This window comes from Pongo abelii, chromosome 10, assembly GCF_028885655.2.
Source record: "Pongo abelii isolate AG06213 chromosome 10, NHGRI_mPonAbe1-v2.0_pri, whole genome shotgun sequence".
Taxonomy (NCBI): Eukaryota; Metazoa; Chordata; class Mammalia; order Primates; family Hominidae; genus Pongo; species Pongo abelii.
Genome location: NC_071995.2, coordinates 109,395,791 through 109,538,725, shown reverse-complemented (window position 1 = coordinate 109,538,725; position 142,935 = coordinate 109,395,791). Strand labels below are relative to the sequence as shown.

General features: G+C 45.6%; 3 protein-coding genes across 27 annotated transcripts; 2 read left to right on the top strand and 1 right to left on the bottom strand.

Annotated features, from left to right (window-relative positions):
* The first annotated feature begins 9,628 nt into the window (after positions 1 to 9,628).
* Positions 9,629 to 37,116, top strand: PPP1CC (protein phosphatase 1 catalytic subunit gamma). Its single transcript, XM_002823743.6, has 8 exons — positions 9,629 to 9,922; positions 20,703 to 20,834; positions 21,848 to 22,078; positions 32,405 to 32,509; positions 34,331 to 34,554; positions 34,757 to 34,891; positions 35,860 to 35,920; positions 36,817 to 37,116. The coding sequence occupies exons 1-8, from the start codon at positions 9,868 to 9,870 to the stop codon at positions 36,885 to 36,887; spliced, it is 1,014 nt and encodes a 337-aa protein (XP_002823789.2). The 5' UTR covers positions 9,629 to 9,867; the 3' UTR covers positions 36,888 to 37,116.
* Positions 37,117 to 64,040: 26,924 nt separating this feature from the next.
* On the top strand, positions 64,041 to 105,477 carry HVCN1 (hydrogen voltage gated channel 1). Of its 10 annotated transcripts, none has more exons than XM_024256832.3 (8): positions 64,101 to 64,127; positions 65,152 to 65,235; positions 71,070 to 71,109; positions 92,796 to 93,086; positions 98,897 to 99,001; positions 102,840 to 103,071; positions 103,992 to 104,104; positions 104,798 to 105,477. In XM_024256832.3, the coding sequence occupies exons 3-8, from the start codon at positions 71,089 to 71,091 to the stop codon at positions 104,861 to 104,863; spliced, it is 828 nt and encodes a 275-aa protein (XP_024112600.1). In that variant the 5' UTR covers positions 64,101 to 64,127; positions 65,152 to 65,235; positions 71,070 to 71,088; the 3' UTR covers positions 104,864 to 105,477. The 10 variants fall into 10 exon arrangements, with proteins under 10 accessions (XP_054384210.1, XP_024112600.1, XP_024112601.1 ...); XM_024256833.2 differs by lacking the exon at positions 64,101 to 64,127 and adding an exon at positions 64,402 to 64,532; XM_009248240.3 differs by lacking the exon at positions 64,101 to 64,127 and adding an exon at positions 64,411 to 64,541.
* On the bottom strand, positions 102,951 to 140,037 carry TCTN1 (tectonic family member 1). Of its 16 annotated transcripts, none has more exons than XR_008512392.2 (16): positions 139,660 to 139,994; positions 134,111 to 134,231; positions 127,669 to 127,799; positions 125,258 to 125,409; positions 121,629 to 121,716; positions 119,422 to 119,531; positions 117,719 to 117,739; positions 113,703 to 113,837; positions 113,071 to 113,196; positions 112,593 to 112,678; positions 111,830 to 111,970; positions 109,121 to 109,280; positions 106,910 to 107,050; positions 106,351 to 106,495; positions 104,603 to 104,782; positions 102,951 to 103,093 (listed from the first exon to the last, which is right to left on the bottom strand). XR_008512392.2 is itself a non-coding variant. In XM_054528230.2 (16 exons), exons 3-15 carry the CDS (start codon positions 134,152 to 134,154, stop codon positions 106,352 to 106,354), a joined length of 1,479 nt encoding a protein of 492 aa, XP_054384205.1. In that variant the 5' UTR covers positions 134,155 to 134,231; positions 137,684 to 137,785; positions 139,660 to 139,729; the 3' UTR covers positions 105,147 to 105,230; position 106,351. The 16 variants fall into 16 exon arrangements, 12 of the variants coding, with proteins under 12 accessions (XP_054384203.1, XP_054384205.1, XP_024112597.2 ...); XM_054528230.2 differs by lacking the exons at positions 102,951 to 103,093; positions 104,603 to 104,782 and adding exons at positions 105,147 to 105,230; positions 137,684 to 137,785 and having other exon boundaries at positions 139,660 to 139,729; XR_008512393.2 differs by lacking the exon at positions 111,830 to 111,970 and having other exon boundaries at positions 106,910 to 107,035; positions 109,121 to 109,274.
* Between the last annotated feature and the right edge of the window lie 2,898 nt (positions 140,038 to 142,935).

The window sequence follows — 142,935 nt, the reverse complement described above, 5'->3', positions numbered from 1 at the left end:
AGTAGCATCATCCAGCCCAAATGCTTCCCCCAGCTGGCTTTTGCTTTGCTGATATTAGGTTTGAGATGGATCCATGTTGATACACGTAGCTCGGTTTCCTTCCTTTCCATCACTGCCTAAACATGCTGCAAGTTATTTCTCCGTCATCCTATGATTGGATTTTTTTCTTTTGCCAAATGGGACATTTAAAAAATAGCTATCTCTCACTATTACCACCTTTCTTACTTGGAAGGACATTTTAATATAAATAAAGTCAGAATGTCCTGCTCTCAGAAGCAAAGCCGGTCTTTTAAACAAAATAAATCTGGCTTTATGAAAACTCATTCCACCTGCCCCTGAGGGTTAAGGCTGTTGGTTTTCTTCCTTGTTGACTGTTAGTTTGTTTATTAGATGTTGTAACCTAGTGAAAACATAGTCACCTACACAACAATCTTAGGCTGCCTGATGCTACCTCTGGGGAAGGAAAGGGGAAGCGAATAGGAGGGAGATGGGATTCAAAGAGAGTAGGCTGGGCACGGTGGCTCATGCCTGTAATCCCAGCACTTTGGGAGGCCAAGGCGGGTAGATTACTTGAGGTCAGGAGTTTAAGACCAGCCTGACCAACATGGCGAAACCCCGTCTCTACTAAAAATACAAAAATTAGCCAGGTGTGGTAGGCACCTGTAATCCCAACTACTTGGGCAGCTGAGGCAGGAGAATCGCTTGAACCTGGGAGGTGGAGGTTACAGTGAGCCAAGATCGCACCATTGCACTACAGCCTGGGGCAACAGAGCAAGACTCCGTCTCAAAAAAAAAAAAAAAAAAAAAAAAAAAGTGCCAACCATAATACTTCATTTCCTTTCTTACCTAGAAAAAAAACTAAGTCAAATGTGGCCAAATGTTAACATTTGGAATCTCTGGAATGTGAACAGGGGTATCTATATGCAAGTACTTTAAGCTTTAAATAGTTCATTACATTTTTTTCATTACCAATCTATACTTCGCTCCAAGTTCTAAATAGTTCATTACAATGTTTTTTTCTTTTTCTTTTTCTTTTTTTTTTTTTTTTTGAGATGGAGTCTCACTCTGTCACCCAGGCTGGAGTGCAGTGGTGCTATCTCAGCTCACTGCAGCCTCCGCCTCTCAGGTTCAAGTGATTCTCCTGCCTCAGCCTTCTGAGTAGCTGGGACTACAGGCGTCCACCACCACACCCAGCTAATTTTTGTATTTCTAGTAGAGATGGGGTTTCACCATGTTGGCCAGGCTGGTTTCAAACTCTGGACCTCAGGGATCCACCTGCCTTGGCCTCCCAAAGTGCTGCGATTACAGGCGTGAGCCACCGTGCCCAGCCAAAACATGTTTTTTAAGGAATGGGGTCTCACTACATTGTTCAGGCTAGTCTCAAACTCCTGGGCTTGAAGCAATCCTCTCACCTTGGCCTCCCAGAGTGCTGGCATTACAGGTGTGAACCACCATACTGGCCAGAAGACATCTTTCATTGTCATGACTGGAGAAGAGGGCATGCTACTTGTATCCAGTGGGTAGAGATCAGGGATGCCGCTAAATACCATGTAGTACACAGGACAGAACCCGCACAACAGAGAATGATCTAGCCCAAAATGTCAATAGCGCCCAGGTCAACAATCCCTGCTCTAAAGCGAGCCTCCCTTTGCCAGACTTTGTTCTAAATGGCAGTGTGATCCACCCTCCAGATGCTGGGACAGCTTGTTTCTTTCCCGACCACAGAGTGAGTCATTTTGTGATGCTAAGGAACATTTAGCAAGGCGATAATCATCCTAGTTTCTCTGTTGGATAAGTCCAGATGAAAGTGTATTTGGGGCCTTCTCAAAGAAAGACACACCCAACGACAATGAAGGCTCTGTGAAGGCCAAGGCTGGTGCAAGAGGTTTTGAACAGCCCATCTAAATCCCCCTGCTCCAAGAAGGCTCCTGGGAACATCCCAAAGAATCTGCTCTCCCTGATCCCTAAGAACGTAACTTCTGTGTTTGGAGGAAGAAGTATGACATCAGATTCCCTGGGTTCAAATCCTGGCTCTGGCCCTCCCTAGCTGGGTTATAAATTATTTCCCTTGGTGAAACCTAACTCCTAAAATAGTGTGAAGATTAAAATGAGCATGCAGGCAGGGCGCAGTGGCTCACGCCTGTAATCCTAGCACTTTGGGAGGCTGAGATGGGAGGATCGCTTGAGCCCAGGAGTTCAACATCAGCCTGGGCAACATAGTGAGACCCTGTCTCTACAATAAAAAAAAAAAAAAATCAAAAAAATTAGGGCAGGCATGGTGGCTCACACCTGTAATCCCAGAATTTTGGGAGGCCGAGGCAGGTGGATCACCTGAGGTCAGGAGTTCAAGACCAGCCTACAAAAATATTAGCCAGGTGTGGTGGTGCATGCTTGTCCTCCCAGCTACTCTCTACTCTGGAGGGTGAGGCAGGAGAATCGCTTGAATCCAGGAGGCAGAGGTTGCAGTGAGCGGAGATCATGCCACTGAATTCCACCCTGGGTGACAGAGTGAGACTTCGTTTCAAAAATAAAATAAAATGAGCGTGCTTGAAAGGCCGTGAGCATAGAGACTGGCACACAGAAAACACTCAATAAATGCCAGCTATTATCACTGTTATTGTCATAATTATTCCTGTTAGCACCCTAAGTACATTGCAAGATACATTCTCACAACCACATTCCGAGATGGGTAATAATGTCCCCATTTTGCAGATGAGAAAACTAAGACTCAGCAGTAAAGCCACTTTATATATATATATATACATACATATATACACACATATATACACACACACACAATTTCACTCTGTCACCCAGGCTGGAGTGCAGTGGTGAAATCTTGGCTCAGTGCAACCTCCGTCTCCTGAGTTCAAGAGATTCTCCTGCCTCAGCCTCTGGAGTAGCTGGGATTACAGGCACCCACCACCATGCCCGGCTAATTTTTGTATTAGATGTAGAGATGAGTTTCGCCATGTTGGCCAGGCTGGCCTCAAACTCCTGACCGCCCGCATCAGCCTCCCAAAGTGCTGGGATTACAGGCGTGAGACACTGCTCCCGGCTAAAGCCACATTTTTCAACAGCCTGCTCTCTAGTCTCATAGCTTCCTCTCCTTCTCACCTACAGTCCATTCTCCTCACGGAAACCAAAGAAATCTTTAAAAAATATAGGCCGGGCATGGTGGCTCACGACTGTAATCCCAGCACTTTGGGAGGCCAAGGTGGGAGGATCACCTGAGGTCAGGAGTTCGAGACCAGCCAGGCCAACATTAGCCAGGCATGATGGCAGGTGCCTGTAATCCCAGCTACTCGGGAGGCTGAGGTGGGAGAATCACTTGAACCCGGGAGGTGGAGGTTGCAGTGAGCCGAGATCATGCCATTGCACTTCAGCCTGGGTGACAGAGTAAGACTCCGTCTCAAAAAAAAAAAAAGATGCAATCAGAGCTAAGCATGGAGGTGTGCACCTGTAGTCACCGTTACTTGGGTAGGAAGTAACTGTCCAGGAGATCGTGGCCAGCCTGGGCACCACAGTAAAACCTGATCTTGGCCGGGTGCGGTGTCTCACACCTACAGTCCTAGCACTTTGGGAGGCCAAGGTGGGTGGATCACTTGAGGTCAGGAGTTTGAGACCAGCCTGATCAACATGTAGAAACCCCGTCTCTACTAAAAATACAAAATTAGCTGGGCGTGGTGGCGCATACCTGTAATCCCAGCTACTCGGGAGGCTGAGGCAGGAGAATCGCTTGAACCCGGGAGGCGGAGGTTGCAGTGAGATGAGATCGCGCCATTGCACTCCAGCCTGGGCAACAAGAGCGAAACTCCATCTCAAAAACAAAACAAAACAAAACAAAACTCTGATCTCTCAAAACACATATACACAATCAGACCTTATTTAGAAGAAGGTACTGTCTGGGTTATATGTGATGTGATATTTTATGATCCATCATTTTTTTGTGGGGGAGACAGGGTCTCACTCTGTCGCCCCAGCTGGAATGCAATGGCACAGTCACAGCTCACTGCAGCCTCAACCTCCGGGGCTCAAGCAATTCCTCTGCCTCAGCCTCCCAAGTAGCTGGGAGTTACAGGTGCACACCACCAAGCCAGGCTAATTTTTTGTATTTTTTGTAGAGACAGGGTATTGCCACGTTGCCCAGGCTGGTCTCAAACTCCTGAGTTCAAGCGATCCACCCATCTCAGCTTCCCAAAGTGCTGAGATTACAAGCATAAGCCACCACACCCAGCCTGATCCACCATTTCTTTATGATTTAGGTGTTAGGAAATAATTATGAGCAATGCCTTGGCTGTTGATGTTAACGTTAAGGGGAAACCTAAAGGCATATGGGAACTCTTTGTACCATCTTTGCTACATTTCAGTAAACCTAAAACTATTCCAAAATAAAAAGCTTATTTTAAAAAAACATGAGGCTGGGTGCGGTGGCTCACGCCTGTAATCCCAGCACTTTGGGAGGCCGAGGCGGGTAGATCATTTGAGGTCAGGAGTTCGAGACCAGCCTGGCCAACATGGTGAAACCTCGTCTCTACTAAAAATATAAAAAATTAGCTGGGTGTGGTGGTGCATACCTGTAATGCCAGCTACTAGGGAGGCTGAGGCAGGAGAATTGCTTGAATCCAGGAGGCAGAGGTTGCAGTGAGCCGAGATCATGCCATCTAGCCTGGGCAACAAAGCGAGACTCTGTCTCAAAAAAAAAAAAAAAAGCATGAAGTCATGAAGTCACGCTGGGCACAGTGGCTCAAGCCTGTAATCCTAGCATTTTGGGAGGAGGAGGTGGGCAAACTGCCTCCTTGGCCCAGGAGCTCAAGACCAGCCTGGGCAACATAGCAAGACCACTGTCTGCACAAAAAACTTAAAAATTAGCTGGGTGTGGTGGTGTGCACCTGTAGTCCCAGTTACCTGGAAGGCTGAGGCGAGAGAATCACTTGAGCCTAGGAGGTCAAGGCTGCAATAAGCCATGATGTCACCACTGTAGTCTAGCCTGAGCAACAGGGCAAGACCCTGTCTCTAAAAAAAAAAGTGAAATCAGATCATGTTACTCCTCTACCTAAAACCCTGCAGTGACTTCCCATTAAGCTTAGAATAAAATCCAAACGTCTTCTTGTGGTTTATAAGACCCTGAGTGGGCCGAGGCGGGCAGATCGCCTGAGGTCAGGAGTTTGAGATTAGCCTGGCCAACATGGTGAAACCCTGTCTCTACTAAAAATACAAAAATTAGCCAGGCATGGTGGCAGGCACCTGTAATCCCAGCTACTTGGGAGGCTGAGGCAGGAGAACCGCTTGAACCCGGGAGGTAGAGGTTACATGAGCCAAGGTCGTGCCATTGCACTCCAGCCTGGGCAACAAGAGAGAAAAAAAAAACAAAAAAACCCTGAATGATCTGGCCTCTGGCCACTTCTCCAATCCCCACCTTCTTCTTCTTTTTTTTTTTTTTTTTTGAGATAGAGTCTCTCTGTCACCCAGGCTGGAATGCAATGGCGCAATCTCAGCTCACTGTAGTCTCCACCTCCCGGGTTCAAGCGATTCTCCGGCCTCAGCCTCCCAAGTAGCTTAGGATTACAGTCACCTGACACTACTCCTGGCTAATTTTCGTATTTTTAGTAGAGACAGTGTTTGAGCATGTTGGCCAGGCTGGTCTCAAACTCCTGACCTCAAGTGATCTGCCTGCCTCGGCCTTCCAAAGTGCTAGGATTACAGTCGTGAGCCACCGCACCCAGCCTTCCAACCCCAACTTCTGACACTCTTCTCCTACCTTTCACACTGTGCCCCAGCCACTCTAGCCTTTTTCCCATTCCTCCAACACTGGAAGATTGTTCCTGCCTCAGGGCCTTGGCACTTGGTGGTCCTTCTGTCGGGAATATTCTTCCCCTATGCCATCCTTCCCATGACTTTCTCTTTTTCATCCTTCACATTTTGACTCAAATGTCAAATCCTCAGAGTCCTCCTATGTGGTCACATGACCCTTTCTAATTTTCTCACGAAATCGCCACTCTCTGAAATTATCCTTCTCAAATGGTTTATCTGTTCCCGTCTGTGTCTTTCTCTAGACTGGGAGCTCCATGAGGACAGGGACTGAGTCTGGCTTATTCACGGCTATGTCCCCAGCTTTTCACACAGTGCCTGACACCCAGTAGGGCCTCGACAAACGTTGCCCAAAAGAATACCAGTGTCTGCCGGTAACACCACAGGATGCTGAGATAGAACTGTGGACGTTGTCAAAGAGCATTCATCCCCGGAATAAAACCCCAGGAATATCCAGGGAGGTCTAGATTTGCGGGCAAACCTCATCACCCAACACTCAACACTTCTTTCTTTTTTTTTTTTTTTTTGAGACGGAGTCTCATTCTGTCGCCCAGGCTGGAGTGCAGTGGCATGGTCTCAGCTCACTGCAACCTCCGCCTCCTGGGCTTAAGAGATTCTCATGCCTCAGCTTCTGGAGTAGCTGGGATTACAGGCGCCCGCCAGCACGCCCAGCTACTTTTTGCATTTTTAATAGAGATGGTGTTTCATTATATTGTCCAGGCTGGTCTCGAACTCCTGGCCTCAAATGATCCACCTACCTCGGCCTCCCAAAGTGCGTGAGCCACTGCGCCCAGCCACCAACACTTCTTTCAATCATCTCACCACAATCCTAATACTCATTAAATTGGAAGGAAGGAGAGAATAAAGTTCACCCCCAGCCTTCTAGGACAGAGTTCCAAATTGCTGGCCTAGGGCCAAATGTAACCCACAGATATGCTTTGTCTGCCTCACACTGTTTTAGAAGATTTTGAGTTCATGACCGACTTTTTAAAATTGGAACATTTAACATAAAAATCCATATGTTCAAGTTTTACCAAAAACTCAGAGGATCTGGCCACAAGTGGCCCCAGGGGACTGGAGCCGAGAAATGGCCGCCCCCTTGGATGAAACGTGGGCTCAGTTTGCTCCAGTCCCTACCCAGAGGCTGAATTCTTTCGTATTATCAGCCAGGTCCCTTTAGGCACTGGGATCCCCGCTCAAAGCCTAAGTATCCTCAGAGACACTATTGAGTTTCCAATATTTTGGCTACAGCCACTCTCTTCTAATCATCAGCTCCCCATCATCTTCGGCAGCCCCCTAAGAAAGCTCTGTAGAGCCAGGAAAGGCAATTTGAAAAGTGCACTTTAATCCACTCTCCTCATTTTACAGACAGGCAAACTGAGGCCTAGAGAGGGGAAGGGACATTCCATTTATTAGGCTGTATCCTTTCTGACAGGTTGCTTACATCAACTCATCTTTGGAAAGCCACTGGTGCTGATAATGGCAGAAAAAGGCGAATAGGGAATCAGTGCTTTCCTCCACCAGCTATTTGCTGGTTCCTGGGAGCTGTGCAGGCCCACCCTGGTGAGCTATGCCATGCTCAGGCTCAGAGCCAGCTAATCACTTAGGCGTGTGCCAGCAGAACTGAACTCTGGAGGGGAGTTGCCCAGCAGAAAACAGCCTGGGGACAGAGGCTCTCCCCATGTCCCAGCTCAGTCTGAAGTCCTCCTCCAGCCCTGATGATGTTGCAAGAGGTTAACACACCTGCCATTTTGCATGAGGAAAATTATGGCATTCCTTTTGTGGGCAGAGACACAATTCAGTCACTCCACTGGGTTCCAAATTGATATGTGCCCAGTATGTGCCAGGGATGTGAACGCTGCTGGGGGTTCACTGCCGGGTTTTACTGAATATGAACGAGGGCTGTGGTTTCAGGCTGTCCTGAGTTCCAGCCCTGGCTCTGTAACTTCCTGGCTGTGTGACCTTCAGCAACCACCCTAGCCTCTCTGTGTCTCACTTTCTTCATCTGCAAATGGGGATGATAGGAATAGGACATAATTCCTAGAATTGTCTTGGGGATTCAATGAGATCATTTTTTGGCACATACTAAGAAATGAACACAGTAGCATTTTTTTTCTTGTTTATTTTTCTCCACAGCACTTATCAGAAGCTGATATTTTTATTTGCATCTTTGCTTACCATCTGACTGACTAAATGACTCTCCACAGAGAAAAGCCTTGTCTGTCTTGATCACCCCTGCTTCCCTGTCTAGAACAATGCCTGGCACAGAGTGGGTACTCCATAAATATTTGTCTGCTGAATGAATTGCTGTCTTTCATATTTCTACTCTAAATGCTATTCCGATGATGCACCCTGCCCTGGAGTAGCCCAAAGTCCTGTGGACTCCAGCAAGAGCCACCCTGACCTCCATAGCCAGATGTTCACAGCAGCGCTGGGCACCAACTCTGAATGTCACCAACTGGGCTCATTGCCTTGGCCTGACAAATGGCACTTATGTGACTTCTGGTGGACAGAGCTGTAGCAGGGGAAAGTGAGTTGGTGCCTGAGGAAAGTGGATCGATAGGCTGAGTTCTGAAACTCAAGGACCCTGCACCAGTAGCGAGGGGGCCCAAGTGAGGGGACATGGAGCCCGCACCCTGAGGACATTGCTTTGGAAGAGGATGCCTGGGTGGTGCAATTACCTCGTGGCATACTGCGATGGGGATTCGTGCATCCTGCACGCCTTGGAAAACAAAATGAATTTCTCGGAGAGAGAGAGCTTTGCAAAATGTAAAGCGCTGCAGGAAGCAACGTACATGGAAAGGTCAGGAAAGAGAGCCGATCTGTTTGGAAGTACAGCCGAGTGTGGGCTGTACTTCCAAACCCAGCCAAAGTCGACGCGCAGCCCCTGGAGGTGGCACAGTTTGGGGGCCCCTTGGATAGGAGTGCCCTCGGGGAGGCTGGGAAGCCAGAGACGAATGGGCCAAAGTTTCTTCCGGTGTCTGCAGAACCCAGGACCGCCCGCACAGCTTGCCTCTTCTCTTCCCGCCCCCGGCCCGCACGCGTGAAATCTGCAAATTCCCCTTTTAACTGCTGCACGCGCTCGTTCAACTTTGCCCTGGCTAGAATCGGGATAACCGTCCCGATGATTACATAACTTTCCGAGTTCAGGAAAGATAAATCCAAGGGATAGAAATGATGAAATTTTCTTTGAGGATGGATTTTTTACCCCTAAAGTAAAGTTACAAAAGTGCACAAAAATATATATATACAAATACCCATATACCCACCACTCACAATGAGTAACTGTTACATTTTGACTTATCTGAAAGAGGGTTTTTTTCTTTTTAGTTACCAAATAAACCTTTCTCTTCTCCCAAGTTCCAGTATATCTGAATCCAAAATAAGTCAACCTTCTTTTCTTTATTATTCTCCTTTTCTATTCTCACCCCAGATTTATCTTAAAGGGTAAATTCCAGGACCCCCGAAATCCCTCGGTGAGCTCCCACCTGGCCAGGTCTGCAAACATCTAGCCTCAATGTACAAGATCCGGCGATGGCCGCAACCGGCGGTGTGCACAGCTGCATTTCCTCCCCCAGCCCCAACTCCCGCGTGCAACTTTGCAACTCACGCTCGGGCCCGGCATTGGGGGCGGGCCTATTTACTCGGCCCGTTTGGCGGAAGGATCCCGTGCGCGGACGCGGTTGCGCTCAACCATCTCCGCCCCGCCCCGCCCCGCCCCGCGCCCGGGCCCCGCCCCCTCCCGCGCCCGGGCCCCGCCCCCTCCCGCGCGCCCTATGGCCCATAAAGAAGTCCCGGCCGGGCCGCTGCACTCCCCGCGCGCATCCGTGCGCCGCCCGAGGCTGTCTAAGGAGTCGGCGGCCATTTTGTTCTTCTCGTGGTTCCAGTGGGGAGAGAAGGAGGAAGCAGGGAGCGGGGCGGCAGGGGGGGGGACCCGCTGCGGCTGCTGCCACCGCCGCCACCACCGCCTCTGCTCGTGGCGTGGGAAGGGAGGTGTGAGTCCCGGGCGCGAGCCGGCGGCGGCGCCGCTGCGGGAGGGTCGGCGGTGGGAAGGCGATGGCGGATTTAGATAAACTCAACATCGACAGCATTATCCAACGGCTGCTGGAAGGTAAGGGGGGCGGCGGGCGGCTGAAGGGGGAGGCGGGCCCGAGGGGGCAGGCGGCCCCGGGGGCTCGAGGGAGGGGAGTTGGGAGGCCGGTTGGGCTTGCAGCACCGTGGGGAGTGAGCTCCTCGAGTTGGCCCACGGGCCGGGGACTGCAGCCCTCCGGAGGGAGGCCAGCCCGGGATTCCCAACTTGTCGCCAGCCGCGGACCCTCCAGGCTCCGCTCATTCATTGCACGAGGATGCAGGCTTCCTCCCGGCCGTGGAATTTGAAAACTCCGCTCCCCACCCCCACGTTTCCCGCCCCTACCCGTTTGCCCCCGCACACCGGACGGGTCTTTGGAGCGATGGTTGGGGATCCCAGTCCAGCCCCCTGGACGACGTGTGCCGTACTGTGCGAGATGGACTTTTCGGTGCTCGTCCTCTCGGAAGGCAGTTTGATGAGGGCATGAGTTCCACCGGGTTTGGGGGCTCTTTTCCTGCTTGCTTTTATTTTTATTTTTCGTGGTTCTGGGGTCTTGGGGGGCCCATTTCTTGTTACTTGGTAACAAGCGTTCATGTCTCAAGAGGTGTGAGAACCTGTGTTCGCCTGCTCTCCAAATCCTTTTAAGTTGTTCTAATCTTGGAGAGGTCTCCGCGCTCTTTTCCTGAACGTGCATCTGAACAGGAAGCCAACGAGGCTGACGGTATCATTATCTTTCCAGTGTGCCAGGCTCTGTCTTAAGCACTTTGCGTCCATGAAATTATTACTATAATCATAACTGACGCTACTAAAGCGCTTACTGTGTGTCAGGCATTCTTTGAGCACTTAAGACAGATTTCATTTAATTCTCCCACCCATTGCAAGATATTTGCAATTTTTTTTTGTTTTTGTTATTTTACAGAAGAAACTGAGATGAAGTCACTTAACCAAGGTCACACAGTTAGTGACAGTTGGATTTCAAATGCAGATAGCCGGGAGCTAGAACCCGCCACAGACAACACTGTCACCTTATGTAGGAAGGAAGGTGGCCAGTGGTTAAGTAAAGGTTAATAGAAAGCTTTAAATTTCGGCTCATCTAAGACTAGTGAGGTGCCTGGCAATTGATTCATGTTGATGTGGGAGAGGGGCGAGGTTCAGCTTTTAAAGACGGAAGCTGAAATGAGCTGCTTTCAGATTCAAGGGCATGTCAACGGATGCTAACATCTTATCCAAGACTTTGTAAGAATTCAGTCATATCCCCTAACTTGGAAACTTCATAATGGGAACTTGGCAGTTTTAACTGCTTTTTGCCTTTATACAGTCCTAAAATATTGTTGGACTATAAATGCTGTGAGTGGTGGAGTCGAGGGCATGAACAGTTGGACAGCTCTGGTGTTAGAATTTGCAGATCTTTTAAAGTAAGTTATTAAAATGAAGCTCCTGAAAATATCTCGTCCTTTTCTTAATCTGTGCATTCTTTCCTTTTATGCTGTCTTAAAAAAAAAACCACTAAATGTCATTAAGAACCCCTGAAATGTTCTTGAAATGTTATTGCAGGTGAAAACCTTGTATTGTAGGTGAAAACCTTGTCATTCCTTTAATGCCAGGTATTTATGTAAGAACCATACTTTTTCATACTAGTTAATATAGTTCTTTAATTTATTCGAGGCAGCAGTTGGTCAGAAACTGATTAAAATAGGTTGCTGTAAGAAAGGAACTTTTTGTTAAATATTTTCTTTCTAAATTTTAAAATTCTGCTTATCTCTGCAGGGATATGTGTGGCTTTCTCTGAGGAAACAGGAAAAGTTGGAATTTGCATGGATTAGAAACATTAGAATTTTAAGATCATCTAAGGCTTGCTAATTTAAGTTCTGGTTTGCCCATAACTGCCTCTATTCATAAACAGCTTTTGTTAATTTTGATCTCTAAAATCCTAATAAGTAGTTTGCCTGGTAAGTAATGATACATCTAAAATGAGATCATTGTTTAATAGTTCCTCTTGTTATGTGGCACTTGAAAACCAGGTTTTCTTATATTTCATTTTTTGCTGAAATTTATAAAGCAGTGCATTTTAATGTCTTGGGAATAGGCTAACTGCAAAGTATACTTAAATTTCTTTTTTTCTCGTGGGTGTTAAATTGGCAGAGAAACAGTTGAAGATGATCCATTGAGGATATGTAGATATCTAAGTTAAATGATGTTGGTAATAAATTCTGTGTTTTACAATTTTTTATTTAAGAAAATTAAATTTAATCATTTAAAATAGAAGTGAGAGTCTCACTGTGTTACCCAGGCTGTTCTCAAACTCCTGATTTCAAGCAATCCTCCCACCTCAGCCTCCCCAGGTGCTGGGGTTATAGTCTTGAGCCACCATGCCCAGCCTAAATTTTGTTCTTTTCGTAATGTCCCCAAAACCTTTTTTTCCTCTAAATACTTTAAGATGTAAGTATATCTGAAAGTGGAGGGAATATGACTTTTGTGACTTTGGTGGATTTTTTTACGTGTTCAGAATTGATCTTTTAAGCTTGAGAGCAGTATAAGCTAGTTGAGAAGTAGCTCAGTAATAGTACTAAAAGCTAACTGAAAAGTGAAGTCTTAAGAAAAACAGCATGTTGGTTTAGAGCTTAGTCACTAACCTTTGCAGTTCTTTTCTTCTCTGAACTCTGAGTATTCCTGTAAGCGAGGCATCACCTCTGCAACCCACCATGGATGCTTTTATCCAAGCTCTGCCTTGCTGATGATAAAACCTTAAGGTTTTAACTCCTTAGTATAACTGATGTTAGTTATTTAAATAACTACACAGTAAAACGGCATTTTAAGAGAAAATAAGCCAGCTGTTGATTTGGTCTGATGTATTGAAGAAAAGTGAGATTTGGGGCAGTTTTACTTTGTAAATGACCTCCTTCAAGGAGCCGTGGTGGCTAGCGTTTTTCTTGCATAGCAGGTGGTTGTAACTTACTTCACATCTTGGTTTGCAAGAAGCATCTTTGCTTTGAAGAAGGCCATTGTCAAAGTGCAAGACCATGTCAGGCTCTGCAGAATTGCCTGACTTGTTTTAGTGATTTAAGTATGATCTCTGCCCTGGCTCACAGAAAGTGCTTACAGATTTAATCCTCTGATACATAAGGGTTGTTCTGAAGGTAGGGAGCGTTCAGGTATTCTGAAACTCTAAGATTGTTTAAATAGCGCATGTGTTCAACTTTTTGATGCAGTATAAAATGTTCATATTCTGGTGTTTAGCCATCCTTGGTCCTAAAGATAATAAAGGACAAACATAATGGTTTAAAAAGGGGAAGGTTTCTTAATATGCTAACCAAAAAAAAACAAAAGTAATCTTTCCTAATGAACACCTGTAATTATTTAATTTTTTATTTTATTTTGGAGACAGAGTCTCACTCTGTCACCCAGGCTGGAGTGCAGTGGTGGAATCCCGGCTCACTGCAACCTCTGCCTCCCGGGTTCAAGCGATTCTCGTGCCTCAGCCCCCTGAGTAGCTGGGATTAACAGGCATGCACCACCACGCTCGGCCAAGTTTTTGTATTTTTAGTAGAGATGAGGCCAGGCTGGTTTCGAACTCGTGACCTCAAGTGATCTGCCCGCCTCAGACTCCCAAAGTGCTGGGATTACAGGCATGAGCCACCGTGCCCAGCCTGTAATTATTTGTTTACAGAGCAGGTAATTTTTATACTCACATCCAAGTTGTCAGTTTCTAATTCCCTCATCGATAAGAACTCTGATGTGAGCCCTTGCCCTTCCTTTCCCATCAGTATGTTGGTCATATGCCCACTTCCTCTCCTCCTAGGCAAGGTGGGAAAGCTCTGTTGGAGACAGATGATCTGCAGCTTGCAGGAGTCCTTTTTTAAACCACAGCATTGAAAAAGGATTACTCTCCTTGTGCCCACAGTGCCCTCTTGGCCTGTCAGTAGCAGGAGGTAGCAGTGAAATCTGACAGAATTGTGTGTGACGTTGTGTTTAGGGGGATGTGACACACAGGAGCACTCTGCGTTCTGAGCCTAGGGCGTTCCTCCTCAGAACTGAGCAAATGGACATGCAGTTGTAGCCCAGCAGTGGTCAGCTGTGGAAATTAGTGAGGTGATTTGATGTCTTTGAAAGCACAGTCCTATTACAACCTGTAACCTGTTGTGCAGAATCACAGTACCAGTCAGCCCACTTGACTAGGTGAGGATTCCTGATGGTGAAGCAGGGAAGTTATTGATGTTGTGTGGGCTTCACCATTTAACTTAATTTACAATTGAGGCCATTAGTTGACCTTAGAGATTGAAATATGAAGGAGATAATATTCTGGGTGTCAGTCGCTTTGTAGATAAGAACTGGAAAGTCATTCAAGACCAAGAAGGAAAGATTTCATTTCCATGGAGCTTATGGAATTCCAAGACAGAGTTTGATATTTTAAGATCATACCTCTGTATCCAAAGCATCAAGAACAGATGATGTGTTTGTGGATCTTGGTGACTTGTCTGAAATCTCCAGCTTCCCCACTTCACTGGGGTTTACTGTCATCCCTCTTCTAGAAGGTAGTGGTCATCACCGACAGTAAAGCTTACAGCAAATGAAAACTCAAAATGTAGTCTACTCAGTGGCATATTACCAAAATGTGTTCTTAGACTGGAAAATTAAAGTTTTTAATGGATTGGCTTTACTCTAGGTATAGAAAACTCAAGATGCTTTATTGAGAACAGTAAACAGTGTTTTGCAGCCACATCCTATCTGCCTTGAAAGAACTGGTGTCACTTTTATTTATTTTTTTTACTAGAGACTGGGTCTCACTCTGTCCCCAGGCTGGAGACCTGAACTCCTCGGTTCAAGTGATTTTTCCTCCTCATCTTCCTGGCTAGCCGGATCTATAGGCACACACCACCACACCTGGCTAATTTTTTTTTCTTTTTCCTTTTTTCTTAAAGACAGGGGTGTTGCCTAGGCTGTTCTTGAACTCCTGGCCACAAGCAGTCCTCCCACCTCAGCCTCCCAAAGTGCTGGGATTACAAGCGTGAACCACAGCTCCCTGCCTTGGTGTCACTTATCAATGCCTGAAGTGTAACCCCATCAGTTAGGAAAATCAGGATGGGAGAGGGCAGGGTGTGGAAAAAATTGTAATAATCAGAACATGGAAGTCTTTCTGCTGGTGACTTTGCAGAGAAACTAAAGGATTCTTTTTTCTTTTCTTTTTTTCCTTTTTTTTTTTTTTGAGTCTTTGTCACCCAGGCTGGAGTGCAGTGGCAGGATCTCGGCTCACTGCTACCTCCACCACCCAGGTTCAAGCGATTTCTCCTGCCTCAGCCTCAGCCTCAGCCTCAGTTGTTGAGTAGCTGGGACTACAGGCATGCACCACCATGCCCTGCTAATTTTTGTATTTTTAGTAGAGATGGGGTTTTACCATGTTGGCCAGGCTGGTCTCGAACTCCTGACCTCAGCTGATCCACCCACCTCGGCCTCCCAAAGTGCTGGGATTACGGGCGTTAGACACTGTGCCTGGCCCGAAGGATTCTTGATAACATTTTTGTGGTTTATACTTTTTGCAGAAAAGAACTCAGTTGTTTATGGGAATGCTTAATGTTGGAAGTATTTACTGTTTTTTGTTTTGGTTTGAGTCTTATTTTCCTAAATCTGTCAAATATCATGAGGCTATTGATTCACTGAAATGAATATGATGTGGCATATTGTTAAAATTATCACCTACTTTTTAACAGGATTATTTTAAAACAGCAAAATCTTCGTTGGCTTATTTTTATACCACTTGTGCCTTTCTTAGGTTCTGAAACTTCATTAGAATTCAGCTAGGGCTTTTTTAGTATATGCTATTTCTTTAATATGTTTTTCTTTAAACAATTAAGGGGCCTTTATGTGGCAAGGAAAATACTTTTTTATTCCTCATAAATAATCTCAAACTTGTCTTAAATTTCCTTCCATAGTTTCCATCTTTGCTTTGCTTGTTGCCAGCAACTAACTTTCAAAAGTTAGTATTGCTTATGAGAAAGAACTGGTGTTGTAAATAATCACCAATGCTATTTTATTTATTTATTTTTTTTGAGACAGGGTCTCACTCTGTGGCCCAGGCTGGAGTGCAGTGGCGTGATCTCGGCTCATTGCAGCATCTATCGCCCGGGCTCAAGTGATCCTCCCATCTTAGCCTCCCGAGTAGCTGGGACTACAGGCGCATGCCACCATGTCCAGCTATATTTTGTATTTTTGGTAGAGACTGAATTTCACCATGTTGCCCAGGCTAGTCTCCAACTCCTGAGCTCAAGTGATCCTCCCACCTCGGCCTCCCAAAGTGCTGGGATTATAGGCCCAAGCCACCGCATCTGGCTGCTATTCTTTTATAATTCAAATTTTTACCAGTTTGTTTTCAATAAAAATGTGTGGAAGTTTTTATGATATGCTCATGTCAGTGATTTGCCAGAAAAATAGATCAGATACATTTCTACAGAGCAACCTTCACTTTTAACAGTAATAATACATTTTCCTGAATCTCCCTTTCTAGCCAGATAAAGAAATATTAATACTTCTACTGAAAAGTCACATCCTTAGGTCTAAGTTGGTGTTGCTTTTTTTTTGTTGTTTGTTTGTTTTGAGACAGAGTTTGTTTGTTTGTTTTGAGACCAAGTCTCATTCTTGTTCCCCAGGCTGGAGTGTGATGATGCAATCTGGGCTCACCGCAACCTGCCTCATTGGTTCCAGCGATTCTCCTGCCTCAGCCTCCCGAGTAGCTGGGATTACAGGTGCCTGCCACCATGCCCAGCTAATTTTTGTATTTTTAGTAGAGATGGGGTTTCACCATGTTGGCCAGGCTAGTCTCGAACTCCTTACCTCAGGTGATCCCCCTGCTTCGGACTCCTAAAGTGCTGGGATTACTGGCATGAGCCACCGCGCCTGGCCGAGACGGAGTTTCTTTCTTGTTGCCCAGGATGGAGTGCAGTGGCACAGTCTTGGCTCACTGCAACCTCCATCTCCTGGGTTCAAGTGATTCTCGTGCCTCAGCCTCCTGTGTAGGTGGGATTACAGATGTGTGCCACCATGCCCAGCAAATTTTTGTATTTTTAGTAGAGATGGGGTTTCACCATGGTGGCCAGGCTGGTCTCGAACTCCTAACCTCAGGTCATCCGCCGTCTCAGCCTCCCAAAGTGTTGGGATTACAGGCATGAGCCACCATGCCCGGCCTTCTCCTTTGGTTTTGAAGTTCAGTGTAGAACAGATTCTTAATTGGGGGGGTGGTATGGTGGATGCACCACTAGATCTAGCATCGTGGCCTCATGTCCTTAAGCTCTGTGACTTTGGACTAAGTCACTGTAAAATGGGAGATGACAGTGCCTGACTTCCTAGGATCGTTGACAGGATTGAATGACAATATAAAGCCCTTAGTACAGTGCCTAGTGGATAAGTGCTCAGTAAATGTTAACTACAACGAGTAAATAATTCTGTTTGATGGACATTGAAAATAGCGAAGTGGGCCAGGCGCGGTGGCGCACACCTGTAATCCCAGCTACTTGGGAGGCTGAGGCAGGAGAATCACTTGAACCCAGGAGGTGGAGGTTGCTGTGAGCCACGATCGCATCACTGCACTCCAGCCTGGCAACAGAGCGAGACTGCATCTCAAAAAAAGAAAGAAAAAAATAGTGAGATGAATTTGTATGCTTTTGGCTGATATGGCAACTTTTTTGTTTGTTTTGTTTTGTTTTGTTTTGAGATGGAGTCTCACTCTGTCACCCAGGCTGGAGTACGGTGGCACGATCTCAGCTCACTGCAACCTCCACCTCCCGGGTTCAAGCAATTCTTCTGCCTCAGCCTCCGCAGTAACCAGCCACCATGCCCAGCTTGATATGACAACTTTTAAGAACTCTCCAGTGTTCACTTGGACTGCCAAGCCCCATTTGAAATCTCTGTTAGACCATTCAACATGAAATTTAAGAGTAATTCTAGATTTTCATACTTTGAAAAATACTCCAGTAAAGCCTGGTAAGCAAGTGGCACTATTGTTTTATAATTTTATAGTGCAGAAACAGGCTTTTTGCTCATCAAAAGTATATAGTCTGGGCTGGGCACGGTGGCTCACACCTGTAATCCCGGCACTTTGGGCGCTGAGGCAGGCGGATCACTTGAGGTCGGGAGTTCGAGACCAGCCTGACCAATATGGAGAAACCCCATCTCTACTAAAAATACAAAATTAGCTGGACGTGGTGGCGCATGCCTGTGATCCCAGCTACTCGGGAGGCTGAGGCAGGAGAATTGCTTGAACCCGGGAGACGGAGGTTGCAGTGAGCTGAGATCGCGTCACTGCACTCTAGCGTGGGCAACAAGAGTGAAACTCCGTCTCTAAATAAATAAATATATAGTCTGGAGTATATGTTTAATTCTAATGCCGCCAGTCAACACTACTTAAAGACTTATCCAGATTTCAGTCATGCAACAAATTTTGAGCACCTGCTGCGTGCTGGCTATGGCTCGTGTACACTACAGAGCAGGACTACTGCTGTGAGTTTACTACTGTGGGTTTACATTCTACCAGTGGGTCCAGATGAGCTGGCAGAAGCAAACTGGCAAGTATAAAACAAATACAAGCATGGTTGAGGGGGTGTGGTGGGTAGTGACCTGATGTTGAGAGAGCCTTTCAAAAAGCATGCAGCAAGCTTGTGAGGGGAGAGGAGATGGATGAGAGAAGCTTTTCTCCAGGGTGAAGTGTAGTGTCTGAGCAGAGGCCTGAAGGCTGAGCAGCTGTATGATAGCTGATGGAAGATGGTTTTGGCAATTTCTATCTTTATATAACTTTTTTCCTTCTGCTAATTTTAGGGAATTTAAGAAGCTTTCAGACCATGTTTGTTGATGTTTTTCATAAGCACCATTCTTTAAATAGAAATCTTTATTTTTTCTGGAAAAGCTGCATCTAATCTTAATATTAAGAGTAATTTTTAAGGCCAGGTGCAGTGGCTTATGCATGTAATCCCGGCACTTGGGGGGCCAAAGCAAGAGGATCACTTGAGCCTGGAAAGTTGAGGCTGCAGTGAGCTATGACCATGCCACTGCACTCCAGCCTGGGCACCAGGCTTCTTCAAAAAAGAATTTTTAAATTGTTGTTAGTATTGCTTTTGCTTTTTACTGATCTCTGAATGTCCCCACCCAGAGGACAAACAGAGAAACAGAATAAAGGAGGTAAAACAAATATAAACTATGTTCAAAGGTGACAGTGGAGAGCTTCCAAAGCCAAAAAAAAAAATTGTTAGCAACGTTGATTTCATCTGATGGCGTTGACTAACTACAATAGCATTCATACAACAAAGCCTGCCATTATATGGTATGAGCCAATTATCGCAGAAATATTCTCCTGGAAGACTTAGAGTCAGCTATTCATTCATAAGTGTGGGACTCTGCTGAAAAAAATTCACATTGAAACCGGAAGCTTCTAGGATTTCCTTCCTAGCTAAAAATAAAGCTTCCTGCTGGGCAGTCTGCCCAAGTTTTTGGTTAACTTGTGGTGAAATCACTAATGATTGGCATTTTCTGGCCAATGACGCGGGGATCCCATCTTTCACCGGGAGTATTTCCTGAGTTCCAGCTCTGTATGTGTGTCTAGAGAGAAAAAGAAAATCACTTATGGAAAAAATATTTTTGTTGCTCAGTTGCTGTTTTATTAAATATGCATCTGTTTCATATCTTTCCTCGAAGACTATTATTACTATGCTTTTATTGCTTCTTGTTGTATAATAATTTTATCAGAATGAGACTTAGTTACATATTTTGGGGTCCAGAAGTGAACTTTGTAACTGTAAAATTAAGGTACATTTAGCAGTTCAGTGCTACTTTATCTGTATCTAATGACTATCCAGTCTGTTACAACTGGAACCAAAACAGAAAATTTCTTTCTCACAACTACCTACGTGCTGACAAGTGAGCTCTGTTGCAAAGTTTGTACTTTGATAGAAGAACCCCAAGTGCTCTCGTGGTGTGGATGCCCCATGCTGTGCAATGATTTCTTTCTCCCATTATTATCTTATCTGTTCAAATTATTAGGAAACATGCTTTCTTACAGTATAGCACATGACTGACATCCTTTGCCCTATATAGATGTGAGCATAAACACAAATGCAGGCCCAGAAAATGCATGGCAAAATAAGTACAGTGAACCAACATTTTCTTAATGAAATGAAAACAACACTAACATTTTTTCGTAGGTAAATTCAGTCAGAGATCCTCAGGAGGAGATACCCATGGTCCTCTGAAAAACACTGATGGGGGAGGGTTCTGAGTATTTTCAATCCTGTTTCTTGTCTTGTCTTTTCTTTTTTGTTTTCTTTTTTTCTTTTTTTTTTTTTGAGACAGAGTCTCGCTGTGTTGCCCAGGCTGGAGTGCAGTGGCGCGATCTTGGCTCACTGCAACCTCCGCCTCCCGGGTGCAGGCGATTCTCCTGCCTCAGCCTCCCGAGTAGCTGGGATTACAGGTGCACACCATGTTGGCCAGGATGGTCTGGATCTCTTGACCTCATGATCCGCCCGCCTCAGCCTCCCAAAGTGCTGGGATTACAAGCGTGAGCCATTGCGTCCGGCCTCTAGTCCTGTTTCTAACAGCATTTGCACAGACAGGATGGCTCCTTTTTTGGAATACTATAAAAGAAGTCTTACTTGGTATCGAAGATGCAATTAAATCTTGTCTAAGATTTTAAGATTCTAATTAGACATTAAAACCATGTTTATTGTAAGTGTCCTGAAAATGAAGCCACTCAGAAAGCTAGTTAAACCATGTTTTTGCCCCTTTATCTAAATCTCGTATTTTGTATTTTGGTTTCATTGGACTAATTGCGATTTTTCTCCTGCAGTGAGAGGGTCCAAGCCTGGTAAGAATGTCCAGCTTCAGGAGAATGAAATCAGAGGACTGTGCTTAAAGTCTCGTGAAATCTTTCTCAGTCAGCCTATCCTACTAGAACTTGAAGCACCACTCAAAATATGTGGTAAGTTTGGGGCACACAAGTTATCTTTGGTTACATGATTGATTAACTGAGTCAAGGATATGTTGATGACCTTGTATTAGCTAGCAGAATGATTATCCTGTTTGCGAATAGCTTGGAACTACTTAAAATTCAGTTAAATAGTAGCTTTAGAATAAATACCTCTAATGGACTTAGTTTACTTAGATGTACTTCAGATTTTTTTTTTTTTAATATTTTGCTGAAGGAATAAACGTTGCAGAAGAAAAAAATGAAACTTAAGAATGGAGAGCTGAGGAAAGGTCTGAACTACATGGATGTATAGGAATATGTTTAAGTTTAAAGCAACACTGGTTATAGCTAAAAATAGAACTTCCTTGATGCTGATTTTGTGGTTCTGTTTTCTGCATAATAGAAGCAAATAATCTGTTTTAACTCAATGTAAAACTAAACTTTATTCATTTGAGTAATACATTCTTATAGCATATTTGCATTGATAAAACTTTGTGTTCATGTTTTTAAAAGTAAAATGTTCTTTGGCATTATCTAGCAGGGAGAAATTGAGAGCTAAATGCATTGATGGGTGGGGGGTGGGGGTGGTGTGTATGTGTGTATGTGCTTTTGTTCAGATGGGGCCAAGGCTCACTAGAAGTGCAGCAGTTCTGCTAACACAGTACCCAGAGACTGAGCTGTCAGAGATCTGATATTGATCAGTCAGCCTGAAAGGAATACCATGTTACTTGGCAAGAATGCATGCTTGGACATAATAACCCCTTCCACAGAATAAATTCTTAATTAGTTGAATTTTATGTGAGGTTCTGGACATAACACATATACTTAAAATTTTTGTTAAGCTCAATTGAACTAAATATGATGTAAGACTGGAAATTACTTAGTGTTGGCTGCCCAATTAAACTCTCATTACTAGAGGTCAATGCCATTGTACAATGAGTATTTAAAGAATGTCTTTCCAAAGCTTTGTTAGTGGATTGAGCTTTAAGTATGGGAACACTGTGTAACAAAATTCTTGCTTCCAGGTGACATCCATGGGCAATACTATGATTTGCTGCGACTTTTTGAGTACGGTGGTTTCCCACCAGAAAGCAACTACCTGTTTCTTGGGGACTATGTGGACAGGGGAAAGCAGTCATTGGAGACTATCTGCCTCTTACTGGCCTACAAAATCAAATATCCTGAGAATTTTTTTCTTCTCAGAGGGAACCATGAATGTGCCAGCATCAACAGAATTTATGGATTTTATGATGAATGTAAGTACTTTCCTATATCTAAGGAAGAGTTATTGAAATTAAGATATTTATCATAAACAATTATCATGTACTTCTGTTAGGAATTGTGAGAGTTTAGATGCAGTGGTATCATCTCTCATGATTTCTATTTCATCAACTTGTTTTTAGCTTAGCTTTTTTAGGGGGGTGGGGGAACGCAGTCTCACTCTGTTGCCCAGGCTGGAGTGCAGTAGCACCATCTTACCTCATTGCAACCTCTGCCTCCCAGGCTCAAGCGATCCTTCTGCCTCAGACTCCCAGGTAGCTAGGACTGCAGACATGCATCACCACGCTTGGCTAATTTGTGTATTTTTTTGAAGAGATGGGGTTTCACCTTGTTGCCCAAGCTGATCTGAAACTCCTGGCTCAAGGAATCTGCCCGCCTAGGCCACTCAAAGTACTGGGATTACTGGCGTGAGCCATGGTGCTCAGCCAGTTTTTTCTCTCTTGGGTAGAAAAATAACACTGCCACTGTAATAAAATAAGGTCTTGGATTCTTTTATGATGTGATGATCAGATTAGGAAGTAATGATCATGGTAATGGTTGCTTTAAGATTTAAATTGTTGTATTCACAGATAACTTAATTCTTAGTTGAAATCTGAGAACCATTCCAAATAGTTTTTTTAAGCAACTTTATTATGTAATTTCATTCCATAAAATTAATCTGTTAAAAGTGTACAATTCAGTGATTTGTAGTAAATTTATAGTTATGCAACCATCACCATAGTCCCCAGGCAACCACGAATCTACTTTTTGTCTTTTCTAGAGAATATTGCATGCAAATGGAATCTTGCAATATGTAAATAATTAGTTTTTGAAATTATTGTAGTTTTTCTCCTTCTGGCATATCCACACCCAGGAAGAATGGCAGTAACTTTCCTAAAACTAAAATGTGCTGAACAAAGATTATTTTTACAGTATTTTACACATTTTGTGACCCATTTTGGATTGTTTAATTAAAGGTGCACTTTGATTTGACTGTTGACAAAACACAGTTCTTAAAGCTTTGAAAATAGGCCGGGCACAGTGGCTCATGCCTGTAATCCCAGCACTTTGGGAGGCCACAGCGGGTGGATCACAAGATCAAGAGATCAAGACCTTCCTGGCCAACATGAGGAAACCCCGTCTCTACTAAAAATACAAAAATTAGCCAGGCGTGGTGGCAGATGCCTGTAGTCCCGGCTACTCAGGAGGCTCAGGCAGGAGAATCGCTTGAACCCAGGAGCCGGAGGTTGCAGTGAGCCAAAATCACACCACAGTACTCCAGCCTGGGTGGCAGAGTGAGACTCCGTCTCAAAAAAAAAAAAAAAAGCTTTGAAAATATCAGTTCGATAAAGGGTTTTAAGTCAGAAAAGGTTTTGAGTCTCTACCTTCACCTTCCTTTTGTGCTCATCATTGCTGCCAGGAGGGGTTTCAGGTTTGGAGTGAAGAGGTGGTTAAGGAACTTCAGGTACTTGGCATTTGCTAATATTATAGGGAGATCAGCAAAGGGTTGTCCCTGTGGCCCTCCCCTAGACCACATTGTAACCTAGAGCCTCCAGATGCGGTGTTTTTCCATCTCAATTCACATAGATGTGTTGAGCTAGCACATTTGTTAGAAGTGCATCCTAGAAAGATTATATTCACAGACTGAGCCCTTCTACTACCACCCTTTCCCACAACTGGATGTTTGCTTGGTCTGTGACCTTGAGATCCAGCTGATAAGACGCAGGGTGGCAGGAATATCAGGGACAAAAATTCTGTGGGTTCTGGACTGACTGATAGCATTGAACTTGTACATGAAAGATATTCAATATTAACAGTGATTCTGTGTCAGAGAAGTACCAGTAAGCCAGTTACTACTCCTTAGGTAGTGAAATGCAAGGCAGGTGTGATGGGTTTTTTTTGTTGTTTGTTTTTGAGACAGAGCCTTAGGCTGGAGTGCAGAGGTGGGATCATAGCTTACCACGACCTGTAATTTCTGGGCTTAAGCAATCCTTTCACCTCAGCCTCCCTGAGTGCTGGGATTACAGGCATGAGCCACCACACCAGCCAACACTGTGTTTTGGATACTTATTCCAAGTGTTACTCTTGAGTTAAGAAAGGATTCCTTTTACATAGCTGTTAGCCCAGCAAATACTTTTCATGTTTGCACTGATGAATTCAAATCCAGTTGACCTCATTGTTGTGACATGTATCCTAATGTAATGATACTGGCTGCATCAGTTTCAGTTTCTACTTAATGCAGAGGCCTTTAAAAAATGACTTAGAAGATCAGTGTTGGTTGGTATCAGTTTCGACTCCTGTTTGGTCATCAACACAATTTGTAGATCTTGTACTCAAGCTTCCTCTCTCTCATCAGGCAGATATAATTTGCCATCCAGTCTACTTGTGGGCATGAAAGTGCCCTTGACATAGGTGGCTTTTGGTTGAAGGCTTGCAGACATTTAATATATATATAAAATACTTATTAATTTTATTAAAATGAAAAGTTATATTCAAATGTTGATTTTCATGGGACAATTTAAAAACCACTGCCTGTTTTCCAGGTACGTAAGTACTTTATACTACCATTTCTTTTTTTTTTTTTTTTTTTAAACTTTGCAAATGTGATGGAAAGGCTGAGGTATATGTTGTTGGGTAAAACATGAATGTTTGTTGATCTGTTTCTGCTACTGTAGCTGTCTGATGTACAGTAATGGGAAACCACATTACAGGTTATGGCTCAGAATCTTAGGATTTGGAAGCTAGGCGATTACCCTGGCTAAACCTTTCAGGAGCCAGATGTTCCTAGTGGTCTGAGGTGGCCTTAGGGAGGAAATGAAGAGAGAATAGAAAGAGGCAGGCCCACGCTTAAAGTGCTGAGAGGCAAAAGGAGGAAACAAACTGATTTTTGATGGAGAAGCCAGCAGGAATCGGCAGGAGAAGCTGGAGTGTGTGGCATAATTAAAGAATCAAAGCCCGGCCGTGGTAGCTCATGCCTGTAATTCCAGCACTTTGGGAGGCCAAGGTGGGTGGATCACTTGAGGTCAGGAGTTCAAGACCAGTCTGGCCAACATGGCGAAAACCCATCTCTACTAAAAATACAAAAATTAGGTGTGGTGGTGCACACCTGTAGTCCCGGACACTCAGGAGATTGAGGCAGGAGAATCACTGGAACCTGGGAGACCATGGTTGCAGTGAGCCAAGATTGCGTCGCTTCACTCCACCTAGGTGATGCAGTGAGACCCCACCTCAAAAAAAAATATCCAGATGTGAAGCTGACCTTGGGGAAAGAGGAAGTCACTGTCACTGGGGAGCTAAGACAGCAGCTCTGTTTTTATAATACAGGTTAAGTATTCCTTACCTGGAATGCTTGGGACTAGAAGTGTTGCAGGTTTCAGAGGTTTTTTGTTTTTGCTTTTTTTTTTTTTTTAATTTTGGAATATTTGTGTTATAATTACTGATTAAACATCCCTAATCCAAAAATCTGAAATCCAGAATGCTCCAGTGAGCATTTCCTTTGAGCATCATGTGAGTGCTCAAAAAGTTTCAAATTTTGGAGCATCTTGGATTAGGGATACTCATCCTATGGTGGTGGTGGTAGTAGTAGTAGTAGTATTGCTGTTTGGAAATGGGAGGTGGTGGTTTTGCAGATTGCCCTTCAGCCTTTCGTAAGGAGGAGTTTCCTTTTTTTTTGAGACGGAGTTTCACTCTTGTTGCCCAGGCTGGAGTGCAATGGTGCGATCTCGGCTTACTGCAACCTCTGCCTCCCAGGTTCAAGCAATTTTCCTGCCTCGCCTCCTCAGCCCGGCGGGAGGAGTTTGTTAAACTTTCTGAACCCCCCAGTGAAGGAATTAGTAGCCTCTAAAGAAATATGCAACAGGGTAAACCATAGTCAGCGTTAGACCCAGTCATTGAGAAACTAGAAATTACTAGGAGAAAAGATAACACTCTCCTCTGCCGAGAGAAGGCAAACATTTGTTGAATTTACATTACATTTCAAGCCCTGTGCTAAACTCCCTAAGCTGCTTGATTTGCATTACAGGGTGGGAGGTGTGGTTCAGGTCAGTTGCTTGGGCTGGCGCTAACTCTCAAAGGAGAGGTACAGGTTTAAACCTTTAGATGTCCCTTATAATTTCCGTTCTTTTACATTTGCTGAGGAGAGCTTTACTTCCAACTATGTGGTCAATTTTGGAATAGGTGTGGTGTGGTGCTGAAAAAAATGTATATTCTCTTGATTTGGGGTGGAGAGTTCTGTAGATGTCTATTAGGTCTGCTTGGTGCAGAACGGAGTTCAATTCCTGGGTATCTTTGTTAACTTTCCGTCTTGTTGATCTGTCCAATGTTGACAGTGGGGTGTTAAAGTCTCCCATTATTATTGTGTGGGAGTCTAAGTCTCTTTGTAGGTCACTCAGGACTTGCTTTATGAATCTGGGTGCTCCTGTATTGGGTGCATATATATTTAGGATAGTTAGCTCTTCTTGTTGAATTGATCCCTTTACCATTATGTAATGGCCTTCTTTGTCTCTTTTGATCTTTGCTGGTTTAAAGTCTGTTTTATCAGTGACTAGGATTGCAACCCCTGCCTTTTTTTGTTTTCCATTTGCTTGGTAGATCTTCCTCCATCCTTTTATTTTGAGCCTATGTGTGTCTCTGCACGTGAGATGGGTTTCCTGAATACAGCACACTGATGGGTCTTGACTCTTTATCCAATTTGCCAGTCTGTGTCTTTTAATTGGAGCATTTAGTCCATTTACATTTAAAGTTAATATTGTTATGTGTGAATTTGATCCTGTCATTATGATGTTAGCTGGTTATTTTGCTCGTTAGTTGATGCAGTTTCTTCCTAGTCTCAATGGTCTTTACATTTTGGCATGATTTTGCAGTGGCTGGTACCGGTTGTGCCTTTCCATGTTTAGTGCTTCCTTCAGGAGCTCTTTTAGGGCAGGCCTGGTGGTGACAAAATCTCTCAGCATTTGCTTGTCTGTAAAGTATTTTATTTCTCCTTCACTTATGAAGCTTAGTTTGGCTGGATATGAAATTCTGGGTTGAAAATTCTTTTCTTTAAGAATGTTGAATATTGGCTCCCACTCTCTTCTGGCTTGTAGAGTTTCTGCCGAGAGATCCGCTGTTAGTCTGATGGGCTTCCCTTTGTGGGTAACCCGACCTTTCTGTCTGGCTGCCCTTAACATTTTTTCCTTCATTTCAACTTTGGTGAATCTGACAATTATGTGTCTTGGAGTTGCTCTTCTCGAGGAGTATCTTTGTGGTGTTCTCTGTATTTCCTGAATCTGAATGTTGGCCTGCCTTGCTAGATTGGGGAAGTTCTCCTGGATAATATCCTGCAGAGTGTTTTCCAACTTGGTTCCATTCTCCCCGTCACTTTCAGGTACACCAGTCAGATGCAGATTTGGTCTTTTCACATAGTCCCATATTTCTTGGAGGCTTCGTTCGTTTCTTTTTATTCTTTTTTCTCTAAACTTCCCTTCTCGCTTCATTTCATTCATTTCATCTTCCATCACTGATACCCTTTCTTCCAGTTGATCGCATTGGCTCCTGAGGCTTCTGCATTCTTCACGTAGTTCCCGAGCCTTGGCTTTCAGCTCCTTTAAGCACTTCTCTGTATTGGTAATTATAACAAACTGTCTCTCAGACCACAGTGCAATCAAACTAGAATTCAGGATTAAGAAACTCACTCAAAACCGCTCAACTACATGGAAACTGAACGACCTGCTCCTGAATGACTACTGGGTACATAACAAAATGAAAGCAGAAATAAAGATGTTCTTTGAAACCAACGAGAACAAAGACACAACATACCAGAATCTCTGGGACACATTCAAAGCAGTGTGTAGAGGGAAATTTATAGCACTAAATGCCCGCAAGAGAAAGCAGGAAAGATCCAAAATTGACACCCTAACATCACAATTAAAAGAACTAGAAAAGCAAGAGCAAACACATTCAAAAGCTAGCAGAAGGCAAGAAATAACTAAAATCAGAGCAGAATTGAAGGAAATAGAGACAAAAAAAACCCTTCAAAAAATTAATGAATCCAGGAGCTGGTTTTTTGAAAGGATCAACAAAATTGATAGACCGCTAGCAAGACTAATAAAGAAAAAGAGAAGAATCAAATAGATGCAATAAAAAATGATAAAGGGGATATCACCACCGATCCCACAGAAATACAAACTACCATCAGAGAATACTACAAACACCTCTACGCAGATAAACTAGAAAATCTAGAAGAAATGGATAAATTCCTCGACACATACACTCTCCCAAGACTAAACCAGGAAGAAGTTGAATCTCTGAATAGACCAATAACAGGGTCTGAAATTGTGGCAATAATCAATAGCTTACCAACCAAAAAGAGTCCAGGACCAGATGGATTCACAGCCGAATTCTACCAGAGGTACAAGGAGGAACTGGTACCATTCCTTCTGAAACTATTCCAATCAATAGAAAAAGAGGGAATCCTCCCTAACTAATTTTATGAGGCCAGCATCATCCTGATACCAAAGCCGGGCAGAGACACAACCAAAAAAGAGAATTTTAGACCAATATCCTTGACGAACATTGATGCAAAAATCCTCAATAAAATACTGGCAAACCGAATCCAGCAGCACATCAAAAAGCTTATCCACCATGATCAAGTGGGCTTCATCCCTGGGATGCAAGGCTGGTTCAATATACGCAAATCAATAAATGTAATCCAGCATATAAACAGAACCAAAGACAAAAACCACATGATTATCTCAATAGATGCAGAAAAGGCCTTTGACAAAATTCAACAACCATTCATGCTAAAAACTCTCAATAAATTAGGTATTGATGGAACGTATCTCAAAATAATAAGAGCTATCTATGACAAACCCACAGCCAATATCATACTGAATGGGCAAAAACTGGAAGCATTCCCTTTGAAAACTGGCACAAGACAGGGATGCCCTCTCTCACCACTCCTATTCAACATAGTGTTGGAAGTTCTGGGCAGGGCATTTAGGCAGGAGAAGGAAATAAAGGGTATTCAATTAGGAAAAGAGGAAGCCAAATTGTCCCTGTTTGCAGACGACATGACTGTATATCTAGAAAACCCCATTGTCTCAGCCCAAAATTTCCTTAAGCTGATAAGCAACTTCAGCAAAGTCTCAGGATACAAAATCAATGTACAAAAATCACAAGCATTCTTATACACCAATAACAAACAGTGAGCCAAATCATGAGTGAACTCCCATTCACAATTGCTTCAAAGAGAATAAAATACTTAGGAATCCAACTTACAAGGGACGTGAAGGACCTCTTCAAGGAGAACTACAAACCACTGCTCAATGAAATAAAAGAGGATACAAACAAATGGAAGAACATTCCATGCTCATGGGTAGGAAGAATCAATATCGTGAAAATGGCCATACTACCCAAGGTAATTTATAGATTCAATGCCATCCCCATCAAGCTACCAATGACTTTCTTCACAGAATTGGAAAAAACTACTTTAAAGTTCATATGGAACCAAAAAAGAGCCCACATCGCCAAATCAATCCTAAGCCAAAAGAACAAAGCTGGAGGCATCACGCTGCCTGACTTCAAACTATACTACAAGGCTACAGTAACCAAAACAGCATGGTACTGGTACCAAAACAGAGACATAGATCAATGGAACAGAACAGAGCCCTCAGAAATAACGCCGCATATCTACAACTATCTGATCTTTGACAAACCTGAGAAAAACAAGCAATGGGGAAAGGATTCCCTATTTAATAAACGGTGCTGGGAAAACTGGCTAGCCATATGTAGAAAGCTGAAACTGGATCCCTTCCTTACACCTTATACAAAAATTAATTCAAGATGGATTAAAGACTTAAACAGACCTAAAACCATAAAAACCCTAGAAGAAAACCTAGGCATTACCATTCAGGACATGGGCATGGGCAAGGACTTCATGTCTAAAACACCAAAAGCAATGGCAACAAAAGCCAAAATTGACACATGGGATCTAATTAAACTAAAGAGCTTCTGCATAACAAAAGAAACTACCATCAGAGTGAACAGGCAACCTACAAAATGGGAGAAAATTTTCACAACCTACTCATCTGACAAAGGGCTAATATCCAGAATCTACAATGAACTCAAACAAATTTACAAGAAAAAAACAACCCCATCAAAAAGTGGGCAAAGGATATGAACAGACACTTCTCAAAAGAAGACATTTGTGCAGCCAAAAGACACATGAAAAAATGTTCACCATCACTGGCCATCAGAGAAATGCAAATCAAAACCACAATGAGATACCATCTCACACCAGTTAGAATGGCAATCATTAAAAAGTCAGGAAACAACAGGTGCTGGAGAGAATGTGGAGAAATAGGAACACTTTTACACTGTTGGTGGGACTGTAAACTAGTTCAACCATTGTGGAAGTCCGTGTGGCGATTCCTCAGGGATCTAGAACTAGAAATACCATTTGACCCAGCCATCCCATTACTGGGTATATACCCAAAGGACTATAAATCATTCTACTATAAAGACACATGCACATGTATGTTTATTGCAGCACTATTCACAATAGCAAAGACTTGGAACCAACCCAAATGTCCAGCAATGATAGACTGGTTTAAGCAAATGTGGCACATATACACCATGGAATACTATGCAGCCATAAAAAATGATGAGTTCATGTCCTTTGTAGGGACATGGATGAAATTGGAAATCATCATTCTCAGTAAACTATCGCAAGGACAAAAAACCAAACACCACATGTTCTCACTCATAGATGGGAATTGAACAATGAGAACACATGGACACAGGAAGGGGAACATCACACTCTGGGGACAGTTGTGGGGTGGGGGGAGGGGGGAGGGATAGCATTAGGAGATATACCTAATGCTAAATGACGAGTTAATGGGTGCAGCACACCAGCATGGCACATGTATACTTATGTAACCTGCACATTGTGCACGTGTACCCTAAAACTTAAAGTATAATAAAAAAAAAAACCTTTAGATGTCCCTGTAGTCCCCAGGAAAAGAGATTAAGGACAAACTCTTGGTTTGTTTTGTTTGTTTTGTTCTTTGAGACGGAATTTTGCTCTTGTTGCCCAAGCCGGAGTGCAATGGCACAATCAAGGCTTACCATAACCTCTGCCTCCCAGGTTCAAGCGACTCTTCTGCCTCAGCCTCCCAAGTAGCTGGGATTACAGGCATGCGCCACCACACCCAGCTAATTTTTGTATTTTTAGTAGAGATGGGATTTCTCCATGTTGGTCAGGCTGTTCTCAAACTCCCAACCTCAGATGGTCTGCCCACCTCAGCCTCCCAAAGTGCTGGGATTACAGGTGTGAGCCACTGCACCTGGCCAAACTGGTTTTTAAAGATTGTGCTTAGTTTAGTAAGTACAGGAAACAAAGGCATCTGGACAATTGGACAGTCCTCAACCAATCCATAGAAATTTGTTCTTGCAAGGTATGTGAGTAGGTTTTAAACTCAGAACATCAGTTTCCTGTAGAACCAGTGCATAGAGGCATATTTCTGTCAGAACTGCACTCTGACTCCAGAATGTGTGGATGCGTGTGCTGTTGAGGGAACAAGACCACCCTGTAACATCAGGCCTGTGGGAGCATGTGGAGTCTGTGCAGTGTTGGAAACAAATGCCCTGTAGTGCCTGTGAGAGGCAGCCACTGCCGTGTGATCATTGTGCCTCCTGCTAGAGTACTGAGGGCTGGAGATCCTCTGGTATCAGTAGTAGGTTATTGAGTGGGGTACATGGGGGATGGGTGCTAACTCAGGTTTCCTCAGAAGGAAGGTCGTAACGCCACATGTGTAAGTTCTCATTGAATTCAGAAGTAGGGAACTAGCTGCAGTGAGATTGGACAGAGCAGACAATTTCAAACAGAATTGATGCTACCAGATAATTCCTGGGATTTGATGGCAGTCCTTAATCGTTATCAAATCTGGAATTCTGGTTTCATGCTTCTGTGGAATTTAAAAAGATTTCATGTGAAAATGTAAGTCATTGCTTTTAGATCAGATATGTGTCTCTCCTAAACCCCTTCCTTCCAGGAGAGTCTTTCTTTAAAGAGATGGGGTCTCACTATGTTGCCCAAGCTGGTCTTGAACTCCTGGGCTCAAGCCATCCTCCTACCTCAGCCTCCCGAAGTGCTGGGATTACAGGTCTGACCCACCACGCCCAGCTCTTATTTTAAAAGAGCCTTAAAATAAGATGGTTTTATTAAGATTCTTAATAAAAACATAGTTTCATTTGCTTAAAAGGCACCCAGAGTCTTGCTTTGGAGGAAGTTAATCCTGAGAGAATGAGCCTACAGAACAGTAATACTCTCTTTTTAATCACAGGTAAAAGAAGATACAACATTAAACTATGGAAAACTTTCACAGACTGTTTTAACTGTTTACCGATAGCAGCCATCGTGGATGAGAAGATATTCTGCTGTCATGGAGGTAGGTGGGCTGATTTTTGTTCCAAATAGGTTTTGATCCCTTCCAAAGGGTGAACACTTTAACATTTGTGAGTTATCGTTGGGATGACTTTCTCTGACAGAACACTCCTTTGTTGATGTGTTGCATTGCACTTTCACTCTGATACAGCCAGGATCATTTGGATAAAAATCTTAAGGAATTGATTTATGGGAATTCTAGACTCTGTAAGTTAGGTTTGAAAATAGAGCAGAAAATTTTTATTTTTATTTTATTTTTTGTAAGGATGAGTTCTCACCATGTTGCCCAGTCTGGTCACAAATTCCTGGGCTCAAGCAATCCTCCTGCCTCGGACTTCCAAAGTGCTGGGTTACAGGCGTGAGCCACCATGCCCGGCTCAGAAAAGTTTTTTGTTTTTTGTTTTTTTTTTGAGACAGAGTCTCGCTCTCTCGCCCAGGTTGGAGTGCAGTGGCACCATCTTGGCTCACTGCAAGCTCTGCCTCCCAGGTTCACGCCATTCTCCTGCCTCAGCCTCCCGAGTAACTGGGACTACAGGCACCCGCCACCATGCTTGGCTAATGTTTTGTATTTTTAGTAGAGACAGGGTTTCACCCTGTTAGCCAGGATGGTCTCGATCTCCTGACCTCGTGATCCACCCGCCTCGGCCTCCAAAAGTTCTGGGATTACAGGCGTGAGCCACCGCGCCCGGCAGAAAAGTATTTTTAACTATAAAATGAACAATGTGTAATTTGCTGTGCCAGAGATCCTCTAGAACACTCAAGATGTGAATAGATTTTCCCTTGATTGTTTTTTATCCTCTCAGAACTTTCTCTGACTTGGATTTTGAAAGTTATTTTGGCCAGGCATAGTGGCTCGCATCTGTAATTCCAGCACTTTTGAGAGGCCAAGCCAGGAGGATTGCTTGATGCCATGAATATGAGAACAACCTGTAACATATCGAGACGCCTGTCATTAGAAAAAGTTTTAAAAGTTAGCCAGGTGTAATGGTGCACACCTGTAGCCGTAGCTATTTGGGAGGCTGAGGCGGGAGGATTGCTTGAACCCAGAGGTTTAAGGCTGCAGTGAGCTATGATCGCACCACTGCACTCCAGCCTAGGCAACAGAGCAAGACCGTATCTCTAAAAATATATACATATACATATATATGTTATAAGCTGTTTTGCTTTGCTCAGTGGTTGTGCTTTCTATAATGTAATTAAAATAGTAATTGCAAAGAGAATTTCTTTTCATGTATGGTCTGAAATTAATCAGCCATCAAAAAGCCTGCATAATGTCTTTTATCTCTGTGCTTCTGTACTTAGACAGGTTTTGGTAGAGTTGGATACATGGTTTTTAACTCTTACAATATGCATCCCATATTGTAACTCGATATAATAAGCTCTTATAGATTTTAATGGTCTGTGAACAGTGCAGGTTTCCTAGAGAACTACCTCACACTGAGCATCCTTATCTTCTCAGCTCAGTCATTGTAAGCCATCAATCATAACATCGCTCATTATTGTCATCAACTGGGGGAAGCCCATAGAAGAGTTTTTTAAATCACTGGATTTTATTTTACAGTGTTCTGTATAATATAACTGTTTCCATGTATTGTTTAAACCTGCTGCACCCCATGCCTTACTGCATATAATTCTAGTGTGTATCCAATGTTGTCCTTTTTCTGTGTTTTTTTTTCTTTTAACCAAAAGTAAATAAAATATAATCATAGATTTCAGTTTTTATGTCAGGATTATTGAATTTCTGTGTAGACAAATGGAACTTATGAAGGGGTAGTATCCTTTTAAAAGTTCTGCTTTCTTCATTTTTTTTTTCCTCATTGAATAGGTTTATCACCAGATCTTCAATCTATGGAGCAGATTCGGCGAATTATGCGACCAACTGATGTACCAGATCAAGGTCTTCTTTGTGATCTTTTGTGGTCTGACCCCGATAAAGATGTCTTAGGCTGGGGTGAAAATGACAGAGGAGTGTCCTTCACATTTGGTGCAGAAGTGGTTGCAAAATTTCTCCATAAGCATGATTTGGATCTTATATGTAGAGCCCATCAGGTATTGATTTTGAATTTTACATGTACACTTAAGAGCATGTGTGTGAGCACAGATTCTCCTTGTTGATTTTGGTGGGTAGGTATTGCTTATTTATACAAAGTGTTTCTGGAACACAAGATATCAGGCTCAATGGGAAACTGAAACATGGTTTTACTCACCTAGTATTTGCACCTATTTATACTGAAAAAATTTTCTCTTTAAGGTGGTTGAAGATGGATATGAATTTTTTGCAAAGAGGCAGTTGGTCACTCTGTTTTCTGCGCCCAATTATTGTGGAGAGTTTGACAATGCAGGTGCCATGATGAGTGTGGATGAAACACTAATGTGTTCTTTTCAGGTAGAGTGTGCTTTCAACATTATTTCCTTTTAATATGTTTACACTTTGCTGATTGAAAAATATAATTGCTACTTTTTGCCTAGTGTTCATTTATGCTGAGTAGGCTAAGTTTTTATTTTCCCTTAACTAGTGTGTATCATAGTTGAATAATGTGTGGATCCCTTGTAAAAGAAAAAATTAATTATGGCACCTTTCCCCAGTGTTGAATTACAATTTTTTGCATTGCATATTGGCTCCTTATGCTTATGGCTCTTTTACTGTAAATCTAAAACCATAATGACAATGTAATATTCAGCTAAAATTAAATCACCACTTGCATGTGAAAAGTACTGAGTGCCTTGTGCTGTGTGTTTACTTAGTTCTGCCCTCTAGTCTAACTTCCACAAAACTTCTGTTAATGTACCATGACATCATTTGGCCTTCAGTTGGCACAAAAGCATTATTTAGAATCTGCCTTGGCCTTTTTCTCATTTGCTTATTATGATACTTGTACAACTTCAAGCCAGCCTAGTCATAAACATAAATACAGCCACAAAATCATGTGGCAGTCATCAGTTAAATGAATTAAAATAGTTTTTTACCAATTATCAGAGAGAACTTGCAGCTTTCAAAATTCCAAAGATTGTGCAAGGATCCCCTACAGGTTGGAGAAACACTTTTGTAAAGAACTTTCTCCCCTGTGTCAGAAGGAGTAGCTAAAGATACTACCAGGTGTAGACTTCAGAATATTGTCATTATACTCAGAGACAAAATAATTTGTCCAGATAATAGATTTTATCTGTTCGTCATAGCATTAATTACTAAATGTTTACATTCAACGTAGCTTGTGTTAATATGCTAGGGGGGCTTTTACACTTGTTGGGGCAGTTGTAAACACCATCTGAACAGAAGATCTGAATGAAATTTAAGGACTCTTAAGATTTGGGGTTGAGTATATTTCCTAAATGAACTGTCTTTTGAATCTCCAGATTTTAAAGCCTGCAGAGAAAAAGAAGCCAAATGCCACGAGACCTGTAACGCCTCCAAGGGGTATGATCACAAAGCAAGCAAAGAAATAGATGTCATTTTGACACTGCCTAGTCGGGACTTGTAACATAGAGTATATAACCTTCATTTTTAAGACTGTAATGTGTACTGGTCAGCTTGCTCAGATAGATCTGTGTTTGTGGGGGCCTTTCCTTCCATTTTTGATTTAGTGAATGGCATTTGCTGGTTATAACAGCAAATGAAAAACTCTTCACTCCAAAAAGAAAAGTGTTTTGTTTTTTAATTCTGTTCCTTTTGCAAACAATTTTAATGATGATGTTAAAGCTGTACACCCCAGGACAGTTTATCCTGTCTAAGGAGTAAGTGTACAATTGATCTTTTTTAAGTCAGTACAACCCATAATCATGTAAATGCTCATTTTCTTTAGGACATAAAGAGAGCCCTAGGGTGCTCTGAATCTGTACATGTTCTTGTCATAAAATGCATACTGTTGATACAAACCACTGTGAACATTTTTTATTTGAGAATTTTGTTTCAAAGGGATTGCTTTTTCCTCTCATTGTCTTGTTATGTACAAACTAGTTTTTATAGCTATCAACATTAGGAGTAACTTTCAACCTTGCCAGCATCACTGGTATGATGTATATTTAATTAAAGCACACTTTTCCCCGACCGTATACTTAAAATGACAAAGCCATTCTTTTAAATATTTGTGACTTTCCTAAAGCCAAAGTTTCTGTTGAATTATGTTTTGACACACCCCTAAGTACAAGGTGGTATGGTTGTGTACACATGCTGCCTTCTTAGGGATTCAAAAACAGGTTTTTGATTTTGAATAGCAATTAGTGATATAGTGCTGTTTAAGCTACTAATGATTAAAGGTAATAACATTTTGTACAATTTCCATATAGCCTATTCATTAAGTAATCTTTTTACAGTTGCATCAGGCCTGAACCCGTCCATTCAGAAAGCTTCAAATTATAGAAACAATACTGTTCTATACGAGTGACCGATTATGCTTTCTTTGGCCTACATTCTTTATTCTGCGGTGAAGTTGAGGCTTATAAGTTAAAACAAAGGAACTAACTTACTGTCCACCAGTTTATACAGAACTCACAGTACCTATGACTTTTTTAAACTAAGATCTGTTAAAAAAGAAATCTGTTTCAACAGATGACCGTGTACAATACCATGTGGTGAAAATGAATTCAGACTTATTAAATGATGAACTTGTTAAATCTTCTCAGTGTCTATTTATCAGCACAATACACACAGGAGAGCTGTTGATGGCATATTGAATAGATTTTCCTGAATAAATTGCTCTGGAAACCACACAGTTGCATTTTGGTTTTGCTTCTTTCAAATAATCTGTTTTCCAAAGATGGATTATAATACAGATACTAATACTCTTTGAGTTGTAACCTGGAGACATCTATTTGTGTAATAGAGTGATGAGGTGGAATGATCCTCCTCTACCATTTGGGGAGATGGGGATGAATCTGTGTCCATAGTTTTCTTACTGTGTGGGTTCACTTGAACTTAGTGGCGAATTTGAAAGCAGCTCACTTTGTTAGATTCTGAGTCAGCCACCTATATTTTCATGCTCAGTTCTTTGATCTCTTCCCCCTTCCCTGGTTTATATGGAACACAGTATCATGTCGTATTTTGTCACAAGTATGTATCTTAATTTCTCAAAGGTATGCTAAAAATGAGTGAAGAGCATGTCATTTGAAAAGCTTTTTTTTTCTGTTACAAAGTGGTCTCCCTGAGGGCGTTGGCAGAGGACCTAGCAAGGAACTGTTTGAAGGACACAGAAGAGCACAGGGCCATGGACTCCCCTTTGCTAACAAGCTCTGGTCCTGAGGCATCTGGACCCTGCCCTGCTCCCATCAAAGAGGGAAGGGGGACCTCATGACCTGCCTGCTCCACACTGACAATATCCAAACTTGTGATGTTTCACTTTTACTTTATATTCTCCCAGACTTCTTTGACTATAGGAAGAAAAAAGTGAACGATAATTGTGTCAAAGGCAAATTCTGCACATCTTTATGTCCTGAACGTTAATGAATTGACACTAGGATTTCAAAATGCCATAAAGTTGCAAAATTGGGCTGCTTTACTAGGATTATATCGTTATTGGAGTGTGGTATCGGGCTCAAAATTTTCTTAAGGAACATTGGTCAAGTACTAAGGATGATATCATTATTGGAGTGTGGTATCGGGCTCAAATTTTTCTTAAGGAACATTGGTCAAGTAGAAGACAAGATTAATCTTTGGTTTTAGGACCTGAGATCCTTAGGAGAGACTCAGTTTGAAATCTGTTTGACAGCAGAACTTGAGATTTGTGTGATAACCCAAGTCCTGGCCCCTCCTACCTGATTTGAGTGAGTGACCTGAATGCTGAGCCACTGTGTTCCTAGCTATGAAACGTCCATAGCAGTAGCCGTCTCACATTGTGAATCTTGAGTGAAGTTGTGTGGTGTCTTTAGAATGCTCAACTCGGTGGTATTTGCTAAATGTTTGCTTTTGGTTATCTTACCGATCCCAGTTCTTTCGTGTCTTTGCACATCTCGGTTGGCTGAGTTTGAAGTGTCACTTGCCTTTGCTTTGCTTTGCACCTGATACCAAGCCATGGATAGCTAAGTATGTCTGAGCATTTACTGCATAAGGGGACACCATCATGGATGTTTTCAGCATATGCAAAAGAAGTAACTAGGAAAGAGGAAGTTGTAATTATTAGTGTGATACTATTCTAGTAAGTGTTTTTGTTTTGTTTTGTTTTTGTCAAGTATTCCTGGTCAAAAGATGACAGCACCATTACAAAACCATACAGAAAGGCAGGTGCTAGGCATCCTTAGTCGCTCAATCATCTACGTAATACCCTCCCATAGAAATTGCTGATTTGGTACACAAACTAGGCCTGCCCACGTCTAGCTGCAGTGCACAGCATAGATGCTCACATATAACCCTTGTTCTTGAAGTACCTTGATTTAAGGCCAGAGTTCTCAAGTAACATACACATAAATGGGCTATGGAACACAGGGACTAGGAAAAAATTACTGAATGCTGAGCCATGAAGAAGGCACATGATTTAAACTGATGGAAAGGAATATCAATCAAATTTCTCAATGTGGGTCCATGATGAGCGTTTGAAAGGGAATTCAGTTTGCTGGGAAGTGAAGATACAAGCTACCAAGTTAAGGCATCATGATACCAAAAAACACAAAGGAACCATTGCAGGGAAGTGCTGCATGAAAAATCTTAGGTTTATTTTGGCAGTTTGCAGACTCGCCATGTGAATTGAGACATGGAGACAAGGGCCACGTAATCCAAGTATCGCCTGAAATTAGTAGAAGGGACAAAGCTGAGGATCTGCATCAGAACAAAGAAGGAATGTCTTCCTCATGTTTGGGTCTATAGAAGACATTAAAGAAAACTTCCAGAAAGTGGGTTTGAGGCCGGGCGCGGTGGCTCACGCCTGTAATCCCAGCACTTTGGGAGGCTGAGGCGGGCGGATCACAAGGTCAGGAGATCGAGACCATCCTGGCTAACACGGTGAAACCCCCGTCTCTACTAAAAAAGTAGAAAAAATTAGCCGGGCATGGTGATGGGCGCATGTAGTCCCAGCGTGAAGCTGGGAGGTGGAGCTTGCAGTGAGCCGAGATCGTGCCACTGCACTCCAGACAGAGCGAGACTCTTGTCTGAAACAAACAAAGTGGGTTTGAAGTGCTATGTCTCCATTTTCCTATCTTGAGGAAAAGACCCAAAACTCAACCTCATGTACCAGCTGGCTTGAATCTGCAGGGGTGGTTTTGATGAGTAAGAACTTTTTCAGTCCTGCAAATCAGATGTATCCATCAGCCCAGACTGGAAGAACATGGCACCCTCTGCCCCAGGCTTTGGTTTCCTTCTCACCCACAGAATAGGGATAACTAGAATACTTACTGATGGGATTGTGAGGATTAGCCCACCAAAAATCTACAATTTGCCTTACTCATAAGCATTCAGGAAACATTATCCCTGGTATAAGACCAACGAATAGCCCTAAGATTTAAACCAATGGCAACACACAGGAACTTTGATTAGGAAAACTTGGGCCAGGCACAGGCAGAAGTCACTTTTCATTCATCCTTGCTGACGTGTGAGCTTCAGAAGAGTGGAAATGATGGACTATCAACACCTTCGGCCTACGACTCAAATAGAATTGAGTACTTGGCATTAGTGCATCCCTGAATTAGTGGGTGGTTCATAGTTGTGTGATCACAGAGATGACTGCCGTCCCATCTGATCAGCTGTAGCTCCAACGGACTTGTCATCCAGATGTATTACAAGTATCCCAATAATTTCAAACACAGGTAAGTATTTCAGTTGTGAGAATTATGTCAGTTATTTGAAAGATAAATATGTTAGAGGATTAAAGCACTTCAGTTAATCATGTAAACAGTTCTGTAATCAAAAAGTTAAAACTAGGCTGGGTGCAGTGGCTCATGCCTGTAATTCCAGCGTGATTGGGAGGCCGAGGTGAGTGGATCACTTGAGGTCACGAGTTTGAGACCAGCCTGGCCAGCATGGTGAAACCCTGTCTCCACTGAAAATACAAAAATCAGCCCGGTGTGGTGGCACATGCCTGTAATCCCAGCTACTCGGGAGGCGGAGGCAGGAGAATCGCTTGAACCTGGGAGGCAGAGGTTGCAGTGAGCCAAGACTCTGCCACTGCACTCCAGACTGGGCAACAGAGTGAGACTCTTATCTCAAAAAAAAAAAAAAAGTTAAAACTAAGAAAGTTTGCGGTAATAGGGAAATAGAATATTACCTACATAAGTTCAAGAACTTTATACTCTTGAACTAACAAAAGTTTGTAAGAACTTTAAAATACAAGGCGTGCAAAATATTGGGAATGAATCAGTACGGCAAGTCTTTTAAGTGCATCTCAGAAAGCATCCTGAGGCACTGCCCAAAGATTGAGATTGAGGGGTTGTGTAAAGGCACTGGCATCAACCAGATTTTTTAAGTCTAGGAATTGAGAAGGAAGACATAAGTTTTTTACCTTGCTATTGGGATGGAACAACCAATTTGGTAGTAGGACCAGCCAAAAAGCAACTTGCCCTTCCACCAACCTCAGTGAGCATCTATTTAGTATTACAAACGTGCAGATACCGTAGGAGCAATAAAGCGACAGGTGGTGCTAAGAAGGTAGCATACTGGCTGGGCACGGTGGCTCACGCCTGTAATCCCAGCACTTTGGGAGGCCAAGGCAGGCAGATCACCTGAGGTCGGGAGTTCAAGACCAGACTAGGCAACGTGGAGAAATCCCGTCTCTAATAAAAATACAAAATTAGCCCGGCGTGGTGGTGACACATGCCTGTAATCCCAGCTACTCAGGAGGCTGAGGCAGGAGAATCGCTTGAACCCAGGAGGCAGAGGTTGCAGTGAGCTGAGATCGCACCATTGCACTACAGCCTGGGCAACAAGCAAAACTCCATCTCAAAAAAGAAAAGTAGCATACCAGCCCAGCGTCAAACTTGGGAGAATTCTGATGATTGTAATAATTAAATGGTATCAATTAAATTTTTTTCCAGTATGGGCATCATGGTGACACCCCGTCTCTATTAAAAATATAATAATACAAAAAATTAGCCAGCCATGGTGGCACACACTTGTGGTCCCAGCTACTTGGGAGGCTAAGGTGGGAGAATCGCTTGAGCCTGGGAGGCGGAGGTTGCAATGACCTGAGATCGTGCCACTGCACTCCAGCCTGGGCGACAGAGTGAGACCCTGTCTCAAAAAATAATTTTTGATAGAATTTCAAATTCATTCTTGTGTTCCAAACAATCAGTTCCCTAATAGCGATATTTAGCTATGACCACCAAATACTAATTTTAATACTCATTCAGCCAAAATGCATATTTGGTGCAACTCTTGAAACAATTCTAAAATGTCACTTAAAAATGCGTATTCCTTTTTTCTTCTAGCCACCCAATTAGCACAGTATCAAATACCATGTCTCCCAGAGATGACCATCCCACACACCAGTTGTTCAGGGCTGGTGAACAAGAGAACAGTAAACTAGTCATATTCTTGGACAGGCTGGCTTGACCTTTCCCTGGCAAGTTAGGTAGGTGTGGCAGAGGGAGCAGGTGGGATAAAGGGTATTTTTGCTGAGGTTAGCAGAAGATTTTTACCATCTGATGGGGCTTTGCTCATTCACCAGCTCCACGAGCCCCTCAAGGAGTCCAGTTCCATACCTGCTGTTAGTTATCATAATGAAATCACTTCCCAATTTTTTTTTTTTTTTTTTTTTTTTTTTTTTTTGAGACAGTCTTGCTCTGTCACCCAGGCTGGAGTGCAGTAGTACAATCTCGGCTCACTGCAAGCTCCACCTCCCAGGCTCAAGTGATTCTCCCGCCTCAGCCTCCCAAGTAGCTGGGATTACAGGTGTGTGCCACACACCCAGCTAATTTTTACATTTTTAGTAGAGACGGGGTTTTACTACGTTGGCCAGGCTGGTCTCAAACTCCTGACCTCAAGTGATTCGCCTGCCTCAGCCTCCCAAAGTGCTGGGATTACAGGCCTTCCCAAGTTTTGATTACTGACCTATAAACACCACATATCTTCTCTAGTGCTTGCCCTTCGGATTGAGAGGCGGAATGGACAGATCGTAGACTCACATGGTCCTCCGCTCAGGAGGCTGTCCAGCGTAAGTGAAGGACCGAGATTCAGCGTGGATCACAGCGTTAGCTGGATTTTACTCACTAGCTTGGCTTAGATTGGTTTCAGATCTGCCCCATGTTCCTCTCACTGTTCTAGGGCCATTGGGTATTACTTAGGAGAGCGGACTGAGGAGAGGAGAGCAAGCAGGCAATCTTCAGATTTGCTGCAGTGCAAATTACTCATTGGTTGCACATTTTGGTCGCCATGAATGCTGTGTTTTTATACTTTTATTTTTAGAAGCCATAATCTTGCTGAGGTCAATATAATCTTGCTACAATGAAAGTTTTTTTGTTTTTGTTTGTTTTTGAGTTGGAGTCTTGCTCTGGCACCCAGGCTGGAGTGCAGTGGCGAAATCTTGGCTCACTGCAACCTCCACCTCCCAAGTTCAAGCAATTCTCCCACCTCAGCCTCCAGAGTGGAACTATAGGCGCCCGCCACCACGCCCAGCTAATTTTTGTACTTTTAGTAGAGACAGGATTTCACCATGTTGGCCAGGCTGGTCTCGAACCCTTGGACCTCAGGTGATGCGCCTGCCTTGGCCTCCCAAAGTGTGAGCCACTGCGCCTGGCACAAGAATGAAAGTTTTGAGAAAGTGATCTGCATTCTCAACTCCAGAAAACCAGAATTCCTCTAAGACAATGCTGTTTGAACTTTTTTGACAGGTGGAACCCATCAAACAAAATAATATTGGAGGCCTCATGTAAAATGAATAAAATCAGAACAGCTCTGTTAAAAGCAGGGGCTGGGGCCTGCTTGTCCCTGAACAGCTGCCACCTCCAAAGATTGAAACCATGCTCTAGGAAAGATAATGGCTGCTACATACAGGCCTGTGTTTGTAGACCAGCATTGGTAAGATGTTAGTACAACTTATTAGATAGAGCCTTCCCTGATTTTGTGATGCCTTGTCTAAGATCCAAATAGCTAAGAAGTTCAATCCAAGTATTCTCCAAGTAGAAAGTCAACACGTGGCCAGGCACAGTGGCTCACGCCTGTAATCCCAACACTTTGTGAGGCCAAGGTGAGCAGATTGCCTGAGCTCAAGAGTTCGAAAACAGCCTGAGCAACACGGTGAAACTCATCTCTGCTAAAATACAAAATAATTAGCCGGGCATGGCAGCGTGTGCTTGTAGTCCCAGCTACTCAGGAGGCTGAGGCAGGAGAATTGCTTGAACCCAGGAGGTGGAGGTTGCAGTGAGCCAAGATCATGCTACTGCTTTCCAGCCTGGATGACAGAGTGAGACTACATCTCCAAAAAAAAAGAAAGTCAGCATGTAACTACCATTTTCCAAGTTATTTAGCTGGTTTTCATTTCTTTTTTCTTTTTTCTTTTTTTGAGATGGAGTTTCGTTCTTGTTGCCCAGGCTGGAATGCAATGGTGCAATCTCGGCTCACTGCAACCTCCACCTCCCAAGTTCAAGCAGTTCTCCTGCTGCAGCCTCCCAAGTAGCTGGGATTATAAGCATATGCCACCACGCCCGGCTAATTTTGTATTTTTGTAGTAGAGATGGGGTTTCTCCATGTTGGCCAGGCTGGTCTCGAACTCCCTACCTCAGGTGATCCACCCACCTTGGCCTCCCAAAGTGCTGGGATTACAGGCGTGAGCCACCACGCCCAGCCTGGTTTTCATTTCTTAGCACTGCGGTAACAGACACAGGAGATCAGAAAAGCATTTTGCAGATTTGAACAAAGCATCCTTTAGGAGACCAGGGTTTTTCATCAAGGGGATTTCAATGCCACTTTTTTTTTTTTTTTTTTTTTTTTTTTTTGAGACAGTTTGTCGCCCAGGCTGGAGTGCACTAGTGCTAACTTGGCTCAGTGCAACTTCCACTTCCCGGATTCAAGTGATTCTCCTGCCTCAGCCTCCCGAGTACCTGGAATTACAGGCACCCACCACCACATGTGGCTAATTTTTGTATTTTTAGTTGAGACAGGTTTTCACCACATTTGCTAGGCTGGTCTCGAACTCCTGACCTCAAGCCATCCACCCACCTTGGCCTCCCAAAGTGCTGAGATTACATGCGTGAATCACCACGCCCGGCCTGTGTATCTGTTTTTCAATGTGTGTGTGTATCTATAAGGTATATTGTCATTTTATGTTATTTTATATAATATATATGGTCCCGTGTCACTTAACGATGGGAATACATTCTGAGAAATGTGTCATTAGGCAATTTCATCATTGTGCCAATCATCATAGTGTCCCCACACAAACCTAGATGACATAAGCTATACGGTAGGGCCTATTGCTCCCAGGCTACAAACCTGCACTGGACCCTGTAGGCAATTATAACACAATGGTAAGTATTTCTGTATCTAAACATATATAAATATATAGAAAAGGTACAGTAAAAATATGGTATTATAGTCTTATGGGACCACCATCACATATGCGGTCCATCATTGACTGAAAACTCGTTAGGTGGCATGTGACTGTATTTTTAATGGTTTGTTGTTGTTTTGTTGTTGTTGTTTGAGACAGAGTTTCATTCTTGTTGCCCAGGCTGGAGTGCAATGGCGCGATCTCGGCTCACTGCAACCTACACCCCCCAGGTTCAAGCAATTCTCCTGCCTCAGCCCCCTGAGTAGCTGGGACCACAGGCATGCACCACCATGCCCAGCTAATTTTGTATTTTTAGTAGAGACGGGGTTTTTCCATGTTGGTCAGGCTGGTCTCGAACTCCCAACCTCAGGTGATCTGCCTGCCTCAGCCTCCCAAAGTGTTGGGATTACAGGTGTGAGCCACCGCCCCTGGCTAGTGTATTTTTTAAATGAAATGTCTTAATACAAAAGAATACATAAAACACCCACATACCCATCACCTGGGTTAAGAAGTAGAATATTACCAATAGCTTAAGATCCCGTGTGCGTACCTCCCCAGTTACATACTTACCCATCTCCCTCCAGAGTTAACCATGATCTTGAATTTGAAAGTAATCACTTCCTTACTTTTCTTCATTGTGTTTGTATCCCTAAGCAATATACTGTTAAATTTTGCCAATTTATTTATTTTTGTAGAAACAGGGTCACGCTATATTGCTTAGGCTGGTCTGGAACTCCCGGCCTCAAGAGATCTTCCTGCCTTGGGCTCTCAAGTAGCTGGGATTATAGGTGCAAACCACAGTACCGGGCAATTTTTGAGCTTCATAGAGAAATATCTGTATTTCTGTAAATGGTTTCCTTCAGCATTTAAAAATTTTTATTTATTTATTTTATTTTGAGACAGAGTCTCACTCTGTCACCCAGGCTGGAATTCAGTGGCACCATCACTCACTGCAACCTCCGCCTCCTGAGTTCAAGCAATTCTCCTGCCTCAGCCTCCTGAGCAGCTGGGATTACAGGCACATGCCACCATGCCTGGCTAATTTTTGTATTTTTAGTAGAGACGGGGTTTCACCATGTTGTCCAGGCTGGTCTGGAACTCCTGGCTTCAAGTGATCCACCTGCCTCGGCCTCCTTTTAAAGTGCTGGGATTACAGATGTGAGCCATCGTGCCCGGCCTAAAAATTTTTATATTTTAGAGAGACAGGGTCTTGCCTTGTTGCCGAGGCTGGTCTTGAATTCCTGAGCTCAAGTGATCCGCCCACCTTAGCCTCCCAAAGTGCTGGGATTACAGGCATGAGCCACCTCACCCAGCAAGCATTTTTTTTTTTTTTTGAGAGAGAGTCTCGTTCTGTCACCCAGGCTGGAGTGCAGTGGCGCAATCTCCACTCACTGCAAGCTCCGCCCCCCGGGTTCATGCCATTCTCCTGCCTCAGCCTCCCAAGTAGCTGGGACTACAGGTGCCCACCACCACACCCAGCTAATTTTTTGTATTTTTAGTAGAGATGGTGTTTCACCATGTTAGCCAAGATGGTCTCCCTCTCCTGACCTCATGATCCACCCGCCTCGGCCTCCCAAAGTTCTGGGATTACAGGCGTGAGCCACTGCGCCCAGCCTAATTTTTGTTTTTCAAAACAAAAATTTTTTTGTTTTGAAAATTTTTGAAATTTTTAATAGAGACAGGGTTTCACCATGTTGACCAGGCTGGGCTCAAACTCCTGACCTCAGGTGATCCGCCCACCTTGGCCTCCCAAAGTGCTGGGATTACAGGCCTGAGCCACCGTACCTGGCCTTAATTTGCATTATTAATATTAGAAGTTATCTTTGCCCTTTTTCCTATTCTCTTTGGGAAATATAATGAGGTGTGTTAGACCTCATTCTGTCTTTCATTTCACTTTAACATCTTGTTTTTCCATCTCTTTCCCTATGGTTTGCATTCTTGATAATGTCCTCAGCTCTATCTTCTAGTTTACTAATTTTTTCTTCAGTTGTGGTTAATCTAATCCATGCACTGAATTTTTAAATTTTAATTACTATATTTTTATCTTAAGTTCTATTGGGTTTTTTGTTTTCCCTTATTTATTTTATTTTTTTTTTTTTTGGAGTTTTTTTATTTTTCACAATCCACTTGGTCATTCTTCATTGTCTATTATTTCTTGCTAATCTTTTTAAAACTTTTAAAATTTGGCCGGGCGCAGTAGCTCATGCCTATAATCCCAGAACTTTGGGAGGCTGAGTCAGATGGATCACTTGAGGTCAGGAGGTCGAGACCAGCCTATACAACATAGTGAAACCCCATCTCTACTAAAAATACAAAAATTAGCCAGGCGCCTGTAATCCCAGCTACTGGGGAGGCTGAGGCAGGAGAATCACTTGAACGAGGGAGGCAAAGGTTGCAGTGAGCCGAGATCACACCACTGCATTCTAGCCTGGGTGACAGAGTGAGGCTCCGTCTCAAAAAAAAAAAATTATTTGACCCCGTGGCCTTCTGGTCTGACGCTTTTTGGCCAGGCACCATGGCTCATGCCTGTAATCTCAACACTTTGGGAGCTCGAGGCGGGTGGATTACGAGATCAGGAGTTCAAGACGATCCTGGCCAAGATGGTGAAACTCCGTCTCTACTAAAAATACAAAAAATTAGCCAGGCATGGTGGTGCATGCCTGTAATCCCAGCTACTCGGGAGGCTGAGGCAGAGAACTGCTTGAACCCGGGAGGTGGAGGTTGTAGTCAGCCGGGATTGTGACACTACACTCCAGCCTGGGCAACAGAGGGAGACTCCGTCTCAAAAAAAAAAAAAAGTTTTATTTCTCTAAATATAATAAACATGGTTATTTTATGTTCTATCTGATTATTCCAATATCTGAAGTGTTTGTGGGTTTGTATCTATCATTTGTGGGTTTTTGTGGGGGGTTTTGCCATTCTTCTGAATGTTGCTATCATCGGTTGTTTCTATTGTTCCTCATAGTTGTTTCTCTGTGTGTGTTGTGATTTTTTGACAGTTGCCCATTTTCTTCACATCTTTATCCATGGGATTCTCTGCGGCCTGAATTGAAGTTGAGCTCCTCCAGAGATCATCAGAGTTTGCCTCTGCTGGTAGACTGGGGCAGTATCAACCTAGACTCTTTAAATCCTCACTTGACATTTTTCTTTTTTTTTTGAGACGGACTCTCGCTCTGTCACCCAAGCTGGAGTGCAGTGGTGCAATCTCGGCTCACTGCAACCTCCACCCCAGATTCAAGCGATTCTCCTATCTCAGCCCCCCAAGTAGCAGGATTTACAGGCATCTGCCACCATGCCTGGCTAATTTTTATACTTTTAGTAGAGGCGGGGTTTCACCATGTTGGCCAAGCTATTTTTGAGCTCCTGACCTCAAGTAATCTGCCCACCTTGGCCTCCCAAAGTGCTGGGATTGCAGGTGTGAGCCACCATGCCCAGACCCACTTGACATTTTTCAGATCATACAAGTCTCATGAAATTAGGCCACAAACCTGCAGATCCTGGTTGTGAATTCTCAGGAGAAAGTTGTTTTTCCAAGAGTAATGGAGATCCCATTGGTAATAACTGTAATATTTTCATTGTGCATGTGTTTGTTTTGATGAATAAACATTGGAGTCATATATATCTTTCACCCATGAGAGAAGTTGCTGAGTTGCTAATAGTTTCTAAAGAATATAGATAGATGGGTGAGATTCCATTTATTTAAGCTTTCTATTCCTTTAAGAGCCAATTGTTATAAAGAAGTAGGAAACTAACTCAAAACTATAAGGTTTTCTGCAAACTATGCAGCTCAACCTAGCTCTTACAGAAGCAGGGTACCCCTTTCTGTAGTGAGTTGGTGGATTCATGTAGCTAGTTACACTGGCACCCCAGTCTACAGAAGCCCACAGGGGCAGCTTCTGGAAGCTGTTGCTTCTCTTGAGAGGCCATACTGGGCAGTGGTTAAAGCTTGGGCTTTGCAGGAGTGTTAAAGCCTGGCGTTTGCAGCCAGTGGCCCAGGTGGGAATCCTGACTCTTGCATTCTGGTTGTGTGTGACCTTGGGCAAATCCCTTAATCTCCCTGTGCCTCAGTGCTTCCCTTGGTTAAAACAGGGATAGCAGCACCTGACTTCAAGCTATGCTACAAGGTTATAGTAACCAAAACAGCATGGTACTGGTACCAAAACAGATATATAGACCAATGGAACATAACAGAGGCCTCAGAAATAACACCACACATTTACAACCATCTGATCTTTGACAAACCTGACAAAAACAAGAAATGGGAAAAGGATTCCCTATTTAATAAATGGTGCTGGGAAAACTGGCTAGCCATATGCAGAAAGCTGAAACTGGATCCCTTCTTTACACCTTATACAAAAATTATCTCAAGATGGATTAAATATTTCAATGTAAGACCTAAAACCATAAAAACCCTAGAAGAAAACCTAGACAATACCATTCAGGACATAGGCATGGGCAAAGACTTCATGACTAAAACACCAAAAGCAATGGCAACAAAAAAAAGCCAAAATAGACAACTGGGATCTAATTAAAATGAGCTTCTGCACAGCAAAATAAAATATCAGTGTGAACAGGCAACCTACAGAATGGGAGAAAATTTTTGCAATCTGCCCATCCGACAAAGAGCTAATATCCAGAATCTACAAAGAACTTAAACAAATTTACAAGAAAAAACCCCATCAAAAAGTGGGCAAAGGATATGAACAGACACTTCTCAAAAGAAGACATTTGTGCAGCCAACAGATGCATGAAAAATGCTCATCATCACTGGTCATCAGAGAAATGCAAATCAAAACCGCAATGAGATACCATCTCACACCAGTTAGAATGGCCATCATTAAAAAGTCAGGAAATAACAGGTGCTGGAGAAGATGTGGAGAAATAGGAACACTTTTACACTGTTGGTGGGACTGTAAATTAGTTCAACCATTGTGGAAGACAGTGTGGCGATTCCTCAAGGATCTAGAACTAGCAATACCATTTGACCCAGTGATCCCATTACTGAGTATATACCCAAAGGATTATAAATCATTCTACTATAAAGACACATGCACAGGTATGTTTACTGCAGCACTATTCACAATAGCAAAGACTTGGAACCAACCCAAATGTCCATCAATGATAGACTGGTTTAAGCAAATGTGGCACATATACACCATGGAATACTATGCAGCCATAAAAAGGATGAGTTCATGTCCTTTGCAGGGACATGGATGAGTCTGGAAACCATCATTCTCAGCAAACTAACACAGGAACAGAAAACCAAACATCGCATGTTCTCACTCATAAGTGGGAATTGAACAATGAGAACACATGGACACAGCGAGGGGAACATCACACACAGGGGCCTGTCAGGGGATGGAGGGTTGGGGGAGGGATAGCATTAGGAGAAATACCTAATGTAAATGTCTAGTTGATGGGTGCAGCAAGCCAACATGGCACATGTATACCTATGTAACAAACCTGCACATTGTGCACATGTACCCTAGAACTTAAAGTATAATAATAATAAAAAATAGGGATAGCAGCATCTATATCAATGGTTGCTCTGAGACTAAATAAATTAATACATGGAAAGAACCCAGACACATAATAGGCAGCAAATATTAGGTATTATTTTTATTGTTTGACTATTTCCTGCCACCAAATCCAGGTAGCATTGATGAAAGGTGTAAAACACAGTAACAACAAAACAAGAACTCCATCCCCCTACCATCATGTAGTTGATAGTTTGCTAAAAGCACAGTTAGGAAATTCTGTTCCACAGAGATCCACAAGCTTTCCAGAAGTAACACAGAGCCAACTAGGAAACTGAAGGAAAAGTAATTTCTTTTTTTCTTTCTGAGGCGAAGTCTCGCTGTCGCCCAGGCTGGAGTGCAGTGGCATGATCTCGGCTCACTGCCAGCGCCGCCTCCCAGGTTCACGCCATTCTCCTGCCTCAGCCTCCCGAGTAGCTGGGACTACAGGCGCCCGCCATCACGCCTGGCTAATTTTTTGTGTTTTTAGTAGAGACGTGGTTTCACCGTGTTAGCCAGGATGGTCTTGATCTCCTGACCTCATGATCCGCCTGCCTCGGCCTCCCAAAGTGCTGGGATTACAGGCGTGAGCCACCGCGCCCAGCCAGGAAAGTAATTTCATACAGTCAACAAATCAATTACTGGTTCTTTTTGAAACAGAGTCTCACTCTGCCTCCCAGGCTGGATTGCCCTGGTGCACTCACAGCTCACGGTAGCCTTGATGTCAAGCGATCCTCCTACCCTCCCACCTCAGCCTCCCAGATTCTTTTCTTTTCTTTTAGCATATTTTAACATTTTTAATTAATTTTTTAATAAATGTAATAGCATATAAATCATGTTTTAAAGATCCAAATACTCCTATGCATGGAGTGGGGGCAAAGGGTATATGAGAAATCTCTGTACCTTCCTTTCAATTTTGCCATGAACATAAAAGCACTCTGAACAATTTTTTTTTTTTTTTTTTTTTTTTTTTGAGACAGTGTCTTGCTCTGTTGCACCGGCTGGAGTGCAGTGGTGCAATCACAACTCACTGCAGCCTCAACCTTCCAGGCTCAAGCAATCCCCCCACCTCAGCCTCCCGAGCCTGAAGTGAGGGTCTCTCCATGTTGCCCAGGCTGGAAAACAGTCTTTTAAAACAAAAATGCAGACACTTTAAAATGTGAAATTAAATTGTCCCTTTGCCCCGATCCCTCCCCAGAGGAAACTGTCCCTGTTTGTTTTTTGTGCCAGCGTGTATGAGTACCTATCTTCCTAACAAATGACATCGCATCATTGTTTTCATTACTTACTGTATCTTGTAGATTTCCCATATTAATACATTGTAGAGCTCTATTTCATTCTCTTCTTTCAACTCAGCCCGATTCTAATTTTTCAAAAAGCTTATTGAAATAAGGTTCTTCTTCACTTCGTTGAAAATAAAGAAGCGTGAAGCCAAAAGTACAATAGAAAAAACGTGTGTGGGGGAAAAAAAACCCATATAATCAGACATGGGGACCTGTTTTATGCCAGCACAGCTGAGTGTTTACCTGGAAACGTTTGTTCTTTGTAACAAGCTTCGTTCCCAGCCTGCCTCCTGGAGGTGAACATGTGCAGGTGGAGGAGTGCACTGCATCGGGGCCAAAAGAGGCAAGTGAGCTCAGTGGACCCCAGGCCAGCTCTAGGATTGTGCCAGAAGGAATGGCAGGGCCCCATCCCTGAAACCCAGCCCAGGGGGATACCTGGGGGCCTACTAGTCACCAGGTGTGGCTGTTCATTTATAGTGACAGTGCTTTAGCTACTACCCCTGCATTTGTTTACCTGGGGAGGTGTGTTCTATTTTTGTTTTTTAACTTTATTCTTTTTAGAGGCAGGGTCTCACTCTGATGCCCAGGCTAGAGTGCAGTGGCACAATCATAGCTCACGGCAGCCTCCAACTCCTGGCCTCAAGTGATCCTCCCGTCTCAGCCTCTCAAGTAGCTGGGACCACAGGCACGCACTACCACACCTGTCTTTTTTTTTTTTCTAATTATTGGTAGTGACAGGGTCTTGCTATGTTGCCCCAGGCTGGTCTCAAACTCCTGGGCTCAAGCAATCTGCCCACATCAGCCTCCCAAAGAGTTGTGATTACAGGCGTGAGCCACCATGCCTGGCCCACACTATTTTTTGTATACACTTCTGCATTTCTATTTAAGTAAGTATATTAACCTATACTAAATAATAAATCTTGGGGATCGTTCTGTATTATGTGTACATATTGCTACCTTCTTCTTTAAGAGCCACACAATATTCCTTTGTATGGCTTTACTATAATTTATTTAACCACCCCACTATGGACGGACTTTTAGGTTGTTTGCCCTTGTTTGCTACTATAAATCATGCCAGAGTGAATATCCTGGCCCATACTTAGGTGTACACATGTTCAACTTAGGTGATCTCTGTTGGATAAATTTCATGCAGTCAAATTGTTGATCAAAGTGGAGAGGTCCCAAAAATTTTTTAATAAGAGAAACAATACATTTTTAAAAAGAGAAAAATAGGCCAGGCACGATGACTCACACCTGTAATCCCAGTACTTTGGGAGGTCGAGGTGGGCAGATCACATGAGGCTAGGAGTTCGAGAGAAGCCTGGCCAACATAGTGAAACCCCATCTCTACTAAAAATACAAAAATTAGCCAGGCATGGTGGTGCACGCCTGTAATCCCAGCTACTTGGAAGGCTGAGACACGAGAATTGCTTGAACCCAGGAGGCAGAGGTTGCAGTGAGCCGAGATCATGCCATTGCACTCCAGCCTGGGTGATGAAGTGAAACTCTGTCTCAAAAAAAAAAAAAGAGAGGGGTGGGGGGGAAATAAATAAATAAACAAAGTGGGGCGGTCCTTTTTATTTGTTTTAACTCTGAAAAAGAATCAAATATATACACAAGTAGAAGACTACTTCTGAAGCCCCATGTACCTATCATTCAGCCTTAACAGGCATCAAGTTGGAGCCAAATTTGTTTCATCACCACAGCACTCGCCCAATATGGTTATTTTGAAGTCTTAGATACCATTTTATGTATAAATATTTCTGCTTGGAGAGCCACAAGATGATTTTTTAAATTTTTTTAATTTTTAATTTTTTTTTCCTTTTTTTTTAGAGTCAGGATCACACTCTGTCTTCTAAACTGGAGGGCAGTGGTGGGATCACAGCTCATTGCAGCCTCAACCCTCAGGGCTCAGGCAATCCTCCCACCTCCGCCGGTCAAGTAGCTGGGACTACAAGCATGCACCAGCACATCCAGCTAATTTTTAATTTTTTTTTTTGTTTGTAGAGACATGACCTTACTATGTTGCCCAGACTGGTCTCAAACTCCCGGGCTCAAATGATCCTCCCAAAGCACTGGGAGCCACCGCGCCAAGCCTTGCATTTTTTAAAATAGTTTACTGGGCCTGGTGCAGTGGCTCACGCCTGTAATCCCAGAACTTTGGGAGGCCAAGGCAGGAGGATCACTTGAGGTCAGGAGTTCAAGACCAGCCTAGCCAACATGGTGAAACCCTGACTCTACTAAAAATAAAAAAATTGCCAGGCGCGGTGGTTCACGCCTGTAATCCCAGCACTTTGGGAGGCCGAGACATGCGGATCACCTGAGGTCGGGAGTTCGAGACTAGCCTGACCAACATGGAGAAACCATGTTTCTACTAAAAATACAAAATTAGCTGGGCGTGGTGGCACACGCCTGTAATCCCAGCTATTTGGGATTACTGGCGCAGCGCCTGGCACACGGCCGGGAGAGGAGGGGTGGCGGCGCTGTTATTATCTCCCCGTTATCGTCATCACTGGCCATTTCACTCTTCAGCCTCACATTCAATCTGGCTGTTCTCGGCTCTGCCTCCCGCCTTTCGAGTGTGTCCCTTACCAGCAAGGACCTTGTCTTCTCTCTCTCTCCCTCAGCTCCTGGCCTGGGCTCCTAGGCTGCAGACGACAAAACCAGTTCAGGCTGACTGGAGCAAACAGGAGACGGCTGGAAGGCAATGGGACCCCCATAGAATGACGGAGGCCTGGAAACCATGGCTTGGGTTGGGGGCCTAGGAGCTTCTCTGCTGCAGGAGCCCACCCCAGCGGGAGTGCATGTGGCCATTCACCATGGCTCTGTCTCTCTCCCATTGGCTCCCGTCCCAGGCCAACCCCTTGGCAGGAAGAGGGGGATGCCTGGATGAGCAGTTCCACCAGGGACCCAGCGAGTGTGCTGAGAACATGAAATGTGCCCTGGGCTGCAGCCAAGACCCAGCAAAGCCCAGCAAAGCCTAGCAAAGGTCAAGTCTGGCCAGGGGCCGTAAGTGTTTTTGTTTGTTTGTTTGTTTGTTTGTTTTGAGATGGAGTCTCACTCTTGCTCAGGCTGGAGCGCAGTGGAGCAATCTCAGCCCACTGCAACCTCCACCTCCCGAGTTCACGTGATTCTTCTGTCTCAGCCTCCCGACTGGCTGGGATTACAGATGCCCACCACCACGCCCGGCTAATTTTTGTATTTTTAGTAGAGATGGGGTTTTACCATGTTGGCCAGGTTGGTCTCGAACTCCTGGCCTCAAGTGATCTGCCCGCCTTGGCCTCCCAAAGTGTTGGGATTACAGGCGTGAGCCACCGTGCCCGGCTGGCTGTGTGTTCTTGACGGTAAGCACCAGACACCCTGACCCAACAATGGGTAAACAGGTCCACTCCTCTCAAAAACGGAAGGAGGGAAGCAGGGGCTGCCCAGGGCCAGTGGACGGAGTGACTCATCACTGGGTCTTGTCCAGAGGAAGGAGAGGCAAGAGGAGGAAACTCCTGCAAGTCCCTGCAGACAGCGCTCGGGTCCCCCTGGCTGGAGCAGTTGATGATCACATGACCTCTGCTGCAACAGGTAACTGCAAGGAGTGCGGGGGAGTTCAATGTAGACTCCCGTGGTGGAGACGCCAGGAGTCCTCCCAGGTCGGCTCTGCTCCAGTGCTGCAGCGGCTGCGGAAGCCTCTAGTTGGCCTGGAGGGCGGAACCAAGGTGTGGAGAGCACTTTCCACCAGCAACCAGCAGGTGGAACAAGGGGATGCTGCTAAACCCTTGAGTGTGAGGCTCTGCTCACTAAAGTGAGTTAGAACATATCTCTAGTGTCTTCTGCCTCCATCTTCCCAATGTTAAGTCTCACCCACTTCAACAGACAGGAAAGGCTGGGCATAGAGGCTCACGCCTGTAATCCCAACACTTTAGGAGGCCAAGATGGGAGGATCACTTGAAGCTAGGAGTTCAAGACCAGCCTGGGCAACATAGTGAGACCCTGACTCAACAAAAAAATAATAATACAAAGCAGAGAAGAAGGATCCTAAAGGACTGGAGAACTTGACCCACGAACAGTAGCAGCACCCACTCTCTCTCTGCGGGCCGAGAAGGAGCCCACTGAGAATCCTGTATTGGGAGCCAGGTTCATGTTCTAGCTCTGCCTCTTACCAGCTATGTGGCCTTGTGAATAATTCTCTGAGTCTCAGCCTTAGCTGTGAAATGGAGACAAGATGCTTAACGGCCAGGCGCAGTGGCTCATGCCTGTAATCCCAGCACTTTGGGAGGCCGAGGTGGGCAGATCACGAGGTCAGGAGTTCGAGACCAGTCTAGCCAATATGGTGAAACCCCATCTCTACTAAAAATACAAAAATTAGCCAGGCGTGGTGGTGTGCACCTGTAATTCCAGGTACTAGGCAGGGCTGAGGCAGGAGAATCGCTTGAACCTGGGAGATGGAGGTTGCAGTGAGCTGAGATCGTGCCACTGCACTCCAGCCTGGGCGACACAGCAAGACTCCATCTCCAAAAAAAAAAAAAGATGCTTAGCACGGTGCCTGGCATATAGTAAGAACTGAATCAATGGGTGTTCTTGCATTCCAGGTGCTGTGCTAGTCTTGGGGGGACTCCAGTGTGGACCCTCCAGCTGTCCTCCCATTTCTCTGCTCCCTTCAAGTGCTTTTGTATCTCCTTTCCACTCTCTCCCTCTCTGCGCTGTTCACCCTATCAGTTTCCATCTGACACAACTTATTCCTTCCTCTCCTCAAAACGCTCCTCTCTTGGTTTCCAGGATCCCACACGCCCTTGGTTTTTCCTTCTACCTCTTGGCTACTCTTTCTGTCTCCTTTGCAGCCTCTTCCTCACCTGCCCAGGCCCTAGCTTGGTCCTGAACCCCTTTGTCAACACTCTGGAAGGGGATCGCAGCCCAGGCCTTGCTGTCAATACCAGTTGTGCAATGATGACGCCCAAGCCTCTCTGCCAAATTCCTGACTCAGATCCTACTGCCCAGGTGACACCTCCACTTTGACAATTCAAACAAAACATTATCAAAAATGGGACATCCTCCACCTGGCCCCCTCCCGGGCTTCTCTGCTCGATGGAGGGCACCACAGTGCACCCCGGTGCTCTGCCCCTTCCTCTCCCCTACATGTCCAGGCCACCCACAGTTCCCACCTGTCCATTCTGTCTCCCACATGGATCTGGAATCATGCCCCTTTTTCCTTCCCTACTCCCAACAGACTTGTCCAAGCCATCCTATATCTCCTCTACACTTCCATTTTTATCTTCCCTATAATCTAATCCCCACCCAACAACCAGAGTTATCTTTTTTAATCAAACCATTTCAGTGGATGGAAGGATAAGCAACATGTGGTAGACCCATATAGTGGAATATTCTTTGGTCATAAAAGGAATGAAGGACCATGCTACAACATGGGTGACGCTTGAAAACATTGTGCTCAATGAATGACAACAGACACAAAAGACCATATATGATGATATTCCATTTAAAGCAGGCAAATCCATAGAGATAGAAAGTAGACTAGCGGGTTCTTAGGGCTGGAGGGAGACGGGAATGGGAGGAACTGCTTCGTGGGTACAGGGTTTCCATTTTTCTTTCTTAGAGATGGGGTCTTTCTATGTTGCCCAGGCTGGTCTCTACCTCCTGGGCTCAAGCAATCCTCCTGCCTCAGCCTCCAAAGTGATTGGGATTCCAGGTGCATGCTACCATGTATGGGGCATTTGACAGTGTTTCCTTTTGAGATAATGAAAAGGTTCTGGAACTAGATAGTAGTGCAGGTTGCACAACATTGTGAATGTACTAAATGCCACCAGCCGTATACTTGATAATGGTTAAAATGGTAACATTTATGTTATGTGTATTTTACCACATTTTTTGTAAAAAATCAAATGGTCCTGGCCGGGCGCAGTGGCTCACGCCTGTAATCCCAGCACTTTGGGGGGTTGAGGTGGGCAGATCACCTGAGGTCACAAGTTCGAGACCTGCCTGGGCAACATGACAAAACCCCATCTCAACTGAAAAAAAAAAAAAAAAAAATTAGCTGAGCATGGTGGCGGGCTCCTGTAATCCCAGCTACTCAGGAGGCTGAGGCAGGAGAATCGCTTGAACCTGGGAGGCAGAGGTTGCAGTGAGCCGAGATCGCGCCATTGCACTCCAGCCTGGGCGACAAGAATGAAACTCCATCTCAAAAAAAAAAAAAAAAAATCAAACGGTCCCTCCCCTGCTTAGAACTCCCATGGCTTCCTGTGCTCTGCATGGACTCCAGCCCCTTCTGTGGGCCTCCGGCCTCCTCCCCAGCCTTACTTCTCATGACTGTCTTCCCCCTTCTCTGTGCATCCACAATCCTGGCCTCCTTTTGGCCTCATAAGGCCAAGCTCTTCCCACCTCAGGCCCTTCGCACATGCTGTTCTCTCTTCTGAAAAGGTTTTCCCTCTCTCTTCATAGCTGCTTCTACTTCAGCTTTCAGTGTCCGTTTAAATATCACCTCCTCAGAGACCCCTTCCCTGCCGTCCTGCCTCAGTGGATCTGCATCTCAGTCTCCACCTTTAGTTACCTCCACCACAACCCCCAGCTCATTCTTTTGAATACTTAATTTTTTTCAAGACAGAGTCTCACTCTGTCACCCAGGCTAGAGTGCAGTGGCGTGATCACATCTCACTGCAGCCTGGACCTCCCAGACTCAAGCAATCCTCTGGCCTCAGCCTCCTGAGTAGCTAGGAATACAGGCATGCACCACCACACCTGGCTAGGTTTTGTGTGTGTGTGTGTGTGTGTGTGCGTGTGCGTGCGTATATACAAAAAATAAACAAAATATATGTAATTATAAAATTATAATTATACAATTATAATTATAGAAATGTTTATATATATATGTGTGTGTGTGTGTGTGTATATATATATATGTAGAGACAGAGTCTCACTATGTTGCCCAGGCTGGTTTTGAACTCCTGGCCTCAAGTGATCTGCCTGCTTCATCCTCCCAAAGTGCTGGGATTGCAGGCGTGAACCCTCGCACCCAGACCCTTTTCAATACTTATCACTTTGTAATTTCTCGTTTAGTATTTGTGTGCCTCCCTATATAGACTAAGTTTAATGAGGGCAGGCAGGACCTGCCTGTCTTACTCAACTCTGTATTCTCTGCCTAGCACATAGTTGGCACTCAGAAACTCTTTGCTGAATTGATGACAGATCACTCAGCGGGCAAGGGAAACCATGGAGGCAGGATTTACACCCAGGCCTCTTTGATGCAATGCCTGTGTTCTTCCTACTCTTCTGTGTGACTCTGAACTGTGAGGCAGAAGGCTGAGCCGAGTGCCAGAGAAGAGAGTCGGAGGTGACCGTGCCCTTTTCACGTAGCTGTGTCATCAGGCATCGGTGCCCAGACCTTGTGCAGATCCCGTCGTGTGGCCGTCACTGCTGTAGATAAATCTTATCTGCTGGGAAAGGCACCTCTGGGCCTAAACAACAGACGTCACTCTGAGAAATCCCAACAGAACCCCCACCCTGTCCCTGGCTAAGAACTAATCTACTTTTCTCTTCCTCTGTCCGTTTTCTCACACTCTACCAGAGCCAGGACAGGGCTTTTGCCCTAGGAAGGGAAGTGGTCAACTGCAGCCGTTGAAAACGGCCTTGGAGGAACCAAAACCAGCAGAGGCAGCCCTCTCTCTTCCCGCTGGGCAAAGCCAGAGCTGGCCACTGCCCTGGCCCGGCCCCAGCTGTCCTGGAGCCCAGAGATGGCCCAGTCCCCCAGGGCTGTACTCAGATCTTCCTCAAAATGCTCCATGTGGCCAGGCGCGGTGGCTCGTGCCTAGAATCCCAGCACTTTGAGAGACCAAGGCGGGAGGATCCCTTGAGCCTAGGAGCTTGAGACTAGCCTAGGCAACATAGTGAGACCCTGTCTCCACAAAAAAATAAAAATTAGCCAGGTGTGGTGATGCATGCCTGTGGTCCCAGGTACCCAGGAGGCTAAGATGGGAGGATAGTTTGAGTCCAGGCGGTCAAGGCTGAAGTGGGTAGTGATTGCACCACTGCACTCCAGCCTGGGTGACAGAGCAAGACCCCATACCTAAATAAGTGAGTACACGCTCCATGAACATCAAAAGGCAGGACACCCAGAAAACTCAAGCAAGCTGGGCTCACTGCTTGGTAAGAAATGTGGAGGACCGGGGGTGGGGTAAGTACTGCCTTGTGTAAGAGAACTGTTTTGGTATTGCCCAAACCGGAACAAGTCCTTCATCTAACGCAGTTCCTAATCTTTTTGTAATCTGGGCCCTTTGACATCTAGGGAAGCTTCTGGACCTCTTCCAAGAGTAATGTTTTTCAAAGCATAAAACAGAACGAATGCATTGTATTACAAATGATGCCAGCTATCTTGCATTGAAGTTTTGAATTTTTTTTTACTTGTAATAAATAGATGAAGTTCTTATAGTACACATTAAACTATAAGAACAGCTGGCTCAGTAACTACTATAATTTTGAAGTAATGATACATATAAGTTATATTTTGAGATATCTCCAATAACTATACTGTGGTTTAAAAACATCTGTGATTTTGACTGATGATAAAGTTAGTGGGTTTTTTTTTTTTTTTTTTTGAGATGGAGTTTCGCTCTTGTTGCCCAGGCTGGAGTGCAGTGGCATGATCTCAGTTCACTGCAACCTCCACCTCCCAGGTTCAAGCGATTCTTCTGCTTCAGCCTCCCAAGTAGCTGGGATTACAGGCATGCACTACCACACCCGGCTAATTTTGTATTTTTTAGTAGAGATGGGGTTTCACCATGTTGGCCAGGCTGGTCTCAAACTCCTGACCTCAGGTGATCCACCCGCCTCAGCCTCCCAAAGTGTTGGGATTACAGGCATGAGCGACCACGCCTGGCCAGTTAGTGATATTTTTAATGCAACTGTAATTTGTTACCTACATTCATAATTGAAGGAAATATTAAATTTCAGTTAAAGGCCAGTGGCTCACATCTATTATCCCAATTAAAAAAAAAAAAAATTGGGGGAGGCTGAGGCAGGAGGATTGCTTGAAGCCAGGAGTTTGAGACCAGCCTGGGAAACAAAGCAAGACCCCATCTCTACAAAAAATAAAAATAAATAAATAATAAATTAGCTGGGTACAGTAGCATGTGCCTGTAGTCCCAGCTACTTGGGAGGCTGAGACAGGGGTATCACTTGAGCCTGGGAGTTTGAGGCTGCAGTGAGCTGTGCTCGAGCCACTGCATTCCAGCCTGAGCAACAAAGTGAGACCCTGTCTCTAAACAAACAAACAAACTAATAATGTGTTTCAGTTAGAGGTTAATGAAAATAAAGACAATTTTTTTCCCACCCAAATTCATAGACCTCCTGGATTCTTTCTGTGGACCTCAGGTTACTCTTCCCCAAGTTTTTGTTTTTGTTTTTGTTTTTGTTTTTTTTAAGAGACAGGGTCTTGCTCTGTCACCCAGGCTGGAGTGCTATGGTACAATCATAGCTCACTGCAGCCTTGAACTCCTGGGCTCAAGGGATTCTCCCACCTCAGCCTCCTGAGTAGCTGGGACTACAGGGGCACACCACCATGCCCAGCTAATTTTTTAAAACATTTTTTATAGAAATGGGGTATTGTTCTGTCATCAGGCTCATCTTGAACTCCTGGGCTCAAGCAATCCTCCCGCCTCAACCTCCCAAAGTGTTCAGACTACAGGTGTGAGCCACCATGCCCAGCCTTCTCCCCTAAGTATTGTTGGCCTCACTTTCCCAACTAAAATGGGAGCTCACTAAGAACAAAGGCTGTTCCTTCATCTTATACTTAGTACCTTGAAAGGGCCTACCACACAGTAGGTGGTCATGTGTTAGTCTGTTAGGTCTTTTGGATTTTCTAGGTAGACAATCACATTGAATGCAAATAATAGTCTTTTTCTTTTCAATCTTTGTATTTCTTTTTTCTTGTTTTATTGCATTGACTGAGATCATCAATGAAATGTTGAATAGTAGCAATGATGGAGGGCACCCCAATCTTATTATGCTCAATACTCGTTAATTTATGCAATAGGAATGTAAAGTACCTACTGCGGGTCAAATCCTGTGCCTGGGGATAACAGTGTAACACATTTGAGATCTTTTCCTGTCCACTGAAATGCCTGAGCAGTAGCAGGATTTCAGTGAACACAGCAATGCTGAGAATATCACCAAATTCTCCAAACTTGTTGAAGTGCTCCTTTGGGATCCTGGTTCCCAAAAAGTATAGACATAGGTCCCTGCTGGTGGCCCCAGGTTCCAGGCCATCGGTAAGGTTGGGAGCTGCAGACTTTCCCAGGACCACTGCAATGTGGAGCAGAGGCAAGTACCCAGGGAGAAGACTGAGCGATGCCTCTGTAGGGGAAGGGATGGGGGAAGGCAGCCAGAGGATCGAGCCAGGCCAGGGTTTGAGCCTTGCCTTGCCTTAGCAGGGCCTGTTGAAGTCACCACCTCTCTGCACTAAGGGTCTAACTACAGGCAAGACCAGATGTTAAGACAGAGGACTGCAACTTCCAGGTGTGCAGCTAGGGAACGGAGTACTTGTTCCCTTTTCCCTTCCTCAACCAGAGGGGAGTGAACACAGAGGAGGGGCTGTCGGGAGCAGTCCCCACATCCTCTCCACTCTGTCTAGCTGGCCCTGGGGAAGGAGGAGAATTTTTAATAAAATATAAGGAAGTTGAAGTTGAAAATGGACCAGACTATGCCTTAGGAATTGGCATGGGACTGTTGTAATAATACATGACTGAGAAGTCAGGAGATCTGACCAAAATGTTTTTAAGAAAGCCTTCTGGCCGGAGGCGGTGGCTCACGCCTGTAATCCCAGCATTTTGGGAGGCCGAGGAGGACGGAGCACGAGGTCAGGAGATGGAGACCATCCTGGCTAACGCAGTGAAACCCCATCTCTACTAAAAATACAAAACATTTAGCCGAGCGTGGTGGCGGGCGCCTGTAGTCCCAGCTACTCGGGAGGCTGGGGCAGGAGAATGGCATGAACCCGGGAGGTGGAGCTTGCAGTGAGCTGAGGTCGTGCCACTGCACTCCAGCCTGGGTGACAGAGTGCGACTCCGCCTCAAAAAAAAAAAAAAGAAAGCCTGTTGCAGGCCAGGAGTGGTGTCTCACACCTGTAATCCCAGCACTTTGGGAGGCCGAGGCGGGCGGATCACTTGAGGTCAGAAGTTCGAGACCAGCCTGACCAACATGGAGAAACCCCGTCTCTACTAAAAATACAAAAATGAGCCAGTCGTGGTGGCAGGCACCTGTAATCCCAGCTACTCAGGAAGCTGAGGCAGGAGAATTGCTTGAACTCAGGAGGCAGTGGTTGCAGTGAGCCAAGATCATGCCATTGCACTCCAGCCTGGGCCACAGAGTGAGACTGTTGCCGGGTGGAGTGGCTCATGCCTGTAATCCCAGCACCTTGGGAGGCCAAGGCAGGCAGATCACTTGAGGTCAGGAGTTCGAGACCAGTCTGACCCACATGGTGAAACCCTGTCTCTACTAAAAATACAAAAATTAGGCATGGTGATGCTGGCCTGTAATCACAGCTACTTGGGAGGCTTGAGGCAGGAGAACTGCTTGAACCCAGGAGACGGAGGTTGCAGTGAGCCAAGATCACACCACTGCACTCCAGGCTAGACGACAGTGAGACTCCGTTCCAAAAAGAAAAAAGAAAAGAAAAGAAAGCCAGCTGCCCAGCATAATTGGGGAAAGCGGAGTCAGTTGAAGCAGACAATACCCCTATGGGAGGCAGAAGAATGCACCCCGCCTACCAAGATATCCACATCCTAACCCCTCCAAACCTGTATGTTGCCTTAAGTGGCAAAGGGGACTTTGCACATGTGACTATGTGAAGGATCCTGAGCTGGAGAGATTAGCCTGGATTATCCAGGTGGATCCCGTATAATCACAGGGCTCCTTAGAAGGGAGAAGACGCTGTGACCATGGAGGCAGAGGTCGGATTGAGGCAGCCGAGGATCACAGGCACCTCTCCAGCCGGGAAAGGCAAGGAACACACTACCCTGGGGCCTCCAGAAGGCACAGCCCCACCCACACCTTGATTCTGGCCCTGTAGGACCCATCTGAGACTTCTGGCCTCCAGGGCTGTAAGATAACACATTTGTGTTAAGCCACTAGGTTTGTGGTGATCTGCTACAGCAGCATGAGGAAACTAACACAACCCCAAGGAGGTGAGCCTCTCCCCACAGCCCCGACCCAACCGGAAGGGAGAGGTGTGCAGAAGACGGCTCTGCAGGATGTTTGGGACAAATGGTCTCTGGGGGAAGACAGAAGCTAACAGAACTGATTCGACTGTGTGAACAGGGTGCTGGGAGGGCCCACAGGGGAGGGACTTCAGAGCTGGGCCTGCGCCTGCGGGGCCGTACGAGTTGGCCAGGAGCAAGGCGGCCCGGGACAGGCAGGGGCTGCACGCGGTAAGGCTCCCTCTTGCCAGTACCATCCCATGAGCAGCCTCAGCGCCCTCGACCAAGGGAAGTCCTGAGGGCTGAGAGGTTGCTCATTCGTTAGAGCATCCTGCCCACCCTCCACCCCTGCATGGCAGAAACTGTGCAGGGGACGAGGCCAAGGAATCAGGAGACCCAGAGGCAGGGGTGGCCCGGAGACGGTGGGATGGAGCAGAAGTTCCCCGAAAGGGGTTGGCGGGGTGGATTCGCCCCGCTCCAGCCGGCGGAGGAAGGAAGTGGTTCCTCCGCCCACCCTTCCCTTAGGCTGGCCCGGGGCAGGATTCTCGTGATCCGCGATTCGCTCCCACGGGCGGGACCTTCGTAACTGCGGGACGCCCAGGACAGGCCCACCCTGCGGGGCGGGAGGCAGCCGCGGTGAGGGAGGTAGGGACGAACGGGTGGACTGACCACAGGCAGGGACAAGGGGACTGAGACCCGGGCCGAGGCCTAGAAGCCCGCCGACCGTTGGGGGTCTGCGGGCTGTGGGGGCGGGGACGGGGGCGGGGCCTGGTACGGTAGGGGCGGGCCGGGCCGGGCCGGACCTGCTCTGAGGCTCCCAGTCGCAGCGGTGACCGCGGGCGGGTGGGGCGCCGGGTAAGTGCTCGGGCCGGGCAGGGGGCGTACCCCGTTTGGCGTGCAGCCCTTTCTACAAGACCGCCAGTGCCCGATCCTTCCGAGAAGAGGGGACCCCTCCCCCTGCATCTCAGCTGTCCAGGCCTCGCCGCGGAGCCCCAGCAGGACCCCAGCCCTCGGTTGCCCTCGGCTCTGGCGTGTCCCAGCGCGGGCGGCGCGGGCGGCGCGGGCGGCGCGGGCGGGCAGTGCTTCCCCTCGGCTGGGACTGGAGTCCAGGGGAGGGGGACGCGGGAGACGCCGGCACTAGTGACCCCCCGATCCCGGAAAGTTGGTGGTGCGCGCCGCCCTGGGTCAGGTGCCTTCAGTTCTTCACACTTCGCGCAGCAGCCGCAGGTGACCATCGTCGTCTCTCTCTTAACAGGTGAAGAAACCAAAACGCAGAGAGGCCAAGCCCCTTGCCTTGGGTCACACAGCCAAAGGAGGCAGAGCCAGAACTCACAACCAGGTCTGTGTCCCCTAAGTCCTCGGATGCATCATCCCTGACCCGCTGCCCTCCCAGGAGATTGTAGGAGAGAAGCAGGGGCAGAGGCAGTGCTGGGTGTCCCGGGAGAAGGCTGCAATGAGCAGGCCCAGCCATCCCTGAAGGAGGAGCCCCGGGGCAGCAAACCCTTCCCTAGAAACACTTTAAAAGCACCCACCTGTTGGAGACAGAGATGCTGAGGAACCAGTGACTGGGGCCAGGGTAAACGCCAAGACAGAGAGGGGAGAGCAGTTCCTCACTGAACTCCCTCCAGGAACATTGCTCCCACCACTTTTACCAGTGCTGGGTGTGGGGGATCTTGCAGGCTCAGCTACCTGACTTGGCCTGTCTCTGCCTCAGTTTCCGCATCTGTCCCATGAGGTTAAGCATGTACCTACCTCGCAGGATTGCTGAGAAGATGACATAAGATGCTTGGTGTACAGGCTTAGCCTCTGGTACCAGGTTACTACCAAAAGTTAATGGTTCCAGTGCCTCCTCCACCCTCCCTCCTGCCCCTCTGAGAGTACTTCTCTGTCCTGGGCACCTTTAACTTCAGGTTGTTCAGGGTTATCTGAGATGTGCAGGATTTCCGGACAGCCCCACCAGCAACTAGGAGGTGCTTGAGTAAGACCAAGGCGAGGGGGCGGCAACTTCTCTGGCTCTGACTCCCCAGAGGGAAAGGCTGATAAGGGCAGGGTTTTGAAAACCTCTGGGCCGAAGCTTGCACAAGGTCCAGAGCTGCCCTGCGGCCCCTGCCCTCCCCGACACTGGTTTAGCAAGAAGGAGAAAGCCAGAGTGTTCTTGTCCCCAGACTTGATCCTTTGCTAGTCACTGGGGCTTGGGCCCTGGGAGCTGTCATCCACCACCCCCCTCCTCATCCCTTCCCCGCAGTCTAGGCTAGTGACAAGTTCTAACCCAAAGCATATCCTGAATCCAGCCACTCCTCCACCCCCTCCTTCCACCCTGAGTCCAGGCTGCCAGCATCTCTTGCCACCTCATCACGCTTGACCCCTCAGTCCCATCCAACTCCCCAGCATCGCCTGCCAAGCCCTCTCCATGATCAGGCCCTGTGTGATTATTCTCGATTCTTCTCTCCGGCCACTGTCCTGTCCACTGCTGTCCCCAGCCGCCGCCTCCTAAGTTCTCTGCTCTCTCAGGGGCTGTGCACAGCGCATGTGCTCTTCCTTTTCCCGGGAATGCTCTTCTCTGCAATCTGTGACATACTCCCTTGTAATTCAGGGGAACACCATAAATGTCGCATTGTCCCTGACCACCCCACCTAAGGAGACCCCACCTGCTCCCTGGCCCCTTACTCTGGCTGGTTGGCTTCCCAGTGCTTAGCTGGGGGTGTGGTCTGTCTTGTGTATTTCCTTGCTTCCTTGTTTGTCTCCCCAGGTAACGTGTCAGTCTACCAGGATCATGATCTGGCCCTTGCCTCTTCACCTTGGATTTCCCAGAACCTGGGAAATCAGTGCCTGGCACCTAGGAAAGGCTCAGATACTTTTGTACAGTTGCAGGCAATGTGTCAGCCATCAGCCTATTTTTCTTCTCATTGCTTGACAGCATTTTTTCTCCCATTTCTACATAGACTTCAGAATTATCCCTCCCAAGAGCCCACTGCCTTCCTCAGCTTTTCCCTAAAGTAGGGCTTGAGGGTTGAGGGCCACTTCCAGGTTTTAGCTGTACTATTCAACTTAGCTATAAATATCATTGTGCATATTGTGCATGTTTTTGGCTATCAAATGGCTTCATGGAGACACAGTTTCCTAACCAAGTTGTGCAAGTCAAGGGTGGGATCATTTTGGAAGCACTTACCTCTTGTGACCAGGTAGCTATTTAGAAAAATCATCCCCAGGAATGTGTGCACATTTCTCTGCAGCTCTGAAAGCATTGGGTTTTATCCTTTTTATTTGTTTTGGCTAGCTTAATGGAGAAGGGCATGGTAGTTTTAAATTTTCTGTTGCTTGAATTGCTGAAGCTGAGTGTTTCTCTGCGTGTGTGCTAGTTCTAGTTCCTGTCTTGCAAAGGAAGGGAATCTCCAGGGCACCGTAATTTTTCCCTTCACCTCCTCTTGTGGTGATGGTTCCACTTGAGCCCCTCTCGTGAGAGCAGGTTGAGAATCCCAGGGGGCTGGTATAGGGACATGCAAAGCTGAACTCTGCTGGGTCCGGAAGCTGCTCTGCCAGTCAACCAGCGAGAAAGTCTAAGAGTCCCTTGCACCCTCAGCATGTAACTGTGGGGAGAGAAAGAACCTTTTTAAAGTTTTCTTGAAAGTTTATTTCAAAATTTTTTAGAATTAGGCCAGGCACGGTGGCTCATGCCTGTAATTCCAGAGCTTTAGGAGGCTGAGGCAACGGATCACTTGAGGTCAGGAGTCCGAGAGCAGCCTGGCTAACATGGCAAAACCCTGTCTCTACTAAAAATACAAAAAAAATTTTTAGCTGGGTGTGGTGGTGGGCACCTATAATCCCAGCTACTCAGGACGCTGAAGCAGGAGAATCGCTTGAACCTGGGAGACAGAGGTTGCAGTGGGCAGAGATCATACCACTGCATTCCAGCCTAGGCAACAGAAGGAGACTCTGTCTCAGGGGAAAAAAAAATTATAGAAGTTACATAGAGGGATCAGGTGCAATGGCTCATGCCTATAATCCTAACACCATGGGAGGCTGAGGCAGGAGGATCACTTGAACTCAGGAATTTGAGACCAGCCTGGATAACATAGTGAGATCCCCCTTTCTACAAAAATTAGCTAGACTTGGTAGTGTGTGCCTATAGTCCCAGTTACTCGGGAGGCTGAGGTGGGAGGATCACTTGAGTCCAGGATCTTGAGGCTGCAGTGAGCTCTGATCACACCACTGCATTCTAGCCAGGGTGACAGAGTGAGACCCCAACTCCAAAAAAAAAGCCAAAACAAAACAACAACAAAAAAAGGGTGCGCAGGGTTATTTATTGAAGCACTGGGGTGGGAGGGGATTGGAAACAACCGTTAAGTGTCCATCACTAGTAGGATTAAACACATTCCTACGGGGGACTCATGTGCAGCCGTGACAAGGCGTGCACTTCATACAGGACACACTGGCATAGAACCACCTCTGAGATACTGTGTTAGTCTTCTGTGGCTGCTGTAACAAATGGCCACAAGCTTGGTAGCTTAAGATAACACACATTTATTATGCTACAGTTCTGGAAGTCAAAAGTCCACAGTCGGTCTCAGCGGGCTCGAGTCAAGGTATGGGCAGGGCTGTGTTGCTGCTGCAGGCTCTGGGGGAGAATCTGTTTGCTTGCCTTCCCAACTTCTAGAGGGGCCCACATGCCTTGGATTGAGGCCCCATCCTCCATCTTTAAAGCATTGAATCTTCAGATCTTTCTGATGCCAGCCTCTGCTTCTGTCCTCGCAATCTCTTCTTTCTCCTGCCTCCACTTATCAAAGACCCCTCTGATGACATTGGGTCCACTAGGATAATCCAGAATCATTCCTTTCATCTTGAGAGCTGCAACTTAATCATGTCTGCAAAATCCTCTTTGCTATGTAAAGTAATATACCAGTTCAAGGACTAGGGCATGTGCATCTTTGAAGGGGAGCATTATTTTGCCTACCACACCCTACAGGGAAATAAGGTTCAGAGCAGTATGTGGGTTCACATTTGTTTACCAAAAAAAAATAGAAGGTTGGGGGAGAGTATCTACTCATGTGCTTGTGAGGGCATAGAATACTCCAGAAGGCGACGTAGGAAACTGGTCAGAGGGTCAGAGCGACCACTTCTGGGAAGGATAATGGGTAGAGGGGAGACTGACTTGTCATAGAATATCTTTTTGTATAATTTAAATTTTTTACTACATGCATAGATCACCTATGTTAAAAATAACGTTTTAAAGTAACACCTACTTATTGTAAAAGTTCACGCCTCCCAGAAGCAGAGAAGGAAAGCCCCACACCCAGATCACTCCCTTTTTTCCCAAAGATAACCACTGCGAAGAGTGATCCTTACGGACCAAAAAAAAAGCATCTGTATTTCTTTTGACTTAGATGGGGTCATCCTGTAGACTCTGCCGTAATGTGACTGCTCTGTGGCTGGCGCCTTTCCACGTCCATATGTGAATACTCAACAGCACTAGCAGCTCCTGCTGCTCAGAGGTGCATTCACTGATGTAGCTGGTGATGGGTGTTCAGAAGGTTTTACTGTTTTTCAGAGCAACCCCAACACTGTAATGTCTGCTTTTTTCAATTGGAGTGAAATTCACATAATGTAAAGCTAACCGTTTTAAAGTGAATAATTCGGTGGCATTTAGTACGTTTCACAGTGTGCGGCCTTCACCTCTATCAGAACATTTTCACTGTTTTTCTTTGTATTAAAATTAATAATATATCATTTTGCTTTTTTAAAAATACCTTGTTAGCTGCACAGAACATTTTCATCATCCCAAAAGGAAACCCCCTAATCCATTAAGCAGTCACTCCCCATTCTTCCCTGCCCCCAGCCCCTGGCAACCACCAATCTGCTTGTTCTGTTCTGGACATTTCATATCCTATTCTGGACATTTCATATCAATGGAATCATACAATATGTGACATTTTATGTCTGGCTTTTTTCACTTAGCATGGTATCTTTGAGGTTAATCTACATTGTAATAAATATCAATACTCATTGTGAGAACTCTATCATGAGTACAGCACTAGGAGGATGGTGCTAAACTACTTCCTATGGGAGAAACCCACTCCCATGATCCAATCACCTCCCACCAGAGCCTGCTTCCAACACTGGAGATTACAATTCGACATGAGATTTGGGTGGGGACACAGATCCAAACCATATCACTGAGTACGATGAGAATTAAGCATTGACCTCTGGGTCAGTGACCTCGATAGAGCAGTTTTAGGGGAGGACTGAGAAGAAAAGTCAAATAAGAGTTGATAGAAGACTAAATGAGAGGTTATAAAGTGCACACAGCAAATACAACTCAAGAAATATTTTTAACAACTGTACATTCAAAATTGGTTAGGATAGTAAATTTTTTGTATTTTTACCATAAAATTTTAAAAATTGTAGTAGAAAATAGCAAAATAGTGATAACTGTGTGTTGGAAAATTTTCATAATAAAGTAATAAAGTTGTAAATAAATAAATAAATAAATATCAATACTTTATTTCTCTCTCTCTCTTTTTTTTTTTTCCTTTTTTTTTTTTTTTTTTTTAGATAGAGTCTTGTTCTGTTGCCCAGGCTGGAGTGCAGTGGCACAATCTCGGCTCACTGCAACCTCTGCCTCCTGGGTTCAAGCAATTCTCCTGCCTCAGCCTCTGAAGTAGCTGGGATTACAGATCCCCACCACCATGCCCAGCTAATTTTTGTATTTTTAGTAGAGACAGGTTTTCATCACATTGGCCAGGCTGGTCTCAAACTCCTGACCTCAGGTGATCTGCCCACCTTGGCCTCCCAAAGTGCTGGTATTACAAGTGTGAGCCACCACACCTGGCCCCCTTCATTTCTTTTTATGGCTGAATAACGTTCCATTGTGTGGATAGACCCATTTTGTTGATCCAAGTGGGTCATTTCCACCTTTTGGCTTTTGAGAATAATGCTGTGAAAGGCTATGAACTTTCGCGTACAAATAAGTATTTGTTTGAGTCCCTGTTTCAGTTCATTTGGCTCTATATCCAGGATGTATGCCCTCCTACATACACTTTGTACTTTACACTAATTTCGGGCACAGTTAAAACTAAACTAACTTAAAACTAATTTGTCAGAACGGATTACAGAGCACATACCAAGGTAGATGGCAGCAAGATGATAGATCTGGACAAATGTCTTCTTATTTTTCAGATCCAGAGGCAACAGGGACATGGCCACCTGGGACGAAAAGGTAATGGATTATGTGGTCTTGCAGCTTTAGAGGATATCCCAGCCTAGAGAGGATAATTCTGTTTGGTGTTTCAAACAGGAGAGGGAGAACTACCTGTCCAGGTGTTTCCACTATACTGAAATATTTAAAATCACAATGATGAAAAGCTGTAAAAGGACTTCACAAAACCTCCAAGTAGCCTGATATTCCACATCAGACCATTTGAATCCCACCCCTGTATGTTAATAACTATGTGCATTTTTTTTTTTTTTGAGACGGAGTTTCACTCTTGTTGCCCAGGTTGGAGTACAATGGTGCGATCTCAGCTCACCGCAACCTCTGCCCCCCCAGGTTCAAGCGATTCTCCTGCCTCAGCCTCCCAAGTAGCTGGGATTACAGGCATGCACCACCACACCTGGCTAACTTTGTATTTTTAGTAGAGATGGGGTTTCTCCATGTGGGTCAGGCTGGTCTCGAACAGTGCATTTAATAACTATGTGTCCTTAGGCACAAAATAACTGTGTGCCCTTCAATTCCCTGAGCCTGTTTCCTTATCTGGAAAATAGTGAAAAGATTATTTACCACCCCTGCCCTTGCAGGATTGTTGGGAAGATTTGATAATACAGTGGTCTCAGAATGTTAGGCAAGTACTGAGCCCATACAGGGCTTGGGCACAGAGAAGTAAAGTCACTTCTCTAGATCACACAGCTAGAAAGTGGTAGAAATGGGATTTTAGGCCAGGTGTGGTGGCTCATTCCTGTAATCCCAGCACTTTGGGAGGCCAAGGTGGGCAAGTCACTTGAGGTCAGGAGTTCAAGATGAGCCTGATCAACATGGCAAAACCCTGTTTCTACAAAAATACGAAAATTAGCCAGGCATGGTGACATGCACCTGTAATCCCAGCTACTGGGGAGGCTGAGGCAGGAGAATCGCTTGAACTTAGGAGGCAAAGGCACCGTGGCTCACGCCTGTAACTCCAGCACTTTGGGAGGCCGAGGCAGGTGGATCACCTGAGGTCAGGAGTTTGAGACCAGCCTGGCCAACATGGTGAAACCCCATCTCTACTAATAGTACAAAAATTAGCCAGGCATCATGACGCACATCTCTAATCCCAGCTGCTTAGGAGGATAAGGTAGGAGAATCGCTTGAACTTGGGAGGCAGAGGTTGCAGTGAGCCAAGATCACACCATTGCACTCCATCCTGGGTGACAAGAGCAAAACTCCGTCTCCAAAAAAAAACAGAAATTGGGATTTCAACTTGGCCTGACTCCAGAGGAAATGCTTTCCTCCTGTATCTTATGGCCATCTCAAGTAGGAAATAGACTGTGTCTTTGATATGTGAGGTGCAGGTTTATTGGATTTCGGGGGCATTGGTTGTGAAGATTGGGGGCAAGGTAGAAAGGAAGTGTTGACTTTCGCATCAGCTGTTCATCTTGAGGTTCTGGGGGCCTAGCCAGGCCAACCTGGCGAGGGCAGAGCAGTAAGCTCAGGGCAGCAGCAGGGGTGAGTGGGGCAGAGTCTGAGAAGCAAATGTGAGGGTCAGAATGACCACGGGATGATGATGATGATGGTGGTGATTGTGTATTTCATCAAACTGATGACCCTGGTAGCTGTAAGAGTTAGGAGCTCCAGGTATCCTTCATAAGAGAGTCAGCATGGAAGAAAGGTTAAGTGGGAACTGTTCATGCTTTTCCTTCATTTGTAGTTCCCTATTAAATTAGGCAAACCAAAAAGAACATTCGGAAATGCTAATGCTGATTAGACTGTGATGAAACCCGCTCACTTGTACATGTCACGGGGGACTGGGTCAACCCATGCCACTGTTCTAGACACACAATTTGACCATGTGTATCAAGAATCTTGAAAATATCCATACTCAAGCCTGGTCATTTCACTTATGGGAAAAGAACCCATAAAAAAGAAAAAGTACAATTTATGGCACCATGTTTCTTAGCACATGAGACAACACTGTGCATGCACCTTATTTGATGTACTATGAAGAAAAAAAGCGAAACCATGTGCTGCCATTTACTGTGATAAAAAGTAACACAAGGCTGAAACCGATCAATTGTCAGGCCCAGCCAGATTTCAGAGACATTAAAATGTGAGAAAACGTGGTCTTAGAATTGGATTAAAAACCATCCAAAATGGTTTAAAAACATGCAAAATGCAATAATGAGATCATTTGACTCCTTGGTAAGTTTCCTGGCCTCTGAACAGGTGCGAATCTGATGCATATAGTGGTAAAAAATAAGATAGAAAATTGTCTGCTGTCTTTTTTTGTTTTGTTTTTTTGAGACAGGGCCTGGTTCTGTCTTCCAGGCTAGAATGCAGTGGTGCAATCTCGGCTCACTTCAACCTCTGTCTCCTGGGTTCAAGTGGTTCTTGGGCCTCAGCCACCCTAGTAACTGGAATTACAGGCGTGCGCCACCATCTCCAGCTAGTTTTTTTGTGTGTGTGTGTGTGTGTATTTTTGGTAGAGACAGGGTTTCTCCATATTGGCCAGGCTGGTCTTGAACTCCTGGCCTCAAGTGATCCACCTGCCTCAGCCTCCCAAAGTGCTAGAATTACAGGCATGAGCCACCACACCTGGCCCACTGTCTTTGATTATAATTGTAAAAGATATAGACAGGTGGGAGAGAAAGAGGTAGATGGGTAGATGATACATAAGTTTGGTGTGCAGGGATTGTTATGAATTTATTTCCCTTTCTTTTGTTCCTTTTTTCACAATAGTAATAAATAGAACAAGGCTATAGGTCTGTTCATGGGGTAAATGGCAGCAGGTCAAGCTGGGGTTATGCATTTGAGTCTGGGGGTTCCAAATGAGGCTGGGGGTTGCAGGAACGAGTTGGTGGGGTGAGGACCTTGTCAGAAGCCCATCCCAGGCATAGAGACAGCAAGGGAAGTAGGGATTGAAATGCAGAACCAGGGACACACCTTGGGGAACTCCCAGGGCCTGGAACCTGGAGCCTGGAGCCTGTCTGTCGTCACACAGAGGCTAGCCTGAGAGGGTGTTGTCAGGAGGACATTGCTGGGGGGCTGGGGAAAAGGCCAGGACCACTTATGGCAAATAAGCCTCTTACTGGTTTGAAGAACGTGTTCCTTCTCATGATCTGCCCTTATGGAATTAATTGTGTTTTGGAAAAAAGTTGTCTTAATGAGATTGCTTTTAGAGATTTTTGAGTGTCAGCTCTCCTCGTTTCTGACAGGAAAATAGCTGTGTTAGGAGAGAAACTGGTGGGGTTTTGTAGCCATGGGGCAGACCTGGCTTGCAGTTCTGCTGAGATAGGCTCACCGGCCCTCCTCAGAGCCCCTCTCTGCCCCCGCCACCTCCCAGAGCTTCAGTTTTCCTCTTTGGTAAAATGGGAACGATCACACTACCTCACAGAGTTGAGGTGAGGATTAAACAACATTGCGTGCAGAAAACACTTTAGCCGGGTGCCTAGCTCCAGCCTGCATTTAAGACATGGGAGCTGCTGGCTCTGTCATGAGCATGAACCAGCTTTTCAGCCCTCAGCTGACCTTGTTCCTCAGCACAGGTGACTGCACTCAACAGCCACCTCTGGGGAACTTAAGAGTCAGGTATGTATAGAAATCCCTGCAGCTCCTGGGCTCATTTCACATGAGGCATGCAGAGGCCCCTGGTGCAGCTGGGGTTCCTTACCCACCTCAGCTGCACATCCACCACCGCAGCACCCAGACCACACCCAGATGGGTTGAATTGGAAGCTCTGAGCCCAGGACTCAGGTTTTGGGGTGCCTTAAAGCTGCTAGGTGATTCCAACATGCAGCCTGGCCTAGGCAGCCCCTCTCTCTGCAGAAGGAGGAAAGAGGGATAGCTGAGCTCTGTGTCCTGTGGTTTCCATGGCCAAAGCATCACTAGACATTGGCTCAGGCGACCTAGTTACACAGGTGGCAGCTCTTCATTTCTACCTGGGTAACTTTTTCTTTTTTCTTTCTACACTTTTGTAAAACAAATAGCACAGCCCCTGCTTCTGGTTGACATGACTGAAGTCACAGGCTTGGACCTGACTCCCCTCTCAGTCATTCCCAGGGAAATAGGCAGAGCGTGTCCGCCCAAAACTGTGTCTTTAAACTCAACCCATTGGCGGGTCCTGAAATCCATTGAGTGGGCTACAGTCGACCTTTTAATAAATGAAATAGGGCTAGGTGCGGTGGCTCACACTTGTAATCCCAGCACTTTGAGAGGCCAAGGCAGGCGGATCACTTGAGGTCAGGAGTTTGAGACCAGCCTGGGTAACATGGAGAAACCCATCTCTACTAAAAATACAAAAAATTAGCCAGGCATGGTGGTACATGCCTGTAGTCTCAGCTACTTCTGGGGCTGAGGTGGGAGGATCTCTTGAGCCCAGGAGGTTGAGGCTGCAGTGAGTCCTAATCGTGCCACTGCCCTCCAGCCTAGGTGGCAGAGTGAGACCCTGTCTCCAAAAAAAAAAAAAGAAATAGAATGAAATGGAAAATAAGAGCACCTCACATAGTAACTTTAGTGCTAGTTATAGAATATGTGTACACAAGTCAGTGTGTACTGAGAGGCAGGGTATGAAATGTGATTTCTTATTGAGAAACACCGCTCCAAACTCCCTTCCCAGCATGGGGCTTCCCCAGCTGTGAGGAGGGTGCAGGGCTGGGCAGTGTTCATGAGGGGTCCCGCAAGAGGAGGGGGCGCTGGGCTTGGCAGCCTGGGTTGGAATCCTAGCCTTGCTTCTCGCTGGCTGTGTGACCTGGGGCAAGTCACTGGCCTCTCTGTTCTCAGTCCTTATCCATAAACAGAGACATTGCAGTGCCCGCCTCATGGGCTTGTTACAGTATGTTAATGAAGGTCTTTGCACAGAGCTCAGAAAATATTAAATATCAGGTATTCTGGGGATAGTTGGAATGATTACAGTTCCTACTCCTGTAAATATGTCCCTTATAGTCTGTATGCAGCCCTGCCATCATCTCACCAGGCTGACCGGCTCATCTATCAGGCAGGAAGGTTCCTAACCCTATAGAAAAAGGAGACAGTTGGGGACCATGGCTTTAGGGGAACCTGGGCCGCCAGTTAAACCCCTCAGCCTGTAAGCAGCCCCTCCTGCCAGAGCTGATCAGCTGTCACGGTGGTTGTTTTCATGAACCTCAGACTTCCTCCCCACCCTAGAGAAGGAAAAGTTTCTACACTTATTTAAAGACTTCCCTGATTTTAAAAATAGGCCTTCCTCAGAACACGGATCCCCTGGGGCAGGAGGGGAGAAGTGCTGGGGCAGCTGAGCCTGCTGCTTGGAGTCCTCTTGCCTCCCCACAGAGAAGAGATTTGCTCAGGGGTTTCATTCCACCTTCCACCATCCAGGAGGTATGTTCAGCAAGAGCCTGTGGTCTGCCAGGCACAGAGGTCATGCTGTGAACAGCTGGGCCACGTGAGAGTGTGATGGGGAAGGCCTGGCCAGCTCCTGAGAGCTGGGATGAAGAAGAAGATAGAGGACAGGGTGAAAGGGGGTTGCACATTCTACGCAAAAGAAGTCACGTGTGCAAAGGTCCTGTGGTTGGAGAAACCAGCCAAGTATGAAAGGCTCAAAGGAGACAATGTGGCCAGAGTGGGGAGAGAGGTGAGAGGGAAGGTGAGAAGATGGGCAGATAGAGGCTAGATAGAGCGTGCCAAACAGGAGTGGGCTTCTGGGAGGCATTGGTGTCTTTTTTTTTTAAGAGACAAGGTCTTGCTGTATCACCCAGGCTGGAGTGCAGTGACACGATCACAGCTCACTGCAGCCTCGACATTCCAGGCTCAAGCGATTCCCCTCTCTCAGTCTCCCAAGTAACTGGGACTAGAGGCGAGCACCACCACACTTGGTTAATTTTTAGATTTTCTTGTAGAGACGGAGTCTTACTCTGTTGCCCAGGCTGGTCTTGAACTCCTGAACTCAGTGATCCTCCTCAGCCTCCCAAAGTGCTGGGATTACAGGTGTGAGCAACTGCACCCAGCCAAAAGTTTTAAATAAGGGAATGTGTCAGAGACCCTATGCCCAGCATCAATGACTCACTAGGAGGACCTGTGGGACTTGCATGCAAATGCACTCCTGGCTCAGATTAATTGCCACAAAAGGATTGAAATTAAAATCAGTAAAGGGAAAAGGCACATGGGGTGAAGTTCAGAAGAAACCGGCACAAGCTTCCAGAGCCCTCTCCTGGGTTGGGGGCAGATGTCCTTGGGGTCACACTTAATTCCTCCAGCAGGGAGTTGTGACAAGATGTGTGAAGTGTTTGCAAGCAGAGCAGTTCCTTAGAGACCCAATGCCCAGAGTTTTCACTGGAGCTGGGCACAGAGGTACCCTCTGCCTGGCACTTAGAAAAGTTCCAGACTCTCCAAAGGAAAGTAGGAGTTCAGCATAAACCATGCTGTTTCCACAAGCAGTCTAGGCACAGTGAGCTGCTCTTATAAGGGAATGGTGGGAATTTTCCAGAAGTCCAAGTTCCCAGATGCCAGTGGGGGCCAGGCAGGCCTGTCTGAGGAAGGCAGCCTCGGGACCGCTGGGCTGGCCCTTTTCTGCACAGGGAGTAATTTATTTATGCTTGGAGGGATGCTGTCCTGCAGCTGATGGAGAATGCAGCAGGGAAGGAGAGAGCAGAGAGGAGCTGCGACAGCCTCCAAGTGAGGCGGGGGGTTGGCCAGGGCAGTGGCAGAGGGTGGGGGAAGTAGGTGGCAGATCAGGGGTCATTTAGTTGCTGAAATACACCAGGCTTAGTGCTGGATAGGGCTATAGGGGAGGGTGAGTGAAGCTAGGACTGGGGACAGCTGCCCTGGCCCTGCCTGGGTGGCGTTAAGACCCAGGACCAGGAAGCAGCACACCCAGCTGCAAGTCTGTGGACTGTCCACTGACAGGTGGTGGTTACCATGTTGCAGACTTCAGTTTGCTCCTCTGCTAAGGGAGGTAAGACTGCATCTCAGAACCTTGATCCCATCTCTTATTTATTTATTATTATTATTATTATTATTGAGACAGAATCTTGTTCTGTTGTCCTGGCTGGAGTGCAATGGCATTATCTCGGCTCACTGCAACCTCTGCCTCCCAGGTTCAAGCGATTCTTATGCCTCAGCCTCCCAAGTAGTTGGGATTATAGGCATGCACCACCACCACCCCCAGCTAATTTTTGTATTTTTAGTAGAGATAGAGTTTCACCATGTTGGCCAGGCTGGTCTTGAACTCCTGGGCTCAAGCAATCCACCCACCTCAGCCTCTCAAAGTGCTGAGATTACAGGCATGAGCCACCACTCCCAGTCCCATCTCTAAAATATCATTTTTGTTGCTGAAAGAAAAATCTACTTTTCTGCCATTTTTTTCTCTATATTTGCAGAGAAAAGAACAAAGCGGGTGGACTTGAGTTCCTGTGCTGGCTTTATCACTTACTTATGATTTTATGTTTTTTTTTGGTTTTCTGTTTCTTTTGAGATGGAGTCTTGCCCTGTTGCCCAGGCCGGAGTGCAGTGGTGCGATCTCGGCTCACTGCAACCTCCGCCTTCCAGGTTCAAGCAATTCCCCTGCCTCAGCCTCCCAAGTAGCTGGGACTACAGGCATGTGCCACCACGCCTGGCTAATTTTTGTATTTTTAGTAGAGACAGGGTTTCCCCACGTTGGCCAGGCTGGTCTTGAACTCCTGACCTCAGGTGATCCACCAGCCTTGGCCTCCCAAAGCACTGGGATTACAGGTATGAGCCACCACACCCAGCTTTATGTTTGTTTTTTAACAACTCTACATGAACATATGTATAGCATAATAAAACAGCAAACAGGTATATATTAGGTTGAATCATATGAAATTATCAATTTCTTCTAGTTTTTATCTACAAAGATGGCATTTTTAAGTCCTCTTTTATATCAGAAAAGTTTTCTTGAATTATGTCTTTGTTCTAGTCTATTAATCTCATTTCCTTATTCAGGGATTCCAGTTATGAGTATATTGGTTCCTTCTCTTTCCACCTCCACTAAATACTTCATTCACCACTTAACTCCCTGCTGGCTGGATCTCACTCCAATTTCACTGGCAATTTCTTAGGGATAAACCTTGTATTTGTTTTCATGCTGCTGATAAAGACATACCTGAGACTGGGAAGAAAAAGAGGTTTAATTGGACTTATAGTTCCACATGGCTGGCGAGGCCTCAGAATCATGGCAGGAGACGAAAGGCACTTACATGGTGGCAGCAAGAGATGATGAGAGAGAAGCAAAAGCAGAAACCCCGATAAACCCATCAGATCTTATGAGACTCATTTGCTATCACGAGAATAGCATGGGAAAGATTGGCTCCCATGATTCAATTACCTCCCCCTGGGTCCCTCCCACAACACATGGGAATTCTGGAAGATATAATTCAAGTTGAGATTTGGGTGGGGACACAGCCAAACTACATCATTCTGCCCCTGACCCCTCCAAATATCATATCCTCACATTTTAAAACCAATCATGTCTTCCCAACAGTCCCCCAAAGTCTTACTTCATCATTAGCCCAAAAGTCCACAGTCCAAAGTCTCATCTGAGACAAACCAAGTCCCTTCTGCCTATGAGCCTGTAAAAATCAAAACAAGCTAGTTATTTCCCTAGATGCAGTGGGAGTACAGGTATTGGGTAAATACAGCTGTTCCTAATGGGATAAATTAACCAAAACAAAATAGTTACAGGGTCCATGCAAGTCTGAAATCCAGTGGGGCAGTCAAATTCTAAGGCTTCAAAATGATCTCCTTTGACTCCATGTCTCACATCCAGGTCAGGCTGATGCAAGAGGTAGGTTCCCATAGTCTTGGGCAGCCCCGCCCCTGTGGCTTTGCAGGGTATAACCCACCTCCTGGCTGCTTTCATGAGCTGACGTTAAGTGTCTGCGGCTTTTCCAGGTATATGGTGCAAGCTATTGGTGGGTCTACCATTCTGGGGTCTGGAGGACTGTGGCCCTCTTCTCACAGCTCTACTAGGTGATGCCCCAGAAGGGACTCAGTGTGGGTGCTCCCACCCCACATTTCCCTTCTGCACTGCCCTAGCAGAGGTTCTCCATGAGGGCCCCACCCTTGCAGCAAACTTTTGGCTGGGCATCCAGGCATTTCCAAACATCTTCTGAAATCTAGGCGGAGGTTCCCAAACCTCAGTTCTTGACTTCTGTGCACCTGCAGGCTCAACACCACGTGGAAGCTGCCAAAGCATGGGGCTTCCACCCTCTGAAGCCACAGCCTGAGCTGTATGTTGACCTCTTTCAGCCACAGCTGGAGCAGCTGGACACAGGGCACCAAGTCCCTAGGCCCATGAAACCACTTTTTCCTCCTGGGCCTCTGGGCCTGTGATGGGAGGGGCTGCTGTGAAGGTCTCAGACATGGCCTGGAGACATTTTCCCAAGGTCTTGGGGATTAACATTAGGCTCCTTGCTATTTATGGAAATTTCTGTAGCTGGTTTAAATTTCTCCCCAGAAAATGGGTTTTTCTTTTCTATCACATCATCAGGCTGCAAATTTTCCAAACTTTTATGCTTTGCTTCCCTTATACAACTGAATGCCTTTAACAGCAGGCATTGAATGCTTTGCTGCTTAGAAATTTCTTCTGCCAGATATCCTAAATCATCTTTCTCAAGTTCAAAGCTCCACAAATCTCTATGGCAGGGGCAAAATGCTGCCAGCTCTTTGCTAAAACATGCCAAAAGTCACCTTTACTCCAGTTGCCAAAAAGTTCCTCATCTCCATCTGAGACCACCTCAGCCTGGACCTTATTGTCCAGATCACTATCAGCATTTTGGGCAAAGTCATTCAACAAGTTCTAGGAAGTGCCACACTTTCCCACACTTTCCTGTCTTCTTCTGAGCCCTCCAAACTATTCCAGCCTCTTCTTGATACCCAGTTCCAAAGTTGGTTCCACATTTTCAGGTATCTTTTCAGCAATGTCCCATTCTACTGGTACCAATTTACTGTATTAGTTTTCACACTGCTCATAAAGACACACCTGAGACTGGGAAGAAAAAGAAGTTTAATTGGACTTACAGTTCCGCATGGCTGGCGAGGCCTCAGAATTATGGCGGGAGGCGAAAAGCACTTCTTATGTGGCGGCAGCAAGAGAAAATTAGAAGCAAAAGCAGAAACCCCTGATAAACCCATCAGATCTTGTGAGACTTGTTCACTATCACGAGAATCACATGGGAAAGATTGGCCCCCATGATTCAATTACCTCCTCCAAAGTGCCTCCCACAACACATGAGAATTCTGGGAAATAATTCAAGTTGAGATTTGGGTGGGGACACAGCCAAACCAAATCATATCTAATAGGTTTGGTATCAGCCAAACCTATTAGAAAAAAATACAAAGTTTCACCCACCAACCCAGTCCCTCTCTCCTCCTGGGAGTTGGGGTTGATTTTGTCAGTTTTCCCATGATTGTAGATTGAGGACCCCTTTCCCTGTGGGTGCGGGAGGTCTACAGGCCTGCCACACAGTAGTGTGGTGCTCTGTGGTGTGGGTCTTCCATGGTGTCCTGGGCAACAGACTTTGAGGTGGTTTCCAGTTTAGGGCTCTTGAAGCAGGACTGGAGCAAGCACCTGTTTGCACGTGGGAGTCTCTTGTAAAGTCAAGCAATAAGGACATTTTAAATGTTGATAGAAACCAAGGTAGCCATGGTGGCACACACCTGTAGTCCTAGCTACTTGGGAGGCTGAGGCAGGAGGATTGCTTGAGCCCAGGAGTTTGAGGCTGCACTCCAGCCTCAACAACAAAATGAGATCCCATCTCAATAAAAAGGAAATAAAATTTTGATATAAATTGGTTTAGGGCCAATCCCCTCCTTTGTCCCCAAGCCTGGCACATCAGAGAGACTCAAATATTTTTTCAAAAGATGAAAGGAACTGCCCTGTTACCCTCCTAGGAAGAATACACCCATTTACATGCCCAACAGCTGGCATACAGGAGTGCCCACTTCCCTCTGCCTCTGTCACCCTGCTACAATGTGTGGCACGGTGTGACTTCAGGCAAGTGGTCTCTCCTCCCCAGGCCTCAGTTTACCCTTTTGCAAAATGTGGAGACTTCACCTACCCTCCCTGCCTACTTCTTAGGAGCATTAAAAGTATCAAGTGACAGCAGGTGGTGTGACCGGTGGGCTCTGAGCAAAAGGAGCCGCTGTCGCTGTTGCTGGCTGCAGAATCGGGCTTTCTCCAAGTGGTTTTGGGCCCTGAAGAAGTCGGCTTTCTCCTTGGAGTCCAGGACAAATGTGTGGCCCAGAAAGATAAAGGGAAAGACAGTACCTGGCCTACAGACCATCCTGGCTAACTCGGGCACACACCCTCTGTCCTGGTTTCCTGTGGTTGCTGTGACAAATTATTACAAACTGGGGGGCTTCAACAACAGGAACTTGTTTTCACCATTTCCAGAAACCAGAAGCCCAAAATCAAGGTGTTGGCAGGACTGGCTCCTGGAGGCTTTGGGATGGGGAGATGTGTGCCAGGCCTCTTCCATCCCAGCCTCTGGTGTTGCCTGCAGTCTTTGGCTTGTGGACATATCATTCTGAACTCTGTGACCTTCACGTGACCTTACCCTCTGTGTGTCCTTTTCTCTTTTTTTTGTTTTTGAGACCGAGTCTCATTCAGTCTCCCAGGCTGGAGTGCAATGGCATGATCTCGGCTCACTGCAAACTCCTCAGTAGCTAGGATTACAGGCACCTGCCACTATGCCTGGCTAATTATTTTATTTATTTATTTATTTGTTATTTATTTATTTATATATATTTTTTGAGATAGAGTCTTGCTCTGTTGCCCAGGCTGGAGTGCAGTGGCATGATCTTGGCTCACTGCAGCCACTCGAGTTCAAGTGATTCTCCTGCTTCAGCCTCCTGAGTAGCTAGGATTACAGGCACCCACCACCACTCCTGGCTAATTTTTGTATTTTTAGTAGAGACAGGTTTTCACTGTGTTGGGCAGGCTGGTCTTGAACTCCTGACCTCAGGCGATCTGTCCACCCTGGCCTCTCAAAGTGCTGGGATTACAGGCATGAGCCACTACGCCTGGCCAATTTTTGTATTTTTAGTAGAGACAGGGTTTCGCCATGTTGGCCATGCTGGTCTTGAACTCTTGACCTCAAGTGATCCACCCACCTCAGCCTCCCAAAGTGCTGGGATTACAGGCATGAGCTACCGCGCCTGGCCCCTTTTCTCTTTTTATAAGGACACCAGTCACCGGATTTAGGGCCCACCCTAAATCCAGTATGATTTCATCTTAACATCTTTAGTTACATCTGCAAAGACCTACATTCCAAATAAGGTCACATTCTAAGGGTCCAGGGGGACAGGAATTATTAGAGGGGTGTGCACAATTCCACCTACTCTACCCTCTGAGCAGGTGGCTCTCCGGTCACTGGCTGCCTGGCTTTCTGTCAGCTGTGTTTTCTAGAACATGGTCTCCAAGTCACGGAGCCCAGGGGCAGATCCTGCTTTTCCAGTTCCCCACAGTGTGTGACCTTGGACAAGGCCCCCCCTCACCAGGACCCTAAAGGATGACCTCAACCTCCGAGTTGTTAGGAATTGAAATGAAATAGTGCATGGAAGGAAGTTAGCAGCATGCTGAGATGATATGAGGTGTGATAAAATAAGCAACCATAGTAATACACGTTGCTGCCATTGTGTCTTAGAGTTTTGGGGTGAGGATGGTAGTTAATATGCAAATCAAGTCCCCCAAAATAGCTCTGGGAGGGAACAGGGAAATGGAAACTGAAGGGACATCAGGCCATGGGAGTTGGAAGTTGGCTGACTTTCTTAAAAAGTACCTTTTTCTCTGATTGTCAGAGAACAATGAACTAGGGACTTTCCCCCTCCCACAGATGGCGGCTTCCGAGTCTGTAAAAATAGGCATCCACAAAATGCTTTTCTCTCCTTCGCTTCTAGGTCTGTCTTTTTCACTTTCCCCTTCTCTCCCAGATGGTAGTTTTTCTGGTCTAATACCTGTAAAAGAGGTCAGCAATATGTTTACCTTGAAGGAGCAGTGCCTAAGATTTTGTTAATCCATTCATTTATTAACCATTTCTTTTTTCTTTTTTTTGAGATGGAGTCTCGCTCTGTCACCCAGGCTGGAGTGCAGGGGCGCAATCTTGGCTCACTGCAGCCTCAGCCTCCCAGGTAGCTGGAATTACAGGCATGTGCCACCATGCCCGGCTAATTTTTGTATTTTTAGTAGAGATGGGGTTCCACCCTGTTGGTCATGCTGGTCTCGAGCTGCTGACATCAGGTATCTGCCCGTCTCAGCCTCCCAAAGTGCTAGGATTACAGGTGTGAGCCACCGCGCCCGGCCTCTTAACCATTTCTTGAGCCTCTCCCTGTGACTGAGGAAGAGTCTCTGCCCTCCCAGCATTCGCAGCCCAGTGTGGTGAGGACAGTATCCCAGTGGTTGTTAAGACGGCGTGACGTACACCCCAACTGGGGTGAGGGAGAATTAAGGAAGGCCTCCCAGGGAAGGTAAAATCTAGGTGTAAGACCTGGAAGATAGATGGGATGGGGACAGGCCACACGGAGTCCTGGAAGCAAGAGAGCGTGGTCCGCTCTAGAACTGCAAGTTCCATGTGGCTGGAGGGTGGCAGAGGCAGGGTGCTAGGAAGGAATAAGGCTGGCAGGGAGACCAGGGCCTGGGGAAGCCAAGAGAGCTGGGACTTGATCCTGAAGGCAATTGTGGGCATGGGGGTCGCTGCACAGCAGGGACACAGTCAGGCTGGCATTGGAGAAAGAGGACCCTGGCCGCAGGCAGGTGGAGGGAGGGTCAAGGCAGGCTCTGGTGAGGGAGAGGGGACGAAGGAGTGCCAGCCAGTTTCAGGAAGTGAAACCGATGGGATGTGAGGGAAAGGGAGGAGCCGAGGACGATTTTCTGTTCTTGGCCTGGGCAGCCAGGTAAGTGACAGCGTGCCCTAGGGGATGTGGAAGGAGGAGTTGACTGGGGGAGAAAGGTAAGAAATCAGGTCAGTTGGGTCACAGCAAACCAATGACCCAGCAGGATCTTGAACATCAGACTGGAGTCTTTGATTTGAACGTGAACGGCACCAAGAACACAGGTGTGCTAAGACCCCCAAAAAGAGAGTCACCGGCCCAAGGACAGGGTCAGGGCTGAGGTCTCCAGGACTCCTGGTGTGGGGCAGGGACATGGTACAGGAGGCTGAGGAGGGCGGCCAGAGATAGCAGGAGAAGCAGGGGGTGAGATTGCCAAGCAGAGCAGATTCAACAGCGTCAAAGAGTGTGGGACAGTCAGGCAGGCTGGAGCCACGGTCACAGGCTTTGATATGGAAAGGTGACCTCAGAGGAGCATCAGGGTACAGTGGGGACAGCAAGGATTCTTGCACGGGAGATGGAGCTATGGGGGTGTCCCGCATCAGCAACTCCACCTGTAGACTTTTGGGGTTATAAGTGACAGAAACGCAGCTCAGTGTCACTTAAGCCACAAAGCGGCTGTATGAGCTCATGTAACTTAACAGCCTGAGGGATGCAGAGGTAGGCAGTGGGCAGAGAAATGAAATATCCAAGGATGGTGATGAAGCTGGAGGAGAAGAGTTTTGGGGTTTTTTGTTTTGTTTTCTTGAGACAGTCTCACTCTGTCGCCCAGGCTGCAGTGCAGTGGCATGATCTCCGCTCACTGCAACCTCTGCCTCCTAGGTTCAAGCAATTCTCGTGCCTCAGCCTCCCAAGAAGCTGGGATTACAGGCACCCACCACCACGCCTGGCTATTTTTTTTTGTTTTTAATAGAGATGGGGTTTCGCCATGTTGGTCAGGCTGGTCTCAAACTCTTGACCTGAAGTGATCTGCCCATCTTGGCCTCCCAAAGTGCTGGCATTGCAGGTGTGAGCCACCACGCCCAGGTGAGTTTTTGTTGTTAAGGCATGATCATAGCTGGCACTTCCAGAGCTGGGGGCTGCTCTGAGCCAGGCACTGAAGCAGGTGCTCTGTGCGCCACACTACTAAAATTACAAAAATTAGCCGGGCCTGGTGGCAGGATCAGTCTGTCCATGAATGCTAGGAGTCTGGGGTGCATGGTGAAGCTGCTGAGGCCTACCACATTCTCTTGATCAACCCTATCTTTGCCCTTTTCTGGAACTTTTCTGCTTCTGGCATGACAGACTTTTGACTGAAAACCAGAAATGTTTTCTGCTCTGCTGAGTGCCCTAGATATTTTCATCCCAAATTACTAAAAGTTGCTTCTTCACTGGTTGCAAGGTTTCAGAAAGAAAAATTTCCTCTTCTGTAAAATATAAATATGGTTTTTGCAAAGTACCTTGAGGTTCCCACACTACTGAGAAATAGGACAGGCTGCTCTTGTCTGCCAGGTAAGGTGTTTCCAAAGGAAAGTATGGGGTCAGGCATGGTGGCTCATGCCTGTAATCCCAGAACTTTGGGAGGCCGAGGCGGGTGGATCACTTGAGCCCAAGAGTTTGAGACCAGCCTGGGCAACATAGCAAAACCCTGCCTCTACAAAAAAATAACAAAAAATTAGCCGAGTGTGATGGTATGTGCCTGTAGTTCCAGCTACTCAGGAGGCTTTTGTGGGAGGATCGCTTGATCCCGGGAGGTCAAGGCTGCAGCGAACCGTGATCGTACACTACAGTCCAGTCTGGGTGACAGAGCGAGACCCTGTCTCAAAAAAGGGAATTATGGCCAGGCATGGTGGCTCACACCTGTAATCCCAGCACTTTGGGAGGCAGAGGCAGGAGGATCACCTGAGGTCAGGAGTTCGAGACCAGCTTGGCCAACATGGTGAAACCCTGTCTCTACTAAAATTACAAAAATTAGCCAGGCGTGTTGGCAGCGCCTGTAATCCAAGCTACTCAGGAGGCTGAGGCAGGAGAATCACTTGAACCCAGGAGGCGGAGGTTGCAGTGAGCTGAGATCGCGCCACTGCACTCCAGCCTGGGGAACAAGAAAAATACTTTGTCTCAAAAAGAAAGGAATTACGGCCAATGGCTGCCTGGAAAGCTTCAGTATACCCTGGCCCTGGCCAGCCCTGGGAGTCCAGAGTTGTTTGGTCTGGCTGAGATGAGCCCAGCATGGGAGATGAGGTACCAGTGCCCTCAGCCAACAGGTGCATGATGGGATTCTGCTCAAGGTCAGGTGTCACACAAGACTCAGGGGACACAGACCCTGCCTTCATGCGGGGTAAATGCTAGTGAGGAGGGAGAAAAATAAGTGGCTGCACAAAACAGTTTCTAGTTAGAAACTAGGATAAGGGCTCTCGAAGGAAAAGTAGGAGGAGAGTTTATAAATGGGAGGGGAACTGATTTAGAATCTAGGGGTGAAGGAGGGCCTCTTTGAGGAACTGACATTTTAGCTGACATTTCAAGCATAAGTAAGAGTAAGCGAAGCTCGGCGTGGGGAGAAGAGTATTCCAGGTTGAGGGAACAGCCTGCATGATGGCTCAGTATGGAGCATCAGAGGGACAGAAGGGTGGCTGGAGTGTGGCGAGGAGGCTGTGGAGAAGGAGAGATGCCAGTTCCTGGAGGGCCATGCACTACAGGTACACATATGTTAAACTAGTAGATATGGTCCCTGGGGCTCTGTTTATTTTTCCTTTCAGCTTTTTTTTCTCCCTGTGTTTCCAGTTGATGTTTTCTATCGCCCTGTCTTTAAGTTCATTGATCTTTTCTTTTCTTTTCTTTTTTTTTTTTTTTTTTTTAGGCAGAGTCTCGTTCTGTCACCCAGGCTGGAGTGCAGTGGTGCAATCTCGGCTCACTGCAACCTCCGTCTCCTGGGTTCACACCATTCTCCTGCCTCAGCCTCCTGAGTAGCTGGGACTACAGGTGCCGGCCACTATGCCTGGCTAATTTTTTTGTATATTTTTTTAGTAGAGATGGAGTTTCACCATGTTAGCCAGGATGGTCTCGATCTCCTGAACTTGTGATCCACCCGCCTTGACCTCCCAAAGTGCTGGGATTACAGGCATGAGCCACTGCCCCCGGCCTCATTGATCTTTTCTTTGGTAATATGTTATCAGCTGTTAAGCCCATCCAGTGATTTTTTATTTCGTATATATACTTTTCAGTTCTAAAATATCCATCTGGATCTTTTTTTTTTCCTTCTTTTTTTGTGAGATGGAGTTTTACTTTTGTTGCCCAGGCTGGTGTGCAATGGTGTGATCTCGGCTTACCGCAAACTCCGCCTCCCGGGTTCAAGTGATTCTCCTGCCTCAGCCTCCCGAGTAGCTGGGATTACAGGCATGTGCCACGATGCCCAGTTAATTTTGTATTTTTAGTAGAGATGGGGTTTCTCCATGTTGGTCAGGCTGGTCTTGAACTCCTGACCTCAGGCGATCTGCCCACCTCAGCCTCCCAAAGTGATGGGATTACACGAGTAAGCCACCATGCCCAGCCATCTGGATCTTTTTTGTAGATTCCATTTCTCTGTTAAGATTTTTATTTGTTCCCTCATTAAGTTTATATTTTCCTTGAAATCCTTGAATATATTTGTAATACCTGTTTTCAAGTCTTTCTTGGCCAGTTCTATTATCTCTGTACATTTTTAGTCTTTTTTTTTTTTTTTTTTTTTTGAGATGGAGTTTCACTCTTGTTGCCCAGGCTGGAGTGCAATGGCATGATCTCAGCTCACCGCAACCTCTGCTTCCCAGGTTCAAGCAATTCTCTTGCCTCAGCCTCCCAAGTAGCTGGGATTACAGACATGTGCCACCACACCCAGCTAATTTTGTATTTTTAGTAGAGATAAGGTTTCTCCATGTTGGTCAGGCTGGTCTCGAACTCCTGACCTTAGGTGATCTGCCCACCTCGGCCTCCCAAAGTGCTGGGATTGCAGGCATGAGCCACTGCGCCCAACCATTTTGAATCTTCTATTAGCTGATTTTTTTATTAGTTGTGGGCCGCATTTTTCAGCTTTATCTGTCTAGTAATTTTTATTGTATGCTAGACAGTATGCATCTATGATGTTGAGTTTATGTTGTTGTCTTCCTAATAAAGTATTGAGTTTTGTTCCAACAGGCAGTAAATTTACTTGGGGATCAGCTTGTTCATTTCAAGGCGTATTTTTAAGCTGTGTCGGGATGAGTGTAATGTGGCCCTTCCTATAAAGCTAGATTAGGTCTACTCATAAGGCATGATTTTTCTGGGATTTCTGCTGAATGCTTAGGGTGTTCAATGAGGTCTCTCTACTCTGGCTGTTGGGAACTCACATATCTCCCAACCCAGTCCTATGTAATCTCTGGTAGTTGTTCAGCTCACAGCACCCCAAGGGGTTTTTTTCCTGAAAGTTATATTTTTCCCTGCCTCATGAAATCTTGTTCCACACACACAATGTTTAGGACTCAGCCAAAGTCCATATTTTGGGGTCTCCTCCTCTGTGTAGCTTTCCTATTTCTGGTACATTGCCATGCCGATTCCCAAGGGGAGGGAGACTCAATAGCTTTGAACTACAGTCTTTGCCTTCACAGTCCAGAAAGTACCTCCAGGCACAAAGCCAGGGTGATTGTAGGGTTTGCCTCATTCATTTTTCTTCTCTAAGGGATCATGGTAAATTTCACATATTTTATCCAGTTTTATAATTGGTTATGGCAGGAGGGATAATCTGTTATTAGTTACTCTATAGTGTAATAAGGCCAGAAGCAGAAATCTCATTCTTGTGTATGTTTACACTCATGCTTTTACACATTCCAAAACAATATATAATATTTTCCATATATTTAACATTTTTACTTAAGTGGTATGACATTGTTCTTATTCTTCCATATCTTTCTTTTACAATCAACATTTTTTAGGAGCTATCCACATTGCTAGATTCATTGTTGCTTAACAAACATTTCAGTATTTTTGAGTGTCTGTTAAGTGCAAGGCATTTTTCTAGGTGCTGGGTATACAGTTGTACTTAATACTTAAATGTAAGCCAGGCACAGTGGCATGTACCTGTAATCCCAGCTACTCAGGAAGCTGAGGCTGGAAGGTTGTTTTAGCCCAGGAGTTTAAGACCAGCCTAGGCAACATAGCAAGACCCCATCTCTAAAAAAAAAATTGTTTTAATTAGCCAGACACGTTATAGTGTGCCATAGTCCAAACTACCTGGGAGGTTGAGGCAGGAGAATTGCTTGAGCACAGGAACTCAAGACTGTACTGAGCTATGATCGCCACCCTGCATCTAGCCTGGGTGACAAGTGAGATCCTCTTTTTTAAAAAAAAAAAAAAAAAAGAAAATTAAATGTAAGATCTTCCTCTAAGATATCCACTGGCCAAAAGAAACTAACAGGAAACAACCACTGAGATAGGAGGAAAACCAGGAGACTGTGGCGTCCCAGAAGCCAATGAAGGAAGCATTTGAAGAAAGCAGTGATTGGTCTACTGTATTCAGTGCTGCCAAATAGGTACACACGGGCATCACCAGTGACATGCTGAGATGCAGTTAATTCATTTTAACGGCTGTATAGTGGCCCATTACATGAACAGAGAATATTCATTCCTCTATCTCCCACATGTATATAAATTTTCTTTTTCTTTTTTATTCTTTTTTTTTTTTGAGACAGAGTCTCACTCTGTTGCCCAGGCTGGAGAACATGGCTTACTGCAGCCTCAACCTCCCAAGCTCAAGCACTCCTCCTGCCTCAGCCTCCCAAGTAGCTGGGACTACAGGTGCGCTACCATGCCTGGCTAATTTTTTTTATTTTTCTGGAGACAGGGTCTTGCCATATTGCCCAGGCTGGTCTCAGCTCCTGGGCTCAAGCAATCCTCCCACCTCAGCCTCCCAAAGTGTGGGGATTACAGGTGTGAGCTGCCACACCTGCCCAACTAGGTGAATATTTGCAATGAACATTTTTGAACATGTCACCAATTTGAGCACATGTGCCCAAGTTTCTCTTTGGACCCTATATAGGGATAGAATCACTAGATCATTCAGAAAGATACACACAACTTCAACTTGACAAGATCATGCCAAATTTCTCCCCAAAATGATGGTGCTGGTGCCTGTTTCTGTCTTCAGTGTTCAAGAGACCCCATTGCTTCACGCCCTCACCGATATTTGATGTAGACTTTAAGACTCTTGCCAACCTGAGGAGTGAAAAGATGTGCTATTGTTACTTCACTCTGCGTTTTTCTGAGTATTATTGGGGATAAGCATCTTGGCTATTTGAGTTTTCTCTTACATGACCTGCCTGTTAACATCCACTGCCCAGTTTTCCATGGAGTTTTTCTTTCTCTTTTTGATTTATAAGATTTCTTTATACATTCTGGTTACTCTTTGTCTATCACATACATTGCAAATATTTATCCCAGTCTGTGGTATGTCTTTTAACTTTGTAGGGTGTGTGTGTTGGGGGGGGGTGTCATAGCCTAGTGGCTGCCACGTTAGATAGCACAGGCCTAAGTGATGCTGTGGTAACAACCCCAACATTTCAATGGCTTAGCACAACAGAAATTTATTTCTGCCTCATGTAATATGTCCAACACGGGTATGCAGAGGCCATTTCCAATGTAAAGCTTTTACTTTTGATGCAGTCAAATCTATGTATTTTGTGTTTGTTTTTGTGTTGTTCGTTTGTGTTTTGAGACAGGGTCTCAACCTGTTGCCCAGACTGGAGTGCAGTGGTGTGATCTTGGCTCACTGCAACCTCCGCCTCCCAGCTTCAAGCGATTCTAGGGCCTCAGCCTCCTGAGTAGCTGGGATTACAGACATGTGCCACCATACCCAGCTAATTTTTGTATTTTTTGTAGAGATGGGGGTCTCGCCATGTTGGCCAGGCTGGTCTCAAACTCCTGACCTCAGGCAATCCACTTGCCTTAGCCCATGGGATGAGTGCTGGGATTATAGGCATGAGCCACCACGCACAGCCTATTTTGTGGTGTTTTGTGTTATTTAAGCAATCTTTTCCTATCCTAAGCTCATGAAGTTACTGGCCTGTATTTTGTTCTAAGACTTTTTAAGTTGTTCTTTTTAAATACACTTTACACATTCATGTAAGTGCATCTCAGATGTGTTCTGTGTGGGGGCAAGGTGGGGAATGGATTTTTTTTCCTATTGAGAAAGCCAGGTATCCCAGCCTCTCCAGCCTTTCTTTCCCGTGAGTCTGGATGGCCACCCCATCTCCTCTAGGCTCCCTCACTCTTCCTGTTCCAGTAGTCATGTAGCCTGCTCTACATTTCAATTATTTATGTAAATTTGACACCTGGTAGGGCAAGTTGGGTAAAGTGGAGACAGGGCACAGGGATATTTACTTTTGCTTTCAACAACCGTCCGTGTGAATAGCACTGGCTGAACTTGGAAAATGTCCATCTGCCACGCGCCTGTCAGGATGTGTGGCGTGATGGGTGGGGATCTCATGACTTCTCTGTGAAACTCTGGGTACTTTTACTTTTGGCTTCCCCTTTCCACGCCCTGCCCACTGGCCCCTCCAGTTTCCAGGTTGTGATGTCTCTGAACCTTGGGGCGGCCCTTCCGGTATTCACACATAGGCCCGTGGCGGGTGTTTTGGGACCGGGCTGCAGTACCGATTCCGTTGGTTACTACCAACCAGACCACAGTGACAGGCCTGCTGGGGGCAGGAGTTTCCTGTTGCCTCTTAGACACTGAGACCCTGGATTCCAAAAATAAAAGCACGAGAAACCACCGTGACCTCATGGTCTCTGCTTGCAGGGGGTTCTAAGCACCCGGGACCATCTTCACCTGCAGTGGCCTGGCCCGGCCTGGGCCATGTGGTCTCTGAGTGGCCAACTGCCTGAAGCTCTTGCTCTGTGTCCCCGCCTTCTAGGCAGTCACCCGCAGGGCCAAGGTGGCTCCCGCTGAGAGGATGAGCAAGTTCTTAAGGCACTTCACGGTCGTGGGGGACGACTACCATGCCTGGAACATCAACTACAAGAAATGGGAGAACGAAGAGGATGAGGAGGAGGAGGAACAGCCACCACTCACACCAGCCTCAGGCGAGGAAGGCAGAGCTGCAGCCCCTGACGCTGCCCCTGCCCCTGCCCCTGGCCCTGCGCCCAAGGCCCCCCTTGACTTCAGAGGCATGTTGAGGAAACTGTTCAGCTCCCACAGGTTTCAGGTAGGTGGGGAAGGAGTCCGGGATACCCAGAGCTGGCAGGAGAACCATCAGGGAATGTGAGGCAGGTGGCCAGGCTGAGCCCATTTGGCCACTGCCTCATTCATTCTACAAGTGTTTGCCCAGCACCTACCACGTGCCGGGGACCCTGTACCGTGCTGGGAATGCGGTAGGCCGATTTCAAGTTGTCAGGGAGAAAAGAGCCATGATCCAAAAGTAAAAGGTCCACCAATGGATGAGTGTTAAACCGAATGTGTTCTATCCATACAGTGGAATATGATTCCAACATCAAAAGCAAAGAAGTGCTGATCCATGCCACAATGTGGATGAACCTTGAAAACATGGTGCTGAGGGAAAGAAGCCAGACACAAAAGGCCAGAGTGTAGGATTCCATTGATACAAAACGTCTAGAACAGGCAAATCCATAGAGACAGGAAGCAGACTGGCGGCTGCCACAGGTGGGAGTGTTTCCATTTGAGGAGATGAAAATGTTCTGGAATTCTAGTGGTGATGGTTACACAACCTTGTGAATGGACTGAATGCCACTAAATTTTACGCCAACGTTAAAATGGTAAATTTTACGTTATGCAAATTTTACCACACACAAAAAAAGTAAATAAAGGGTAAATAACGGAGACAGAAAGAACACTCATCTGTTCACTCTGCGAACACTCAGTGCCAGAGGCTCCCCTGCCTCATGAAGATCCATCACGCTGGGGGCCTCAGTCTCTCTTGTGGAGTGATGCCCAAAATACCTGCCTGTCCTGGCCTTAACCCACTGCTGATAGCCTCCAGGCGTGGTTGCAGGAAGAAAGCAGAGCTGGGGTCGTCCTCACAGACGAGCGAAGGGAACTGAACTTTCTGTGGAGTTCAAGCAATTCTCCTGCCTCAGCCTCCCAAGTAGCTGTGACTATAGGCACCTGCCACCATGCCTGGCTAATTTTGCATTTTTAGTAGAGACAGGGTTTCACTATGTTGGTCAGGTTGGTCTTGAACCCCTGACCTCAGGTGATCTACCCACCTCAGCCTCCCAAAGTGCTGGGATTACAGGTATTAGCCACCGTGCCCGGCCAACTGTCCTGCAATTGATTGATTGATTGATTGGAGACAGAGTCTTGCTCTGTCACCCAGGCTGGAGTGCAATGGCATGATCTCAGCTCACTGCAACCTCTGCTTCCTGGGTTCAAGCTATCCTCCTGCCTCAGCCTCCCAAGTAGCTGGGATTACAGGTGCCTGCCACCATACCTGGCTAATTTTTGTATTTTTGGTAGAGACGGGGTTTCACCATTGGCCAGGCTGGTCTCAAACTCCTGACCTCAAGTGATCCACCCGTCTCAGCCTCCCAAAGTGCTGGGATTACAGGTGTGAGCCACTGTGCCTGGCCATGTCCCGCCATTTAGAAGGGCTTTTTTTTTTTTCAGAGATGGGATCTTGCTATGTTGTCCAGGCTGGTCTCGAATTCCTGGCCTCAAGTGATCCTCCCATCTTGGCCTCCCAAAGTGCTGTGATTACAGGCGTGAGCCACCGTACACAGTCTAGAAGGGCATTTCTGATTTTGAAGGACAAATGCAAGTGGAGTCTGGTCAGCCCTCTCTGGACCCAATCCCCATCCCCAAGGTGGCAGAGCCTATGTCTGGGTGCCTGGAAACACATTCAAGTCCCGGGAGGGCACAGGTCTGGGGACCACAGGGAAGCACACAGTTCTCAAAGGTGGGCATTCGGGGGATGCTACTGCAGGTGTCCCCAAACAAAATAGACCCGTCCCTCTTCTGGAAGCAGAGAAGTGTAGCCCTTGCCTCTTCCATCGCTGACTTTATTCCAGGGTAAAAGAGAAAAAAAAATTATCTTGGTCTTTTTCTCCCCCACTCTTGTGTGGCTGAAATAGAGCCTGTCCCTCTTGTGGAAGCAGAGAAATGTAGCCCTTGCCTCTTCCATCGCTGACTTTATTCCAGGGTAAAAGAGAAAAAAAATTTATTTTGGTCTTTTTTTTCCCCACTCTTGTGTGGCTGAAAGCAGCAAAGCTGAAAGCAGCAAAGCAAGCCAGCTGACATGCCAGAGCGCCTGGCGACCCAGCTTCTCTGTGGCTGTGATGGGAAAGGAAACATGCTATTAAGTTGTTGGGGTTGAAATCCCAAACCCTCAATTTCAGGAGCAGAAGGAAGGAAACAGCTTCCTTGAAGCTGCAAGGGGAGCCCTGGGCCGCCCCATCAGGATATCCCCCTCCTGCCTGGGCTTAGGGCTGGGGACTGGCCCCTGAGCTGGGACACCCAGACACTCCTGCTGGGGAAAAAGACAAATGCCCTGTCATAAAGTGAGCGGAGGTGTTTATTCACCCACCCAACAGTCACTTATTGAGCACCTGCTGTGTACAGTGACAAATGTGGCAGACACATCTTTGCCCTCATTGAGGATTTGGCAGGCTGCAGAGAGGCAGGAATGATGGGAGCCATCACCGAGACACACATTGGTTACAAATGGAGAGAAGACCTCCGCAGGGAGGAGGGGGGCTCTGAGAGGTCCTGGGGGTGGGGGGACCTGATCAGGGACTGGAGTCGGAGGAGGTGACACCTGCATGCTGAGCAGGAGTGAGCCCCGCGGATGGATGGTGTGGGAGGCTTCCAGGTAGAGGGGCTTTGTTTGCCAAGGACCTGCAGCATTGGAGGAACTGAGAAGGGTGCACGTGGATCGGGTGTGGGTGTCGCCAGCAGGCAACTGGCAAGAGAAGAGGCCAGGGAAGGTCATCCACGGGTCATGGGCTGCCTTTGAAAGCTCTAAGTGTGTGGGTGGTAGATCAGATTTGTAGAGGGACTTGGTGGCGGCAGTGAGGCCACAGTGGAGTAGGTGGTGAGGCTCAGGGGTTGTAGTCTCTGCAGGTAGGATCAGCATCCAGGAAGCTCCTGGGATCCCTTTCTTGGGTGGTTTGAGATGGCCAAGGTGCTTGATATATTAGTAGTTAACTGTGGTCCCTTCTTACATGGGATGGCACAACCAAGAGAGAGAATACGGGGTGATTCAGGGCCCAAGGAAGCCATGAATGACAGGACAGAGTTGAGCCAAGGGAAAGTGGTCCCAGGAGTCAGGGAGCTTCACTTTCATTCCCATGCACCGCAGGCCAGCCGTGTGCTAAGTGCCCTTCATACTTCACTCACGTCATGCTCCCATTGTTGCTCTGGGGTAGAAAATGTGGCCCACCCCATTTTCCCCGAGAGGACGCTGAAGCTTCCAGCACTGAGAGATGTGTCCAAGGTCCAGGCAGATGGGGGAGCTGGGAGCTGAGCCCAGGACTGGCCGCCCCACGGCGCGGACTGCAGTCTTTGCCAGGGTGAGGATTTGGAATGAAGCAGCTTCTCTGAATTCTCAGCAATTTTCCTTGTGACCTGGTTCCCCTCAGAAGCAACACTCCCTGTGAACTGGCAGATTCAGGGCCCCAGGGATGAGTTTTCATAGAGGCCGGGGTTATTATCCTGGCATCATAGTTTTGTGATCCTGGGTTGGTCTGTCTCTCATTTTTCTTTTGCATTGTTTCTTTTTTAAATTGAGGTGAGATTCACATAACAATCATTTTTAAGTAAATGATTCTGTGGCATTTATTTAACACATTCACAGTGTTGTACAAGTCACCACTATCTAGTTCCAGAGCATTTTCTTTTTTTTTTTCTTTTTTCTTTTTGAGATGGAGTTTCGCTCTTGTTGCCCAAGCTGGACTGCAATGGTGCGATCTCGGCTCACTGCAACCTCCGCCTCCCAGGTTGAAGCGATTCTCCTACCTCAGCCTCCCAAGTGGCTGGGATTACAGGCACACACCATCATGACCAGCTAATTTTCTGTATTTTTAGTAGAAACAGGGTTTCACTATGTTAGCCAGACTGGTCTCGAACTCACGACCTCAGGTGATCTGCCCGCCCAGCCTCAAAGTGCTGGGATTACAGGCATGAGCCACCGTGCCCAGCCCCAGAGCATTTTCAAATGGAAACCTGTACCCATTAGCAGTCACTCCCCATTCCTCCTCCCCCAGCCCTGGACAACTGTGAACCTGCATTCTGTCTCTGGATTTGCCATTTCTGGACATTTCATTAGATGGGATCATATAATGTGTGATCTTGTCTGTCTGCCTTCTTTCACTTAGAATGACGATTTCATAGTAGCGGGGGTCAGAACCTCATCCTTTTCATGGCTGAATATTGGGTCTGTTCCTTGTAGCTCTGTGGCTTGGTTTTACCTCACATGAGCTCTCAGATCCCTTTAGTTCCAAAATAAAACCAAGGAAAAACAACAACAAAAACCCCACTAGAGGCTTGCACCTTTATTAAGCTTGCTGAATTTGAATATGTGTGAAAACTTCATTACAAAGCAATTTGCCATGCAATTTTCACAAGAAACAACATCATAAAATACTTTAATTACTGAAATAATTACCTACAGGTTGAAAGGATCAAAGGATTAATAGTCTGTTCTTGCAGAGGCCTGAACTTGTTTAATTTTAACCTGAAACTGCAGAAATTGCCAAGATAATGGCAGATTAATTTTCAGAGGCCAGAATCTACTGATCTGAGAGCATGAGCAGCAAGGCCCTGGGGGGGACGGTGATGGCCTGGAATTTCCAAGGGAAGAGAGGGGTCACTCGAGGTCCTTTAGGGCTCCTCCCACTGCTGCGTTTCCACTGCCATTATGGTATCCCCAACACTGTCACCTCCACTCTGCCATCAGTGCCCTCGCCAACATCACCAGCTGTCACCGTGACTGCCATCACCACCAGCTGCTTTCCACAGCCGCCATCAGTGAGGCCACCCACCCACTCCACACTGCTCCCCACCTGTCCTCTGTCAGCCCATCACAAAGCCCACGAGGCTGTGTTTCCCATAGCAGCTCTCCTGAATTCTTCAGGACACCAGGACTCCTCTCCCCTTCACCCACTATGAGCACACGTGAGCTGGGGCAGGCACCTCGCATCTCCGGGCAGAAGCTGGTTTGTAAGCACAGCAGCTGTCCCTGTAGCCGAGGAACCTGCAGTCAGCAGTCCCCAAGGTCCCTTCCAGGACTCGGACTGCCAAGGCAGGGCTGTGTTGAATTATTTATTGAGCATCTGTTCTGTGAGCACCCCAGCAACAGCAGTCCCCAGGAATAGAAAAATACAAACTTGCCTGGGCACAGTGGCTTACGCCTGTAATCCCAGCACTTTGGGAGGCCAAGGTGGGTGGATCACTTGGGGTTAGGAGCTCGAGACCAGCCTGGCCAACATGGTGAAACTCCATCTCTACTAAAAATACAAAAATTAGCCAGGCATGGTGGTGCGTACCTGTTATCCCAGCTACTCGGGAGGCTGAAGTGGGAGAATTGCTTGAACTCAGGAGGCAGAGGTTGCAGTGAGGCAAGATCATGCCACTGTACTCCAGCCTGGGTGACAAAACAAGACTCTGTCTCAAAAAAAAAAAAAAAAAAAAAAAACCTGATTATTTGTTGCCATCTAGGTATGGGCAGTTTGGTTTGAGAGGTGGTATTTGAGAAACAGTGACCAAAGGTCAGAAAATGAGCCAGAGATGTTCTGGGAGGGCAGGGAAGGTGGGCAGCGCCTAGAAGCAGAGCAGGCCAGGAGGGTGGCGGGAAGGAGGCTGGCAGCTTCTATCAGAGAGGAGCTGGCCCTGCACAGCCTCCATCCTGGTGGGGCCTCTGGTGAGCTATGGCAGTAGCCTCCCATTCTTAATGGCTTTGCCCAGTGGTTTCCCCCACGTGCTTCCAAGCCAGCTCTTAATGATGGGAGAGGGAGGGCCTCTGTGTGGGTCTTATGGTCTCTGGCACCTTCCCTCGGCCCACAGGTCATCATCATCTGCTTGGTGGTTCTGGATGCCCTCCTGGTGCTTGCTGAGCTCATCCTGGACCTGAAGATCATCCAGCCCGACAAGAATAACTATGCTGCCATGGTAGGGGTTGACAGCTCTTCTGGGGTCTTACTGATACGTTTTACTTGTGTTATCTGCACAGATGGGGTACAGAGTGGAACAGCTGACACCCCACTTGGAGTAGCAAGGTCTGTGGTAGTTTGATAGGTGTTTTCATCTTCCTTTCCAGATTATGGATTAGCATTTACCACAAGCAGGAAACCTTGTTTCACTTGATGGCTGGAATCCTGGGCGATGCTAGGCTAGTGAGCTGGAGCATGTGGGGTGGATCCACTCTCCCATCTCTGGGTCAGGAGGGGCATTCCTCCTGTCTTCTGTTGATGGTCTGCATGGTCCCCTTGCTGGGCCATCAGGGGATGTGCTGTTTATTCACTGATTCAGTTACTGAGCCCATCCCAGATGTTCACCCAAAGGGTGGTGGACACACCCTGTCTCAGTGCCAAGGGAGGAGATCAGGAGAGTTCAAATCATCTCTGGCTGGGCACGGTGGCTCACACCTGTAGTCTCTGCACTTTGGGAGGACAAGGCGGGTGGATCACCTGAGGTCAGGAGTTCGAGACCAGCCTGGCCAACATAATGAAACCCCATCTCTACTAAGAATACAAAAAAGTAGCTGGGCGTGGTGGCACGCGCCTGTAATCCCAGCTACTCAGGAGGCTGAGGCAGGAGAATCGCTTGAACCCCAGAGGCGGAGGTTGCAGTGAGCCGAGATAGCACCACTGCACTCCAGCCTGGGCAACAAGAGCAAAACTCCGTCTCCAGGAAAAAAAAAAAAAAAAAAAAAAAGCATTTCCCCCCCCATCCCCCGCCATGCCCTTTTTTGGAAAAACAAAATGGAATTGATATGCAAATGTATGTCTTTGCAAGTGGTGAAAAAGGCAGAAGGAAATATTAAACTTCCTCCTTCTTCCTGATACCATTCCCAGAGGCAGCCCTGTGACATCTCCTATGCCGGCATAGGAGGAGAATCTTCCCTGTCCATCTATTTTCTCCTAAATAATTGTTTTCATGTTTCTCAGAGACTGGGTCTTGAACCCCAGGGCTCAAGTGATCCACCCACCTCTGCCTCCCAAAGTGCTGGGATTACGGGCGTGCGACACTGCACTTGGCTCTCTCCCTCTATCTTTAATAGAATCCATTAACATACCTGCCATACTTATTGTCTTTTTTTCTCTCAACTTTTTATGAAAAATGGCAAAGACATATTTTGCTGTGTTTGCTTTGTCACTATACATCCCCACAGACTCACACATGTTTCCATCTGGCCATTTGACATCACAACCCTTCACTCCTAAATACTTCAACGTGCCTAATAAGGTTTTTCTCCCATGAAGCCATGAGAGCATCATCAGACCTAAAATAAGATCAATAGTCCCACCTAACAACCGCTTTTATTCACTCATCCCAAATGTCTCTTTTTATTTTTTTGAGATAGTCTCTATCACCCAGGCTGGAGTGCAGTGGCACTATCTCATCTCACTGCAACATCCGCCTCCTGAGTTCAAGCAATTCTTCTGCCTCCAGCTCCAGAGTAATTGGGATTACAGGTGCCCGCCACCACACCCAGCTAATTTTTGTATTTTTAGTAGAGATGAGATTTCACCTTGTTGGCCAGGCTGGTATCGAACTCCTGACCTCAAGTGATCTGCCCACTTCGGCCTCCCAAAGTGCTGGGATTACAGGCAAGAGCCACTGTGTCCAGCCCAAGAATGTCTTTAATGGCACTTTTTTTCAAACTAGGATAGAGAATTCCAATATTCTATTTGGTTATGTCTCCTTGGAATTTTTAAATTTTTTTTTATACTTAAGACAGAATTTTGCCCTGTCACCCAGGCTGGAGTGCAGGAGCACCTAACAGCTCACTGTAGCCTTGATCTCATGGGCTCAAGCCTTCCTCCCACCTCAGCCTCCTGAGTAGCTAGAACCACAGACACGCACCACCACACCTAGCTAATTTTTAAATTTTTTGTAGAGACAGGGTTTCCTTGTGTTGCCCAGGCTGGTCTTGAACTCCCAGGCTCAAGCAATCCTCCTGTCTTGGCCTCCCAAAGTGCTGGGATTACAGGCGTGAGCCACCACACCCGGCCTCCCTGGGCTTAACTTAATCTAGAGAAATCCTCCTGCTTTTCTTTTTCCTTCATGACAATGACTCTTGGAAGAGCCCAGCCAGTAGAATGTCCCATGTTCTGGATTTGTCTGATGATTTTGAGGTCTCCTGCCTTGTTTCTTTATTTCCCGCACACCACGCACGGTTAGGTCCAGGGCTTGATCAGCAGGGAGTCCTCATTGGCTGGCAATGTTCTGGATGTGGCATTTTCAGGAGGCACACCACGCCAGGGGTCCCACTCAGTTGGGTCACTTGATGTAGGTAGTAAATGCTGGACTGCTCCACTGGCCAGGGGCATTTTTCCCACTGCAGTGGTAAATGATCTGCCCGGTACTGCTTTGGTAGCACGCAAATATCCTCTTCCCCAGTTGGCATCTGTTGGTGATCCTTGCCTGAGTCAGTGACTACACTAGGGAATGCAAAATGGTGATTTTCTGTCTTTCCTTCTACATTTAGTAGTAGGTACTCTTCTATAAAAAAGCACTTCCCTGTTTTCCCACGTGTGTGTGTGTGTGCATGGGTGTATGTGCCGCACTGTGAATTTTTTTTATTCACTGTGTTACAATCAATCTTAGTCATTCTTTTCAATGTTCAGATTGTTCCAAATGTTGTCACTGTGAGCCTCTTCAAGCTGACTGCTGGGTCCTGTTGACATGACTCTGCAATGTCTTTGAAGACTTCCTTGCTTTCTGGCACAAGACGTCCTTGCCCACATTGTACCTCCCCTGCCGCAGATCTGGAAATGGTTATCTTGGTGTGAGGACTGGTTATTTTATTTTATTTTTTATTTTTTATTTTTATTTTTAGAGACAGAGTCTCACTTGTCACCTAGGCTGGAGTGCAGTGGTGCAATCTCAGCTCACTGCAACCTCCTCCAGGTTCAAGCAATTCTCCTGCCTCAGCCTCCCAAATAGCTGGGACTACAGGCATGCACCACCATGCCTGACTAACTTTTTGTATTTTTTTAGTAGAGACACGTTTTCACCATGTTGACCAAGGTGGTCTCAAACTCCAGACCTCAGGTGATCTGCCCACCTTGGCCTCCCAAAGTGCTGGGATAACAGGCATGAGCCACTGTGCCCAGCCAGGACTGGATCAGGATCTCGGAACCCTTTTCACTTTCCACCTACCTTGGTGATCACTCCTAATTGGAACATATGGATCTGCCTCCATTCATTCATTCATTCAGTTATTTTAGAGATGGGGTCTTGCTATGTTGCCCAGACTGGCCTCAAACTGGGCTCTAGGCAGGAGGCCCCACCTAGCCTCCTAAGTAACTGGGACTATCAGCTCGAGCCACCACACCCAGCTTAATCTTTTTAACAACTGTGTCCTTAGGGCCCCATATGGAGGTGCCACCATTCATTTCAAGAGTAACTTCTAATGGACATTTCTGTCTAATGGACATTTCTGTTGTCTTACAAACAATGCAGAAAGTATTTGTTCTGCAAACAGTGCTGCAGTAAATATCCTTAGTCCCTGTGCACAGGAGCTCAGCTGTAGGGTAAGTTCTTAGCCATGGAATTGCTTGTCCAAAGGGTCTAGAGGATGCTTTAATTCTGACATTGCCTAATTGCCCTTTAGAGAGCAGGTGCCTCATCTGTGGTGTTCACAGCTGTGTTTCCAGCACTGGGCATCTGGATTTGTCCAACAGATGAATTCTCTTGCTGGTGACCAGGCAGGTGCATGCGAGGGCAGCTTGACCTCCCAGAGGCCCAATCTCCCCTGACTGTGGTTCCTTGTCCCCTTCAGGTATTCCACTACATGAGCATCACCATCTTAGTCTTTTTTATGATGGAGATTATCTTTAAATTATTTGTCTTCCGCCTGGAGTTCTTTCACCACAAGTTTGAGATCCTGGATGCCGTCGTGGTGGTGGTCTCATTCGTCCTCGACATTGTCCTCCTGTTCCAGGAGCACGAGTTTGAGGCTCTGGGCCTGCTGATTCTGCTCCGGCTGTGGCGGGTGGCCCGGATCATCAATGGTACGTCTCCTGCACTCCCAGGCTGTGGATGGAGAGTAGGGGCTCAGGCATACATCCGAGGCCTGGCTGCGCAGTCACTCTGGGTGCCTGAGCTCACAGTGGCTCCTGTTATGGAGGCCTCCCCTCTGCCCCCTCACCTCCCTCTCCTCCCTTCTTCCTCTTCAGCCCTTTAGGAGCTGGTTATGAACAGGTTTACGTCAAGCAAATAAAATGAAACAGGTTGGGTGCAGTGGTCATGCCTGTAATCCCAGCACTTTGGGAGGCTGAGGCAGGAGGATCACTTGAGCCCAGGAGTTCGAGACCAACCTGGGCAACATGGTGAAACCCCATCTCTACAAAAAAAAAATACAAACATCAGTTGGGTGTGGTGGTGCACACATGTAGTCCCAGCCACTGGGGAGGCTGAGGTGGGAGGATCGCTTAAGCCCAGGATTTGGAGGCTGCAATAAGCCAAGACTGTGCCACTGCACTCCAGCCTGGGTGACAGCAAGACCCCATCTCAAAAAAAAAAAAACTGGACTCTTGTCAAAGGAAAGAAAAAAAGCCTTTCAGTTCCTATGGAAGATGCCTGTTATGGGGAAAGGGGGCATTTCCCAGCCTGTGCTTTCGTGGCATTTATGGACACCGCTGCTATGCATCCATATGATTGTGAACAGGTTCTAGGTTAAGAAGCCTAATGCTCATCTTGTCAGTGATTATTTTTAAGGATTTCTCAGCCATGCCAGCTAAAGAGAGATACTGTGTAACTGGGTACTAAGTAGCTCAGACACGAAACCCTGACCTCCCAGTTCTGATACCCTAAAGTGATGACTGTCTCGCGTGTCTGTCACCACTCCTCCAAACTCTATAAGAATACAGATTTTTTTCCTGAGTGGTTAAGTTAGAAACCAGTATCACTGAGACCCCCAATTTTATTTCAGGGATTATCATCTCGGTTAAGACACGTTCAGAACGGCAACTCTTAAGGTTAAAACAGATGAATGTACAATTGGCCGCCAAGATTCAACACCTTGAGTTCAGCTGCTCTGAGAAGGTAAGACGACACATCTGGGGACTGGGCGTGGTGGCTCATGCCTGTAATCCCAGCACTTTGGGAGGCCAAGGCAGGTGGATCACCTGAGGTCTGGAGTTCGAGACCAGCCTGACCAACATGGAGAAACCCTGTCTCTGCTAAAAATACAAAATTAGCTGGGCGTGGTGGCACATGCCTGCAATCCTAGCTACTCAGGAGGCTGAGACAGGAGAATTGCTTGAATCCGGGAGGCGGAGGTTGTGGTGAGCCAAGATTGCGCCATTGCACTCCAGCCTGAGCAACAAGAGCAAAACTCTGTCTCAAAAAAAAAAAAAAAAAAGGCCTCTGGGAAGCTGGCCTCTGCCACAGCACCCGCCTGCAGCACAGCGCTGCTCATGCGCCTAGAGCGCCCTTCCCTGGGCTGAGCCTGCCTTGTCCTTTCAGATCCAGCCCAGGCATCACATCCTCCCTGAAGCTGTGCACCCCCCCACATCCCAGGGCTCTGCCAGGTCCCCCCACCTTTGTCTTCTCACTGCTGTCACTGCTGCTCAGTGGAGCCTATCTGATTGTAGCAGTCTCCTCAGCTGACTGAATGCCACAAACAGCGTAGCTTTCATTCATCTCTGTGGTCCTGTGCCTGGGGCTCACTGAATGATTGTCACATCCCTGGCGAGGCTCAAAGTAAATTCCAGTGTTTGTCTGCTTTTGCAATAGGAACAAGAAATTGAAAGACTTAACAAGCTATTGCGACAGCATGGACTTCTTGGTGAAGTGAACTAGACCCAGACCAGCTGCCCTCAAAGAGAAGACACTGCCTCATGGGCCTGTGCTATCACGAGAGGAACAGCTGCCCCTCCTGGGCCACTTGGTGAGAGGTTTGGTTTGATGCCTCTGCCTCCCTCCTGCCAGCATGGATTCTGGGTGGACACAGCCTTGTGGAAGGTCCAGTACCACCAAGAGCTGCCCATCCATTCCCACCCCACACTGTATCAAATGTATCACATTTTCTCATGTTGAACACTTTAGCCTTGCTTGAAAATGAGCAACAAAGCTGGACAATTGCTAGTTGTATATAAAATTTAATCTCATCGAATGTACAGTTTTCAAATTTCATGTGTATATTAAGGAACTGATGCATCTGAGCATTCTGAAAGAAAGAAAAAGAAGCTACTTTAGCTGCCACCCCATTCTAGAAAAGTCTCTTATTTTCAAGCTGTTCTAAATAGCTTCCCTTGTCTCAGTTTCCCCAAAAGGGGTACCCAGGCCCCTCCTCTGTGTGCCCCAGCTGCATCAGCCAGCTTCCAGGTGGCTCCATTGCGTTCTGCCACCTGACAACATTTTTCCTCAATTAGTGTACAATTACTGTATAAAATAAACTCTCTCTTTCCCCTGGACCCTCCTACTGTATTCTTTCCTCTGTGGCACCCATACCAGCCTGCCAGTCGGAGAGCAAGCTAGCTACAGTGCCTGGTGCAGAAATGGCAATTAGACCCAAGACTCCACTATAATTAACATATTTGGGGGAAGATCTCCTTGTAAGGCTGTGTACTCTTCTCACATGATTTTATCTAATATTTTGCTATTTTTTGTACTCATTTCAACTGGACCCAAAAAGGAAAAAACCTGAACGGAGTATTTTTAAAATAACTCAAAGCAGGGGATGAATGAACTGGCCAAATCCCCCTTGCCTCTGCTGCTTCAAGTCCTGTTGAGTTTCTTTACCATCTCCCCAAAGACTTTTTGGATTCTATCTATGACCTATGTGTTAAGCATATTACCCATTCAAAAGTCAGACAGAATGACATTTCCAAAAGGAAAAAAGGCGGGAAGGGAGTGGAGAAGGGCAGTGTGCTGGTTTGGAGGCAACCTCAAAGGTTAGAAGCATAATAAGGCCAGGCACGGTGGCTCACACCTGTAATCCCAGCACTTTCAGAGGCCGAGGCAGGAGGAGCACCTGAGCCCAGGAGTTTGAGACCAGCCTGGTCAACACAGCAAGACCCCATCTCTACAAAATATATTAAAATTAGCCAGGTGTTGTGGTGTGCACCTGTAGTCCCAGCTATTAGGAGGCTGAGGTGGGAGGATCACTTGAGCCCAGGAGGTCAAGGCTGCAGTGAGCCATGATCACACCACTGCACTCCAGCCTGGGCGACAAAGCGAGACCCTCAAAAAGTATAAAATTCAGTGTCCCCTAGGGACTTCTAGCCCCACGTGCACACTTTCCAAAGGGGATGACCTCAGAAGAGGGGCATAGTTTCCTCACTTACGTCAAACAAACGGGAAGAAGAAGTTAAAGGGCAGCCTGGCATTGATGGCTGGCGGAGCTCTGAAGCCTGCCTCTGCAGGTGCAGACACATCCACAAAAGTAACCGCAGTGGAAATAAGAATCGTCCTTTCATTTCCTGAGTTGGCCTGTAATAAACAGAGAGATGCAAGGCCCACCCTCCAGTGTGCTCCCAGAATAACAACAATGAGACACTTTTCATTCTCTTCCTCACTCAACTACTGTTCATGAATCTGATAGGTCCTGGAGCACTAATTGGCCATTAACTTGGATGAGAGAAACAATTTTACCAGGGTGTCTGATTAATACGTGAATATCATAATTTTCATGAGAATTTTAAAGATCCAATCTAAACCAGAATGCTAATGTAAGTAGAACCATCGTCAGTGTTTCTAAGTAAAAGAATGACTGCTGAAATATTTTATGAACCCCCATGGTTTAAATTATAATCTTTTTCACAAAGTAATACCTGTCACCTACCACACTTGAGTTGTGTCTAGACTTCTGTCTTAACCTATGCCTTTAAACTAGGTTAGGCCTACCTCAGGAAAGGAGGATGAAATTAGATTTGCAGTTACATTGACTATTTTGGCCTGTGGATTCAGCAAGGATCCGTATTTAGTCCACTTCACTTCTATAACCAAAGCCCCTGGCAGCTGGCAGGAATCCTGCAAAACAAAATGCTGTTAATCCATTAGAATCTTACAAAACCACAAGTTAGACTTAATCTGCAGTTCAGAGTTTTAATTATAAAAGGTTTCACATATTACAAAATGTTCTGAACAAGAAAATGAATAGACTCTACAAGTTCAGATAAAAACAGCTTAGAGAATGTACGTGTTTTAAAGTAACTCAATGCCCCAAAAATATTTTTAACAGCTGAAGTGTAATTTTTCCATCTCCTCCTATTTCTGAAAAGGCCGACATCACCTGAAACTGTGGTAGTGCCGATACCCAACTGTGGACCCTTTAGGGCCATAACTGCTCTAACTTCATCTACCTGTTTATACCTGCCTCACAGACTTCAGGAAAGAAACTGGTGGGAGGGATGGAGGGGGAGAAATAATTATTAGCAGACAAATAAAACCTGATTGCGTGTCATGTTAAAATGCTCTGAGGGGAAATTTAAGTGCTTTCTTCTCATTTATCTAATTTCATCAATTGGCAATTAAGATGTGACATCTGGGTATCCAGGCAGTGTCCGTATGTTGTCAAAGACATCAACTCTTCATCTGCATCAGGAATGCTGCTGGTGCCATAAAGGAGCTGAGCTTCCCCTTTGGTTGGCTGCTTTGGCAGCCGGCTCTAAGGCCTCTGACCCAAGGGAAAAAGGGGCCGTGGGCCTTCCAGGGCTTTTCCTGCCTTGGCAGTCTCTCCAGTTGGCAAATGTGGTAACTGTTGAAGCTGCAGGCTGGGTACGTGGGGACTCCATGGTACTATTCTACTTTTTTGTGTGTCTGACATTTTTTCATTAAAAAAAAAAAAAGCTTTAAAATACATCTCTTCAAGATATGAAAACCTCACAGGCCTGCTAAATTTGGTGGCTGCGAAAAAAGCACTGATGGAATTCCTTAGCTTGGAACTGCCTTTAAAAACCACGCAGGCTGAACAATCCTCTTGAATATCCTGTTCTTAGGAGACAATGCAGCATGCAGCTGGTGGAAACTGAGTTTAGCAGGTGCTCGTGCCTGCCTCTACCTGGGTTGCCGGCAGAGTTGGTATAAAACCCGCTGCTGCAGGCCCTCTGAGCACCCAGGATCAGCACAGACCCTGACGGTGCCATGTGCGCACTGCTGCCTCTCCTCCCAACCCGTGTCTTCCCTTCTGAAGAGGAGTAATAACTGCATGTCTTCACCCATGGCCAAGAAGCCAGAAGCGATGTGCCTGGTTCTGGTGGGAGAGCTGAGCCAAGACTTTGCAGTGGAACAGCAGGGACTGAGTAATCCCGGGTCTCTGCTGGCCTCGGTGGGAGGGCGGATCAGAGAAGTGAGCAGTCCTCACCCCCGTTATGCCCATGCTAGAAATATTCGGAGCAGATAATGAGAGGTCTGAAGAAAGCGTGACAAGAACAAGCTGGGCAATTACAGGCTAAGATGGAGAGCACGCCTCTGGGCCAGGGCCAGCCCACACACTGACTGCTAAGACAAAAGAAAAAGGTGGGCAGAAGCATCACATGTGACCGGGAACCTATCTGTAGGATTGTCAACTTCCATTCAACTCTGTGAGGAACTGTGGCAGTGAAAACTCTCAGGTGTGGGCTGCCTGTGTAGACCAGGGGACAATGGGTGGGACAGCCACGTGCACATAAGGAAGTCTCAGTCTTTGATACAGGACTCAACATTCGTCTATTGTGTCATGAGATGCCTGGAGAGGGCTCGGGGGACACCAACAATCACAATGATGGTAGCAACAGGATGAGGATCACAGTGGTTCCCATTTATGGACCACTAGGCACCATGCCCAGGGCCACATAAACGTTACCTCACTTAACCCTCTCAATGCCCCATGAGGCCATTCACTCACTATTGACTAGCGTTCCCATTTCACAGATGAAAACAGAGGCTCAAAGCCATAAAACTGCTGGCCAGAGGCAACATTGCTAACAAGGGGCAAAAATCAGTATCCAAGATTCAGCCCGCACTCCCACTCAGGGCCATCCTGCCTCCTTAACAGCTGGCTTCCCCAGTTGCCTTCATCACACCACCTGGAAGAGAGAGACCGCTAGCATGGAACCTGTACCTTCTCCCCTTTACCTTCCTGTTGAATGACTGGGTGATGAAGTGGATGGGCACCCAGTCCAGCATGTCCTGGGCCTGGGAATTTCCAAAAGGGGCCACGTAATCTGGGAAGCGGCCCCACAGCAGGCTCTTCACCTTCTGTGCTACGAGCTGACACGGGAGAGCTCCAGTCAGTCTTTGTGAAGGAAAAAGAAGTCAACTGAATGAGGCTGTTGTTCATCCACCAGCAGTTTTTATTTTCTTCTTCCTTTCCTTCCCTTTATTTATTTATTTTTGAGATAAGGTCTCACTCTGATGCCCAAGCTGGAGTGCAGTGGCACCATCATAGCTCCCTGCAGCCTCAAACTCCTGGGCTCATGGAATCGTCTCAGAGTGCTGGGACTACAGGAGTGAGCCATCACACCCAGCCCATCAGCAGTTTTTTGTTTTTTAATTTTTGATTTTTGTTTTTTTTGTTTTGTTTTGAGATGGAGTTTGCTCTGTTGCCCAGGCTGGAGTACAGTGAGGCAATCTTGGCTCACTGCAACCACCGCCTCCCAGGTTCAAGTGATTCTCTTGCCTCAGCCTCCTGAGTAGCTGGGACTACAAGTGCCCACCACCATGCCTGGCTAATTTTTTTGTATTTTTAGTAGAGACAGGGTTTCACCATGTTGGCCAGGCTGGTCTCGAACTCCCGACCTCAGGTGATCTGCCCACATCGACCTCCGGAAGTGCTGGGATTACAGGCGTGAGCCACCGCTCCCAGCCCCACCAGCAGTTTCATTCCTTCCCAGTTTCATTATCTTCTCACTCTCCAAATGAGGGATTATGACAGAAGCTAAAGAGTCTCTAACTTTGCAAAGTCTTGACCTGCGAGATGATAAGTCTAAAACAATGTTTCCCAAACTGTGTTCCACTGAAAATCTGTACAAGAAGGGTTTCATGGCCAAAGTTGGGGAAGCATTGAACCTCCACATCCCCATGTCCCTCCTGAGGCACATTTGCCTATTAAAGGCTCTGATGAGTAATACAGGAAGGAACCATTGTTTTAACTTTAATTTGGTGTTTCCCAAACGTATTGGACCATAGACCTACCCCTACTGATGTCTTGTGGAAATGTATTCCATGGAACTCTCTCCCTTTGAAAAATGCTGGTCTAAATGGATCAGAACTAATAATGTAAATGGTGGCTGGATGTGGTGGCTCACACCTGTAATCCCAACATGTTGGGAGGCTGAAGCAAGAGGAGCACTTGAGCCCAGGAGTTCGAGACCAGCCTGGGAAACAAAGGGAGACCCCGTCTCTACTAAAATTTTAAAAATTAGCCAGGTGTGATGGCACCCGCATGTGGTCCCAGCTATTAGGAGGCTGAAGCAGGAGGACTGCTTGAGCCTGTAGGCTGAGGCTGCAGTGAGCCTGATCACGCCACTGCACTCCAGCCTGGGCAACAGGGGGAGACCCTGTCTCAAAAAATAATATAAGTAAATGGTAAATATTGGTCTAACCAAAATAATGATCCAATGACCCTGGGAAGATGGGGGAAGTATGTGGGTCATGAGGTAGGGGATGAAGGGGAAAGAGCCAAACCTTTGTCTTCCTTAATGGAAACTCAATAAAAAATTCATAAAACCAAAAAAATCAAGAAGTAGCATATATGCAGGTTATTTCAAGATTTGGGGGTAGAATTTGAAAAAAACAGCTACAAGAGTTGAAAGTGGTTGCCTCCAAGGTGGGGCAAATGAGGGTAAGAACTATTTTGATAACAAACCATGCAGCACTGTTTGATATTTTATATTACGTACATATTTGATAAGATAAAAACATCATAATTCAGGCTTCCTCCCACTGGTTTTGATGTGCTGTGTATATTAAAATTGAGCAACATAGGAAATATTGTCAGGGGAAATATTTTTGCTGTGAACTCAAATGCTAAACAACCTTAAAAATGAAACATACAGACCAGGCACAGTGGCTCACACCTGTAATCCCAGCACTTTAGGAGGCTGAGACGGGAGGATTGCTTGAGCCCAGGAGTTCAACATCAGCCTGGGCAACATAGTGAGACCCTGTCTCTACAAAAAAAAAAAAAAAAAAATCAAAAATATTAGGCCGGGCATGGTGGCTCACACCTGTAATCCCAGCACCTTGGGAGGCCAAGGCAGGCAGATCACCTGAGGTCAGGAGTTTGAGACCAGCCTGGCCAACATGGTGAAACCCCGTCTCTACTAAAAATACAAAATTTAGCTGGGCTTGCTGGCACATGCCTGTAGTCCCAGCTACTCAGGAGGCTGAGGCAGGAGAATTGCTTGAACCTGGAGGCAGAGGTTGCAGTGAATTGAGATTATACCACTGCACTCCAGACTGGGTGACAGAGCGAGACTTCGTCTCAAAAAAAAAAAAAAAAAAAAAGCCGAGTGTGGAGGCGGGATCCCTTGAGCCCAGGAGATCAGGGCTGCACCGAGCTATAATGGCGCCACTGTACTCCAGCCTAGGAGACAGTGCGAGACCCCCATCTCTTAAAAAAAGAAAAAGAAACATACAAAGCCTTGAAATTTTTGTTTTGCCATATTTAATAACAAAAATGATTGTAACAGTTTTGCTACTATTCATGCATGATGATATACTATATGTGGCTTTCATGTGAGCTCATCAGCTGATGCAGAGATTTGATTAAAATGGGGAAAAGTGAGAATGCTTTGTTTTCTGATCAGCACAAGCTCAAATAGAAACAAGTGACTCTTTTACCTTAGTTTACAGCCAGATTGCATAGTGTAACCAAATAATACTGGGGTCCGGACCCCCTCCAGTGCTAAGCAGTCTTGCTCAGTTGTGCTATGAAGAATAGTAAGCTGTCCGTATCTATTTGTGGTCTGAATAATCCCAGATATTCACAGACAGTTAAGGGACAACTGCCTAGTGCTAGAGCAGCCTGGTTCTCAGGTAAGAAGACAGTGTCACTTGTGTGACATGAGGGAGACCCAAATACACTTTTTCTGGGCCTCTGGGATTTTGACAGCTATTTCCCAGGAGCAGGCAAAAAGTCAGTTCTATTTTCCTTAATAAATGGATTCTCAGAAGAAAAATTCTCAGAAACTGGCCCTTCGAAATTCTAAATTTTCAAAATCACTAAATCTGTTTAGGAGTGTCTGTTTAAATGTGAAATTAAAAACGTTTAAATGTCAACCTTTCTCTCTTAAGATTTTCGTTGTAAAACACTGACATATTTTGTGGCTTAATGGCAGGCTGAAAAAAAAAAAGATTTAAAAAAAAAAAAAACACTGACATTTTCCCAGGATGTGCTGTCTCACCCCCAACTGCCAGTCTCCCCCCAGCCCACCTGCTGTGTAGCCAGACTGGCCACCCACCAGAGCCGCCTGCAGGAAGCTCGGCCTGGACTGCTCTCTCCTTCCCACAAGCAGCCCAGGGGAGCCTCAGCGATAAAGAGCAGTGCAGCCCACGCACATGGAGAGAGGAATAAATCTACCCTCTACAGAACCAAAAAGGATATCCCTTATGAGGCTGGAATCCAGCAGCTAATGGGAGCCCCACGACATAACCAGGGTTTCCACTGAGAGGGACTGGCTTGGTATTTTCCTGAAAGACAATGCAGAAATGCCCCCAAATAATTCTCATTTTAATAAGGAAATGGCAGGAAGAAAAATGCTTCTTTCATAATAAAATCTGGAATTACCAACCAATAAAAGAATTTCTCCCTCCGTACTCAGAACTATAAATACATCTGCCAGGTGTAGGAGTACATCATACTGTAAAAGAACAAGCTAATGTGGAAGAGAATCTTTTCCCAAAAGGAAAAAAGATACAAGGAGAATGCTTGGTTTCATTACAAATGCACAGGCTACACAAAGCCCTCTGTTCACTACAAAGGCTTGGATGTAATACTTAGAAATTCAGTTTTATCCACTGAGAAGTTATTATTTCTTTTTAAGTTGGCAATTAAATACTTATGCCAAATTGATCAACCTTACCTGAAGAAAATGAATTTCAAACTTTTGCTGCAGTGGGACCACTACGCTGCTAACTGTCCCCAGAAGGAATGAGAGATCAGCTTTGGTGACTTCACCCGCATCTGTGTATGTGAGGCTGTACTTTACCTAAAAACAAAATGATACTCCAAATATACCTGTTCCATTACATTTCAGAAGCTGTATGAATAACTGAAAACACCCATAGATAGCAAATCTTTCCCCATTTCTCCATGTGTTGAAGCCTTGCTCTGCTGTCCAGTTGGATTATGAGAGGTGTTCCCTCAGCACCACCCCTAGCAGACAGGGTCATCTGACCCACTCTGCCCAATTCCAGAAGTTCCACATAAGCTGGTCCAAGCCGAATGCAATAAGTCTATCTCTGCAGAGGAAACATGTTAAAACAAAAACAGCAACAACAAAAATATTTTGATGTATTCCGGCAAGTCACTAAGTTTGTGGAGACAAGAGGTGTCCTTTGATGAGATAGCAGAAAGACAAGCAGACAGCTGAGCCAAGAAAAGCCACACCATGGGCTGGGACAGAGCGTCCTCGGAGGGCGTCCAGTTATCCCGGCACAACAGGAGGCTTAAGTCTGCCACAGACAAGCTCTCAAAGCCAAATTCGGCACCTACCTCAAGAACAACATTCATGCAAAGGCTAAAGTGTCCAGCGTTGATGAGAGTCGGCTGCAGCACATCAGTGTCTTCCCGTCGGGTGAGCGTTTTATTTAGAGACTGAATGATGATGGACTGAACAGTGATAGGGACCTGCAGAGTGAAGACCTGGAGTGTTGAAGATGCTCTACCCAGGAAGGATGGGCTAAAATAACAACCAACTGGAAAGAAACCTCCCCTGATATATGGCCAAGTAGGGGGAAGCATGCTACACAACAGTGTATACACTATGATCCACATTTGCAAAGGTAATAAACATATATACATTCACAAAGAAAATACTTGAGGATATAACCAAAACTTTAAAAGTAGTTACCTCTGAAAACATAAAGTTTACACAAAAACTTGTACACAAATGTTCACAGCTGCACTATCATAATAGCTAAAACCAAAAACCACCTAAATGTCCATCAACTGATGAATGGATAAATACAAAGTCTAGCCTTACAAAGGCATATGACTCATCCCTAAAAATAGTACTAATACATGCCACAGTACAGATGAATCTTAAAAATATGCTAAGTCATAGAAGCCAGACACAAAAGGCCACAGTTCTAATTCCATTTATGCGGAATGTCCAAATAGGCAAACCCATAGAGACAAAAAGTAGATCGGTGGTTGCCAGGGGATGGGGGACAGAGCTGGGGAAGAATGAAGAGTGACTGCTAACACAGGGCTTCTTTTTGGGGTGATGGAAATGTTCTGGAATTAGTGGTGATGGTTGCACAACCTGTGACTATACTAAAAACCACAGAATTGTATACTTTAAAATGGTGAGTTTTATGGTATGTGAATTATATCTCAAATACACACAAAACTCCATCACACTGTCAAGCGCACATATATATCCTCACCTCCAAAACACAACTCCTATACAGTCTGTACCCACACATGCACATTCACATGCAGTCCCAGGATACATATCCTTAAGCCCCCACACACCCCCGAATATTCATTTGACCCAATTTATACACAACTTCTATACAAGCGCAAGCACGCACACACACACATACACACACACACACACACACACAGTGGTTTCTCTGGGTGGTGGGAATATGAGCAACAAAAAACAGACACAGACAAACGTTTTCAGCAGCACCAGGGAAGCCCTGCTTATCCCAGTGCTAGTAAAAGACATTTTGCATTCATGGCCACCACCAGCAGAGTAACAAGGCATCAAGCCATCCTCTAAAGGTAGCTGGGCCTCCTCGTACTATAGGATGAATCTGTCATTTGCTCTAAACTTCAATTCTTGGAAACCACTGTTGAGGAAGGAGCCTCATGTATCTATTAATAGTTGTTTATACCACTTTGAACTTGCACTCAATCATGCACCATGCTGTTTATAATTCAAAATGACCAAGTATTTAAGCAGTTATTTTAGAGATAAATAAGCAGTCCTTATGTGTCTGCTCCCATGACCAAGAAGACCTGCGAGTGAAAGCCTCTCATAGAAGAAAGTGACATGACTCAGTAACAAAGACGTGAGCTGTCATGTGATGAGAATGGCAGAAGAGCAATGTTAGTCACTGTGAGGCCCTCTGCGTAACATGCCGCACCGAGGGGTTTCAGCATGGAGGGGGTCCTAGGCTGTGATTCAATTAGCTCTTGTTTAACACAAGGGCAACCCCGGGTTCCTTACTCTGAGCATAGTGGTCCCTGATTCAGCAATGACACCGGGTTCCAAGAAAGAGCATAGCCTGCCATACCAGCCTCTGCTGGAGCCACTTCCATGGTGTGTGTGTGGAACTGGCAAAAAACGAAGGATTCAGTGTCAATGAGCTTTGGAGAGTCCTGGTGTCAATGGCAGGAGCTGCCCTCGTCTCAACAGCTCACTCAACTGTCACGAGAAGGAAACAGTAGCGCTGTGCTGATTTCCTTGATTCCTCTTCCACCACATACCATTCCCAAACCACACACACACTGGTAAAGAACTCCAGCATACTCAATGAAACTACAGGGCTACCCTGCAATCTTTCACTGATGGCGCCACAGATACTGACAATGATTCCAGGCAATCATAACAGTCTTCACTTAGTGGGGAGATTAGACCCAATTTCTATACTCCTGATCCTCTAACCTTAAAATCTGCTTTTTAAGAAAATTTTTAACAAATTCCTACTATTAGTTTACATGCTTGTCCTTTAGAGCACAACCTTTGGTGTCACACAGACCTAAGTTAGAAGTCCCAGTCTGCCACGTCCTGTGTGGCCACAGGATGCAAAGAAGGAAGGTGTGTGAAGCCTGTCACATGGGCTCACAGAGTAGAGCTGACCCAGTATGGTGGTAAAGTATAAGGTCCCTGGGGCCAGACCACCTAGATCCCTGTCCCAGCTCTACCACTTCCCAGCTGTGCAGCCGTGGGCAAGCTCATTCATCTCCTGTGACTCATCTGCCAGAGAGTGACAGTAACTGAACCTACCTCCTAGGACAGCCAAGAGGACTCAAAGACGTCGGACACGTACAGCACTTAGAACAGTCCTGGCACCTGCTCCAAGCCTTCCAGTAACATCTATCACATTCCTCATAATAGGTCTTCCCACCCTGAATGGACCCACCTCCTTCCTAGTCATTCATCACTAAATATGTAACTCATTGAATGCCCAGTACATACTGGACGCTGCGTTAGAAATAAGGATATATCATGAACAAGGCTGATAGGGCTTCTGCCCCCACAGACGGTTCCAGTTTTGAGTGGTAAAATCCAAGCACTCTCTAGGGGTTGGAGGGAGGTGAGAGCTAGCCCATTGCATGACTTTCACACTGCATTCCTGGGAGCCCTCGGGTTCTTCACTGGGACCAAAGAGGAGAGAGAAGGAGACTGGGCAGGTGGAGGGCTTCAGGCCCCATCCCTGCTCCAACCAGCACAGCTCCACATTCAGTCTGTGTTACACTCTAGGGAGGGTTCTGCTTCAGACTGCATTTAAGAAAGGGTCTCTATAACTAAAACAAGTTTGAAAACACAAGTAACATCCATCATTCCTCATAATAGGTCTTCCCACCCTTCACAGAAGGCGGGATCCAGCCCCACACACCGTTGTGTGAGACCCAAAGTCACATGGCTATTTCCTTTCAAACATCTCCCTCAAACACATTTGTGTGCAGAGCATCAGTGAAGTCAATCACAGCCAGTGCATCCCCATCCCGAGTGCATCCCATGCGCAGATGCCACACCAGCACCTCATGTGCTTCTCCCACTTGGCCTTGTGTCATGCCTCTGCACAGATGCTTACCATCCACTCAACAAAGGGAGACCACAGTGTCAGTCAGACAAGAAAATAATGGCAAAGCTGAGGTTTGAACCTAGGCTTGCCAGTTCCACAGGGTGGGAAACTATGACAAAGCCACCAACTCAGGCCTCCACGGGGACTGTGTTCACAGGCAGGCCTAGGGTGCAAACCCTAGAATAAGGGGTAAGGGATCCACATTCCTTCTGACATAGCCATGAAGAGACACTGGCATCCTGACCACAACCAAGTAGAACCCTGGGCTGGGGTGATAAGGCTTTGAAAAGAACCCACCCTCAAATAAAGCCCTGAAGGTATACCACGGGGCACGCCTCACACACGGTATGGACACCCACTGACCAAAGTGCTTATGGCTTCTGCCCTGCACGGGCAGCATCCTGGGATCTGGACAGCTTTCTTAACAAGAGACCAAGAAGGGAGCAAGGGACAGCCTGAATGTCCAGAAGTCAATCACACCCACTGCTGGTCACGACAGTGGTGTCACTGAACCACAGAAGAGTACAAAACCACAACAACAGAGGCAGCTGGAAAGCCCAGAAGTGTGACTCCCACTAAGGAGTTTCCCTATTGCACTTCTGCTTGCTTTTTGGCAAATGTATTTGCTACTGGCAACAAGGTCCCCTTCTAATTGTAACTGTATTCATTTAAAAGGGCTCAGAAATAAGACAGTATTATAAACTATCCTACTTTCTATCACAAAAATAAATAAATAAATACTCTTACCTTTGTTCTTGAATCAGGTACCTAGATAAAAAGAAACCACAAAAAAATTGTGTTAAGTACAACAGAAAGAAGTATTTTCATTGCTTTTTCAGATCTTGAGTTGAAGAGTATATTCATCTTATTAAAGGCTTCACAAAGAAGAAAACAGAATTCCCTTGATCAAGACTTCCCATCTGCATGTGTTTGAATCTATGTCCTAATCAAAGAGGTCACATTGGGTTTTCCTTCTATCTTCATTTCCTCCAGGTGGAAGCTCACCAAGCTAGTCTCAGGAAGGCTCCATGCTCCAGGGTCATTATTGTGTATTTCCACATGGTCTCACAGCCATAAGCACTGTGGGAAGCACAGTTCTTACACTCCTGGTCACTCTCACTGCACCTGTCCTTGCTGGAAGGCCACCATTGCTTGCCCAGGCGATTTCCGCAGCCTCCTAACTGGTCGTCCTGCCTCTGGCCCAAGCCTCCTCAATGACAAGCTCTTGCCTTCCCAGTAGAGCCACAGCTTTCTTTCTGAAGGGCCCACTGGGAAACGTGGGGAGGAAGACAAATAGACCTGTTTGGAGAGACCTGTGCTGAAAGAGAACTGTACCTGGATGCCCAAGGAATAGCTTCAAGACAACTGTGAGCTCAAGCTAACTAGAAGAATTCACAAGCCTAGATGGCTGACTTACACAAGAGAGGGAGAGAGAAAATGAGGGGAGAGGGAAAGGTTAAATTTGATCCTAAAAACTGAAGTCCAGGTAAATAATGGTGCCATGAACCACCCTACCCCTGTACCCCTCATAAAGAGGAAATTGGGAAGGGGACCCCTTTGACAATAATCGTATGTTTCTGGAAGGGGAGTTGTTTCGTTTTGTTAGAGACCAGGTCTCACTCTGTCACCCAGGCTGGAGTGTGATCATAGCTCACTGCAACCTCAGCTCACAGCAACCTCAGCCTCTTAGGCTCAAGTGATCCTCCTGTCTTAGCCTCCTGAGCAGCTGGGACCACAGGTGTGTACAACCATGCCACAAAAGCTTTTTTTTATTTTTTGTAGGGACAGGGTCTCATTATGTTGCCCAGGCTGGTTCTTGAACTCTTAGCCTCAAGTGATCCTCCTGCCTCAGCCTATCATATGGTTTTTAATCATTGAAAAAAGTCTTCTTCCCTTGCCACCCTCCATCTCATCTGTCATGTGGGCCAGTGGCCTCATTCATTTCTTCAGTTTAGGGTTCAGTCACTGCAACCAGAGAGAAGGGGCCCCTTCACCATCGTGCCCACTTCTCCCATTCCCTGTTCTTTCCTGACTGCCTGTGTCATCTGCCAACCAGAAAGTGGATTTCCTCTTATTTTCTGGCCTGTTTCTGAGAGAGAGCCCTTTTTGGGGCTAATAAGATTATTTCTGTCACAGACATGAAGATGTTTTTATGATTTCTAAAGTTTTTAGTTATTAGTAAAGATTTGTTTTTATTCAGGAGACAGATATTGGTTACCATCAAAATGAATGAAAGAAAAAAATCAACAAAAGCAAAATATGAGCTAACTATATAAAAATAAAAATTATTTAAAGGATTATTTCAATAATCACTGATACAAAAGTACTGGAGAAATTTAAACTCGAGTGTCAATCATGTACTGAAATATTCTGTACTTGTCATATTTTAAAAGCGCAGAAAGAACAGAAACATACCTAATGAGTAAGTTACACTTCAAAATAATTCTTACCCTCAGAATTTCCGGGCTGCTGTAAAAAGCCATGCTGAGGGCTTCAATTTCTTCACACTGTTCTAAATTTATTTTTCTGGTGCACTTAACAGCCTGGTTCACCAGAAACGCTAGAAATCATTAACATTCCCAAGGAAAAAAAATACAAAAGAGAAGAAATTTTTCAATTTTCCAATGGCAACTAAAAAATTTTAATCTAGGTAAAACTGTAAAATAAGTTACAACACAGATATACAATTTTGTTGTTGTTTGTTTTGTTTTGTTTTGTTTTTTTAGTAGAGACAAGGTTTCACCGTATTGCCCAGACTGGTCTCAAACTCCTGACCTCAAGTGATCCTCTTGCCTCGGCCTCCCAGAGTGCTGGGATTACAGGTGTGAACCAGTGTGCCTGGCCTACAATGTTTTAAATTATTTTTTAAAAAGGTAACACATTCATGAGATTCAAAATTCAAAAAGCACAAAAAGATAATGAGTAAATCCCCCTCCAATTCTTGTCCTGCCCCCCAGCTACCACCAGTCCCCTTCTCCTGAGGCAACTGGCATGAGGCTTCTTGTGTATCTTTCTAGAAATATTCTATGGAAATAAAAACAAATATGTGTGTAAAAAACATACATATATCTTTATTATTATTTCTTTCCCCTTTTGGAAACAAATGTACAATATATACACTATTCTGCCCCTCATTTTGTTCACTGAACAATATATCTTGGAGATTGGCCTGTCTTTACATGAAGCAGCTCCTCCTTTCTTGGGGATAATTAGTATTATATTATAGATGTGGCATAATTATTATACCAGTTCCCTATTAAGGAACACTTAAGTTGTCTCCATCTTTGCTATCACCAACAATGCTTGCAATCTATTATTTTGCATGCTGGCCAGCATTTCTGTAGGATCAACTCCTGGAAGTAGAACAGCTGGGTTGAAGAGCACATTCATTTGTAATCTGGATACAAATTGCTAAGTTGCCCTTCACCGAGGTTGTACCAATTTACAGTCTTACCAGCTATGTAGGTGGAGTGCCTATTTCCCCACAGCTTCAGTTGTTTTGAGTTTTGCCAATCTGACAGGGGAAAATGGTATCTCAGTTTGGTTTCTAGGTTTTGTTGCGGGGGAGGGGGAGTTGTTTTTGGTTTTGTTTTCTCTTTTTTTTTTCTTTGAGACAGGGTCTTGTTCTGTCACCCAGGATGGAGTGCAGTGGTGCAATTTCAGCTCACTGCAACCTCCACCTCCCTGGCTCAAGCAATCCTCCTACCTCAGCCTCCTGAGTAGCTGGAACCACAGATGTGCACCACTATGACTAATTTTTGTATTTTTTATAAAGACAGGGTTTCGCTATGTTGCCCAGGCTCAAACTCCTAATCTCAAGCAATCCGCCCACCTCAGCCTCCCAAAGTGCTGGGATTACAGGCATTAGCTGCCACACCCAGCCTTTGGTTTGGTTTTAATTTACACTGTTCTTTGTGTGTGCAAGATTGTCTTTTCAGCAGAATACATTTTCCTATCGTCCATTACTTAGCTTCTTCACAGTGAGGCCCCTTGGGGATGGGAGAGCCAAGCCTGCTGCCTTCCACTGCCTAGGGGGCCATTCTGCAAACTCTTGGAGGCTCCTGAATGGAGAGGAGCATAGGGGAGCACAGGCTGCAGGCCAACTGCATGGGGTCCATTCCCGCTCCACCACCGCCTGAGTGAGCCTGAACAAGAAACTGTACATCTCTGTTTCCTGCTCTAAAAAACGGAGATACTAACCTGGCCTCAAGGGATTACAGAGAGTATTTAAAGGAAAACACATGCAAGCACTTAACACAATACCCAGCACACAATAAGTGCTTAATAATGGTTAGCTGTTGATATGCTTTAGAACTTTCCAACAACTGGAAGTGTTAAACAATTGAGTGAGCTGTTTTCAGGTAGTCAGTTCCCCATCACTACAAGTGCTCAAGCAGTGACTGCATGTGGTAGAAAAGACTGGCCCTGGGTGGGAAATTGAACTGCATGACCTTTGAGGCCTCTTTTAACCCGAAGATTCTGTTTTTAGTTACGAGGCCTGTTTAATTATGACTACTACAAATGTAAAGTATTAAGTTGGTGCAAAAATAATTGCGATTTTGGTCATTACTTTTAATGGCAAAAACCGCAACTACTTTTCCACCAACCTAATAATAACAGCAAATGTCTAAGGAAAGAAGAATGACCACTTTCTTACCTGCAGGGTTATCATCAGTGCACAGAGATGATGTTAGGGACAAAGGAAATCTCAGAAACGAATCTGAAGTCTGCAGAGGAACCCCATACTGCAAACACAACAACCAACAGTCATTATGGTGTAATTAAGGTATTCATTCAACACTTACTGGGCACCCACGATGTGCCAAGCAGCACTGCAGGCATCAGGGACACAGTGATGAGCAAAAAACAGATGTGGTCCTTGCCCTCAAGAAGCTCACATCTAGTTGTGTCGCCATTTTTAAAAGGATGTGTGTTTCTGTATGTGCATGTTACTGTATTTGCAGGCTTCTTAGTCATGGAATTCCTTTGGAAGGGTACATGAGACAATGACATAACGGTCTGCCTCTGCAGACAGGAACTAGGTGGCTGGACACAGGGGTGAGATAATTATTTTTCGCTAGCATTAATTATTTAAGTAACATATACAGTATACATTAAAATCATAAAAATCATTTTATGAATCAATTTTATGAAAGAATGCCTTCTTTCCCAAAACCAAACCCCACAAAATTATTTTCCAATCTTCAAAACCCAGATTAATAGCTATTAGGCTTATAGCCAATTTTCTCGAACTTGAAAGTTTATCCAAATGCTTTAGTGCCAGCAGGAGTATGGGAAACAACTCCTTCCACTCACTGGAGCTGGGAGTGTAAAGCACTGCAATTTTTCTGGAGGGCAATCTGGTATCTATATTTAAATTTTCCATTTATTTTTACCAAACTAACTCATTTATAGGAATGTATCCTAAGGATTTAATCAGTGAAGTGTACAAAAATGTACATATATATGGGAATGTTCATTGTGGATAACAGCAAAAACTGGAAACATGTCTGTTAAGAGTGGAACAGCTCAGATACATACACAGAAAATAATATTTTGGGTTTGTTTTTGAGATGGAGTCTTGCTCTGTTGCCCAGGCTGGAGTGCAGTGGCATGATCTCAGCTCACTGCAACCTCCGCTTCCTGGGTTCAAGCGATCCTCATGCCTCAGCCTTCCAAGTAGCTGGAACTACAGGCACGCACCACCACGCCCAGCTAATTTTTGTATTTTTAGTAGACATGGGGTTTCACTATATTGTCCAGGCTGGTGTGGAACTCCTGACCTCAAGTGATTTGCCCACCTCGGCCTCTCAAAGTGCTGGGATTACAGGCGTGAGCCACCGCGCCCAGCCAAGAATATTTTGTAAACTGCAGCTCTAGGCTGGGTGCAGTGGCTGACATCTGCAATCCCAGCACTTTGGGAGGCTGAGGCAAGCGGATCACCTGAGGTCAGGAGTTCAAGACCAGCCTGGCCAACGTGGTGAAACCCCGTCTCTACAAAAATACAAAAATTAGCTGAAGACCAGCCTGGCCAACATGGTGAAACCCCATCTCTACAAAAAGACAAAAATTAGCTGATCATGACAACAGGTGCCTGCAATCCCAGCTACTTGGGAGGCTGAAGTGGGAGAATCACTTGAACCTGAGAGGCGGAGGTTGCAGTGAGCCAAGATCACACCACTGCACTCCAGCCTGGGCCACAGAGCAAGACTCCATCTCAAAAAAAAAAAAAACAACAACAACAACTTAGCTCTATCACTAGTTCTGACAAGTTACTTTCCTGTGCCTAAGTTTTTCTCATCAGGTAAATGGAGACAATGGTGCATCCCTCCCAGGGGGGTGCATGAAGTAATGCCTGAAAAGCTCTTCACAGTGCCTGGCACATGGAAAATGCTCAATGGTAAATTTTATGTTGACATGGGAAGATGCACATGATTTATCACTGAAAAAGGAATTTTCTAGAACAATGTGGATACCTATAAATTCCACTTCTATACAACACCATATATACATTATAATAGACATATTTAAAAATCAGGAAGAATACACACCAATCTTTTCAAAGTGATTTGCAGTATGAATTTTAATGGATACAGGGATCTTTCAACTTATATGCCTCTATACTTTGAACTTTTAGAACTAGTACATGTTGCTTTTATACTTTGCTTTTAAAAAGATGCTTCCAAAAGAGTTAAGGTTCATTCAGTTAATATGTGTCCCATTTAAAGGTGTACTACTGAATAGACATAAAACAGCACACATCTTCCAAAATCTGTAAAACTAAATACAATTTTGAGAAGATGACCAGGCAACCAACCAATCTACTCCATGATCTCAGCAACATGCCTCAAGCATTTTGCTACATCTTTTAAGGTTGAGGAGAACAAAGAACTCTGAAGAGACAAAATACAAGTTTATCACAGAATAAACAACCTTAAATCCTCTATTCAGAATTCAAATATTCAGTTTTATTATTATATTTTAAGTCCTGGGATAACGGGTGCAGAACGTGCAGGTTTGTTACGTAGGTATACATGTGCCATGGTGGTTTACTGCACTCATCAACCTATCATCTACATTAGGTGTTTCTCCTAATGCTATCCCCTCCCCTAGCCCACCACCCCCCGACAGGCCCCTGTGTATGATGTTCCCCTCCCTGTGTCCATGTGTTCTCATTGTTCAACTCCCACTTATGAGAACATGCGATGTTTGGTTTTCTGTTCCTGTGTTAGTTTGCTGAGAATGATGGTTTCCAGCTTCATCCATGTCCCTGCAAAGGACATGAACTCATCCTTTTTTATGGCTGCTTAGTATTCCATGTTGTGTATGTGCCACATTTTCTTCATCCAGTCTATCACTGATGGACATTTGGGTTGGTTCCAAGTCTTTGCTATTGTGAATAGTGCTGCAATAAACATACGTGTGCATGTGTCTTTATAGAATGATTTATAATCCTTTGGGTATATACTCAGTAATGGAATTGCTGGGTCAAATGGTATTTCAGGTTCTAGATCCTTGAGGAATTGCCACACTGTCTTCCACAATGGTTGAAATAATTTACACTCCCACCCAACAGTGTAAAAGCGTTCCTATTTCTCCACATCCTCTTCAGCACCTGTTGTTTCCTGACTTTTTAATAATCGTCATTCTAACTGACGTGAGATGGTATCTGATTGCAGTTTTGATTTGCATTTCTCTAATGACCAGTGATGATGAGCCTTTTTTCATAGGTTTGTTGGCCACTTAAATGTCTTCTTTTGAAAGGTGTCTGTTCATATCCTTCACCCACTTTTTGATGGGGTTGTTTTTTTCTTGTAAATTTATTTAAGTTCCTTGTAGATTCTGGATATTAGCCCTTTGTCATATGGATAGATTGCAAAAATTTTTCCCATTCTGTAGGTCACATGTTCACTCTGATGATAGTTTCTTTTGCTGTGCAGAAGCTCTTTAGTTTAATTAGATCCCATTTGTCAATTTTGGCTTTTGTTGCCATTGCTTTTGATTGTTTTACTCATGACATCTTTGCCCATGTCTACGTCCTGAATGCCTGGGTTTTCTTCTAGGGTTTGTATGGTTTTAGGTCTTATATTTAAGTCTTTAATCCATCTTCAAATATTCAGTTTTAATTTTCATGATCTTTGATTTGCAGGCATGAACATTAAGTTTTTTAGTCTATAATATCAACTCTGTCTCAGGGAAGCCAGTTTTCCTGGTAACCTTGAAAATTAACTTATAAGGAAAGATATTTGTGATGTGATGAAAAGAATCAATCAAGTTCAGGCTCACCTCATATTTAGCAGCAGTAGGAATATCCAGTTTGGTTGTGAAGGAAATATATGATTCAGCATTCAATGTAAAACCATCAGATGTTTTCATCAGTGTATCAAAATTGTTTTCATCAGGTACTTCCGGATTAATAAAGGATAATGCAGGTTTATCTATTTTTTAAAAAAAACAATATTTTAAATCGGTATAAAATATATGTATAATATGTATGACCTATATAAAGGTTTTGGAAAGTTTTTAATAGCATCAAGGCTGACGTGAAAAACAAATAGTGTCTTGGCTGGGTGCACTGGCTCACGCCTGTAATCTCAACACTTTGGGAGGCCGAGGTGGGCGGATTGCCTGAGGTCAGGAGTTTGAGACCAGCCTGGCCAACATGGTGAAATCCTGTCTCTACTAAAAATACAAAAATTAGCCAGTCATGGTGGTGCGCACCTGTAATCCCAGCTACTCGGGAGGCTGGGGCAGGAGAATCGCTGAAACCCAGCAGGCAGAGATTGCATGAGCTGAGATAGCGCCACTGCACTCCAGCCTGGGCGACACAGCGAGACTCCATCTCAAAAAAAAAAAAAAAAAAATTGTGTATTTTTCCATATTCACTTCTCCCAGGATTTTTTAAAGCTTATTAAACAAACAGGACCTCCAGACTCAGCCTGCTTCTTCTAATAATGGGGAAGTAATAGTTTGTAGCACCTACAAGTAAACAGCACAACAGAAGCCAATAATAATCTGTCTATTTCTCTAGCCCCTGGACTGATGAGTTTGCTGTATCAACCTGTAAGGGGAAGCTCTCTCTGGATGGCTATGGGAATGAAAGAATCCGATTTCTACTCTCACACAGCCACCATGAAAGTCATGGAGTAAAATGTGCTGTGTACAGAAGAGAGAGAAGGGAGCAGGCTGCCATGTTCACCGGGCTGGTGTTACAACAGAGAACCTGACAGTCACTGGCCAGTTATCACTTCAGATTACAAATCACACAGAGCATCTGCCTGTTTTCAATCACAAGAGAACAAAACCAAAATCTATAAAGATATTCTGAAAATATGACAGAGTTTAATTGACAAATAAAAGCATAAACATGTCTCTGATCTTTGATATCCTGATAACATTTTACATGTACATGTACTTTGGATCTAGACATATACTTGAGCTAAATGCTCAGATAAAAATAAAGATCCTGTTTTCATGCAAATATTCTTAGTAAAAATAAAAGAAAAAAAGGAAATAGAAACCACAGGTAATGTTCAAAGCTGAGCCTGATTTTCAACCATTAAACCAGGAGGAAATAAAGTTAAAAAAACACATGTATATATAGAAACCTAGATTCCTATGTCTGTCTGCATATAAACACCTTTGAGATAAGTATAAGGTTTCAAAAGACAACTATACAAGCATAATTACTTTTAAAGAAAATGTGCATGCCCACAGGTCTATAAAGTTACTTCCTATTACCTGTGAAATGGTCTCTAAAGATATACACTATACATATAGCAAAACATAGAATAATTGCTTTAAATCTAACTGAGGGCTGGACGAGGCAGCTCACACCTGTAATCTCAGCATTTTGAGAGGCCAAGGCAGGAGGATCATTTAAGGTCAGGAGTTTGAGACCAGCCTCGCCAACATGGTGAAACCCTGTCTCTACTAAAAATAAAAAATTAGCTGGGTGTGGTGGCAGGTATCTGTAATCTCAGCTACTCGGGAGGCTGAGGCAGGAGAATCACTTGAACCCAGGAGGCAGAGGTTGCAGTGAGCTGAGAACATGCCACTGCATTCCAACATGGGCAACAGACTGAGACTCTGTCACAAAAAAAAAAAAAAGAAAAAAAAAATAGTAATAATAGGGCTGGGCACAGAGGCTCACACCTGTAATCCCAGCACTTTGGGAGGCCAAGGCAGGTGGATCACCTGAGGTCGGGAATTCTAGACCAGCCTGACCAACACGGAGAAACCCCGTCTCTACCAAAAATACAAAACTGGCCGGGCATGGTGGCCCATGCTTGTAATCCCAGCTACTTGGGAGGCTGAGGCAGGAGACTCGCTAGAATCCAAGAGGCGGAGGATTTGTGATGAGCGGAGATCGGGCCATTGCACTCCAGCCTGGGCAACAAGAGTGAAACTCCATCTCAAAAAAAAAAAAAAAAAACACAAAAATTATCCAGGCATGGTGGCAGGCACCTGTAATCCCAGCTACTCAGTAGGCTGAGGCAGGAGAATCACTTGAATCTGGGAGGTGGAGGTTGCAGTGAGCCGAGATTGCGCCACTGTACTCCAGCCTGGGTGGCAGAGCAAGACTCTGTCTCAAAAAAATCATAATCATAATCATAAAATAAATCTGAGACATTTTTCCATAACTTTGAGAAAAATTTTCCAGAGTTTCACAAAATATATCAATGTCAAATACTTACAGTTTGTAATATGAATGCAGAACACAGATGGATTAATCTGGTCAACAAGTTTAAATACTCTTTGAGGTGGGTTTGCTGTAAAATTCAATGAATAGATGACCGCTTTTTGACTACAAAACTGGCTGTCGCCCCTGAAAATTAAAAAAATAATAATACAAAGTTACAAGACATAAGCACACAATCTTAGCAAAATTATTTTAAAACTGTCAGATGCTTGTACTGTACTATGTTAACAGTTACGTGGAGGATATTTATGAGAGCATGACGTCCCAGCCACTTGGGAGGTTGAGGCAGGAGAATGGCGTGAACCCAGGAGGCAGAGCTGGCAGTGAGCCAAGATCACGCCACTGCACTCTAGCCTGGGCAACAGAGCAAGACTCTGTCTCGCAAAAAAAAAAAAAAAAAAAGAAAGCACGACATTAGAATTGAATCCAGCTGGGCATGGTGGCTCACACCTGTAATCCCAGCACTTTGGGAGGCCGAGGTAGGCAGATCACAAGGTCAGGAGATCAAGACCAGCCTGGCCAAGATGGAAAAACCCCATCTCTACTAAAAATACAAAAATTAGCTGGGCGTGGTGGCGTGTGCCTGTAATCCCAGCTACTAGGGAGGCTGAGGCACGAACATCGCTTGAACCCAAGAGGCAGAGGTTGCAGTGACCCAAGATCGCGCCACTGCACTCAAGTCTGGTGACAGAGTGAGACTCCATCTCAAAAAAAAAAAAAAAAAAAATTGAATCCTTTTTTTTGAGATGTAGTCTCACTCTCCCAGGCTGGAGTGCAGTGGCACAATCTCAGCTCACTGCAAACTCTGCATCCCAGGTTCAAATGATTCTCCTGCCTCAGCCTCCCAAGTAGCTGGGACTACAGGTGTGCACTGCCATGCCTGGCTAATTTTTGTATTTTTATTAGAGACAGGGTTTCACCATGTTGGCCAGGCTGGTCTCAAACTCCTTACCTCAGATGATCCACCTGCCTCGGCCTCCCAAAGTGCTGGGATTATAGGCATGAGTCACCACACCTGGCTGAATCCATTTTTATTTAGTTTATTCTGTGTTAAAATATTTTGCATTTGGGCCAGTCACAGTAGCATGCACCTGTATTACCAACTACTCAGGAGGCTAAGATGCGAGGATCACTTGAGGTTAGGAGTTCGAGGCCAGTCTGGCAACATAGTGAGATCCTCGTCTCTTTTTAAAAAAGAAAAAGTTTGGCATTTAAAACTTTTTCCTCTAACAGAAAAAAACAAAATTGAGACAAGTAGAATAACCTTTAAGGAAATCTTGTCAAGAACATAGATCAGGGTATAATTTTCATGTCAATGAACTTCATAAACTCTGATAGCATCAATTAGATAAAATTTTGCAGACCTTCAGATTGTTTAAAAGTACCTAGAATAGATCCAAATTCCTTGTCTTTAGAATAAAGCTGTCTTCAAAGGACTGTGAGAATAAGAAAATGTGGAGTCATCTGGAAGGTTTAATGCTTACAAGTTATGGTACAGGGCCAGGCGCAGTGGATCATGCCTGTAATCCCAGCACTTTGGGAGGCCAAGGTGAGCGGATCACCTCAGGTCAGGCATTCAAGACCAGCCTGGCCAACATGGCGAAACCCTGTCTCTACTAAAAATACAAAAATAAATTAGCCAGGCATGGTGGCATGCACCTGTAGTTCCAGCTGCTGGGGAGATTGAGGCAGGAGTATTGCTTGAACCTGGGAGGTTGCAGTGAGCCAAGATCATGCCACTGCACTCCAGCCTGGGCGACAGAGTGAGACTCTCTCTCCAGAAAAAAAAAAAAAAAAAAAGAAGTTATGAGTTAAGTCTTCAACCAATCCCAGATTTGACAAACCCCAATCAATTTGCTATAGATACAGATATAGGCCAAGCACCGTGGCTCATGCCTGTAATCCCAGCATTTTGGGAGGCTAAGGAGGATCACTTGAGGCCAGAAGTTCAAGACCAGCCTGGGCAACACACACCCCTACCTCTACAGAAAACAAAGAAAAAATTAGTCCGGCATGCTGGCAGATGCCTGTAGTACTAACTACTTGGGAGGCTGAGGTAGGAGGACTGCTTGAGCCCAGGAGCAAGGTTACAGTGAGCTATGATCGTTGTCACTGCACTCCAGCCTGGGTGACAGAGCAAGACCTGTCTCAAAAAAACATAGAGGCTGGGCACAGTGGCTCACGCCTACAATGCCAGTACTTTGGGAGGCCATGGCAGGAGGATCACTTGAAGCCAGGAGTTCAAGACCAGCCTGGGCAACAAAATGAGATTTTTGTCTCTAAAAAAAAAAAAAAATAGACAGATAGCTGGACAGACAGATAATGGTATAGAGACAGTCATAATAAAAATGGGACCATATTCTACATACTGTTTTAAGGCTTTTCTCACTTAATATATAATGCCTAATATGCACTTACCATATTATACTAAGTGGCTTCATCATCGTATACCAGCCTATTAATACCCCAATTTGTTTAACCAATATTGATATGGATATGGTACAGCACAAGCACCATGGCTCATGCCTGTAATCCCAGCATTTTGGGAGGCTGGGGAGGATCACTTGAGTCCAGGAGTTCAAGACCAGCCTGGGCAACACAGATCCCTATCTCTACAAAAAAACAAAGAAAAAATTAGCCCAGCATGCTAGCAGATGCCTATAGTTCTAACTACTTCGGAGGCTGAGGTAGGAGGACTGCTTGAGCCCAGGAGCAAGGTTACAGCGAGCTATGATCGTTGGTTTAGGTTTAGGTTTCTAATTTTCCCCAATTATATGTAATGCTATAATGACATCCTTATACATACATCTTTATGACTGTCTCCAGTTGTTTCCTTAGGATATGTTTCTTGAACTGGAACTGCTAAACCAAAAGGCAGGTAACATTATTTAAAGCTTCTGAGACACACTCCCAGATTGCCCTCTAGAAGGGCACAATATACATTCTCACCAACACTGTAGTAAGAGTGCCTATTTCCCTGTACTCTTGCCAAGACTGGATATTATCATTCAGTTTTTACTGGGCCTTAAAGGATAAGTAGAAATCAGACAGACAGTAGGAATGGGAAGCAAATCCAAGTGCAAGAACGGCAATGGCCAAGGCTGGGTAACGACTCATGGTCTTTGGGAAACTCTGAGTACCAAGGCTGGACTGGAGTGGATTTGAGATGGCTGGTAGCAAGTGATAGGCTCTGAAAGAAGGTGGAATGAATCTGAATCCAGGCTAAGAAGCCTATGGATAATGAGAACTTCTGAAGGTCTTTTAGTGAGTGCCTGACAGGATGAGGTGTGAGCTCATAAAGCAGGAGCAGGGATGGACGACCACGAGGGCTAGAGTGATGGAAGTCTCCACAGAATGGGACTCCTTACTCCCCTCCAGTCAGCCACCTCCCCAATCCTCTGCAGTATTTCAGTATCATCATCAGATCTAGATACTTCTCCCTAGCCCCACTGTCACAGCTTTTGGGGAGGGTGGGGAGGGAAACCATTAATCCGCATCTGCAATAGCTTTTTACTTGGTTCTCTGCCACCAGGCTTGGCCTTGTGATCCACTGCACATGCTGCTGCAGAATTACGTAAGATGGGAATCTGATCCTCTTACAACCCAGGTCCTGTGGACTTCAGGACAGAGTCCAAACCCCTTAGCATACACACAAGGCCCCTGGGGACCTGACCCCTGATCTCTTTGCTACACTCCTCTCACCCCACCCCTCTTCTGGCCACACTGAGTTACCTGCAGTTAAGCAGGCCATCTCGCATCCCCCCATCTCTGTCCACGCAGTTCCCTCTGCCTGGAATGCCCTTCCCCTCAGTCCATGCTGACCATCTTCCACGTGTCCTTCAGGACCCAGCTCAGCTCCTGTTTTCTGGGGAGCATTCCTTAGTGGGGCTGAGTTAGATGCCATTCCTCTGCCTTCTCATCGTGCTTGATGTAGAAACTGCCATCCACTCCTCTGTCTCCCTTACTCGACGGTAAGCTCTTTGAAGGCAGGAGAGTGCCTAACTCATCTTTATGTCCCTGGTGCTGGCACTCAGGAGGTGCTCAAGAAAGGTTGGGAGAAAGGAAAGACTGCTGAGACAGGAAAAGGAAAGGAAGAGGCAGGGGTCGGGGAGCCTCCAGGTTTTTGGCCTGGTGTCGGCCTAAAAGACTAATGGTAGAGGAAATCAAAAAGGGACACTAGGAAATCAGTTAGAGGTAGAAGGGAGAAATTCATTTATCCATTCAACTCATTATTATTATTATTATTTTTTTTTTTTTGATGGAGTTTCGCTCTTGTTGCCCAGGCTAGAGTGCAACGGTTCGATCTTGGCTCCTGCAACCTCTGCCTCCCAGGTTCAAGCGATTCTCCCACCTCGGCCCCCTGAGTAGCTGGGATTACAGGCACTCACCACCACGCCCAGCTAATTTTCGTATTTTTAATAGAGACGGGGTTTCACAATCTTGGCCAGGCTGGTCTCGAACTCCTGACCTCAAGTGATCCACACGCCTCAGCCTCCCAAAGTGCTGGGATTACAGGCGTGAGACACCGTGCCCAGCCAATTCAACTCATTCTTAATGAGGGCCCACTATGTGGCAGGAGCTCTACTAGGCACTATGGTTAAGGAGTAGAGATCTTCCAGGCTAGGCACAGTGGCTAATACCTGTAATCCCAGCACTTTGGGATGCTGAGGTGGGCGGATCACGAGGTCAGAAGTTCAAGACCAGCCTGGCTAACATGGTGAAACCCTGTCTGTACTAAAATACAAAAAATTAGCTGGGCATGGTGACACATGCCTGTAGTCCCAGCTCCTTGGGAGGCTGAGGCAGGAAAACTGCTTGAACCCAGCAGGCGGAGGTTGCAGTGAGCCGAGATGGAGCCACTGCACTCTAGCCTGGGCAACAGAGCAAAACTCTGTCTCAAAAAAAAAAAAAAAAAAAAATAGCCCCAAGTTGGAGCAAAAATCTCACTTTCAGGCTCCTGTATTTACTAAGGGAGGAAAACAGAATGATTTTCAACAAATACTGAAACATGCTACAGGCCAGGTAGCCAGAAAATTAATCTGACTACATTGCTCTGTTCTCTGAGCATTTTTACAAAACTAGAAATAGGATCAAAATTCCGTTGGTCAATAAAATAGTTTCTCACAGGAAAAACCCATTGTACTTCTTAAAAGGGTTCACCTATCAAGTATCAATTGCTAAAACTTGCTATAAGGCTAAATTTAAATTAGCTATCTCTGAATACTAAATTGGTCCCATCCTGAATTAATGAGCCTCTTCTAAGTGCTGCTAGTTTTTCAAAAAGCCTTGAAGCTGGGCGCATTGGCTTACACCTGAAATCCTAGCACTTTGGAAGGCCAAGGCGGGCGGATCACCTGAGGTCAGGAGTTCGAGACCAGCCTGACCAGTATGGTGAAACCCCAGCTCTACTAAAAATACACCAGGCAGCGTGGTGTGCACCTATAGTCCCAGCTACTCAGGAGGCTGAGACAGGAGAATTGCTTGAAGCCAGGAGGCGGAGGTTGCAGGGAGCCACTATCGCACCACTGTACTCCAGCCTGGGCAACAGAGCGAGACTCCATCTCATAAAAAAAAAAAAAAGAAGCCTTGAAATCTCAATTATAAGAGATCATTCAGAACAGATTATTTACCTTATAATCAGCTGGGAATGTCACTTTTCATTGTCCTGTACAATGCGAACTGTGAGAATTCCTGGTAGATTTACATATCAGAAAAGTACAAAGATTTCTTATCTAAATTTTTGTTACAAATACTATGTCCACAACAAAAGCTGTAAATTAAAATGCACTTTTCACCCTAGGCTATACTAATTCACTGATACAAAAAATGTGACCACTGTCTACAACTCAAATTGAAATGTAATTCAATCTTCAAACACGGAGGTTTCATTACATTATTTTAATGTATATTCTCTCTTCTCTTTTGCCTGCACAGTCACCTGGCTGAATGCAAATAAGGGATAGCTACTTTTTTTTTTTTTTTTTTTGAGACCGAGTCTCGCTCTGTCGCCCAGGCTACAGTGCAGTAGCGCAATCTCCGCTCACTGCAAGCTCTGCCTCCCGGGTTCACGCCATTCTCCTGCCTCAGCCTCCCAAGTAGCCGGGACCACTGGTGCCCACCAACACGCCCAGCTAATTTTTTTGGATTTTTAATAGAGACGGGGTTTCACCGTGTTAGCCAGAATGGTCCCAATCTCCTGACCTCATGATCCACCCACCTCAGCCTCCCAAAGTGCTGGTATTACAGGTGTGAGCCACGGCGCCCTACCAGGGATAGCTACTTTTTTACATATTTGTTTGGACGGTATGGCTTCAGAACGATGCAAAACACTGAAAATCAGGTTTGGGTTTTTAAGCCTGGGAAAGTTTTCCCTTTCTCCAAATTGTATTATCCTGGTCAAAATTTTTCAAAATTGCATGTGTCATACATAAACTTACGTGACAACTGGAACTGAGCAGGCAGAAAAGACACTGAAATCCATGGAGCTGCAGTCGGGATCACAGCAGCAGTTGACGTCACACTGTGCTGGGGATAAGTCACAGACACACAGAGCAGCAACTGCAAAAAAATAAGGGTAGGATCCAGAGCATCACCATCAGCAGGTGGTGACTGCCCCCTGCCACCACAGTGTATCATAAGTCAATTTCATACAAAAGGTCCATTTTATCTTTCCTATTGCATTTGGGGGAAATTTGTGAAGTGGAAATGAGTCAGTTTGAGCATCCCACAATCAGAGGTTTCCCCAAAGTGGCTAATGATCTGACTCGCTTGGAAAGTTCTGTTAGTGCTTTGCCTACAGAGATGCTGATTCGGTAAGCTGAATATGAAACCCAGGCATTTGCAGTTTTCAGAAACTTTCCAGGTGATGCTTATAATTAGACAAGTTTAAGAACAAGCACCCCTAAACCATTTGCCTGGCCATAAGAACCACCAGTTTAAAACTCCAAAGTCCTTAAGCCCCTTCTCTGGAGATTACCATTCAGAGGAAGTGCCCACTTAAACCTTCAGGAAAGAGACTTTTCAACCTTGCCCCTCTCTTCACGTATAACCTGCTGCTTTAAAGCTGAACTCATATTCACAGACCCTTGGCCAAGAATCATACTGGCTCTGGTGCTCAGAATGTCTTTGGTGATTTAGACAATAAGGTATGAGGGCGGGGTAGGAATCTCCCCGACTTCACAACTTTTAATTATTTTCTTTATTTAATTATTTTTTAAAGGAATTTTGGCTCTTGTTGCCCAGGCTGGAGTGCAATGGTGCAATCTTGGCTCACTGCAACCTCCACCTCCTGGGTTCAAGCTATTCTCCTGCCTCAGCCTCCTGAGTAGCTGGGATTACAGGCATGCACTACCATGCCCAACTTTTTTTTTTTTTTTTTTTTTTTTTGTATTTTTAGTAGAGACAGGGCTTCACCATGTTGGCCAGGCTGGTCTCGAACTCCTGACCTCAAGTGATCCGCCGGCCTTAGCCACCCAAAGTGCTGGGACTACAGGTGTGAGCCACCACTCCTGGTCAACTTTTAATCATTAATAAGGATGATTTTTCTTTGCCACTTTGTAACAAAGATGATTATCTGGATTTTTAATTCTCTTATTTTATTCTGTCAAGGAAAAGACAACCCTTTTAAAAAAAGAGAATGAATTTATGGTTGCAATTATTGCTGGAAGGGAAGAAGATCAACCTTCAATCTTATCTGTAACGTTTTCTTTTTCAAAAGAAGATTTCAAACCAGGCACGGTGGCTCACACCTGTAATTCCAGCACTTTGGGAGGCGGGCAGATCACTTGAGGTCAGGAGTTTGAGACCGCCCTGGCCCACATGGTTAAACCCTGTCTCTATTAAAAATACAAAAATTAGGCCGGACGCGGTGATTCACGCCTGTAATCCCAGCACTTTGGGAGGCCGAGGCAGGCGGATCACAAGGTCAGGAGATTGAGACCATCCTGGCTAACACGGTGAAACCCCATCTCTACTAAAAATACAAAAACTAGCTGGGTGTGGTGGCGGGCACCTGTAGTCCCAGCTACTGGGGAGGCTGAGGAGGGAGAATGGCGTGAACCCAGGAGGCGGGGCTTGCAGTGAGCCGAGATCGCGTCATTGCACTCCAGCCTGGGCGACAGAGCGAGACTCCATCTCAAAAAAAAAAAAATACAAAAATTAGCCAGGCATGGTGGTGGGCGCATGTAATCCCAGCTACTCAGGGAGGCTAAGGCAGGAGAATTGTTTGAACCCAGAAGGCAGAGGTTGCAGTAAACCGAGATCACACCACTGCACTCCAGCCTGGATGACATAGGGAGACTCCATCTCAAAAAAGAAAAAAAAAAAAATCTCAAGCCAAAAAACAAAAATAACAAAAAAGGAATCTGAAGCAAATGCTGCTAGTGTCCACCCAACATTCTTATTTGTACGTATGAATTATTTCACGATAAAAAAGCTTTAGAAAAATGTACCCCACAGCGGCCGGACGCAGTGGCTCACGCCTGTAATCCCAACACGTTGGGAGGCTGAGGCAGGTGGATCATGAGGTCAGGAGGTCCAGGCCAGCCTGGCCAATATGGTAAAACCCTGTCTCTACTGAAAATACAAAAATTAGTCGGGCGTGGTGGCACACACCCATAGTCCCAGCTACTCAGGAGGCTGAGGCAGAAGAATCGCCTGAACCCAGGAGGCAGAGGTTGCAGCGAGCCGAGATCGTGCCACTGCACTCCAGCCTGGGTGACAGGGCAAGATTCCATCTCAAAAAAAAAAAAAAAAAGAAAAAGAAAAAAGAAAAATTATCCCATAGCTCACGCCTGTATCCTAGCACTCTGGAAGGCTCAGAAGAGTGGATCCCCTGAGGTTAGGAGTTCAAGACCAGCCTGGCCAACATGGTAAAACTCCATCTCTACTAAAAATACCAAAAAAATTAGCCAGGCATGGTGGCGCGCGGCTGTAATCCCAGCTACTTGGGAGGCTGAGACATGAGAATCGCTCGAACCTGGGAGGTGGAGGTTGCAGTGAGCTGAGACTGCACCACTGCAGTCCAGCCTGGGCGATTAAAAAAAAAAAGAGTACCCCGTAAAAGGTATAATGCACTCTGCAAAAAAAATGTGTGAGGTGAAGGGGAAGGTTTTGTTAATATGCCATGATTTCTTAGTCTAAGACACAAAAGCTTTCCCCCTAAAGTTTACAGTGCTTCTCTCTAGTTGAGAACTCTTCTATGTGCTTAGTAAAATGACACAACTTATGCACGCTAATGTGAAAAATAAAAGGTGCTTTAGGTTCCCTGTATGTTTAAAATTACTATCTTGCTTTGTTTTCAAAACTTAAAGCCCTTATAGGCAGCTATAAGACTACTAAGGACGAAGCAATAGTGTTTAGTAACTCCACTTAGGAAAAAGGTTTCTACCCAGGATGCGAGTGCACTTAATCATCCAACAAGTAGCTGTTGAGCCCCTGTCAGGTCTAAGCAGCACTCAGCTGCTCTTGCCTCCTATCGCATCTGCACACCTGGCTTGTAGAGCAGGGTACTAATGAACAGAGCCCAGATTCAAGATGAAGGGTTATCACTCTTCTCTACCAACACTGCCTGAAGCCACCTGCAATTTTCCATCCAGTTCTCCACTCAGAGTCAGCCTGCTGCTCCGATATCTACAAGTTGTGTGTCCTAAAATTAGGCAAATAATTTACCCACCTGAAAAATGGGGATAACAGTATCCTCATCATGGGGTTGTTGTAAGAATTAAATGAGATACATCATAGGTGAAATGCTTAGCACAGTGCCTGCCACACAGTGAAGTTAACAAATGAGTTATTACTGTCACAAGTCTAAAGAGAGGTCCTTTAAAAAGGTGAAGACAGGCGACTGGCAGAGTGCAGTGGCTCAAGCCTGTAATCCTAACACTATGGGAGGCCTAGGTGGGTAATCACTTGAGGCCAGGAGTTCAAGACCAGCCTAGGCAACATGGCGAAACCCCGTCTCTACAAAAAATTAGCCAGGCGTGGTGGCATGCACCTATAGTTCCAGCTACCTGGGAGTCTGAGGTGGGAAGATCACCTGAGCCTAGGAGGTCGAGGCTGCAGTGAGCTGTGATCATGCCACTATACTTCAGCCTGAGTGACAGAGTGAGACCCTGTATCCAAAAAAAAAAATAAAGTGTGAGGACAAGCACAAATTCATCCCCTATACTGGAAAAACAGCCTTGAACACATGCTATAATAATGATGTTTCAAGCATAGCTTTATTTTGGAGAGAAAATGCATTAACAGATGGAGTACTTACATGAATAAAAGACAATCCAGTCCAAAAACCTTAGAGTTTCAGGCATTGAATACTTGGCTTTATTCTGTCCCAGTTTATCACTGATTTAACTTCCCTACTAATTCATCAAATCAACAATTTAAATATAAAACAGAGCTCTGTTTATATATTAAAATAGCAAATATATTTCTCTGTACTTTTTCTTTCAGATTACTCGTAATTCAGAAAGGAGAGCTTTTGGAGAAATAAAGGTTCAGTAACTTAAGTCCTAGAGTTCAAGATCTCAGCTGATGACTTTTTTACTTACTAATACTGAGCTTTAATCAATTTGAGAAAAGATCTTAAGAAGGGATAGGCCAGGCACAGTTGTTGACACCTGTAATCCCAGCACTTTGGAAGGCCAAGGTGGGAGGATCACTTGAGCCCAGGAGTTTGAGATCAGCCTGAACAACGTAGCGAGATCTCATCTCTACTAAAAATAAAAAAATTAAAAAAGCAAGCTGGGGGAGCACACCTGTGGTTCTAGCTACTCTGGAGGCTGAGGCAGAAGGATCCCTTGAGCCCAGCAGATTGAGACTTAAGTGAGATATAATCACGCCACTGCACTCCAGCCTGGGTAACAGAGCGAGACCTTGTCACAAAAAGAAAAAAAGACTGAAAAAAAGATTTAAAGTACTGCATATCTATTGGGGTTACTCTCAATTCACACAATCAGAAAATTTAAAAAAACTTTGAGATCATGAACCACTTTAAGAATTGGCTGCTATGAACTCTCATCTCAGGAAAAGGCATATTCACAAAGTTTTGCACTCAATCTTAGCGGGTCACAGTCATTCAGTCAAGTCATCCACGTCAATTTTTTTTTTTTTTTGAGACAGTCTTGCTCTGTCGCCCAGTCTGGAGTGCAGTGGTAATTACTGCAACCTCTGCCTCCTGGGTTCAAGCGATTCTCCTGCCTCAGCCTCCCGAGTAGCTAGGATTACAGGCATGCAGCACCATGCTCGGCTATTTTTTCTATTTTTAGTAGAGACTGGGTTTCGCCATTTTGACCAGGCTGATCTTGAACTCCTACCTCAAGCAATCCACCCGACTTGACCTCCCAAAGTGTTGGGATTACAGGCGTGAGCCGCGGCGCCAGCCAAACGTCAAATTAGATTATAAAATATTTCCACTAAATGTGTAATTCTAGAATTAAACAATCATTTTCTGAAAAAAAATGTTAATTATCCCTAAATATGACTCCTAAGAAGTGAGCATAAACCCTCCCTCAATAGCTTTCCACCTCCAATTCAACACAGGAGGAATCCTGGGTTTTTAGAATTCAGGTCAACCGACAAGGGTCTTAACATAGTCACATTTAGTAAGACCTTTGGCCTCTCTTTAAGTGAAAGTTCAGTGCAGCCTAGGCACTAATTTCCACCATTGTCTCGACTTAATTTCGTCTTGGGCTGCAAGGATTCATTCATTATTGCTCTTTGCATCACTGTTGTCTGGGACCACTTCAAGTATTTTCAAAGGTTTGATACCGTCCCACTTAAACTCTCTGAGACCCGGTTTTCTCATTTACCTGACAGTGATAGTAACAGCTACCTCTCAGGGTTATTGTTTAGAGAACGGACGTTTATGGAACACTCAGCAGTGTCTGCACACAGTAAGTGTTCAATAAGCGTTAGCTATCATTATCCCGGGGCTGCCCCCTTGAGGTTGGATCACTGTGGACCCCAGGAGCTGGCACATGGTACCCACCGTCCGTGACCGGGGTAGGCCTGGGGCCCGAGGAGGGCCCTGGAGCCCTGGGAGTCCCGGGGGGCCTGGTCGACGGGGAAGTTCCGAAAGTGGCCAGGGCTGCCTCGGTGGAGTTGAGGCCCTCTGTCGTCACCGCCGGGGTGGCCTCGGTCTGGGCGCTCACGGAGGCCCAGCAGCCCAGGAGCACCACCAGGAGCGGCGGGAGACCTCGCGGCCTCATCTCCTAGGGGGTCCCAGCGAGGCCCGCGACAGGGACCGCGCGTTGCCCGGCAACCGCGACAGCCAGGCGCGGGGCATCACGGGAAGGGGCTTGCGAAGCCGCGAGAAGCTGCGGGAGACTGACCCGGGCGAAGCCTGGATGAGGCAAGGGGCGGATCCCGGATGAGGCCGGAGGGCGGAGCCTGGGTGAGGCAGCGATGGCAGGCACAGGGGCGAGCACTAGTGAGCGGGTGTGAAGCTGGCGTAAACGAGGGGCGTGTAAATCCCGGCTGTGGTTCCCAACCGGTCTGCGGCGCTTGCTTAAAAAATGCAGATTTTCTGTAGTTCCAGGTACTCGGGAGGCTGAGGCAGGAGAATCGCTTGAACCCGGGAGGTGAAGGCTACAGTGAGCCGTGAGCGTGCCACTGCACTCCAGCCTGGGCGACAGTGCGAGACTCTGTCTCAACCAAAAAAAAAAAAGACGGATTTCCAGGTACCACCTCAGGAGATCCTGAGTCAGTTAGTCTAGGGCAGGACCCAGGAATCAGTTTTTGGGGCATTTTTTTGAGACAGGGTCTCACTCTGTCGCCCAGGCTGGAGTGCAGTAGCGCGATCTCGGCTCACTGCAGCCTCGACCTCTGGGGCTCAAGCAATCCTCCCACTTCAGCCTCCTGAGTGGCTGGGAACTCAGGCGCGCGCCACCGTACCCAGCTAATTTTTGTATTTTTAATTTTTTTTTTTTTGTAGAGACGAGGTCTCCCTCCGTCGCCCGGACTGGTCTCGAACTCCTGGGTTCAAGTGATCCACCTGCTCCAGCCTCCTGAGTCCTGAGTAGTTGGGATTACAGGCGTGAGCCACCACTCCCAGCCAGGAATAATTATTTTTTAACAAATGTCCCGACGCAAGCAGATGAGTTGAACGGAAATTTGGGAAGCGCCGTCCCAACGCCACTAACGTGGGTGTTTCGAAGGAGCACAGGGATCTGTGAGATCACTGTCCCTGAATTCTCTCTATCCCAGACTCTGTCAACATTGGCTTCACCTTTTTGTTTTAGCTGCATCTCATAAGGTTGCCAGATAACTTCTGTCTGCTGTATTGTGATAAAGGGGACAAATGAACACTTAATACTTTTTATTATTTTTTGTAGGGGGGGGGTCTCACTATGTTGATCAGGCTAGTCACAAACTCCTGGCCTCAAGTGATCCTCCCACCTCAGCCTCCCAAAGAGCTGGGATTACAGGCATGAGCCACCACGCCAGGCCTAAGAACGTATTTAAAGACAAAAATCTTTTACAAAAATTAAGTAAAATAATTTAGACATCTTAAAGGGGAAAACAAAGCAAATCCACTGTAATGCTACAAAATGACCTGGAGACCCTAAGATTTAGGAAAGCCTCTCCATTCTGAATGGGCTTATTTAGGAGGTACCCAAGCCCAGGGATATTGGCTGCACCTTTGACACTTAATCTCCATACAGTTCAGAAGTAGATGTCGAAGTACTTAGACATGGCCAGGCACAGTGGCTCACACCTGTACTCCCAGCCCTTTGGGAGGATCGCTTGAGTCCAGGAGTTGAGAACAGCCTGGGCAACATGGTGAAACCACATCTCTACAAAAAATACAAAAATTAGCCAGGTATGGTGGCACGTGCCTGTAGTCCCAGCTACTCAGGAGGCTGAGGTGGAAGGATCGCCTCAGTCTGGAGAGCTTGAGGCTGCAGTAAGCCATGATCGTGCCACTGCACTCCAAAACAAAAAAAACCTTAAACATAACACAGTATTTATTCAAGAAATGTATATACCAATTCAAAAGAATGCCAAACAGTATATATATATCTAGTTTATTAAATGTATTTAGCAAAACTAAATCCTCAAAGTGATATCTTTAGCACCTTCCTGTGGCATTCCAGAGACAGTGTATAAAAATATAATTGAATCACTCAAATGTGTAAGACAGATACTTCTCTTTTTTCTGCGAAGGATTGCTTTAGCATCTGACTGAAATTCTGGACTGCTTTTAATAACTGATTAAATGCTTCCCCTTTTACAAAAATAACCAAAATAGGCCGGGCATGGTGGCTCACGCCTGTAATCCCAGCACTTTGGGAGGCTAAGGCGGGTGGATCACGAGGTCAAGAGATTGAGACCATCCTGGCCAACATGGTGAAACCCCGTCTTTACTAAAAATACAAAAATTAGCTGAGCGTGGTGGTGGGCACCTGTAGTCCCAGCTACTCGGGAGGCTGAGGTGGGATAACTGCTTGAACCTGGGAGGCGGAGGTTGCAGTGAGTCGAGATCACACCACTGCACTCCAGCCTGGTGACACAGCGAGACTCTGTCTCAAAAAAGAAAAAAAAGTATATTTTCCAAACCTTCATCTCATAACTTCTAAAACCAGGGCATGTTTGTTTTCCTTTTTAAACCTCTTTACTTCCAGCCCTCTACTTTCTTTCCTATTCCTTGATACCTGTGAACCATTTTGTTCTATTTTCTGTTTTGAAATTTTAGACTGCTGGATTAAATTTTGATAACTCATCCTTTACCTTCATAATTTTTTTTTTTTTTTGAGATGGAGTCTCACTGTGTCACCCAGGCTAGAGTGCAGTAGCAGGATCTCGGCTCAGTGCAACCTTTGCCTTCCAGGTTCAAGTGATTCCCCTGCCTCAGCCTCCCAAGTAGCTGGGATTACAGGCACCCACCACCAAGCCCAGCTAATTTTTGTATTTTTAGTAGAGACGGGGTTTCACCATATTTGGCAGGCTGTTCTCGAACTCCTGACCTCAAGTGATCTGCCCACCTTGGCCTCCCAAAGTGCTGGGATTACAGGCGTGAGCCACCACTCCCATCCAGTTTTATAATTTTTGTTATGGTTATAGGACCTCTGAGGTCCTCTTCAAGTCTGATATCCCATTATTCCAAGCAGGAACTGCTATGATATGATTTGCCAATTTCACCACCTCTTTTGTCCAATCTCAAACAAACACTTGGTAGATGGCCCCAAAGTAATTTTATGTTTGACTCTGAATGAGGATTGCACCTACCCAGATACATTTTGCAAACATTAGGAACATTGGAACT

Excerpts from the sequence above, each read along its gene's own strand:
- PPP1CC (XM_002823743.6), top strand. The coding sequence starts at position 9,868 with ATGGCGGATTTAGATAAACTCAACATCGACAGCATTATCCAACGGCTG. Across the intron at positions 20,835-21,847 it reads AGCACCACTCAAAATATGTG|GTGACATCCATGGGCAATAC; the intron begins GTAAGTTTGGGG and ends TCTTGCTTCCAG. Across the intron at positions 22,079-32,404 it reads TTATGGATTTTATGATGAAT|GTAAAAGAAGATACAACATT; the intron begins GTAAGTACTTTC and ends TTTTAATCACAG.
- HVCN1 (XM_024256832.3), top strand. The coding sequence starts at position 71,089 with ATGGCCACCTGGGACGAAAAG. Across the intron at positions 103,072-103,991 it reads GGTGGCCCGGATCATCAATG|GGATTATCATCTCGGTTAAG; the intron begins GTACGTCTCCTG and ends ATTTTATTTCAG. Across the intron at positions 104,105-104,797 it reads AGTTCAGCTGCTCTGAGAAG|GAACAAGAAATTGAAAGACT; the intron begins GTAAGACGACAC and ends CTTTTGCAATAG.
- TCTN1 (XM_054528228.2), bottom strand. The coding sequence starts at position 139,879 with ATGAGGCCGCGAGGTCTCCCGCCGCTCCTGGTGGTGCTCCTGGGCTGC. Across the intron at positions 134,232-139,659 it reads GCCTACCCCGGTCACGGACG|TTGCTGCTCTGTGTGTCTGT; the intron begins GTGGGTACCATG and ends ATTTTTTTGCAG. Across the intron at positions 109,281-111,829 it reads CAATCTGGCTGTAAACTAAG|ACTGACTGGAGCTCTCCCGT; the intron begins GTAAAAGAGTCA and ends TCCTTCACAAAG.